General features: G+C 32.2%; 11 protein-coding genes across 15 annotated transcripts in view; 8 read left to right on the forward strand and 3 right to left on the reverse strand.

The window, feature by feature from the left end:
* The first annotated feature begins 4,736 nt into the window (after positions 1–4,736).
* LOC117923344 (exonuclease 1) lies at positions 4,737–18,925 on the forward strand. Of its 4 annotated transcripts, none has more exons than XM_034841599.1 (15): positions 4,737–5,039; positions 5,894–6,013; positions 11,432–11,555; positions 11,724–11,861; positions 11,992–12,201; positions 12,464–12,639; positions 12,743–12,815; positions 14,611–14,734; positions 15,612–15,766; positions 15,873–15,927; positions 16,040–16,392; positions 16,496–16,544; positions 17,973–18,192; positions 18,295–18,476; positions 18,574–18,925. In XM_034841599.1, the coding sequence occupies exons 1-14, from the start codon at positions 4,879–4,881 to the stop codon at positions 18,392–18,394; spliced, it is 2,058 nt and encodes a 685-aa protein (XP_034697490.1). In that variant the 5' UTR covers positions 4,737–4,878; the 3' UTR covers positions 18,395–18,476; positions 18,574–18,925. The 4 variants fall into 4 exon arrangements, with proteins under 4 accessions (XP_034697490.1, XP_034697491.1, XP_034697492.1 ...); XM_034841600.1 differs by having other exon boundaries at positions 18,581–18,925; XM_034841601.1 differs by having other exon boundaries at positions 16,049–16,392.
* Positions 18,926–24,768: 5,843 nt separating this feature from the next.
* Positions 24,769–25,445, reverse strand: LOC117923982. Its single transcript, XM_034842514.1, has one exon. It carries the CDS (start codon positions 25,301–25,303, stop codon positions 24,947–24,949), a length of 357 nt encoding a protein of 118 aa, XP_034698405.1. The 5' UTR covers positions 25,304–25,445; the 3' UTR covers positions 24,769–24,946.
* A 9,696-nt stretch (positions 25,446–35,141) lies between these two features.
* On the reverse strand, positions 35,142–40,202 carry LOC117923277 (subtilisin-like protease SBT5.6). The gene is made up of 9 exons (XM_034841502.1): positions 40,103–40,202; positions 39,814–40,006; positions 39,541–39,732; positions 39,258–39,369; positions 37,059–37,617; positions 36,865–36,965; positions 36,401–36,761; positions 36,086–36,299; positions 35,142–35,920 (listed from the first exon to the last, which is right to left on the reverse strand). The coding sequence occupies exons 1-9, from the start codon at positions 40,166–40,168 to the stop codon at positions 35,382–35,384; spliced, it is 2,337 nt and encodes a 778-aa protein (XP_034697393.1). The 5' UTR covers positions 40,169–40,202; the 3' UTR covers positions 35,142–35,381.
* Positions 40,203–43,208: 3,006 nt separating this feature from the next.
* On the reverse strand, positions 43,209–80,178 carry LOC117924059 (alpha,alpha-trehalose-phosphate synthase [UDP-forming] 1-like). Of its 2 annotated transcripts, none has more exons than XM_034842610.1 (18): positions 79,936–80,176; positions 78,453–78,855; positions 78,112–78,209; positions 77,559–77,947; positions 75,444–75,558; positions 75,166–75,267; positions 68,531–68,681; positions 66,491–66,579; positions 65,822–65,870; positions 61,452–61,552; positions 55,399–55,586; positions 54,370–54,487; positions 45,636–45,812; positions 45,428–45,550; positions 45,250–45,337; positions 45,024–45,154; positions 44,823–44,921; positions 43,209–43,877 (listed from the first exon to the last, which is right to left on the reverse strand). In XM_034842610.1, the coding sequence occupies exons 1-18, from the start codon at positions 79,981–79,983 to the stop codon at positions 43,485–43,487; spliced, it is 2,862 nt and encodes a 953-aa protein (XP_034698501.1). In that variant the 5' UTR covers positions 79,984–80,176; the 3' UTR covers positions 43,209–43,484. The 2 variants fall into 2 exon arrangements, with proteins under 2 accessions (XP_034698501.1, XP_034698502.1); XM_034842611.1 differs by having other exon boundaries at positions 43,710–43,846; positions 79,936–80,178.
* A 5,385-nt stretch (positions 80,179–85,563) lies between these two features.
* LOC117923359 lies at positions 85,564–86,615 on the forward strand. Its single transcript, XM_034841617.1, has 2 exons — positions 85,564–86,253; positions 86,338–86,615. Exons 1-2 carry the CDS (start codon positions 85,783–85,785, stop codon positions 86,515–86,517), a joined length of 651 nt encoding a protein of 216 aa, XP_034697508.1. The 5' UTR covers positions 85,564–85,782; the 3' UTR covers positions 86,518–86,615.
* A 3,536-nt stretch (positions 86,616–90,151) lies between these two features.
* LOC117923137 lies at positions 90,152–91,018 on the forward strand. The gene is made up of 2 exons (XM_034841378.1): positions 90,152–90,754; positions 90,839–91,018. Exons 1-2 carry the CDS (start codon positions 90,152–90,154, stop codon positions 91,016–91,018), a joined length of 783 nt encoding a protein of 260 aa, XP_034697269.1.
* Positions 91,019–101,856: 10,838 nt separating this feature from the next.
* On the forward strand, positions 101,857–104,221 carry LOC117924261 (GDSL esterase/lipase At5g45670-like). The gene is made up of 5 exons (XM_034842854.1): positions 101,857–102,218; positions 102,805–102,929; positions 103,101–103,346; positions 103,450–103,705; positions 103,801–104,221. The coding sequence occupies exons 1-5, from the start codon at positions 101,972–101,974 to the stop codon at positions 104,022–104,024; spliced, it is 1,098 nt and encodes a 365-aa protein (XP_034698745.1). The 5' UTR covers positions 101,857–101,971; the 3' UTR covers positions 104,025–104,221.
* An 8,914-nt stretch (positions 104,222–113,135) lies between these two features.
* LOC117924260 (GDSL esterase/lipase At1g29670-like) lies at positions 113,136–115,083 on the forward strand. The gene is made up of 5 exons (XM_034842853.1): positions 113,136–113,439; positions 113,675–113,799; positions 113,892–114,137; positions 114,243–114,492; positions 114,577–115,083. The coding sequence occupies exons 1-5, from the start codon at positions 113,193–113,195 to the stop codon at positions 114,807–114,809; spliced, it is 1,101 nt and encodes a 366-aa protein (XP_034698744.1). The 5' UTR covers positions 113,136–113,192; the 3' UTR covers positions 114,810–115,083.
* Positions 115,084–120,431: 5,348 nt separating this feature from the next.
* LOC117924207 (GDSL esterase/lipase At1g29670-like) lies at positions 120,432–122,627 on the forward strand. Its single transcript, XM_034842788.1, has 5 exons — positions 120,432–120,749; positions 120,870–120,994; positions 121,508–121,753; positions 121,858–122,110; positions 122,213–122,627. The coding sequence occupies exons 1-5, from the start codon at positions 120,464–120,466 to the stop codon at positions 122,422–122,424; spliced, it is 1,122 nt and encodes a 373-aa protein (XP_034698679.1). The 5' UTR covers positions 120,432–120,463; the 3' UTR covers positions 122,425–122,627.
* Positions 122,628–139,202: 16,575 nt separating this feature from the next.
* On the forward strand, positions 139,203–140,966 carry LOC117923138 (GDSL esterase/lipase At1g29670-like). Its single transcript, XM_034841379.1, has 5 exons — positions 139,203–139,452; positions 139,690–139,814; positions 139,916–140,161; positions 140,269–140,518; positions 140,649–140,966. Exons 1-5 carry the CDS (start codon positions 139,203–139,205, stop codon positions 140,855–140,857), a joined length of 1,080 nt encoding a protein of 359 aa, XP_034697270.1. The 3' UTR covers positions 140,858–140,966.
* A 2,016-nt stretch (positions 140,967–142,982) lies between these two features.
* The window catches only part of LOC117924224 (GDSL esterase/lipase At1g29670-like), a 1,879-nt gene continuing 682 nt past the window's right edge, over positions 142,983–144,179 (forward strand). The window contains exons 1-4 of the mRNA XM_034842811.1: positions 142,983–143,272; positions 143,402–143,526; positions 143,614–143,859; positions 143,948–144,179. The exon at positions 143,948–144,179 is cut by the window's right edge and continues 18 nt beyond it. Of these exons, the coding sequence (XP_034698702.1) occupies positions 143,023–143,272; positions 143,402–143,526; positions 143,614–143,859; positions 143,948–144,179 (853 nt within the window). The 5' untranslated portion in view covers positions 142,983–143,022. The remainder of the gene's footprint in view (positions 143,273–143,401; positions 143,527–143,613; positions 143,860–143,947) is intronic.

The raw sequence follows: 144,179 nt of genomic DNA on the forward strand, positions 1-144,179 counted from the left end.
TGTAAGGGGATACCAAGTGTGATGTATCACTTAGTGTTCACTAAGTGCAAGGTATCATTTGGGTACTCAAGAGTGAGATATCTCTTGAAGTATTTATAAATGTCAATTAAAACATGTCAATCCAATCATAAAATTTGAAAGCCTTAAATTGAAATTAGAGAATAATCGAGGTAGGGTGAGATTGGATTGAACTACTATAAATCTTGTGTTAGCTTTATTTTTTCCTAATCTTTTTAATTTATATGCAATTACTTTTTATTATATTTGTTGTATATTTACATATGATTATCTATTATATTTACATAATTTAAATTTATAAAATAAAACTATACCATATTCACCTCTCTTTAAAGTAATTACCTTAGGTTGAATTAACTAAAATCCTAACAATTGGTATTCCGAAAATTATTATTCTTATAGGATAAAAAAAACAGACTTGATTTTTAAAGTCTATAGATTTTGATTTGTGGGAAGTCATTTTCAATGGATATTACTTTCAAACTAAAATTGAAAATGAGACGTGAATTCAAAAACCCAAGTCGATGTCGTCTCTCTTCAGTGGGTATCAATAATGAATATTAACTCCAAAGCATAGCCCATCAAGTTGATGGCTACTTCTATTGTATGTGCACAACCCATTGTGAATTAGTAGAAAATGTCGTTATTCAAAATATATAAATGAGTATATACTAAAGATAGGATACTCACTACCGACCTTATGTATTCAATAATTTTCACGTCTCTTGAAAATTTGAAAAATGGTCACAAAAAAAAAAAAAAAACCTAATTAATATGGTATTGAATTCTAAAAGAATAGCTTTGAATCTTTTGCGAAATTTCCAAAAATCCACAGTTTTGTTTTCAATAAATTGTGCAGATTTCATAGAGTAATGTGAAAGATACGGGTTTGTTCGGGAATTGTTTTTAAAAATAGGCTTTTTTTTAGAACAAAAGACAAAAAAGTATATATATATATATATATATATATATATATATATTTCTATTTCAAATAAAGTATTTTTAGATATTTTATTTTAATTATTTTATATTATTTTTATTTGTTTTTTTGATATAACTATTTTAATAAATAATTATATAAATATATAAAATGATTAAAAATAAATATTATATATAAAAATTATTTTTAAAATATATTAAAAATATTTTAGATTTTCAAACGGAACTTTTTTATGCAAATTTCATAAAATAGTTTTTAAAAACTATTGTCAAAATCTATTTTTAATAATTGTTTTAGAAAATAGTTACCTAACCGGCCTATGATAATTATTTATATTAAAAAAATGAAAATAATTTATATAATTATTGTTTTTCCTCTTTGTTAGTCTAGTTAACAATCTGAAGTCACCTAAAAGGCTTGTTTTTTTATTTATTTAAATTGAGGTAGATAAATAAATATTAAGATTTTCTCTATTTTTAAAAATATGTTCTTTTTGTAATATTTATTATTTTTACATTCTTCATATTATTAAATTAACCTTTTTTTTCTTGATAGTTGATACTTTTCAATGTCTATTCGTAATCTTAATATCAGATAAAGAAATGAAATGTAAGAATATGTGAAAATAAAAAATTCAAATTTTGTAATTTAGTTTATCATAAATAATATAAAGGGGGTTTGAAATAGGAATATATTAGAAAGAAAAAAGAGAAAAATATAGGAAGGAGTCCGACTCTTTTATTTGGACTATGAAATATATCAATGATCCTAAAAGGAGGCGAATAGAGTGAATATTACTTTTTGTAAATTTAAATTTAGAAAACGTAGGTCAGCATTATATGCAATTATAAAACAAATATAATGGAAGAATAATTTACACATAAAATAAAAGGGTATCGAATAAATATTGTAAATATCGGTTTTTTATAGTGGTTCGGCATAATCAAACTTATATCCACTCTCTTCAAGCTTTTAATCAAGCGATGTTTCTATTAATAAAAACTTTAAACTTAAGTCTTCAAGCTTTACAATTTGGTTATAGTTTTAATCAACCTTATTGGACATAGGACTCAAAGAACTCTTTTGGATTGTGGTTCCAAAAAGATTTTTCAATATAAAGTTTTCAAAATTTTCCATTTCAATTATGGCTCTAAAGTGCCTTCATAACATGAAGAAAAAGATTTCTAATTTATAATATTTGCTCAAAGAGAATATAAATAAATTAGGGTTGAGTAGTATACTAATATAAAATGTAAGTTTGAAAAGTAAATACACTCTAAAAACGTTGTTTTAAGACTCAGAATAATATTTAAAAGTAATTTACAACTCTTTATAAAAAATATAACAAATTTTGAGCCTTTAAATAGGATTTGAAAACCCAAACTAGTCATTGAGGTTATTATTGCCCAATTAGTTCAATCGCCCTCGACTAGCTCAATTGGTTCTTAATTAGTTAAATATATGCTATTGGAAAAGAGATAATGTAAATAGACATCAATCGATCAAATTTAATTGACTCAACTTGTTATTTCGTGCATCAATTAGTTGCATATAAAAGACTTTGATAAGAGTTCTATAACCTCCAATAATTTATATTCAACTTTTTAAAATCCTTTAAAAACAAGTTTACGAAGGATTCGATTTAAGATTTTTAATTAAAACACAAAATCAACTAATTTTAAAATAAATAAAACCAATTTATGCTATTTAATGATTATAGGTGCTTTAATAAAAAAATAATACAATATAAACCTGATGAACCCACAACCTCACAAAAAGATTATAAAAAAATTAGCTTCAACTATCATCTCGGTTTCATTATTCTTCTTGATTTATTTTTGACTTGATATATATTTGATGGTTTTTTTAAATCCTTTTTGTCTAAATACATGTGAAATATAATCATTAATTTCAAATACTATTTTATTATAATTTAAATTGATATTAACCAAACCTTAGTTTCACATAAATATTTGTTAAATTAAATTACTAATGCTGGTAAAAGAAAAGTGGAAATCATAATCTACGTGTTAAAACACTATTTAGGAGAGTTTTTTTTGGGGTTAATAATAAAAAATTATAAGGAAGTATAACTATTTTTTTAGTACATCAACTAAATGCTAAGTATACTATCGATACATTTATTGTTAGGAAGTGTCCCAAATTCCTAATTAGTATAGATTTCTTTTTGTAAATAATATTATATAGAATATTTATAAGTTTATATATTATTGTAATATTAGACTTGAGGGGAAAAAGTCATGAGATGGAGATGGACCTGTAGAGACTATACGAGGTGGATAGAGATGTGAAGAAGAACGGGAGGTACCCGGTGGAGCGAGAGGGCTCGTATTAAGGTATGGATATAAGGAGTGGGGAAACATGGGACGTTTTGGGAACCTAATAGTTGTATCTGGTTTTGTCCTCTATAATATTTTTTATTATATAGTGGAATCATTATCTTTCATCCGTGGACGTAGACATGGTTGGCCGAACCACGTTAAAACCTTGTGTACCGTATGTGTGATTGTTTTATCTTTATGTTCTTGAACTAACATTGTTGACATCAAAGTTTTCGTTGGCACTACAATTGGTATCAGAGCTTGGGTTGAAGATTGATGGAAGAGTAAAAGATCACAAAACACACAAGATGAAAACAAAAGGAATTTTCACTGAAAGTGGAGTTGATTGCTCTTTCGTGGTGATATGATACAAAAAGGTTTGTGTCATGGAGGGATTGAAGATTAAATTCATGGAATTTGGTCAAAGGTGGAGATTGTTAGGAAGTGTCCCAAATTCCTAATTAGTATAGATTCATTTTTGTAAAGAATATTATATAGAATATTTATAGGTTGATATATTATTGTAATATTAGACTTGAGGGGAAAAAGTCATGAGATGGAGATGGACCTGTAGAGACTATACGAGGTGGATAGAGATGTGAGGAAGAACGGGAGGTACTTGGTGGAGCGAGAGGGCTCGTAGTAAGGTATGGATATAAAGAGTGGGGAAACATGAGATATTTCGGGAACCCAATAGTTGTATCTGGTTCTATCCTTTATAATATTTTTTATTGTATAGTGGAATCATTATCTCTCATTCGTGGACGTAGGCATGGTTAGCCAAACCACATTAAAACCTTGTGTACCGTATGTGTGATTGTTTTATCTTTGTGTTATTAAACTAACATTATTGACATCAAAGCTTTCGTTGGCACTACATTTATTGTTTTTTATTTTTAAAATTATAATAATTTTTATATAAGATATAATAAAATTTTAAGACTAATATTAAAAAAGTAAATTGGGATACAATTTATTTTTTTATTTTCTCAAATTTTAAAATTTTTAAAAATAAATTTTAGATATATAAAATAAATTTATATTTTCTGTGCAAAATATTATACTTTTAAATACATATTTTATTTTATTTTTTTAAATAAAAAATATGATATGTATTGAAAGTTGAAACCAACACTTAATTATTAAATGTATATGCAAAAATACCTCGTTTTTTTTTTTTTTTTTTTTTTTTTTTTTTTTTTTTTAACAATGCAAATTAAAGATTCTTATCGAATTTAACGTAGGAGAGAACGTCACGTTTTTTAAAGTAAAAAAAAATAAAAATTAGACATTTTTTTTTTTTCCAGAAAATTATTTTCAACTCAAATTTGTATTTTTAATGCCCATTCCCCCGCCCCCCCAAAAAAAAAACAGAAGAAAAAACTTAATTCCAAACACACCCTAAACTGCTACCTCTTTTCCTTTCTCATCCATTATTTCTCAAAACCTTCCCGCCATTTCACACATTTTCCCTCTCTACTCTGTCTCTCTAAAATGGGTGTTGCTGCCGCAATGCAGCATCAAGATTAGGGTTTTGATCAGCATTGGAGTTGCAGACGTCGATCAGAGCTAGCAGAGATGGGGATTCAAGGGCTTCTACCACTATTGAAATCGATCATGGTGCCCTTTCACATCAAGGACCTAAAGGGTTGCTCTGTGGCCGTAGACACCTATTCTTGGCTCCACAAAGGTGCTTTATCTTGCAGCAAACAGCTCTGCAAATCCATACCCACCTCCAGGTCAATGCCTGTCTCTCAATCCACACTTTGGAAATTCTCATTTTGGGTGTGAGGTCTTTGATCAGGCTTTTCTTTGGCAATGGCGGTGGGGGTTCTGGGCTTGGGGAAGACGGGTTCTCTTGTATTGATCATTTGTTAAATTTCAGTTAGTTTTATTGTCATTGTTACCTGTAGATATTAATGAATGCCAAAATTTCTATGATTTTGGAGAACAAAATGGTATCAATTAGAGGAAACCTCAAAGGATCGTTCTTTCTGCCTCATTAGCCATCTTTTTGGCTGCCTTGTAAATTGGGGATAATTATGCATTGTTTGGTGTTTAAAAAGAATGGGAGAAAAGAAAAATGATTTTTTTTTTTTTCAGGTTAAATTTATATTTTCCGTATTTTTTTCCCTGTTTCTCCAATTGTTTCCAAGAAACAAATGGAGTAAGAAAGAAATACATATTTGAGGTATTTTATTTTGTGTTGTTGTTGCTCAACAGAAGTGGAAAAAAAATCTACCCAACTAAGCCAAGTAGATATTGCAGGCTTAGAGCAGAGTTATTTGTGGGTTCTAAAAATTGAAAAAAAATATTATACTCTAAAATTCTGAGTTGTTTTCTTTTCCTAAAAAAATGAGGTTAAAGGATAGCAAAACGCTATATTAGTGTTAGTATAGCCACAGTATCTTTGACATTGCCTAGTGGAATGACAAAATTTTGAAGACATCATTCATGGTGTGATTGTGTTGCTAGGAAATAAATCCATACATGAAGAAACAGTATAAGATTGAAGGAAAATAGTTTTTTTCCTTTTGTTATTGCAGAGGAACATTGTATTTAACATATGTTTTTCTTGTGTCTGATTTTCTAGGCATATTGATTATTGCATGCATAGAGTGAACTTGCTCCGCCATTATGGTGTTGAACCTATTCTTGTTTTCGATGGAGGTCTCCTACCAATGAAGATTGAACAGGAGAACAAGCGTGCAAGGTATTGTAGACATCTCTCAAAACCTCAATTTCATGTGTGTTAGCTTGATTCACTTGAGTGTGTACTGTAAGAAATTTTCTTAACATTTTATTCAAGTATCTAGCAACTCTTTAAACACCTTGGTAGAGATAATTGTGGTTTTTAACCTAAACTTAATAAACAATACAATTTTTTTTTTTTTAAATATTTTTTCTTACTTTTTTGGGGGGTTCAATGGTGGCAATGGGTTAAACAGCCGGAGGCTTTGCAATCATCATGATTTCAGATATTTTTCTGCTCAGAACTGATCTGGTTTTAAGCCTGCCTAACTCTAGAATTGATTTTCAAATATTACCTGTAGAATTGTATAAATCATATCTCTTATTTAATTAGGCATATTGTATATAAATCAACATGAAAGATCCAGATGTGGTTTTAAACCCAGATATAGGTTGGACAAAAAATACCATGATTGGTCATTTAATTTCCTCATCCTTTGGGATATGGGGTTTAAACACTTTAATGCTACTCCAAATAGTAAATAGGTTTAGTTACGCTGAACTCCTCATCTTTCCCAAGTGGGGATAGAGTTACCTTGGTCTATTCTCTGATTGATGGTTGGAGCACACATAAGGGGGGGGGTTCAGGATTTCTTCTCTTCTACTCCTTCTTCTGGGTGTGATTGGGCTTTGGTGGTGAGGGGCCCTTCGGGATTGGATGAGATTGTTGAAGGTGTTGGGTTTCAATCCCCATTGTGTGCAGTGTTGAAGGATGGCAGCCCGTGGGTGATGGACTTGGTGGAGGAAAAGTCCAAGGGTAATATGTTGGATGCTGTTGAGGAGATGCAAGAAAGGGAGAATCCTGGGAATAAGTGGGATGAAAGTAGTTTGGTGAAATTCAGTCAGTCGTTGGGGTTCTCGACTAAAGGCGTTGAAGGGGAAATCCTAAAATTGCTGCTAAGATTGAAAACCAGAAGAGATCAAGGCAAGAAAAAGGGAACTCTAGGACTGACTAGGTTTGATCGGGAAGTAAAAATGTTAGAATGTTCTATTAATTACGATGGAGAGAGCAGAAAGAAATGGTCGGACAGAAGAGGAGGGGACAAAGCGTTATGTATTAAATGAAGATAAATTTGTTATCATGGAATGTTCGAGGGATGAATGACAGAAATAAGAGGAAACTAATTAAAGCCTTAATTAGATCCCAAAAAGTGGATTTAGTTTGCCTTCAGGAGACTAAAATGACTGAGATGTCTTTAGGGGTGGTGCGGAGCCTAGGGATGGGGAGATTTTTGGAGTGGGGAGCTTTGAATGCCAGGAGTGTATCTGGAGGGGTGGTAGTATTCTGGGATAATAGGGTGTTAGAGCTAATGGGAATGGAAGTGGGTCTTTTTTCCATTTCACGTCATTTTAAGAATGTTGAAGATGGATTCAGATGGATTTTTTCAGGAGTGTATGGTCCTACGTTGAAAAGATACAGAGAATTATTTTGGGAAGAATTAGGGGCCATCCGTGGGCGGTGGAATGATCCATGGTGTATTGGAGGAGATTTTAATATGATCAGGTTTCCGAATGAGTGCAGAAGAGGAGGCAGAGTGTCTTCTTCAATGAGAAGATTCTCGGAGGTGATTGATGATCTAGATTTGAGGGACTTCCCTCTTCAAGGGGGCCCGTTTACCTGGAGTGGAGGGTTGAACAGTCAAACCATGTCAAGACTTGATCCTTTTTTGGTGACGAAGGACTGGGAGGCCTATTTTAATGGGGTGGTGCAGAGTACTCTTCCTAGGCCAATGTCGGATCATTTTCCTATCCTATTGGATGGGGGAAGGGTGAGGAGGGGGCCTATCCCCTTTCGGTTTGAAAATATGTGGCTTAAGGAGGAGGGTTTTAAGGATTTGTTGAAGGGATGGTGGCAAGGTTTAAGATTTAGTGGTTCATTCAGTTTCATCCTTGCAAAGAAATTGAAGGCTTTGAAGGTCATCTTAAAATCTTGGAACAAGGATGTTTTTGGGAAGGTGGGAGTGAATAAGAGATTGGCCTTGGACAAAGTGGATTTCTGGGATAATCAGGAGAAGAGGCGTATTTTATCCGTGGAGGAGTTGGAAGCTAGAAAGGAAGCAAAAGGGGATTTTGAAAAATGGGTTCTCATGGAGGCAAAAATCAAGAGAAGTGTGGTGAAGGAGGGTGACAAAAATACTGGTTTCTTCCATAAGATGGCCAACTCCCACATAAGGAAAAATTGTTTGTCTAAGATAAAGGTTAATGGAACCTGGTTAACAGAGGAGCAGGAAATTAAGGGAGGGGGGGTGGTTGGAGCCTTTAAGAATCTTTTGACAGATCCTGGTGAATGGCACCCATCTATGGATGGGTTGGATTTTAATAGGATTGATGGTGAGGAGGCAACTAGGTTGGAGGAGGCTTTTACAGAGGAAGAGGTCTTCTCTACCCTCTCAGATCTGAATGGGAACAAGGCTCCTGGTCCAGACGGGTTCTCTCTCAGCTTTTGGCAGTTTAGTTGGGATTTTGTGAAAGAAGAGGTTATGGGCTTTTTGAAGGAATTCCATGAGCATGGTAGATTCGTAAAGAGTCTAAACTCAACTTTCCTGGTCCTTATCCCTAAAAAGGCGGGTGCGGAGGATCTTAGGGATTTTAGACCGATAAGTTTGGTAGGGGGGTTGTATAAACTGTTGGCAAAAGTGTTAGCTAATAGGCTTAAGAAGGTCATGGGAAAGGTGGTGTCTTTGGCTCAAAATGTTTTCGTTGAAGGAAGATAGATTCTTGATGCTGCCCTAATTGCCAATGAGGCAATAGACTCGATGCTGAAAAGAAATGAGAGCGGGGTGTTGTGCAAGCTGGATATAGAGAAGGCTTACGATCACCTAAACTGGAATTTCTTGTTGTTGGTATTGCAAAGAATAGGTTTCGGGGAGAAGTGGATTGGTTGGATATCTTGGTGCATTTCCACAGCAACATTTTCTGTTTTAATCAATGGTACTCCAGAGGGTTTCTTCAACAGTTCAAGGGGATTGCGTCAGGGGGATCCACTTTCTCCCTATCTTTTTGTGATTGGGATGGAGGCCTTTAGTAGGCTTATCCTTAGGGCTGTGAGATGGGGGTTTCTTTCAGGCTGCAGGATAAAAGGAAGAAGAGGAGACGGGGCTTTGGTATCTCATTTGCTGTTCGCCGACGATACTTTAGTCTTTTATGATACATCCCAAGACCAGATGGCTTATTTAAGCTGGTAGTTGATGTGGTTTGAAGCCATATCAGGTTTGAGAATCAATTTGGATAAGAGTGAAATCTTGCCAGTTGGGAGAGTAGAGAATCTAGAGGTGTTGGCTCTTGAGGTTGGTTGTAAAGTGGAAAGGTTGCCAACTTCTTACTTGGGGATCCCTTTGGGGGTCGAATCACAAGTTCGTGGCCATTTGGGATAGGGTGGAAGAGAGGTTCCGGAAAAGGCTTGCCATGTGGAAAAGACAATTTATCTCCAAAGGCGGGAGAATGACTCTAATTCGCGGCACCTTGTCAAGTATGCCCATATACTTGATGTCTTTACTAAGAATTCCTAGAGTGGTTAGTTTAAGACTGAAAAAAATTCAAAGGGATTTTTTGTGGGGAGGAGGAGCTTTGGAGAGGAAGCCTCATCTAGTGAAATGGGATACCGTGTGTTTGGATAAAAGGAAGGGTGGTTTGGGAGTTAGACGTTTGTCTACTCTCAATAGGGCCCTTTTATGTAAGTGGAACTGGTGCTTTGCGAATGAAAGGGATACTCTTTGGAGGTGCGTCATTAGTAGGAAGTTCGGGGAGAAAGAAGGGGGTTGGTATACTAAAGATGTCAGGGAGGGCTTTGGAGTAGGCTTTTGGAAGGACATAAGGAAGGAAGGCGCTCTTTTGCAAAACAAAGTGGGCTTTTCTATGGGGAATGGTAGAAGGGTGAAATTTTGGAAAGATAATTGGTGTAGGAATTTCACTCTCTATAATGCCTTTCCCTCTTTGTATGCCTTTGCAACATATAAAGAGGCTTGGTTAGAGGAGTTGTGGGATCATTCGGGAGGAGAAGGGGTTTGGAGTCCTAACTTCTCTAGGCCCTTTAATGATTGGGAGGTGGAGAGATTACTTTTGACAATCCGGGGTAGGAGGCTTAATCCTCTTATGGAAGATGGAATGCTGTGGAAAGAGACAAAGGATGGGATTTTCTCAGTTAAATCTCTTTATAGTATTTTAGTTTCAAGAAGAGTTGTTTAGTTCCCTATCAACATCATTTGGAATCCTTGTGTGCCTACTAAAGTGTGTTTCTTTGCTTGGGAAGCTTCTTAGGGTAAGGTGCTAACTTTGGATCAACTCAAAAAGAGGGGTCGGTGTTTAGCTAACAGATGCTTTCTTTGCTGTGAGGAAGAAGAGTCTATTGATCATATTCTTATTCAGTGCTCTAGGGCAAGAGTGTTATGGGAGTTATTGTTTGCTTTTTTTGGTGTTACTTGGGTCCTGCCTTATTCGGTTAGAGATACCCTTAGTGGTTGGTGTGGCTTTAACTTGGGCAAGAAGCGCAGAAAGGTGTGGAAGGCAGCCCCTTTGTGTATTTTTTGGACAGTTTGGAAGGAAAGAAATAGGATTGCTTTTGATAATGAGGAGCTTTCAATGCATAGGTTGAAAAATTCTTTTGTTTGTAATCTTTGGTTGTGAACTAAGTCGGTTGTAAATGATGGTCCTCTCTCTTTACTCAGTTTTTTTGATTGGCTAGGTGCTAGTTGAGGGTTGGTATTGTATTTCCGATTCTTTTTGTGCCCTTGGGCGCCTCTTGTGTACTCCCTATATGCTTTTGGGCCTGCCTCAAGGGGCCCTTTTCTAATATATGTTTTTTGTGTGTTTGCCAATCAAAAAAAAAATGAAGCAGCTTTTCATTTGTCATACTGGGACAGGGTTAACTATGAATTTGCTTGAGGATATTTTGTATATGGCATGTGGATGTTTTTGAGTATTCATGTGTAGAGCTAGCCATTGATCTAATGCTACCGTCATAGTCTTTTTTGGAGTTTGGGACAAGCTATGTAAAAGATATGCCACTAGACATAACACAGTGTTCATGTTGGATAACAAGCTATCGGAACATTGCTTGTTCAATTGATTTAAGTTGAATATATGTGCAACTACACAGATACTCACATAAACACACTCTAAGTTGTTTTTGCATTAGAAACAATAAACATAAGAAGCATTTAATTCTAAGAAATACATGCAACTTTGCTTATCTCCTCCTGAATGTAGGCATACTACTAAACCTTGTAATTTGTGTTTGAGATCCTCGTTTGATTCATTTGCTGCACTTATCATTAAATTCATGTAATTTGTGGTAGGAAAGGAATTAGTTCTGAGATTTGATAGCCACATTATGTGTCTAATGATAGATTTTGAACTAAAAAAAGTTTACACTACAAACTAGGGTGAGGAAGGAAAATCTTGCACGTGCTATTGAGCATGAGTCGAATGGAAATTCTGCTGCAGCTTATGAGTGCTATCAAAAGGCAGTTGACATCTCACCTTCAATTGCACGTGAACTAATTCAGGTAGGGAAATGTTTTTATAAGAAAATGTTCAACTAACTTTGCAGGCCCCGATACAAGTTTATTGGGATATAATCTAAAGAATTTGTGTTGCTTCAAATATATTCTTCTTTTTTTCTTAGTTCTAGATAATTTTATATCTTATTCCATTGATATGATTGCATGTGGAAGGTCTTAAAGCAGGAGAATGTATCCTATATTGTGGCTCCTTATGAGGCAGATGCCCAAATGACCTTCTTGGCAGTCAGCCAACAGGTTGATGCAATTATCACTGAGGACTCCGATATGATACCATTTGGTTGTCCAAGGGTGAGTTATCTCTCTGTTGATGATTTGAAACTTATTATCATTTCCTCTTTAAGACTGATCTGTCATGTTTCATTTTAGAGCTGATATCTGACTGGTCAACGGGGATGCTTTAATCCTTTCTGAAATCCAGATTATCTTTAAAATGGACAAGTTTGGGCAAGGTGTTGAGTTTAAGTATTCTATGATACAACAGAACAAGGAGCTGAGTTTTGGAGGATTTACTAAGCAAATGATTCTTGAAATGTGCATTTTGAGTGGTTGTGACTATTTGCAGTCTCTTCCAGGAATGGGCCTGAAAAAGGCACATGCACTTATTAAGAAGTTCAAAAGTTATGACAAGGTGAGTTTTAAATTTTAAACTGCTGATGCCTGATCTGTTTCATAATTGCATTTACTATATGGAGGGATAAAACCCAATTTTTTGCTAGTGCACCTGATATTGATAATTGCATATTTCCTGGAATTTCATTTTTGCCCTTATTTTTAACTTTTTTTTTTAATTTTTAATTTTTAATTTTTTTATTACAAATGTTTCCTTATACTTTTGTCTGATCAAGTTTTGAAAACATCTGATCTGGGTCATACACCAATATTATTTCCAGGTGATTAAGCACTTGAGGTATGCTACAGGTTCAGTTCCACCCCTCTATGAAGAATCTTTCAAGAAAGCAATGTTGACTTTTCAGCATCAACGAGTTTATGATCCCACAATTGAAGATATTGTACATTTGTCTGTCCTATCTGACAATGTTGGTGATGATTTGGACTTCTTAGGCCCATATCCTTGATGTAAATTTCATTGTACTAGTCTAATGCTCTGCCAATAATGAGTTGCACCACTTTATCATAAATCTTTCAGATCATATCTTAACCATTATTACATTGATATCACAAGATATAGCTAAAGGTATAGCAACAGGAGATCTTGATCCATTCACAAAAATGCCATTTCAGGTACTTTTATTATATTATTTTTAGACAACTAATTTAGTGAAGTTATGCTTCTAGTTGTATTTCTTTTTCTTAAATGCTGAGGTCTTTTTTTGTTGAAGTCTTTGTTAGAGCTTTAGTCAAAGTTAGCTTGATACATCTATGGCCCCCTACCTAACAATTTAAGCTTTTGGTTCAAATAGATTGCTTAACATGTCATCAGAATTTTGGTTTTAAGAAGGTAATTAGTTTGAATCATACCACTTGTTGATTTTCTTTATTTATGGAATCCTCATGCAAGTTCAACCCATGGGCAAACAAGGTTTAATCTTTTGGCTGTGTTGCATGGGTTTGGGTACTGGTGTTGAATACTTGTACGTGTCTAGGTGTTTGATATTTTACACCTACAAATTTTAGTGTATAAGGATTTGGCTAAAAAGGAATGAAGGATTTCAATAATGGGTATGGACACTTGGATATAACATAATAAAAGGAAAAAAAGAAAGAAACCAACTTTATATCAATAAAAAACAAAAATATCTTTGATAAAAACTCTTTTTTAATTTATTGCTATATGTTGAGAAGCTCACTCTAGCAAACTCTTCCTTTTTTTCAATGTAATTATTTGTTGAGGAAGTTGAAAATAGAAAAATAAATCAATCAGAGTCAAATAGCTAGTTCCAAAGTAAAGTAGGATCATCCGATAAGGATCCCATGCTCATGTCCATGCCCATATTGTATCATGTCGACATGGATGTGCTAGTAGCTTAATAGTTATTACTCGGCTCTAGTCATATGTGTGATACATGTATCATTGACCCTAAAAAGAATGAGATTGATCTTTGGAAGGATAAATAATTCTCAAAAAAACTACATAATTTAATTATTGTGAACTATATTTTTAAGGTGGTAATAGTGTTGGTGGACTAGAGAAAAGAAAACAGGGAAAGATTGGTCACTAAAAAGGGAAAATTCTGAAAGAATTATTCCATGAAGAAACAAAAAGTGACAAACATGCCCTTGTTGTCTTGGAACAAATAATCTGCCTGTTTGTTGTAAAAAATGGATGGTTGTACTCAATCTGATACATTTCCACACAATTCTATATTGTTTCAAAGATCTCAACTGTCTTGGCATCCCTAAATTATTTGAAGTTCTTTATGAGGATGACAATGGTGTTATACATTTAATTATTTTTCTTCCTAGAACATATTAGGGCCTGTTTGGCAATGCTTTCAAAAATAGTTCTCAAAAAATGACTTTTGAGAACAGTTCTCAATTACTTTTGAGAACAAATTCTGGTTTGGAACTCAAATATGAAAAACAGTTTTCTCGGCTTATTCCTCATAAAGGTATTATATACTTATGTAGAATGCAAAAGCTTATATGATCAAATTTTCAATTCTTGCTCAAAAAACAATTGAAAGCACCTCAGAATTGTTTAAAAAAAAAAAAATCCTGTTTCAGAGCAAATTCTGAAAAAACTGTTTTCTATCTAAAGTTTGTTAAAAGTGTTTTCTAAGTTAGAAAACGGTTATCAAACATACCCTTAGTTTTCTCTTTCTCTCTCAAAGTTAGAATCAATAAATCCTTAGTTAAATATGAAGCCCTTATTGGGGATGCATAGATTGAAAATGACATTGAAATGGCTAAGCAGAAGAATTACTCTTGTAACTTGATATGAACAACCCAATTCCAAACCCTTAACTGGGAATAGCGCTTATTGCTAAAGTTTATGAAATTGTCTTAATAAAAATGATTCCTTTTCCTTAATCATTAGGATTTGAGCTTGATGCATCTATCTTCTTTTGCCTAACAGGGGCAGAATGCCAGTGATGGGTTGCTGCTTGATGGAACGTATCAACTCGAGAGCTTTAAACCTGAAAGTGAAAGGAAAAAGATAGAATTACCTGCTCAGAAGAATCTTCTGACTAACTATTTCTGTATCCATCTAAGCCAATTTTTTCTTAACTTTAATTTTGTTAATCTTAGAAAACACTTTATATATTTTATTAACAGTTATTTCCTTCCTTTTGGTTAATGAACATCTTTTATGTTCATGCAGCAGTCATTTCAACCTAAGTAAAAGAAATGCTGTTGAGCATCCTATGCCATGCAAGAATACTTCCTTTAGGAGATCTGAAGTGTTTGTGTGTGTGTTTTCACTCTTTTTTTTTTCTTTTTTTTTTTTTCAGAAAATATACTAACTTCATAAAATATTTACTCTTGATATGCTGCTAAATTTTCCTGTTTATATGTCTGGGAAATATACCAATCATACTAATGTCCTAATGAAATTTACACTTTATATGCTGCTGAATTTTCCTGTTCATATGTCTGGGAAATATACCAATCATACTAATGTCCTAATGAAATTTACACTTTATGTGCTGCTGAATTTTCCTGTTTATATGTTTGGAAAGTATTTGTGCATGCCATTTTTCTTGGTTCTACATCATCCTTCAAGGGTTGTCAAATGTTGCATTGGGGGCAAATGGGTGACAGCATCAAGTTTCCAACTGAAGGTTAAGCAGGAAAGGACATGATATTGGGGGATAAAAACTTATAAATGAAAACACAAATGGGATGGAAGATCTAAATATTTGTTAGAGAAGTCAGATGGCAATGGCTTATGATAGGAGGATGTGCATCAGGCACGTGCATTTCAATTTATTTGGACATTTGATCCTGGGAGCAGTGGCTTTATTTATTTAAGTTTCTGTGACATGGTTGCTTAGTAGTTGCATTACATTCATATTTCTAATAGTTCTCATTGTTTGTGTGCATGTTTTTTGACATTGTTTTCAATTAACAATGAAGGCTTTACATCTCTTGAAGCAAAAGGAAAATTCAGGGCTCCTCGAATCACACCAAATGATTCTAATCCAGTTCATGGATTTCCTCCTACAACCTGCTTGTCAGCATCTGTACTCAAATCAGGAAATCTGGGCAATGCCACTCCTTCTAATGACTCTGTGAGTAATATCAATTAGAGCAATTGCATATTTTAGCTAAATACTGTTTGGTAGTTGGCACCATTCTTATGCATTTTTCTGCCATTGTTTATGGTCTTTTTGATAGGTGGAAGATGTTGGTGCTGCAAAAACTCCCGAGTTTATTGAATCTGCAAGTCATGGTAAGGATATGGTGTTTTCTAAACTAGGTTTACACATTTGAGTATTGAAACTTGAACTATAAGATTCAATTCATATGTCTGTGGACAAAAGAAGTACTAAATGGCATGAAAGACATGGCAGGTGACAGGAGAAGTCAAGAACATTCTTTGTTGCAACAGTACAGGCATTCTATACATAAACCTTGTCTAGCATTGCATAAGGAGCACGAATGTAAGTATGACTTAGATGCAGCTGAGGGCAAGATGCCAGTAGAGAATAGAAAAATCATTGTAAGGAGTCGTTACTTTCAGCACAAGTCAGTAAAAGAGAATGACAGGGACAATGAAAATGAAAAGCTCTTAGTTAACAATGGTGATGCCACTGATATATGCGAGAATAAAAGTCCTCAAAGTCCTTTTGAGAACAACTACTTGAAAAGTGCAATCACGAAAAGGAAGCCCACTTCTGTGGACAGCATTCAACCTGTAGGTGCTTTGTCTTTTATTGCCTTTCCTTCTTAAACATTTTTATTATTATTATTATTATTATTATTATTTTGTTTATATTCCATGCTTTATGTTTTCTCAGGATGTGAAAGCCAAGTACATGCGGACAAATGCATCTCTTGCCAATAGAAGTATGTATCATTCACATTTACAAGAGCTGTTAAGGCATTATATGTTTTATTTACTTATTTATTTTTAAATGGACATTTTTTTTTTCAATCAAATTGGCAGTCTGTCACTTCTTGGCTTATGAAACTTTGCTTGAGTGCCACCTTAAATCCTCACTTTCAAGAATTCCATGCTCATTGTGTTATACATAGACTTCTTTTTTGAAGTTAAAGGAATTTATTAGTACCTTTGAATTTATATATTTCTGAAGACACTAAAGAATTTTATCAATCAGTTGACAATAGGAAATTCTATAATGAACCTTTGGGAATTCTAACAAGATTTATTGTCATATTTGTATTATATGGTTATTCTTAAATCAAATTATTGATCTGTGTCTTTGTAACTTAAGAACATTAAAAATTATGATCTCCAAATACTTCATGTAGTCATAATAGTTTTTTTTTTTTTTGTGTTCTGTATGTTAATAGGTCGTATTTGTTTGATAGTTTGTAGTTTTGCCTCATAAACTTGCCTTTTGTCTTCTTGCACATGTTCTTTTTAATCACAAGTATACTTGTTTGTGTGTTAGTATTCATATTTGTTACACATTCTTCTTTTTTCTTTCTTTTTCTACATGTGTTTTTATGCTATTTTTGATTTTTCCCTTATTTTCCCCCATGTTCTAGAAATTGAATTGCTTCTTCTATTAAAATTTTCAGCAACATATCCAATTTTCGGCAGTTGTAACCTTGCACTGAATGTATGTCACATCTACATATTCTTCAAAATATATTAATCCTGCAAAAGTAAGATTATCCAGTAAGGTAAAAAAGCAAAACTGAGGGTATTAAATGTTCCAAGATTTATATGTCTCAAACTTCAGGCTGATGCAAGGTTAACTGGTTAACCAAAGTTTAGCATAGCATGATTAGTTCATTATTTATACTTTAGGTCAAGTCAAGGCCGGTGCAACCTAATTTGCCCCATTATTAGTGACTGCAATTGAGAAACCACCATGCTTTCCATCTCAGCTACCTTGTTCATAAAAAAAGAACTGTCCCCAATATGTGCATGGGTGTTGGTGGGTCTGTGTGTGTGCAGGGTAGGGGAATGGATGCATTTTTGTAAGGTCTAATAACATTTTAGTCAATTGTAAGAGTGTTAGTTCACTTCTGCCAGCCTAAACTATGCTAAATGTAGAATATCTAGGACAAGCTTGGGTCATGTTCAAGTTTTTGATTGAGATTGGGATCTGGCCTAGGAATTCCCAAGTATTACATCTTGGGAAGAGCTCAAATTGGCCTCAGAACCTTGCTTTGATTAAGGATGTTGTTTATTCATCTACCATATCTAGCCATACTCAAACTTAATTCATTTGTCTTTACTGTGAAGTTCCTAATGCTTCTTAGTTCCAATGAATTTGCATTGATATGGTTTTTTCATTTCAGGTAATTGTGATCCTGACATAGATGATACATTTATTGAGACAGAAGGAGAAGGAGGAAAATTTGGATCTAACATTTCGCATTTGGGTCATTATTCTGATATAGCAGAGAAATCAATGGAAAGATTTGTTTCAGTATTATCATCATTCAATTACTCGTCTGGTTCTCGTGCCAGTGGTCTCCGTGCTCCTCTGAGAGATCTGCAGAACATTCGTCCTACTAGGTAATAGTGGTATAATTTGACTCTGATTTCAAACGTTAGTATTGTACTAATCTTAGTACTAGCATCAATCATGATACTTGATTTGGTGTTTGTCCATTGAAGGTCAACTGTTGGCATTGATGTAAACAAATTTGCTTATGTACCAAATAAGATGAGGACTGCCTCGGCATCTCAAAAGAGGCTGAATATGAATAATATTTAAGCAGAAATCTACGTTGGCAGAGCATCCATTTAATCCATTTCAGTTGCAGCAAGTACTGAAAAGGCCCATTCTTTTGTTGACTGTAAGTGGGACTAATCACTTCCCTGCAAATTTTCCTTTTTATTTGTTGATGTATGTTTTACAGTTCGTTCTAATTGTTGCCAATTTCTTAAATTTAGGGTTCAGATTGAATGCATCTTGAATGGATTGAGGGCATTGGTTATGCTGCCACTTGTATGATTAATGTGCTTCATTTTGTATCCATTTTTAGATATGACCATTTTTTTCTTCTTGTATTTTTACTTATCCAAGCTTTTGGATTGTGGAAAATACCCATGAAGTTGGTATCTCTGTAAGTGTTATGATGGCTCAAAGATTTTCTGGTCTTTGGAGAATTTTTTTTCTTCTTCTTTTTGGGTCATCATTGAGATACATTGTATTTTCATATTTGTAAAAGTTTTGTATCTTGTTGAATACACAAAAACATTTCTCTATAAATGGAACTTTTTGTCTTGAACCAACATTGGACAACAAGATGTTTAATGCAATGTTGTTTTTTGTTGAAATACCATGGTATTGTACTGAATTGTAGGTCAAAAAACTCTCAGGGATAAAAGGATGTATTTCAATCTGAAAATTTTGTGGTATCCCCAGACATACTATCATACCTTCAAAATATTGACCATTGGATGCTTGAAAAACAATATCAACTATTGAAGTTCAATGATCAGAATTGATATTCAAACATCCTATGATCCAGAAAATGGAGCTATATTGCCTCTGTTGTATTGTAGAACACCATTTCAACCTGTTCAAAGTCTTCACTTATCATCATGGTAAGGTTAGTTCTAAGTAATTGTCCTCTCTAATAACCAAGTCCTTTTATGATAAAATATAAGATCTTCTCATAAAACCTAGTTGGAATGCAAACCCAACTTTTTTAAATTGACAGGTGAACTTAGGTTTGAGGATAAATGCCATAACCCCTATGCTTGAACCAACCCAGCCTATGATTCCTGGAAATTTTTATGTTTGACTGGACTTCATTGTTATAGTGGTTCATGGAGACCCAACATGCCTTTAGTGAGAACGTAAAACTCATCCCATTGGATGCCTTTATTCCTTTGCTAAGGACCTTGAAGTTTATTCTGAAAAAATTACTGCCTACATTTGTTTATTCTGGATAAGATTAGAAGTGAAAACTAACTATTTTGTGATGAAACTGCTTCCTTGTGTTATGAGTAGCAGGAAGTTAAAGCATCTTGTGAACATGCATGGGTGCAAGTGCTGTCTCTCCAACAACACCCTGCATATCTCACAGGAAAGTGAAGACTTAATATGAAAACCACATAATTTCTGCCAAATAAATATGCTCTGAGGGGATTGGTACATATAAGAACTGCAAGGTGAGCCACTCAGAATTACAAGGATGTGTCAATGTGTCATAGTCATCCCATTAACATTCACTAACTACACGTTATTTTCCATCAAGTTGCTTCCTAGACATTCCTATGCTTCATCTGCTGGCAAGAATTGTAAGTTATGGCTCTCTTGTCTGTTCAGATTACAGATTCCCCTTTATCTTCTCCTTAGGCTATATTTGGGATGTTAGAATAGAGAATAAAAAATCCATTGTTATGAAAACCAAATCCCATTCTCACAAGGATTTTGATTCCTTATTTTTATGAGTTCATAATTCACCCACATTCCCATCCCATTTTCATTTCTGTTCTCATATACCAAACGTACCCTTAGCATGAACAACTATTCCGAGCCTTAAATCTGTTTGATGGTAACCTAATCTGCTTGAATCTATTATCAACCCTTTTCAAGGAAAATGTTTGGTAGTCACAGAAAAGAAAGACTCAAAATCAGGGGGAAATGTATACATCTTCAAAAGTTCCCATATTTGAAGGAAAATTTGAAAGTAGGTTAGAAAAAGGTACTGGTTGACACTTGTACTTAATACAATTTTTTTCCCTATGCCAATGGAAGCTTAGTACAATTGCAAACAAGAAGAGCCATAATTTTTTCATTTCATACGTGGGGGTAAGATCCTAGTCACCCTGTCTCCGTAAACCTTGACTTTGAAGGATAAAGCATATTATTATATCATATTACAAGATCCAAGGATAAGGTTGATATTACTACCACTGGTCCCCCCTTCCAATATAACCATGTACTTCAATGCTGTAGAAGTAATGGGAGATGTGATAAATGTTCCAATGCCAGGCGGTAGCTCAAATTTGGGGGAATTCTTGCCTACACGTCTCTCTCTCTTTTTCTCTCTCGCTCTCTCTGTGTTGTATGTTGTATTTTTTGTGTTTGTTTTCTGTCCCTTTCTCTCAGCATTAAAATTGGTTGAACCATCATTAGAGATATGGTTCTCTTTGTCCTTTTATGTGATTGGAACCCTCTGGTTTGACCACACTATTACCAGAGATAAACTGATAAAGCAAAAGCCTGTTTGTTCTTTGTGTGTTTGTTGTGATTGGAAATCCACTAACACATCTATGCTAATGGTTTTTTAAAATAGTTTTTTTTTTCTTAATTTTTTTTTCTCCTTTCTAGAAAACAGAGAATCATTTGCCAAACATGACCTTATTCTTCAGAGCCACAACAAAATGAAAAGTGGAAGTGGAAACCATGAAAGCAATGCATTTGTCTTTTTCCCTTTAGATTTGGCTTTGCCTCCATCTCAAATTTTGATCCTTAAATTGAACAAGTCCTTCTCCATTGCTTTCACGCCTTTGCTCCTTTCTTCCTTTTTTTTTTTTAATACTACTATCTAACATGTTTCTTTCACTTTGCCCTTTTATTTAGATAAAGAACGAAAAGTAATTATATTTATTATGAAAAATTGGGTAAAATGTTTCATATTTGACATTTGAGAGTGCAAACAGGTGACCTAATTTAAATCATCTGAAAATCCATGCATGCAAAGCAATTGAATCACGCCCAGTCAAAAATATCAAGCTTCAAAAAAAAAAAAAAAAGTCCTCTTGTTAGTTTAGAATTGGGATTTCACAAGGCACTGCCAATTCTCACTTTGATTATTTCTCCACACACATTTAGTGATATTCATACATTCCGTTTGCGTGAGAAACAAGTGACATATTTCACTTGTGTTCAAGTTTGAATTTTTTTCATGTCATTTTTTTTTTCCAAAGTGTTTGGTCAACTTAAATTTGCAAGGATTTATATTTTTTCGGTCATATTTTTAATTTTGTTTTAATGTGTTGATTTCTGTTGAATTTAAATAGATAAAAAAATTTAGTTACCAAAGTAAATCCTATTCCGCCGTTATCATAAATGGGAGAATAATTTGTCTAATGAGAAAATAGGGGCATCGGCTCTGATCTTCGACCACCCTCCCTCCTTTTGTCGTAGCTTTCCTTTAATGGTTGGGGGAAGCATTCCCTTATGTAAACTTGTGGGACATTCTTTCCAAGTCTTATTCAAATAGGGGGTGAGTTTGATTTAAACATAGGCTTAAACATGATTTGAGGGTCCTACTTATGCCAATTTCGCACTTTTATAATTAAAAGTATACGATTTATGAGATAAAGATGTCAACAAGAGGATCAAGGTATAAAATGAGATTAAGACATAAACGAAGAAGATCAAAATATAATATAAAGTAATAAAATTAAATACATACTTGACCTAATTAGTCATATTTTTCTTTAAATAATATAATCATTAAAAATGTTAAACTCAATTTAAAGTATTTATCTAGAAATAATAATTCTATCAAAATGATTTCTTAACCAAACTCTAATAAAATTTAGAAGATATAAATAATTATATATCATGATTTTTTAATTATGCAATAAATTATTGGGAACTTGATAATATTTTTAATTGTTTGAAAAAAATTTCTTTACCTAATTGAGTTTGACAGTTTTGAGTAGGCATTACGTCTCTTCTTTGCATCCCAACAACCCCTCATTTACTTCAAACACTTTAAAAACTGCAAAATAAAAATAAATAAATAATAAAAAATAAAAAAATATTTCGCTGTGATTGGATTTAATTAAGTCACAAAAAATATTATAAAAATCAATTATTTTAGTAAACTGTTTATAATTTATTGTTTTTTTTCTTCGGTGTGAAAGCGCAAGACGACAACCAAAATAATAATAGTATACTGGTAGGCATATCTGTTAAAAATCGGAGAATCTGTGGGTGGGAGTTCCAAGGAATCTGTGGCTCTGATGTTGTACACGTCATCCAAGGATGAGCTGACAATGCCCGGTCTTTTTGGTGCAAAACGGAAATTATTGACCACGTGGCACTGCCGTGACTGATGAAAACTGACGTTGCTGTATCTTACACGTGGCCTCGTTGTCAATGGCTTGCATCTTTCTATTAGGACACAGACCATTCAATCATGACCGTTGCTGTATCTTGTACGTTTATTTCATATAATATTTGCTACTAGAGTCTACGATACTAATATAATATTTTAAAAAAAATATTAATTTGTCAGTATATTTTGATTTTTTGAACAATTTTTTAAAATCCATATTAATTAGAAAAATTTAACAACCCAAGTTTGAATGATCACTCCACCCATTCCAAATCCCCCCTTTCAAACTCATGTTACAACATTTAAAGATATTTTAATAATTGAAGATAAATAAAAACTCATATTAAATAAAATAAATAATAATATATAAATTTGAATTTCAACAAAGAGTATAACACGTGACAATTTTAATTTCTCAAATCATAAAATGTCCATAAGAAATTGGATTATTTGTTATCATTTCATGTTCTATATAATCGGCTAGATTATAATAATTTTACATGTGGGCCTCATGTCTTGGTTTTTTTTTTTTTTAATTGATGAATGATACTGCTATCTTCATATAGTATATATTATATGAAAATAATTACACTAAATTTCATGCGACATCGACCCTTTTCACATCAAATTCTTTAATAGGATTCAATCGACAAATCTAGATTGACGGAATATATTTGTTGAATTATTGGTAGAATATAATTGTTAAAAATTATACCTTCACTATGTGAACCTATCCTCGAACAAATAGACATGAATGTAAATATAAGACTATAAACTTATCAAAATTTGTTGATATAAATAATCATGGTCCTTAAACTATACTTTATGGACGATAGTGTCTTGATGTAACAATTGTAATAATGCATTCCAAAAAGAAGTTATGTTAGCTACTTTCAATGGCCTCGATGTATCAAAGCAAAGATTCATTTCATATGGCTATAATGTCCAATCAAATGGGCATAAAAAGGGAAATGAGCACGTGATTCATGAACTTGAGAATTGAAGAATGCATCCACACCCTTCGGTTGGTGGAGACCCCCATTGGATTCAATTGAACCAGAGGGCTGATCAGTCCCATAAAAGGGTAAAAGGCAGAGTCACATGGCTATGACTCGTAACAAGCCCACCTCAATTATGTAGGAGATTTTTGGGTTCATAGATTACCAAAAATCAATTACCATAACAGACAATTATTTCCAAAAATTGCAAAAAAACATGGGGGTTCCAAATACTGACCCCACTCCGCATTTCCCATTCCAAATGTATAGACGAAGCCTTCACGGTGTTACAATGCATATGTCCTTCAATTATTTGGATATCATTTAATTGAGCTTTTAAACTAATACATGCGTGCATGCACTTGATTTCAAAATCAATATTAATGATTTATTATATTTATTATTGCAATTTTTTAAGTGTATAAATATATTTGATTTTATAAAATATATATTTAAAAAAATTAAATTTTAATTATCAATAAAAAATGGGAAACAAGTTTTTTTTGTAAAGGGATGGAGAGGTAACTTAACATGTTGGAAACAAGGCATGAGGGGATTCCAATTTTTAATGTTACCTTAAAATTATTTGAAAACTAAGAAAAGAATTCCCCAATTTTCAGTGTCGCTAATAATTTGTTGACTTTGATTTAGGAGTTTCATGTTGTCTTTAATAAAAAAAAAAAAAAAATTTGGATTGCTTTTACATCACATCACCTTCATAAACATAAGATTGGGACAATTATTTAAAGAAATGGATTAACTTACTCGTTTGGATGCCTTCATTTCTAGTATATCATATTGAAACATTTTCAAGTCTGAAATGGATTCGTTGTTCAATTCATGAACCAACCAAACACTCCCTTTAATCCTTCTCTGTAAACCAGCTGTTCATGTTCGAGTCTGCCGAAGTTCAGACAAGAACCGGAACTGGTGTGGGGCTCAGTGCGCACCCTGTGCAGCATAACTGAACCCAGCCAATCTGTAAGCTACATGACATCATAAAAGAGGGAAACAAAATGATGATGACGAGGAAGAAGAAGAAGAAAAAGAAGAAGATACTGATATGGAAAAATATAATTAAATTATATTCCATTTTCTAATTAATTCACAAATTTTCATTCTTTCGCTTCAATGCATGAGAATTCAAATGGATTAACCCACACATACAGATCGACATTACAGCCATAACAATTTCCCTTCATTCTTTTTTCTTTTCTTTTCTAGCTAAAGAAGCAAGTTGTGTCATGTTTCTAAGAAACCAGTCATCCTCAGAATCGAATTCCGCACATGACTCAACTCCCTCCCCTTCAGCGTCCTCCCAGTGCCGGTCCTCACCGAAAACGCCATCTTCCCGGCTACTCTTCGGCTGGTGATAACATGCGGCGGGACCATCTCTTCATCTTCAAAATCAAATTCCTCCTGGGATTCATCCGAATCTCCACCAAGAGAAACACTGGTGGTGGGAATATTCATGGGAACCGAATTCTTCTTCTTTTTCTTCTTCCCGAACTTATGATTGTGACTTGCTTGAGATGATATTTCTCTGTAATCATGTTTATCAGCAAACATCACCTCGGATTCCTCGAACTCTTCTTCCATTTCAGAGACAATTAAAGGAAAAAATGAACAAAAGGCTGATAGAACAGTATGGTAGAAGAGGCAAATGGGTGATATTTATAGGAGTGTTTGATTGACGAGAAAAATTAGGGGAATCTAAATCGTAGTGAGCACACTAATGATTTTGTCGTCAGATGGCGTCACTATAAAGGCCTTGAGTGCGGTCCTCGCTTCACTCTTTCTTCCCTTCTCTCTCTAAGTTTTTTGTTTTTTTTGTTTGTTTCTCTCTCTAGAGTCCATCCACCGGCTCCTCACTCAAACAGCTCCTTCCTCTTCTTTCTTATGGCTCACGGCTCTTTATTTAGTGACTTGTTTGGGCTTTGTAAACTGTCTTTAACGCGTTGTTAATGCTGGAGTGGGCTTTCAAAATTTTTTTAAAAATTAATTAAAATTTGTATTCACATCTTTGGCCACACACTTCATTGTGCTCATGTTACATGACTTTTAGTTTTCCAGTTTCGGGTCTCATTCCCTTTGGGTTTTCAGGGGACCACCCCCTTTCGAGTGGTTTATTTTTCTGCCAAAGCTTTCGTCAGATTAGTTATTTTTCAAATCTAGAAAATGATATTAATTAATTACACACAATACATTTCATGTGATTTTGTTTTTTTATTTTTTTGTTTTTCGAAACTATTTTCCCAGTTGTGATGATAAAGTGTTGTCACAATGTCACCTCGTTGTTGAAATGGTCTAATGCAATGACCAAGAAAGTGGAATGGTGTCATTATGACTCATAAAAGCACATCCAAACTTTTGATTTGGAAAATTGCACTCCCAAGTCCCAACTCTCATCATCCATCTGGTCCGTCCTTGGACCGTGAGAAAATTAAATGATTATTGTCGGACTTTCTCAATTTAGGGGTGATAATATTAAGAGGACCCTGTGCCCAGTAATTAATTGGATCTAAATTTGATATATTCATCAATGGATTTAAATTGGATTAATGGTTGAATACAGCGTGTATCTTATTAATTTAATTTCTTGATCAACACGAAACCTTTAAGGAAACATTTATTTTTAATTTCCCAATTAATTTAACAAACCCATGCATTCCCCAAATGCCTACCCTTTAAGGCTTTAACAAGGAAAAAAAAAAAAAAAAAAATTAAAGTCGAGGGTAGCCGAGCCAGGAGAAAATGGCTGCAGTGGCTGAAGCCTGAAGCTGAAAGCTGTAATGTTTAGAGTGATGATTGGGGGGAGGCGTAGGTGTAAAGCTAGGGACGGGGGGAGCTCGGCGCATCCGTCGGCTCATGCTCCGGGTGAGCTGGGCTCTTTTGCCGAGGTCCACCTAATCAAATTCCACAACCTTGGCAGCAAGCAGCGTAATAATTCTAATAAAACAAACCACTAGTGACACGCCACGTGGGGAAGTGACGTCACAGGGAATCTCAATAATTCCTCTGCTCAGTGCCACGTTCCCGATCCCAGCCGTTGGTTTCGTACAAGTCCAAGCTTTACATTTTAGCTAAAGCCAAACGAAGTCTGCCTTTGGGATAAGAGAGACCCTGTCTGGAAATCAAACAAACAGGCCTCCAGAAAATAAATAATTTCCGGGAGAGAGGGGGTGTGGTCCAATGGGAAACTTACACGTGGGACTCCCATTTTTCTCCGTTCCTGGAAAATGACTCCTCCCTTTGAATTTTTGGCTACGTGACTTTTAGTTTTGGTCTTCATATTTGTTCACAAAATGTCGTATTGGAGGGATTCTTATCTTCAAGTTTTGCACTGTATGACTTTAATTTGCCGTTGAATTATAGCATATTTTTCCTGTACGGATATGCGCATTATATGCTTTTACGTTTATGGCTCTATCTTTTTTTTTTTTTTTTTTTTTAAATCAACAATAGAGTGTTGGGTTGAAATTAATGAATTATAGTTAAGTATTGAAGCAAGAAGTTTGGCTTTTTTCAGTTAAGCATTTTGGTTAGACACCGGAATTTGATGAATTTTGACCAAAGTTTTGGAGGATTCCCACTAAGTTTTTCAGTGATAATGACATCAATCTAAATGAAATTAATGGATTGGAAATTTGGAATAAAGGGTAATTATTCCGTCCAAATGAACTACGATAAGAATGGGAGTGATTTATGATATTACGTATAAAAAAGGGAATCGAAGTTTTATGGGAATTGAACTTGATTTGTATGATAATGAAATTATTTATTTTCATTTTTAATATATATAAAAATAATAGAAACATAAATAATTGAAAATGACATTAATTTCTCATCCTCCATTTTAGCCTTTTAGACATATCCTTTATATTATTATAAAATTTAAAAATTCTTTTAAATAAATAATTCTAAAAATAAGTTGGTTTTTCAGATATTAAAATTTTAAATAAGTTAAATGAGTCATATTATTTTAAACCGGTTCTATGAATAAATGAACGATCACTTCAATTTCTTTGTTAAATTGGTATTACTAGAGGCCTAACTCAACCTAATCTATCTTAATTATTGAAGGGGTTATACAAATCATGCCATATTATTTATATAATAAATACCATATATTCATAACAAATAAAATTCAATACAACCAAGTATATTTTATGATTTTTTACATCGACATGACACGAAGTCGAAACAATACAAACAATTGCCATTCCTAACATGAAATGGGGGGTCGTGTATATTTTAATTGTTGAAGCCAAGTTTTGATTGATTTTGGAGTTGTTATTGTAAGTGTGTTTGTTGTGTGAGTTTGATTACGTTCAGTTATGGGTTTTCTTGTGCATGCAAGTAGGTGGAGTCATATCATTGAAGTTTGGCATTATTTTGGTTGGATGTGTTGGAATCAAATTTGGGAGAAGGAAAATGATTAGAGTTTGGAGGGTCAGAATCTTTAATTTTAGAGTGATAATGACATCAATCTAATCTGCACATATTTTTAAGCAAAACTAAATGAAGTAATTGAAAGACCCGTTTTATATACTCAGTGTTTTATTGTTTTTGATTTTTTTTTAAAAATATTTAAAGTGTTTTGTGCTGTTTTCTATTTTGTTGTTAAAAATAAGAAATGAAAACATATTTGATGATTATATAACATCAAGTAGAATGGTTTTTTTTTTTTTTTTTTCTCTAAATGAGTTTGGATGGTATCTTAATGTTTATAGATGAGAAATTGATATTGTTGATTTGATAAAAAGAATACCATACAATGAATGTCTTGATGATCCACTTTAAATTTTGGAAGAAAAAACTTATTTAATATCTATAATTTTTAATCAAATTTTAAAAATAAAAAATGAAAACATGTTATCAAATGACACTTTCAAAACCATTTTCAAAATTTTAATAATAATAATAATAATAATAATCAATAAATAAATCAATCAAATATGAAACCTTGTGTACACCTACCTTTCCATTGACTGTGCCAAACTATCTATTTGGGTTCTTTGCAACATACATATATACACACACACATATATATATATATATATATATATAAGCGGCTACCCACTCTTATCTTCACTTGAAAAGTAGAAAGTGAGGTAAATGTCGTAATGTAAATTTGTTATAATGTATATATAAGTCAAGCAAGTTATGAAAGGAAAAAAAACCCTTTTTGGCTAATTCAAATTTTCTTATTTTACACTTTGGCCTTGTTTATATGAAAGAAAATCTCAAACCCCAAGCAATTAGGGAGATTAGAGAAGGAAGAGCAAGTTATTGACACAAACTTCTTCCACTAGCTACAAGAAAGCTTGGAATTATAGTGAACATAATTTGATCAACCAATGGGTACCTTATTGGCAAAGGATAATGAAAAGTTGAGAGCTAGGTTGAGATTAAGACCCTCTTTATCACCATTAACTGTTTCTATGGCCCTGACTATTGAAAGATCTTACTAAGCAAACTCACATTTTTTTCTTGAAGGCAGATAAGTCTATAAGGAATGAGATCACTTGGTCTTTTAAGGATAAGGGCCTTTTAGAAATACAGTTGGATGAACTAAAGACTCATGTTAACCCTATTAAAGGGAGAAATTAATGCCCATTAGCTTATAAGTATGGTAGTATACAAACTAACTAGTAGTTCATTTTCTTCACATGTCTTGAAAATAAAGGTGACATAGATTTATGTTTCCTAAAATTCTAGATTTATGATGGTACTAAGAATCCAATTGATTATTTAACTCTACCATAAGTTAATAATGTCTTTGGTGCACGTACAACAAAGGTGCATTACTGTTAAACTAAAGTTTAGTCGATTTCGGTTTTGATGATTATAAAATAAGGTTTGGAACTAACAATTATATTTTGAAGAGTGATTAGGGAAAAAGAATTTTCAAAGAGACAACTTCCAAGATATCAAGTCAAAATGTAAATAAAAAAATATGGAGAAGTCCTAAAAAAATGGTATTTCAATATAATTTTTTTAGGGTTTTGTTGTAAGTTTGTTGGTACACTAAGATCAAAATGTGTTTCAATTTTTATTTATGCACTTAACTATTTTAAGTTCATCCAAGTGCTAAATATGTTTTTAGTTCATTTATAAATTTAGTGAACAATTGATTTAAGGAAAAATCTACGTTTAAATTTGGTTAAAATCATTCTAAAAGGTTTTTTAATGATTAAGAAGTTAATAATTGAATTTTCCCAAAGGGTTTTGACCTTAAAATTACAAAATTCTCAAACTTGAGGAGAACCGATCAATCAATTGATAGGAGCAAAAATGACTTAAGTTGGTAGATTAGTACTTCAATTAGTTGAGAATCGGTTGAGAACATTGATGACTAGTTGAACTGGTTGGGCAATAGTTAGTCTAAAGGCTAGATTAGGTCTTCAACTCCTATTTAAAATCTCAAAACTTCTTGTATTATATGGAGAATAGTTTAAAATCATTATTAAATATTATTGAAGCCTTAAGAGAGTGTTTTTTAAGGCACCTTGCTTCAAAACTTGTATTTTATCTTAGTATACTGCAATCTTAGTTTCATCTTCTATCCATTTGAGCCTAAACTTATACTATGATCAATCTTCTTTCGATTATAACCTTGTGAGGTATTTCCAAGTGTGAGATCACTTTGGGAGGTCAAGTGTAGGATCTCTCTTGAGAGGCTTCATTGAAATTATAATCTAAAGGGAATAATTTAATTAAAGGTTTTTTAGCATTAAAAATTTTGTTGCACTGGACTCCTTAGAAATATATTCCAAGTGTAATGAGTTTGGAGACTTTAATGCTAAACACCTTTATTTAGTGGAAACCTCACACACTCAAAGTTTGAGGAGAGTAGATATAAATTGAGTTATACTGATCTAGTATAAAAACCTAGTATTTGCATATTCTCTTCTCTATTTACTTTCATATATAATTGATCTTGGGTGATTATTTTAGGTTTATTAGCACATAATCCTCATAATTGTAGAGCTTTTTTGAAAAGTTTGTACAATCCAATACTAGTATGGTTTCACAATCTACTCCGTGGGACCATAACTTCATTTGTCAATTTATACATGATGTTTGTCTCTTAGTATATATGCTCTCATTGGAGAAGAGATATGAATTCTTTAATTAACATTTGGATGGTTGAAGGAGAAGGGTTAAAGGAAGCTATGTTGATGGTTTAGTGTAGTAATAGTTCAAGTGAAGGCTTATGATGATTCCATTGCTTGGATTGTATTCAAGTAAGGGATTCCCATCCACTCTCATTTATACAAGTCCCTCCATAAGAAGAAACTTGACACAATGGAGGAATCCTTTACAAAACCCTACAAATATGCAAGTTTTGAGAAGGATATGGTTGTGATGACTTCTAAAATAGTGGCGACTAATAACTTGGAGAAAAAAAAATCACTTGATGGATAAAAAGCATATCAACACAGTAAACAAAATAAAACTAAAAGCCCAAGTGATAATAGGACATCTAGGGCCTTGAGCAAAGATGTTACATGTATTTTTTCTTAATGTAATGCCTTATACTCTCAAGTGTTTTGGGAACTTAGCTACATGACTTCATATGGTCCCTATAGCCTGAAAAAGACTTGTCCGAGAAGGATAGGAATAGTTATCATGCTTATCATCATGGTCATGGTCACATAACAAAAGAATTAAAAGTTTGAAGCATGTAGTTGAAATATATCTTCCCAAAGGACAACTGCAACTATTTATGCTTGTTGGCAATGACAAGGTTGAGGAGACAAAAAGTTGAGCAAAGTTTAAGTGATATAGTTGAAGGTTGCAGGCATGTGATTTCTGTTATTTATGGAAAAAGTTAGAATTGTTGGATGACTAACTTGGAGCATGCCAATCAAGTAGTAATAAAAGTTTGACCACTTGTAATTCAACAACCTAGACTAGGAGACATGGTATCTTACCCCCTTAAGGAAAGTGATATTTCACAACCCTTTAAAGATTCACTAGTTGTCACTTGCTAGTTGCTAATTGTAGAGTTTAATGGATCCCAATAGATTTTAATAGTTTAATCGATGTCTTATTTATGTCCATTTATTAACGAGTGTGCATTTCGATAGAGTTGTTGACTTCTAGAACTAGCACCTTAGGAGAATTTAATGAAGATTCAATAAATATTAAAAGGGAGTAACACTTTTAGTCAACTCCGAGTTGGTAACTCTCAAGATTAAATTTCTAGTCATTGATATGACTTCCCCATATAATATCATACTTGGAAAGACCTAGATTCATCATATGAAACCATAAAATGCTATTTCCAACAACTTATAGTGTCATGGAAATTGTTGGTGACTAGTTATTTATAAGAAAATGTTATTGCATAGATTGAGTTGAAAACTTCAAATTTGGTGGAAAATTCATTAACTAGAATATATCCATTGGCATCAACCTTCTACCAATTGAGAAACAACAAATTGTTGAGTTTTTGAAGGAGTATCAATTTGTTTTTACATGGGAAATTAAGGATATAGTGGGAATAAATCTATTTATGGTTATTCATGTGCTCAATATTGATCCCTAATTTGTTTTTGTTCAATTTGAAAATTTTGAAATTTGACACCAAAGAAAAGGAAGATCATAAATCAAGAGTTGCTAGGATGCTAGATATTGAATTCATAAAAAAAATTTTAGTACCCCACTTGGCTAACTAATATTATGGTGATTATAAAAAAGAACAAGAAGTGACACGTTTATCGGGATGATATAGACTTAGACGAGGCTTATGTTAAAGATTATTTCTCTCTACCAAGGATAGATTAATTGGTAAATGTAACAACCGGATATCAAAGACTATTTTTTATGGAAGTTTATTTTGGTTATAATAAGATAAAAACGAAGCCAAAAAATTGCCTTCATAATTGAGAAAAAACAATTTATGTTATTATTTGGTGATGCCTTTCAAATAGAAGAATGCTTTGGTTCATGGATGTTCTCAGACTTGTTAGGAAGGATAATGAGGCATATATTGATGATATGTTAATAAAGAGTAGATTGGGCTCTCATTGTATGGATCTTAAAGCATCTTTCAACATTATTATGAAATATGAAATGAAACTTAATCTAGCCTTAAATAATGCCTTCTACCTTCTCCCTTCGCTTAGATTGTGGAGTTGGACGATAAGTGGTTATATTGCATCAAGGAAAAGGTACATATAAATAGAGCAAGGTAAGAAAGCAAAAAGACTTTTCTTTGGCGTACTCAATTTGGGTGCTCTTAACATCAATTAAAATTTTCATAATAATATGTATTTTAGGTTGGTTTGCCCCCAGTTACAACAATGGTCGTTTATTTGTATGTTGACTGTTATAAAAAAACAGTTGTTCTATCTCAATTTTCCCTTCCTCGCCAATGGGCTTGAATTGACAAACACTCAGCCCAATTGGGCAATGGAGACTGTTGATGAGCCTCTTACATTAATGTTGGGCCGGTGTGTAGGCCCTTGAAGCTCGGTGGACTGACCATCGTCTCTGCTTCCTTTCTCATTACTGGTGAGTGGTGAGGACCCTAAGTTTGGGTTCCCTTTCTCCATTTCATGCTTCAAAAGAATCAAAACCCTAAACCCTAACCCTAATATAGCCGATTTTGTGTTTTTCCCGTGGGTTTTCTTTTTTCATTCAGCAACATTTATAGTTGGCGAAATTGTGAGGAAGTATTCATACAATTATTGAATTGTCTTGGGTATTTTTGAGAAGGAGCTGTAAAATGCATGGTTTTAAAATGCCGATCATGGTTTCGGTTCGGTACGATTAATTGAGTAGACGGATGGTTGAACCGGGATTGGATCGGATGAACTGGGACCGGCCAACCTCCGAACCCATCGGTTCCCTCCGAACCACATACACGGTTCAACCATTTTAATTTTTTTTTTTTACCCCATCAAAACGGGGTTCCCATCAAACAAATATAAACCATTTAAATTTATATATATATCCTTGTTTTAATTTTTTATCATATAAACTATTTAAACAAATATAAACATTTATATCTACATTTATTTTATAATAATTATTAATAATAAATATGAAATTAATATAATAATTTTAAAAAACAAAATATATAGATATGTAATTAAATTAAATATTATAATTTTCTTTTCACCTTTATATTTAAATATTATATGTTTAATAATATTTAGTATATTAATACATTTATATTATCTTTATCATTTAATTTGATATATCAAATATAAAAAAATGAAATATTATTAAAATTTTTAATTATATATATAAATTTCTTATAATAGTTTTTAATTATAATAAAATATAAAATATTTATTTATGACGTCATCAGTTCGATGGTAACTCGATCTGTCCGATTCTGAAAATATCGACAAAATGAGAATGACAGTGATAACATGATCTGTTTTAGCAGATACCCCTCGATTCAAATGATAGCCCAACACCCTTTCTCAAGTTTCAGCATTTCCCCCTTTCACAAGGCAAATGAACGTATATATTTGAATATGAATTTGGATTTGGCAGTAAGTTTCTTGTCTTACAAAAATTTCTTTTGTAATTTGTAGGTTACTAGCATGCATCATGTTAAGTGCTGCATGCCACAATCCGCCCAGTTATACTGCTGTTGAGAAGTAGGTCCAGAAGTACATAGGCCCAGTTATTATTTTGCTATGGTTCTTTGATGGATGGAGCTCAATATATTTTTTCACTAATTGAGGCCCCTAAAAGGATAACCCTTCAAGTTTAGCAGTTGTGGTTTAAATTTTCCTTTTTCTTTTTCCTCTCTTGGGAATTTAGAAGCTTAAACTCTTCAGCACTACTGATATGGTAATAAACTTTCCAGATTTGTTGAACTCTGATAGATTTTCTTAGCACGGAATGTAGGGAAATGAGCAAGAAAGTGGGAAAGGTAAAGCACCTACTAGCTATTGTTGAAGCCTTATCCTTGTTTGCTAACCTGGAGGTGGGTGGTTGTATGCCAATTGATTGTTCTAACATATTGTGTAGACATATTTCCATAAATATGTCATCATTTGTTGTAAATTGTAGTCACAAAGAACAGATAGTTTGGTAATTATAAAACATGAGGCACTGGTATCTTCAAATTTCATTTAGACTTTGTCTTGCAACATTGGATGAATGTGCTTTGGAAGTGAAATGGATTTACTGTAGTCTGAGGCCAGTTTGTTTCTTTGGTTGCATTAAGATTTCAGTATATAATAAAATTAGAGTGGGGGGGGAGCAATGGCAGTTATGTTGGTCACTGTGGTTCCAGTGATCTTTTGTAAATATTGGTTGGCCCCAATTTTGAATCAATTTGTACCATTACACTCTGGAAAGTTTTAGAAGGTTCATACTGCTTTTTGTCTGTTTAACTATAATACAAAATTGCACACACTTGAGATTCTAAACTTGCAGGCAAACCAGGTTTGAAGAAGAAGAATTGATGAGCAGAATTCTCATTCTATTTATGTTCAAAGACACATTGCTTTTGAGGTATCAAGGTTCAACTAGCAATATTATTTCAAATCTTAGAAAACCTGGAACAGGATTAACCAAAGATCCAGGAACAGTATCTTCTTTCCATGTTCCTGCCCTTGCAATCCCTTCAAATCTTCAATCATTCTGAGAAAACTCTAATCCCTTACATATATATACTCCAATTTGGAAGTGATAGACAAAACTAAGCCAAAGACACTGCCATAGGGCTTCTTACATTATGGATTCCATCATTCCATGTATACCAACCAAAAGCATACTCCTCTGCATCATTCTTTTTGCTTGCCTTTGGGTTTCTGGCTTCTACTGTTATGCAGAAGCTTTTCTTCTGCCCAACATGATTAAAGTACAGGATACTTGGCTCAACCCTAACTGAAAATCCCACTGGTGACTTAACGCTAGAGAAGTATATACTTCTAGCGCTGCCAACATTAGTGACGGTCCTTGTGATGGTCACTTTGCGTTTGAGTTTGGAGATCTGGAGGGATGGATAGTTGAGATTGTTGGATGAGGGTGACACTTTTGGACACTTGAATGAGGAGTCGGGACTTTTAACTCCAATATTGCAGAGGTAGAGAAGATAGTCAGTGTATGTAGTGTCGTATACTAGACCGGGATCTGCAGCCTTTGTTGGTCGGAAGTGGCCTGAACCGTATTGGAAAGGGTTTGCTGGATTGCCAGATGAATCAGTTATTGGCTTGCCAATGTTGTTTACAAGTCCGGCTGTAATGTGAGAAATGTATCGTATTAGAAAACAAACATACTCCATGGAAACCATAGGTCAGAATAGGGTAGGTAAAAAAATTATGGACACAGCCCAGACTAGACAAACTTAGAATAAAGGCCTTACTTTCAAACCCAACTACTATGAATGTTGTTTAACTATACCTGTGGTCATGAGAGCAGATCTTATAGCAGCACTGCTCCAATTAGGGTGAATGGCTTTGAGAAGAGCAACTGCAGCAGCCACATGAGGGCAAGACATAGATGTTCCAGAGAAAATATTATACTTCACCACTCGGGGATCCAATTCTGACCTTGTAGGGGATGATCCTTCGCTCCATGCTGCCAATATATTTAGTCCTGGACCTGTGATGTCGGGCTGTTGAGTATGCGGTATGCCAGAAGTTAGAAGTCTTAAAAGGTTTGACAGACAAGGACTGATTGCTCAAAAAGAGAAAAAAAAATGGTGACAGGAATTACCTTGAGAATATTAGGATCGATTGTATTCGGACCTCTACTGGTGAAAGAAGCCATGAATGGTGCTGGTTTAGCATGTAACACCGTCCGTCCTGGAATGATGGTTGCCATTGGTTTCTTTGTTGATTTAATATAGTTACGAATTTTAGTCACATCCTCGGAACTCACTGCAGTTGCAGGAAGAAGGTGAGGGTCTGCTGGGAGATCAAATCCATTTTCCGGCGTGTTTCCTAGAATAAAACCAACACCCCCGGCTCTTTTCACTTCAATGCCCTTTTCAATTCTCAATGCAATACCGCCCCTCAAGCACAAAACTAGCTTTCCTTTCACCTTCTTTGGATCAAGGGAACCAAAGTTGCAATTTCTGTAACATACAAAAATTGATAAACATTAAAAAAAAGAAAAAAAAACCCACTTAACTAATCATGATTTTAATAATTCTTATTTTAACTGGAAATAGAGATTACGCTGCAGTATTGTTCTTGGGCACTCCAGGGACGACGACATCTGCTGCGAATACCAGGGGGTACATCTTTTTCTTCAGCTTGTATGGGGTTACGGATTGTCCCTGAAAAGGGATCAGAGCAGAAAGTGCGCATAAAAACAAGAATTGTCAAAATATTGATAGAACATTCCCTTGGTTTCTCAAAGGTATAATTACCATGAGTTTCATGCCATTTCCAAGAACAAGAGGAGTGACAAATGCTCGGTCTACGCTACTAGCGCCAACTGTGATGATCCATGGTGCAGGGTTGGACAAAGTTGAGGGGCCAGGGCCTGAATTCCCAGCGCTACATGCCACTACAATGTTGTTCTTGGTGGCATGAAGTGCTCCAATTGCTATACCATCTTTGGCATAAGTGAAAGGTGTAGAAGTCCCGATAGAGATGCTGAGTACATGAACTCCATCAGCAATGGCATCATCTATGGCTGCTAACATGTCTTCTTCATAGCATGTGTTCCCTTTCACCTTTGTTTGGCCTGGGATCGGCCAGCAGACTTTGTAAATGGCGAGACGAGCCAGCGGGGCTCCTCCTGAGGCTGTGCCGGGGGCATACCCAAGTGCTGAAACATTGTGAACCCTTCGCCCTGCAACCGTAGATGCCGTGTGGGTTCCGTGGCCATCCTTGTCACGTGGTGATTTATAATCTGTTGTGGTGTTAAGAGGGCCATTGTCGGACTCATAACCCTTCAGATAGTATCGAGCTCCAATCAGCTTCCTGCAAAATTGCCAATACGTAGGACACGTCAAAGCTTAATTTTTAAAAGGATCATCTGCTCCATCCCCATATGACCTCAGTAGTAGAAAGGAGGGACACATCAAATTGTGGGTCACATGTGGGCCCTTGTCACGGACGAGCAAGGTGTGTGCACTGAAAACAAGCCCAGAGGACTATCTCATGTGCATTTCTTGGCATTGGATTTATAAAACTCACAAGATGGCAATGGAAGGAGCTAAAAAACAACGACCAACAGCTCAGACCGTTCACTTTTCGATCAAAATGGACAAAATGGACGGATTGGGATCACCAATTAAAACACACTCTTTACAGTAACACTAAAAAATCCAACATCAGAATCGGGAACAGTTTGTCTAAATAACATCCGACATCTGCAAAAGGACAGTGTGTACGTAGCACAGGGAAGGAGGCCCATTAGATGCTTTCGGTGAAAACACCTTGGTTGTCATGGTCTGGTTCAGTTCTAGAAGTGTGTAAAATCCAATTACAACCATGCCAGCTTGTTTTTATTCCTAAACCATCGGACTTTTTATACTAGGCATAATGAATCTGAAGTTTGCTTTAACTTTTCTGCTACTTGTTAAGCTACATAAGCCCCTCTTGGTATCAGTTTTGAAACCATTTTCAGCTCTCTCCATAGGAAAAAAATACAAATACCACCGAACTAAAAGAATGCTAGCCTTTTCCAGGGCAACTGTTCTAATCAACTTCTCTTTGTTTAACTGAAAAAGACTAGAAACTGCAAATCAAAATCCTTTTCAAAAGTATGCTACGGATCCCTTCTTGCAAACTAATTTCTTGTCAAACTTTTGTTAATTGTAAAGTGTGAACGTTTGACCGTTTAAAATCACATGACAGTCACCAGATGCAACACTCGATCATGGTTTAGACTAGACAAGTATAGTAGAAATCTGAAACACCTTTATTTTTTAAAGCTACTGAGGGGTCCCCATAACAGTATACCCAGAATAAGCAGACTGGGATCAAGTGATGATGTAGGATACAGTTGAAAATAAAGAAGAATGATCCATCTCTGATACATGTTCCATGAATGCGAAGCACACAGATTCCACTCTATGCCTTCTTGGAGAGGCAGCTAGTGGTTTCTCGGTGGGTTGCAGCATCAGGGCTTGTGGTCCAAACCTCGAATGGGGCCACTCTCATCCTCTTCCTGGAAAGGAGACTGAACTGTGTCACCGTGCCTGTCCTAACACTATCTTCAGTTTCTAACGGGCAAGATTCCTATTGGTTCTGAGATTTCTCGACCAATCATGAGGCCTAAGAACATCCCATTTTGCAAAGAGAGAATCATTCCAATGCTATGTAGGAATAGTGTTGTGGCTAAGATTTGGAGGAAAATAAGAATCTATGTGGCCTACCAGAGATCAATTAGGTTTATGGTTGAAAAAAAGGGTGATGTATACATTGATCAAAAGACCCAAAAGGCCTATAATTCCTAGCACCCGTAGCTGTTAAACATGAGTGGACCATATGGAGAAGAAACAATATCACGGGTATTGCTTAAAATTAATTCTTCCTGACGAAGACTAGGAAACAGCCATGGAATAATGGTAAAAAGGATTAATGCCATAAAAGCAGGAGAGGGATTGAACGCTCACCTGTTACAATGGGAGGAGTTGAAAGCAACTCCAGTTTGGCAGATTCCCTTCCATGATTTTGGGATAGGTCCCATTCCTTCATCACTAAAGCTCTTTGACTCCGGCCATACACCTAATCAACACCGCACTCATCACATGCAATCAGTATACACTGCCTTCAACTAATCAATCATTACAGGTTGCAGCCTTATGATAGAGGCAAAAGCACATGAGTTTTCCATAAAATAGGAAAGAAAATAAGAGGGGAATCACACGAAAATTAAATCGTTCGTATTGGAATTACCATTATCCACCATCCCAACTATGATTTGATCGCCATATCTGGCTTTTTCCAATAAATTTCTCGTCTTCTTTTGCTTCTTCAACTGTTCTCTTCCCAGTCCCCTCTCCAAGCCTACAAATTCCCATGACCTTGTAGTGTGGAGGGTGTGCTTTTTCCGCTGGCTGGGGAATACTGATACCACTTCATCCATCTCTGTTGGAAAAGAAAAACTATTAGACTTGTTTGCCATGAGAGAAAATATAAATGCTGACCCATTTGAACGCTTTGTTTTACCCGAAAGCTTTGTGGCTTCATGGGGGCTGAGAACTGCTGCAAAGCCATTGATGCTGTGCTTGTAACTGTAGAGGAGAGAATCTCTAGCTTCTTCCTCGGATGCTTTCACAGAGAGAAGATACGAGTGGTGATAATCCTCTATCTCATGAACTGCTTTCTGTCCACTGTGTTCTCCAAAATATACTATATAGACCTGTGTTGTCACAGCACTTGTGAGATGAGCAATGAAAATATTTCACAGAACAACCCAAAAAATAACGTGGTTTCATCAGAGGAAAATCAAGAAAACCTTTCTTTCTGCACATGAGGCCAGGAGAGGAAGCAGGAAAAGCAGAAAGAAAACACAAAACCTCATTGTTGATGCTGCACAATCTTGATGGGTTGATATTGGCTATTTATAGGTTCACTGGGCATTGGTTTAAAACAGTTATCCTATGATGTTATTTTTGAGGGGTTCAAAAAGGTTCGGTTCTTTCTTGAGGAAAAAAAACAAAACAAAACAAAACAAACATGATTGGTTTTTGCTTAATTAAATAAATCGAACTAAACCAAACTTATCGAGGATGGATTGATCTAATTAGATGATAAGTTGGATATAAATTAAGTTTCATGTCCAAGAGATTTTTTCTTTTGAAAAAAAAAAACCATTATCCCAAATTGATTGGAATTGATTGATTTTTCAATTTTCATTCACACAATTAATATTCAATTACACCCCCAAATGGGACCAATCCCAATATGCTGTTCTCATTGTGCTTTGCGGCTTGAGAGTTGAAGTTGGGTAATGGAAGAATTACAATGGGCAGATGATAATAGAGAATTACTCCTTAATGGAAACCAGCATCCAGATCCCTCAGAAGAGGAATTTTCGACTGCCTCTCTATATTTGTCACCTTTGATATTCCTAGCGATTTGTCGGTTGATTGGTACATTCCTTATATTTTATTAATATTAAAATTTAAAATAATATATTTAATAAATTATAAAAATAATAATAATGATGCGGATTCCATCATTACAATAATGATTGAGCCATATTTCATGTCAAATAAAAAGACAAAATAAGAAATGAAAAATATAATTGGAAATGAAAATATAAAGTAAAAAAAATTCATTTTCAAGAAAAATAGGGTCAATATTAAACGGCCACAGTGACGTGGCACTCTGTGGTTGGTGATATAATAGATGCCAACACTGGAATATATCTTTCTCACTTTTAGTTTCTAAAGCCAGCACGAAAACGAAAAAAGGCTTGGCTTTTCTATAACGGTTCTTTTATTCGAAACAGATTTTTTATTTTATATATATACACACACACACGTACCAAACGCGCTTTTACTTCATTTTTATTTTTATTGTTAAATTTTTTTTTGAATAAGAGTGCTTAGAAATAATTATAAAAAAAATTTCTAATATTTCTAATATTTGAATGATGAAAAATTTTAAGTATTAAAAATATTAAAAATATTTTTTAGAATTATTATTAAACAGATTCTAAAAATGCTACAAAATTTTAAAGCATTATATTTATATTTTTATTATTTTATAAATATATATATATATATATAAAATTGTATTATATTTTCAATTTTAAAGATGTTTAATGTACAAAAATATGTTGCATAGTGGAAGAATTTTTTTTGCAATAATTTTTTTTCTCATTTTTATTTTAAAAATAAACTACTTTTTCAATTCCTTAAAATGTTCTTAATTCAAATGTTTCTATTGAATGGTTTTAAATAATATAATTAAGCAATAATATAATTGTTGATTCTTGTTAATTTATATAAACAATTGAACAATTAGTGTGCCAAAAGAAAAGTATACTTGAATTAATTATGACTTAAATTTTTAGGACAAAATTTTAAGTAAGAATTAATTATATCATTTGACAACGTATAAATGACATTTTAAAAAATATCAACATTAATAGTTGTGTTTTTTTTGTTAGAAATTTAGACTATTTTTATTGAAGGGTGTACATGTTACACAAGAAAAGTAGTGGATCCCCAACTTTTAAAAAGGAGATTTGTATAAAATCATGAAGTAAAAATAATAAAGAGCTTGAAAGGACCACCGATTGGAAGGTGGGAATGAATGAAGGGAAGATTCATTGAGGAATTTGTGGTCTAAAGGGAAAAACTACTAAAACCTTATTTGTCATAACCTCCTTTTTCTTTTCCTACTATCCATTCCTCTCCCTTTTGTTTTATGAAGTACTTTAATTTTTTTTTCCTAACAAATATCGTTTTTTTTCAACCATATCATGTCATGTCATGATATGGGTACAATGGTTTTTTAAATTTTTTTTCTCTTTTTGAAGTGTTGGACAAAAAAAATGATGAAAATCCTTCGCTATTTAGACCTTAATTGGGACACATTTATGTATAAAAAACCATCTCGGTATAAAAATTGAGTTTTTATAAGAATCAACATTTTTTTTTTACTTTCATTTTAAACGTTTTTCTTAATCATAAGCTCTTTAAATAAAATTATCCAGTTAGATTTAGAAACTATTAGTGAGTTTCCACTTCTCAAAAATGAATATGTTGGCTTCATTTTCAAATGCTGAAAAATCCCTAGACTGCTGGGAAAATGCATATAGAAGTGTCATATTCTTCTTTATTTAGTGCGGTGGAGAGTGGTCCGAGAGAATGGCCATCCATCCCATCCCAGCTTCAACTTCCTGCTCACTGGTTTACTTGTGTACCACTTGTTCGGTTTGGCATGCCTTCTTACTCAGATTTCAAACTCTGCAACTCACCTTTTCCAATATAGCTTTTGAGGCAGCTGACCTCTAACTCAGATTCATCTCTTTGTCTTACTCGGCAAAATCTTTTTAGATTGGGGAAAAGGAGAGAATGTCTTCATATGCATGAGAGTCATACACATCAACTTCAAAATCGTCAAGAGGCTTGGCTCCTCCACTAGGGCTTTGGGTTTAAAGCCCCCTTCCCTAGCTACCTTTTTATAGCCATACTCTACATCTGATCGATCTCAGAACCCAGATAAATATTCAACTCAAATCTGTCAAAGGTGGCATGGGATGGAAGGTGGGTGCCAGCCTATTTCACCTAGAAAGGGATAGAAATGAGAGTTGCCAAGGGACTTTCTTTAGAGGGCAGGGAAGGACACCAAATCCAATCAAAGTCAGTGAATTCTGCATGTAATTTTCCTTTTGTGCATAAAGTCACATCAGATGCGGATTTTATTGAAGAATGTTCATCCTGAGCTGTGTAACTGTGTTTGGAAATTATGACCATCACAGTTGAATGGCCAAAATTCTAAATGAAAAACACCCTTTTGTTTCGAAGTCATAATGATCATCATTCCTATGACTAACATAGTAAAGCAAAAGCCTGGGACAGGGAAATTTCAAAAATATACTGGTAAGATTAGAAAACTTTAGAAGCCCATCACTTTATTTCTACTCAATTGTTTGACAAAAAACACCATCTGTAATTTATATGATCAGGAAATATGTTCTTGCTACAACTGATACCCTTTCATACGGTAGCTCAATTTCTATAGACTGGTAAACCATCTAGCTTGGAGAAATAGGTATCATATTATAAGGGAAGGATGCCAAATGGCTGGAAAAATGAGACTGGTAACAGAGAATTCAAGATGTGCAAGGCTTCTACCTTCAGACAGAAAGCAACAAGATAAGCTCAACATGGTCTTGAAAATTCTGCCAAATCCTTTATTAACGTAACAACATCATCTAATGAGCCAAGGAGATATCTGGCTTTTGATCGCTTCCGTCCAACAGCACAGGAGAAGTAATTGTCACCCTTGAGATCAAGAACTGATGAACCCTCATGCAGTGACGTTTTTTGACGCATTGTAGGCCGCCAACCACTCCCGCTTCCACTCCCATAATTGCATGTTTTCTCTAAGCTTGATGAGGCCTGTTGTTTCTTACAGCGAGATGGCTTGGACCCACTTTTACTGGTTGAAACCTTAGTTGCAGATGTTTTGACAGGTTCAACTACCTTGGTTCTTGCTGCAGCTGCCGGTTCAGAAGGAAGTTCTGGCTCAAAAAATGTATAGATGTCTTCATCCTGAAGCAATAAATCCAAATGCATTTTTTTCCATTGTGTACAAATCAAGCAATAAAATAAGCAAAAGTTTCCAAATTCTATATGTTCTTAATCTAGTAATAAACATGCCCATTTGCAATGCACATTAAAGAGTGGTCTGAAGAGAGGATACAGAGTGAATTTAATACACAATGGATCAATCACAATTTGGGATTTGTCATGCAGTGCCAGAAACTAGAAAATTAGCTAACAACAGATCTCTAACAGAAAGTAAAGGCATGAGTTATAAAAAGAAAATCAAGAATGTCAAGTGGGGAAAAGTGTGACATCACGAAAAGAAACATGTGCAACTATTTTTGAAAATGCAAGATCGCAATGCACAGTCATAATATATCACTAAGTATGAAATCAATAGCTACTACTACAATTGGAAATCTTTTATATCACTCCATTCTGCAAAGAACTTTCAACCAACACCTAGAACTCTAGGATGCATGTATAACATATTCTGCTTCTATTTAGTGTAATAGATAAATGTGGGCATGACTTAATGCAAAAGAAACAAGTGGAATTTATATTTTTTTGGCTGTATTTCATCTTCGGCTAGGTAGCCACGGGAATGAATTACTAGACTTTGGGAGGAACTGCAAGAACTACTGTAAACTTAAACTTCTCTCTAACATCAAGAAAGACCAAGGTTTGGCACAAGTTACAAGACAAACTTCTCATGTGTTCTTGAAATTGGCAAAGATGTAATCTCCATGGATTATCAAAACTGTTCTGGGTGAGAGTCAAACCAATACTAAGTAAAGTGAATCTCAAACAGTAATGATGTATCAGCATGGATTATGCATGTTGGACGAATGTACAATTATAGAATCTATTAATCAAAGTTCACACATTTAAGAATATTTCTCATGGAAGAAAACCTGCTTAAAATGTTGTATCAAGTGAAGGAAAAATCACCTTCCCCAAAAAGTGCCCAATGCACAGGACATAATCAATAGGTGCCTTCATGCCCCTGTTATGAACTATTTCTCCTAAAATACGATCAATAGCTGCACCCTGTTTGAACATGGAGGCGTTAAAATAAGAAAGATAAACAGAGCTTCAGATACATCACACAATAGGTAAATAATGCTAGCAGAATAACCAAAATGCATGCACCTTTGTAACACCCACTGCTCGGACTTCAACAGATCGGCCACCTTGCACAACATCAACAGACGCATTAGAGATTGGGCCTGTCCACAGATGCTGCAACATATCTCTTGCTTGAAGCCTCCCAAATTCAATGTCTACAATATAACCACATGAAACCATTACAACACAAAATGGATGAAATAAACACAAACAATTATAATCTCATATATGTTTGAAAATATATAATTACCTGCATACTTGTAATTCCACACAAGTGAAGTCTCACGAAGCTCAAAATGAGATCGAGGTGTTCTTTCAGTAAAATACTCAAAAACATGCTGAAATTATGAACAGGCATTCGAAGTTAAGAGCATGGATAACTACATCTGGAAGTTGCTAATGTTTGCTTCAGTGAGTAATATATGCACCTTTACACTGTCAACCCAATCCATATTCAGATTATCTGGCATTGTCGTCATCCATTCTCCTGTGGTAAGACGTAAAAACATCCCATTTTCAGCTGCCAACCACATGTTGTATTCACTGAAATTCTGTAAAAGGCAGTTAGTAGTCTAAAAGTGTAATATTCCCAGGAGAGGAAAAAATGGAGGTTAGGAGAAGTTAGAAGTTATATACATCGTCCAGGACCCCCCTGTCGCTTCCACTGAGAATAATAACTGTTGTCTTCGGATCATCACAAAGCTTCTTCAAGGGTTCTTTCAAATCTGGGTGCAATTTAAGCTCCATTTCTTTAATTTGCCCACCTCTTCTACCTGGGATGTCTACTGGTTCGGTTAATGTAGAATTGAAGCCCTGGAATTCAGAAGCATACTGATTTTCAGATGATAAATAAAGAAGGAATCTAAAATTTATGTAATTAAAGATAAAACTGTTGCTTAAACTCTTCCACCCTATCATTTCAAACAGACTTCTCCAGAATTTATATAAATGAAAATGAATAGGCATTGAGCAGAGAAAAACAGTATATGAAAACAAGAAAGCCACTGACCATGTAACTGAAACCAGGTAACACGGATTAATTTAAAAATTGTGAACGACAGCTTTTTACAATGAAGATTAAAAAGCATCATTTGGTGAAATTTTAACAGGACACCACAAACACTTCTCCTGAACTGACAAGAGTATGTAAAATGGAGATGAACAGACATTGAGCGGTGATTAAGTACATTCCAACAAGAAAATTACTGAGCATGCAAAGTAGAGAGGTTAGAAAGGGGAAGAGAATGATTTCCTCTTCAAAGTTTGACAGGGAGCTCAAAAGGTTGGAGAGTTCTATAAACTGCGGTGGAGGAGCCTTGAGGAGGGGAGGTAGAGACAAGGCTGGGTGGGAGATCATTCCGGTTGGACAATGATACTAAAAATTCTGTCTTGGAATGTTAAGAGGGGTTAATGATACAGATAAAAGAAAAATAATCAAGTCAGTGATAAGGATGTAGCAAGGGGGTGTGGTTGTCTTCAAGAAACCAAAATTCAGTCGATGATGATGGAGATTGTCAGGAGTTTAGGTGTGAGCAGGTTCCTAGAGTGGGGTTACGTGAATGCTTTGGGTACAGCTTGAGGGGTTTTGGTGTTCTGGGACAATAGAGTGGTAGAGTTCTTAGAGCTAGAGTTGGGTGGTTTCTCAGTTTCATGCAAGTTTTTTTTTTGATAGGCAAACACAATTCATTAAAGAGGCAAAAAACCTCAACGTATACAGGACGTATACCAAGTAGCACCAGCCAAAACAGGCAAAAAGACCAAAAAACAAACCATCCCTCATCTGGAGGCAAACCACTCCAGGAAATCTAAAAGGGAATGCGGCTCCTCTTCCATGTACAATTTAGCCCAACCCCAAATATTACAAACAAAAGAAAATTTGAACCTCTGAATGACTAAGACCCCCCCCTAAAGGCTAATCTATTCCTTTACTTCCAAACCATCCAAAATATGAATAATGGAATGGAATTCCAGAATTTTTTCTTTTTTTTCCCCACAAAAGAACCCCCCCAACTATATAGAACCTCCTTTACAGTATAAGGGAACACCCACTTGACCCCAACTAAGCCCAACACCAAGTCCCACAAAACTCTAGCCACTGTACAATGAATAAGTAAATGGTCCACACTTTCCTCTTCACAAGCACACAAAAAACACCTATTCGGGAGCTGCCACCCTCTTCTTTGGATCCTATCAAGAGTCAAGATCTTTCCCCAAGTAGCTTCCCACGCAAAAAACATGATTTTAGTTGGAACTCTTCCCACCCAAATCTTATTCTTCGGAAAATTGACAGCCCTAGCCCTATCCAACCAGCTGTATGCATCCTTCACTCTGAACTGCCCGCTTCCCCCTCCCTTCCAAACAACTGAGTCCTCCTTCCGAGTAATCCTAACATCTTTCAATGTTTGAAGCAACTCACCTATCAACACCCCCTCCCTTCTCAGTTTCATGCAAGTTTAAAAACCAAGAAGATGATTTTGTTTGGGTTTTCACAGGGGTTTATGATCCTTCTTAGGGTAATGATATGGAGGGCCATCGGGAAGATTTGGAGGCCAATAAAGGGTTGTGGAAGGAGCCGTGGTGCGTAGGAGGAGATTTCAATGTTGTTAGGTTCGTTGCAGGGCATAGTAGGGGCTCCAGAATGACTGCACCAATGAGGAGATTCTTTGGAATCATTAATGAGTTAGAACTGAGGGATCTTCCTATGGTAGGGGGGCCTTTTACATGCAGTGGTGGGTAGAACAACCTATCCTCCTCCAGATTAGATTGTTTCCTAGTGTCGGAGGGATGGGAAAGTCACTTTAGAGGGGTGGTGAAATCTATTTTACCTCATCCTATATCTGATCGCTCGTCAATTCTACTGGAAGTGGGTGGATGGTAGTATGGAATAAGAAGAGGGCCCACTTCTTTTAGATTTGAAAATACGTGGCTGAGGGAGGAAAGGTTTTCTAACCTGTTAAAGGGTTGGTGGATGAGTCCAATTTTTACTGGTTCTACCAATTTTGTCTTGGCTTCTTTGAAAGGTAGAATAAAAAGGTGTTTGGAAATGTTTTCTTAAGAGAAGGCTTTCAAGTAGTTGGGTTTTTTGGGATACCAAGGAGAGGGAAGGCCCTCTGTTTCTTGCTGAGGAAGAGGCTAAGAAGACTGCCAGAGAAGTTTTTCATAAATGGGCCTTGATGGAAGAAGACTCTTGGAGGCAAAAATCAAGGGAATTATGGCTGAAGGAGGGGGATAAAAATACCATGTTTTTTCATAAGATGGCCAATGCTCACAGGAGAAGAAATCATCTAGCTAAGATCAAGGAAGATTTGGTGTGGCTTACAGAAGAGAGAGAGATAAAAGAGGGGGTGACACATGCTTTTAAGACTCCTTTTGAAGAAGGGGATCGGAGGCTTGGGATTGATGCTATGTCTTTTGAGGTGTTGCATGATCATGAGGCTAGAAAGTTGGAGGAGCCTTTTTTGGAGGAAGAGGTGTTTAGTGCATTGTTGGAGTTAAACGGCAACAAAGCTCCTAGTCCAGATAGCTTTCCTATGGCCTTTTGGTAGTTTAGTTGGGGTTTTGTGAAATCAAATGTGTTATGCTTCTTTAGTGAGTTTCATGAGCATGGTAGGTTCATGAAAAGTTTCTATACTTCTTTTCTAGTGCTCATTCCTAAGAAAAAAAGGGCAAAAGATCTTAAGGATTTTAGATCTATTAATTTGGTTGGTGGCTTGTATAAGCTATTAGCAAAAGTGTTGGCTATTAGGCTTAAGAAAGTGGTGGGAAAAGTAGTCTCTAAGTATCAAAATGCATTTGTGGAAGGGAAGACAAATTCTTTATGCGGTGCTCATAGCAAATGAGGCAGTTGATTCTATGTTGAAAGACAAGGATTGCGGTTTGTTATGTAAACTTCATATTAAAAAGGCTTATGACCATGTCAATTGGGATTTCTTGTTACCGGTTATAGGTAAAATGGATTTTAGGTAGAAATGGCTAGAGTGGACTAAGTGGTGTATTTCTACGGCAAGCTTTTCTGTTTTGGTAAAGGGTACTCCCATAGATTTTTTCCGAAGCTCAAGCGGGTTGTGATTGCAATGGAGGCTTTTAATAACATGTTGGTGAGAGCTCAGGAAGGAAGTTTCTTGTTGGGTTTTAAGGTGGGGGGAAGAGGGGCTGAAAGGAGGAAATATTTCATATGCTCTTTGTTGATGACACTATTGTGTTTTATGGGGCGTCTCTAGATCAAGTCAACAATTTATGTTGGCTTCTCATATGGTTTGAAGCTATTTCGAGGTTAAAGATAAATTTGGAGAAGAGTGAAATGATTCCAATAAGTTTAGTGGATAATCTAATGAGGTTGGCCTCGGAGATCGGTTGCAAGGTTGGGAAACTACCGTTATCTTACCTAGGTCTTCCTTTAAGGGCCTCTTACAAGTTAAAAGCGGTTTGGGACGACATTGAAAAGCAGTTACACAAAAAGCTCCCTTTGTAGAATAAACAATACATTTCTAAAAAGGGGTGGGTTACCCTAATTCATAGTACTTTTTCTAGCTTACCAATTTATTTCATGTCATGGTTCACTATCCCAAGACTAGTGAGACTGAGACAAGAGAAAATTTAAAGGGACTTTCTTTGGGGAGGAGGAGCTTTAGAGAACAAACCCCACTTAGTGAAGTGGTTGTCCATTTATAGGGCAAATAAGAAAGATGGATTAGGTGTTTGTTATCACTTTTTGATGAATAAAGCTTTTCTTTGCAAATGGCGTTGGCGTTATTTAAGTGAAAGAGAAGCACTTAGGAAGAAGGTCATTAAGGGGAAATATAGGGTAGAAGAAGGGGGATGAAGCTCTTGTGAGGTGACAGACCCTTATAGGGTCGGCTTATGGAAAGCTATGAGCAAGGAATGGGATTTCTTCAACTCAAGAGTTTGCTATGCTATTGGGGATAAGAAGAGAGTGAAGGTTTGAAAAGATAGTTAGTGTAATAAGGATCCTTTAAATGAGATGTTCCCTAATTTGTTTGCCTTATCTAAGGCTAAACAGACATGGGTAGTAGATTTATGGGAGGAAATGGAGGGAGAAGGGGGTTTGGAACTTCTATTTTGTTAGGAATCTAAATCATTGGAAGTTGGATACTGTGGAGAGGTTCATACTTCAATTGCAAGGTTAATCGATGTAAAAGGTGCAGAAGTATAGAGTGGTTTGGAAAGGCAATAGCAAAAGAAGGTTTTTTGTCAGAGCCCTTTACTCGTTGAAAGCAAATGGTGTCACCTATTTTCATTTAAGGATTATTTAGAACTCTTGGGTTCCCCCTAAAGTGAGTTTTTTTTGCTTAGGAAGCTTGTTAGGCGAAGGTGTTGACTTTGGACTAGCTGCAAAGAAGAGGTTGATTGTTAGTAAATAGGTGCACTCTATGCAAAGAGGAGGCGTGTGATACCTAGTAGTAATTTAATTACAATAATAATAAAAACCTTAATTATCTTAGTGTTTAACCTTAAACATGTTTAGTTAGAGACTAAAACTAGTTTAATGCTAATCATGTTTAATTATAAATTAAACTTTGATCAAGGTTAATTATGATCAATTAATGTCTTAAGCATGTGTATTAGCTTCATGGGGATTAATTTTAATCAAGAAGACTTGAGGGACTGATTGGTAGGTGTAAAAACATAAAACATCACAAGTAAGAGGACTAAAGTACAATTTGGAGAATGTTGGTTAATGGTGGCCTTAGAGCTTGCCACCTCATGCTTGCTTTAAGAGTCTATATAAGGGCTATTAACTTTCATTTTCAACTTATTCTCTGCAGAAATTTGGTAGGTATAGAGAGAGAAGTTAGAAGGAGAAAGTGAAAAAATCAAGGTGAGGAAGAAGACAAGGTTAGTGATTTTGGTAGATTTGGATTCCAAATAATCTTTTGAAGCAAATTAATGGTGAAGTTTGTTTAAAAACTAAGCTTAATTAGTTATAATCATGTCTTAATTATAAATTAAAGTTAATTAGTTTAAAGGAAGAATCAACATGCTTATTTATTTAGTTTGCTTTAATTGAAAAATAGATTGATGAATCATGTGATTAGTTAGGCTTATCTATACACTTAGAGCATGCTAATGGATTGAGTTCAAGAGAAATAAGAATAATTAGAGCAATTGGGGAATATAAGCATGCATAAGAAAGATTGTTTATTCACCTTAAATTTGACTTAAAAATTTGTAGGCATGTAGATTAGAGAATGTGGAAATTAAAGTTATCAACATTAAATTACTAAAATTAGAAAAAAGGGAAAAATGTCATAAACCTTAACTGTGTAATTTTTATGTTTAGGAAACCTAAATTATATTGTTTTATTTTAGTAAGAGTCCTCTACATAGAAGAATTGCAAATGAAAAGTCAGTGTCAGGTAGAGAATTTTATATTATTCTATTGTGTATCTTTGTTTTCTTTTCCTGAAGCGTTTATTAAAAATCCTTATTTTTAATATAATTTTATGAAGTGTTTTAATATGTCAGGGTGTTCATAGTGTATTTGCATTATTGTTTTAAAATGTTGTCATGATGTTTGGATATGCATTGGAAATGAGGAATCACGACTTCAGTATTGTGGATATGGTTCATGGTATGGTTACATTACAAGAATGGTATGGAATAATGGCAGATAACATCCAAAGGACAGATTGACAACGAAAAGTATCTATGAGAAATTGCAATATTATATTCAAATATATTGTGTATATAGGACCATGGGTCCTTAGGTGAAAATCCCTAAAGCCCTTGAGGAAAACAATCCAATGTGGGTGTATGGGGTTGGTCTTGTCCCTAGGTTTTAGTCCTTAAAAACAAGGGGTTGGGGTTGTATTCCCAAAAGACATGAGATTGGTCCTACCCTTGGGTATGAGTCTCAAAAGACACGGGATATGACTTGTCCTTAAGTATTCCTAAAATAGGCTTTATTTATGGTCGAGCATTTTTTGGAGCACTGATTGTACATTGATGGGAATTAGCAACTTATCATATATAAGAGAATGGATGAGGCAAAGTAGAGATGAAACCATCAACAACAGGCATGCATACTTGACACTATTACATATTTGTTAATGATTATAAAATGTTTATCATGCATGTTATATGTTTAATTCGAGGATTTTTTTAAGGTTATATATAGGATGATCATAAACTTTCCTACTGAGCTGTAAACTCACCCTATCCCTTCCACTTTTAGATGCAGGTTGGAAGACACTCATTGGGGTTAATGCTTGAGTTTTGCATGTGTTGTTGAGTGGATGTGGTCTTGCTCATGTTGAGAGTCTTTTGAGGCTTTTGCCTTTATATCATAAGAAGATTAAATCATTTTGAAGAAATGATGTAACTTATGTTTTTTTTTTTGTACACTTGTAGTATGGGCTACCCATAAGTGAACTATGGGGTTTTTGTATGTGCAAAGTAATATTGTACAAGTTTTCTTTACATGAAACAAATTATATTTTGTTAATTAAAGGTTTCTAAAGTTTATCACAAGGTATATACTCTTTATATAACAGGTTTCCACATCCTCATTTTACACAAAAATACACCTAAAATTCAGCATTTATTCTTGTCTCCCAAGTTTTGGGAGCACTAATTTTATATTTTGAGTATTACGACTATATTCTTCTTCATTGTGCTAAGGCAAGGATCTTATGGTTGTTGGTGTTCTCTTTATTTGGCATCCCTTGGGTTACTTTTGCCACTCCCTTTCAGGGTGGCAAAAGTCCTTTGTGGGAAAAAAAAAAGTGTAGGAAGGGTTGGAGAGCAGTCCCTCTATGTATTTTTTGGACTATATGGAAGGAAAGAAATCGACAAGTGTTTAAAGATGAGGAGATGCCAAACCAAAGTCTTAAAAGTTCTTTCCTTAAAAATCTTGCTAATATGGATTTGGGTGTACATTAATGGGAGATCTTTGTCCTTAATTGATTGTGAAGATTGGATGAGCTCTTGTTGAGGTAGGGAATAGTTTTTTGTTTTGCTTTTCTTGCTCATTGTATACACCCAGTGTACTTTTGTGCGCTTTTTTGCATTTTTAATACATTCTCGTATAAAAATAAAATAAAATTATAGAGCATGCAAGTCAAATTAGACAACATGGACTCATTATTGTGTGATTGGCATCCGTTTAGAATGAAGACTAAAAATCTTCATTTTTAAAGGGACTCCATAAAATGAAAAAAGAAAAAAAAAAGAAAAAAGAAAGAATCTAACAGTAATATTAAGAAACCCTACATGTCAATCATGTAGACTCTCCAACATATAACACTATAACATGCTAAAATATGGAATCAATGGGCATCAGTATTGACAAATTCCCGTTATGCATTAAGCAATAATCTTGGCATATATCAAACTGATAATGGTAATATCACACGATGGGAAATCAATTTGGAACTGTCATCTGGTCACTGAATGAAGATTTTTCAGAGAAAGGACATGAGAGTTAAAATCTTAATGTCCGAATCAAATTTAATATAGATTCATCCATGCTTCAACATTTTTCTTTCCTTGCCTCCCACAAACTACGTGCAAGATTTTTTTTAGGACCATCATACTCGCCAACTATCAACAAGCTAATGGTTGTGGACAGTTAACTCACAAGAGATATTATTCTTGAACTGCATTTTCTTCATGTAGTCACAATTACATTCTATTATTGACTTCAAATTGACAAGCCATTATATTTTGAGGGATTTTTCCCTACCTCGTGATTCAGTTTGGTAATGGAGAGATTAATAGGTTAAGTAGTTCTAGAGAACTCATACTGACCTTGTTTTTCTGCTAACCACCATAATTTTAACGGATTACCTATCACCAAGAGAGGGTTCAAATACCTTTACTAAAAGCAAAGAATCTCCTTAAAAGGACTGAAAAATATGATGTGTTCATGCAGCAGCAAGGTCACTTGCGTCTGTCTTTTTACAGCCTGCAAACAAGCTTCAAGTGTCCATCTGTACACGAACCATCTTTCAATTTAAGCTTTGGAGAAAAGGAAAAAAAAAATCCCTGCGCATTTTGTTCAGTTAGATGGTTTTAACTGTTGGCACTTCTCCCTAAAACAATGTCAATTATAAGATAGAGAAGAAAAAAAAAAAAAGTTGTGACTTGAACCATCAACTTGGCATAATTGGATTAACACTAGCAAGCATCAAAAGAACACAAGCTTGTTGAAAAATAAATTATATGTTCAATGTAGATTTGTGGACACATCTTTCATGTACTTCAAAAATTGAAAAATAAAGTTATTCTTCAATGATCAAGAGAGAATTATGAAGTAAGAGTATGGACTAGAAAACTTATGCCATGAAATATTTTGTGAATAACAGCAAGAGCTGAATTTTTTAGTTTTAATAATAAAAAAGAAGCATACCAGTATAAGCAATCGATTATTGGATTGCAGATATCGTTCAATTGCATCTTTTGTTGGAAGTAAAGGTGGAACTTGTCTTGTCCTCAGCTGAGCTTCAAAAATGGTATCATTGAGTTCACTGAAAGGAAGAACACTACAGACTTAGAATGTAGATATGAAAAAACGGTTTTAAAAAGTGTCCAAATTCTAATTGACAAGAATTGGAACACATGGAGAAATTTACTCTATGAAGTAAGACAGTAAACTGAGGCCTGCTCAGACATGTGAATCACATTTTCATGTCTACTGTTTGAAACCTATTCCTGACATGGTTCGTAAAGTGATATTACATCAATGAAATCATTTAGGTATCCATATATCCAACTAATTGAATTGTTCAGCCCTAGCGATAGACAATTGAACCATTTCCCAGGTGAATAAATCCTAGGGGCCAATTGCAAACAAAAAAATAATGCTTAAATAATTTTCCTTGTTAAGAAATTTTTTCCCAACCATTCCACCTGTGAGATGAGTCAACTTTCACTAATTCTTTTCTAGCGTAAGGTTACTATCACCAGTTGATCTTTATTTTGTCTCCCACTAAAATAATGTGAGAAAATAAGGGGGATCATTTCTGTCATTATGTATCCCTGTCTAAGAAACCAACCATAGGGAACCAAAAATTTGTTAATGACAACACCCAAATAAACTTTTTTTTTTTTTTCTTTTATCAAGCAGAAGATAGCTAAACATATAATTTTAGGCTACAGAAATCTGTTGTAGCCATAAAATAGATATATAGTTTTAATTTACAAGGCCATTTCACCATATCTTCAGTGATAGTTTGAAGGAGGTGAATACTGGGTGCCATGTCATTATCAAATAAACAATGTATTGGGAAAATAAATGAAAAAGAACATATGGAGTAATTTCCACCAATATGAACTTGCACAAGAAAATACATGAACTTGGCTCAGAATTCATAATTGTGATGAGGTGAATAGTTTTATATAACAAAAACATGTTACAACACCATAATATGAACCGCACCTTACAAAGGTCAATGCCCATTCTTGAGATGTGTGAGTAGTCACATGCATGAAATTATGCCAGTGTCTTTTTTCTCTTTCGTCAGCCGGCATATTCAAGGCATAACCAATTGAAGCAGCAACTTCTGTGATATTCCATGGGTTTACCAAGATAGCACCAGCACCAAGAGACTGTGCAGCACCTGCAAACTGAAAAGAAAATTGAAATTTTAAACATAACACTACAACATAATAATGATTACTGTTAAGCATAAATTGCAGACTGCTATCTGACCAGATATTTAAAATCTGTCTCCAAATAATTTTTCTTCTCTTTTAGTGCTAGAAATAACACCTGCATCTAACATAAATTCATGGGACAATGTAATGATCAATACTAGAATCTAAACCAGCAAAGTTGCAAGATCCATCTCTTACAGTGGATAACAAATTATTTTCAACTACATTTTCTATATCAAGGGACGCTATAAAAATGTTCCTAAATTTTTTTTCTAGATTAAATCCTGAAGATAATTGGCTGATATAAAAGAGAGTGCATATATTTATTGCAAAGAAATGTCTGTCAATACCTAAGTAGTAATAAGAAAAGCCCAAAATCACGTACAACTGTATCAGGCAAATAATGCAAATCAAAGAGCCAATTGGCGATCAAATGATCAAATGTGCAGTTCCATTGTAGACAAAAGGCAACCATGAAATTATAAAACCATGGAAACATTGATAAGCAAAGATACATGAAAGAGTAATCAACCTCAAAGAAAGGAAGATATAGGAGAGAGCTTCTCCCTTGAAGATAGAAAGATTGGAGAAAAATGGCGAAAAAAATGGAGTATTCTAAGTTATTGTATCATGAGCTCCTGTTTTGGACACAACCTGTTTTGGGTGGTGTTTGGCTTCTATATTTAGCAGTAAAAGCAAAAGTAGTTAATGCTATTGTGTGATTAATTTTTATGTTTGGGAACGATTTTATAAAATGCTTTTACCAAAGATAAGAATTTGACATTTTCAAAATTCTTAATCGAGTAAAAATCTGCTTCCTGAATTGTGTTTGAGGAAAAGCATACATCTCCTTGCCTCTCCAAAATATGGATAAATCACGTTAGGAATGTAGGAACCATGTTTGAGAGTTCTACCCAATGTTACTTAAAACCATTTTTTTATAGATAAATAAAAATAGTATTGAAAAGCACCAAAAAGAGGCACACCAAAATACATACAATGTATACAACGACCATAAAAAGGCGTTAAAAAAGGAAAGGGAAAACAAAAAACTACTCCCTCCCACAAACAAAACTCAACCAATCAATGAAATCAAATAAGGACATCGAACATTCTCCTATAAACATTTGTCTAGGAAAACAAGTTACACAGAAACAAGATTTTCAGTCTTTAATCAGAAAGCTCATCATTTTAAAACAATCTTTTGTTTCTCTCCTTCCATATTGTCCAAAAAATAGGTATAAATGAGCTGCTCCCTTCACTTTTTTCTGCTTCTTTCTGACAAAAGAGTCATGCCAACCTAATAGAGTTTTATCAACCTAATAGAGTCTCTCTGAATGAGGAGGGAACCACTAAAGAAACACTGAAAAGAGAGAACAAAAACTATCATAACACCCTCACCTTGCTACAATGCAATAGGATGTGATCAATTGACTCCTCATGAGTGTAACACAAAAAACATTTGAGGCTAACAACCAACCCCTCCATTGTAGCTGATCAAGAACCAGTGTTTTTCCCTAAGTTGCTTCCCAAGAAAAAACACTCACCTTAGGTGGAACCCATGCATTCCACACAATACCTACCGGGAACAACACCGATCTCCCCACCTTAAGGCTAGACTAAAGGGATGTAACAGAAAAAGTTCCACTCTTTGTCTCCAACCAACACACCTGATCTTTTCCTCCATCAACTACCACCTTATCTTGTAGCCTTCTCAAAAAGCACTCCACAATCTCAATCTCTCAATCATTTAGAAGCCTAAAGACGCTAAGAGTCCAAACACCTATTTCATTAGAATGAGACCATAAATCCACCACCCAAACCTCCTTTGAACTAGGTTAGGCAAATAAGGATGGAAAAAAAAAACATTTAAAGGCTCATCATCACATCACATATCCTTTCAAAACTTTACCATTCTCCCATTGTCCACAGAAGGATATCTACAATTAACTACCTCCCACAATTTTCTTATGACCTTTCACAACACAACACCATACCCATCACTTGCTTCCTTAGAATACCACTTCCCTTCAACTTCCCATATTTATCACTAATAATTTGCCTCCAGAAAACCTCCTTATCCATTGAAAAACACCAGTTCCACTTGCATAGGAGGCCTTATTGAGTGAAGAAAGGCGCTTAACTCCTATGCCTCCTTTCCTCTTATTTAAACAAACAATAGTTCACTTCACTAAGGTCCTATCTCCCTAAAAAAAATCCCTTTAAATTTGTTCTAACATTAAACTCACTATCCTCAGCATCTAGAACAAAGACATAAAGTAGTTTGGCAAGCAAGATAGCATACTTTTGATCAATGTTAGTTTCCCCCCTTTGGAAATATAATGTCTTTTCCACATTGCCAATCTTTTATGGAACCTTTCTTCCACCCCATCCCAAGCTACCAAAGAATTATGAGGGACACGTAAAGGAAGCCCCAGATAAGTGATTGGGAGCATGCCTAATTTGTAGCCTAACTTAAAGGCCAACTCCTCCAAGTTCTCCACCCTTCCAACTTAAATAAGCTCACTTTTGATTAGGTTAATTTTCAAATCGGAAATGGCCACAAACCACATAAGTAGCCAACTTAAGTAGGTCATTTAGGCAAAAGAGGCCTCACAAAACATCAAAGTATCATCGAAAAATAACATATGAGAAACATCCTTACCCTCTCTAGTTTTACCATTCACCTTGAAACCAAACAAAAAACCACCCTCCCTAGCCTTCCTAAGAAGGCAACCGAGGGCCTTCATGGCTAGCACAAACAAGTACAGTGAAAGTGGGTCCCCCTACCTTAAACCCCTAGAGCTCTGAAAAAACCCAAAAAGGGTGCTATTCACAACAACTGAGAATTTTGGTGAAGAAATACACCAACTAATCCAACTTATCCACCTTTGCCCAAATCCCATTTTGTTTAAGACTGCAAGCAAAAGGTCCCAATTAACATGGGCATGCACCTTCTCAATAGCAAGCTTACATAGCACCCTGGAATTATTACTTTTCAACATCAAGTCAATTGCTTCATTATCTATAAACACAACATCAAGAATTTACTTATCCTCCACAAAGGCATTTTAAAGTTTGAAGACCACTTTGCTCACCACCTTTTAAAGCCTCTTAGCCAACACCTTGGCTAACAACTTATGAAGGCTACCCACTAAACTTAGAAGCCTAAAATCTTTAAGGTCTTCAAGCCTCCTTTTGTTGGCACCAAAACCAAAAACATTGCATTGAGGCTTTTTACGAATTTGCCCTATTTGTGAAAATCCCTAAAGAAACCCATTTATTCCCATTTAGCTCAAAAGCCACTGAGAAACCATCCGACCTCGGAGCTTTGTCCCCATTTAGATCTAACAAGGTGTTGAACACCTCTTCCTCTAAAAAAGGATCATCCAACTTTATTGTGTCTTAACTACTTAAAGTGTTGAAACTCATATCCTTGATATTAGGATGTCATTCCCCTGGTTTCAACAAAAGAATCTAGATAGCTTAGACAATCCTCACCTTCATCTCAACCTCCTCTGTTAAATAAACTCTATTCATTTTGATCTTAGCCAATGTATTCCACCTTTTGTATGCATTCATCAACTTAAACGTTGCTTTTAACATTAAAGCAGCTCTCAAAATAGGGCTTTAAATCCATTGTTTTTATAGTTCTTACATCACCATAGATTCTTATATGTAGAAACAAGGAGGTCATCTTGATTAGTCCAAAAGGCTTGTTTGGGGCTTTTGATGCTTACTTGCCACTAAAATCATTCCTAGGAGTATTACTACTTATCATCTTACGATGACAAGTAAGAAGGTTGAAACTAGGGATCAATTGATTTGTTTATTTTTTCCATATTTTTGTTATCCAAGTGGATTCTTGTTAGAAAGAAAAGACAATTTGGGTACAATTCTATCGTGTTGCAGGAGACATCCAAGAAATGTCTTGATAAGATAAGTTTCATAAAAGAAAGAAAAAAGAATGCTCAACATTTCAAAGAGTAAAAGCCTTAGACAATTGTTTGTTATAGGCCAGCTAAATGGATGCTACATTTGAGAAAATGGGAGGGTGTCCCAGCTGATGGAGCACCATATAATGGGTCTTCTCTTCCTTAGCTAAAGTCTACCAGTGTTCTATCTAAACCAATCTTAATCAAGTCTATTGAGTTCCTGTGTAATGTAACCTCTTTTGAGGAGCATTTTAATGGCAAGGCTAGAACAACCAAGGATTGATTTTCCAAGTTAGACAACTGCTCAACCTTTTGAATGAACTAATCATCATGTATTGGAGTATTGACATGATAAGCTCGTTCACCCTACATAGACCTCATTTAGAATAGTTTCCTATTTTTTACTTCAGTTGGATGCTAAAGTTGAAGCCAAAGTCATTGTTTCTAAAGGGTGATATTGATTTATAAAAGTTTTAGTGAAGATGAAAACCTTTTTGCTTAGACTAAAATAGAGCTTCTACAAGAAGCAACATTTTTTGTTAGGTTCCATATTTAGCTCTTTTAAAATTCATATACTCTTTCAACAACATTTGCCAAACAAACATAAAAGCTTTTTTTGAGTTTAAAAAAGAGCTTTTCGCTTCTTAGAAATCGATCCAAACATGACCTTAGTCTTATCTAGGTAAAGAATACACTCTCTTGCTGGTGGGTAAGGTATTGGAAATCAAAGCTTCCAAAACTCAGCCCTGCCATTTTTTCACCTTTTGTTTGCTTTTGACAGCATGTTCTTTTTTAAGGCATCCTTCCCAGCTGTCCGGAAAATGTAAAAACCTTTTAGTTCTTTCAATGTTTGGGAAGGAATGTAATTTTTGTCTCATTTTAGTATTGTTATCAGAAGATTCACGTTCATTCTTTTATTGTCATCAGAAGAATCAAAAGAATCAGAACCACTTGGGAATCTTCAGCAACTCCACTCTCAACATACAAACTTCCCACCATCCTTTCTTTTTTTATAACCTGTTGCATTGATACTACACCAACTTTCTTTTGGGGTATGTAATTCCATATTCCTTGTTTAATGTCTAAACCTAGTAGAGGTAGAGTTGATGGAATAAGACCTTAACACTCTTCCTCAAGTGTAACAAAGGATGAGAAGGGAATCACCAAATTCAACTACCCGTCTAAGAGAAAATAGATAAAATGTTGTCAAAGTTTGAATGCATAAAACAGTCTAAAGAAGCTATTAGTATTGCTCTTAGAAAGAGCATTTCTCATGATTTATGAGATCAAGCAGTGAGGAAAACTCAGCCATCATGAGTTCAAGAATTCAGTTTTATTGTAGAGAACTCAAACTCAAATCCTTCTTAAATCAGTATTTGCTTGACAGTTAAAATACATGTATACTTAATGGCTTGCTTAATACTTCCTTTTGGTTTATTCAAATATGCACAGAGAACCTGGGCATAGGTGTATCTGGGTAAACCAATATTTTTCTTGAACTCTAAACCTATAAGCATCGTCTTGATGAAGAAATTTCCCTGCTTTCTATATTAAGATGATGGGTTATCTCATCTTGCTAAATATGCCAAATATCTTTGCACAAAGACACCTGAGAATTGTAGCAACAGAAGGAAAATGGGCGTGCTTCATGAACCCTGTACAGGATGAAGTACACAACTTGAGAACCAGCCCGTTATCCTTTGAGCATTCATGGGCTATTGTGAAGTTATTTTTCTTCACCCCAATGATAGTCTAGCCAAAATATTTCTCCTATGCTTCAGTTGGTGGTCAAAACATCTTTGGTTAAAGTATTTGCATTTCAACAATAATTAGAGTTTGCATCATCTAACAAAAAAATAAATCAATTATATACTCAAGCGAAATGGTAAGCTTCAATTACCTCACTTAGAATGAGAACCCCTTTCTTTGAAGCTTGGCAGGCCACAAACTCATAGCTAACAAGATTCATTCCATCCCTTAAAGATGTAACAAGTGCTACATCTAGACAAGAAAAGTAGAAAAAATAATTCACATGAACAAAAGATAGAAAAGAATTGTGATCATGAGAATAGACATCCTAAAACAAACAACCTCTCATACAAGAATCATGTAAATACGACAGGAAATCTTCCTATATATATATAATTTAATAGGCACATGAAAAATAATTTTATAAATAAGAGGAGTAAAGACATGAAGGATGAAGCTAAGGCACACTTAAGTACATAAGGAGTATGCAAAAATGCCAAGAAAAAAAAAAAAGAAGAGACAAAAGAAGTGTAGAACACCTTCCCCCATCTAATTGTCACCTAAAAAAATCAATGAAATTCACTATAGAAATGGAAGACCCATCTAATTGCCAATAGAGAACAAAATTTCCCTTTAAGTCACCTCGACTGATCAACCATTTTTTTCTCAAGTTTTAACTCAAAACAAGGAGATACTCCAGTTGTATAAACTCCTTAACATTTTGAAAAACCTTTATGAAAATATTCTTGACTAATTCAAGCTTAGGTTTTTCCTCAAATTGATTTTCATCGAATTCTAAAAATATAAAGCCAATAAAGTAACTTAAGGATGAAATAAGGTGCTTTCAAAAAAGATGCAATGCAATAAGAGCCTAGTACACCAACAACTTTACAAAGAGATTCCAGAAAATAAGATCTTTATGAACCTTCTCTTTGGATTCTTCTCCTTCTTCTTGATTTCCTTTTGGTTTGATATATTTTTGTGATTAACACCTAGGAATTCTTCTTACCTAATCCCACTTGAAATAAAACCATTAGGTTTAAATCTTATTTTATAATCATAAAAACCCAGATTAACTAGACCTTGATCTAACATAAAGCCTTCCAAGAAATTACCATAAAAGAAGATTTAAGCAGTTGTTCTCAAATTTCCATGTTATCAAAAGCCCTTTTGTTTCTCTCTTGCCAAATGGTCAAAAAAGGAATAAAAAGGCAGCCAACCAAGCTTTCTTTTGCCTCTTTCTTACATAAGACTCATTCCAACTTAGTAATATCAGTTTGATTGAGGAGTGCACTACCTATTTCAATCCAAACAATAAGAAAACCAACAGCCATAGGAATCTTGTTGTAGCGTAATGGAGAAACATGCGATTGATGGGTTCTTCTTTCCCTTTACATATATAGCATCTATTCATTTGACACGTCCTATTCTTTTCAACTAATCCAAAGTCAATATCTTTTCCCATGTTGCTCCCCATGTAAAAAAGCTCACTCTTGCCAGATCCAAGAGTTCTAAACAATTTCAATGAGGAAAACCTCTAAACCACTAGGCGCTAACAGAGAATAGTAATCTTTAACTTAGAATTTTCCACTCCTTGACTTTGACTAAACCATTCTATCCTCTAGTCCTACCTTACTGCTTGCTTTTGAAGATTTCCCAAGAAAGCCTCCACCACTTCTAACTCCCAATCATGGAACTATCTAAAGAAAGAAAGAGGGACTCCCATGACCACCCACCCAATCTTGCTCCCATATATTAGATACCCATGACTCCTTTGATCTGGCTATGAAAAATAAAGCAGGAAAAGAATCTTTCAATCATACTTCACCACACCACTTATCTAACCAAAATTTAACTCTCCTCCCATTCTCAACAATGAAGCACACTTTGCTTTTAAAAACCTCCCATTGTCTCCTAATAGCCTTCCAAAAACAGATCTCATGCCCCTTTCTTAGCATCCTAGTACACCAACCTCCCATTTCCTCCCCAAACTTCTCAACAATCACCCGCTTCCATATAGACTCACTTTTCAAGGAAAATCTCTAGCTCCACTTGCTCAACGAAGGATCATTGAGACCATTAGCTTCTTGATGCCAAGCCCTCCTCTTTTCTCAACCATGCATACAATAGACCAGTTGACCAGATGAGGTTTTCGCTCTAAAGCTCTACCACCCTATAGGAAATCCCTTTGAATCCTCACATCTTAAGCTCACCCTTCTATGCATCACAAGTAATGACATGCAATAAACTGACAGGCTAGACAACATACTTCTAATAAGAATACACAACAGCATGCATATCAAGATGCATTAAATAATCACACAAGTTAAATGGCATGCATATCAATATGCATTAAATAATCACACAAGTTTAGGCCATTGAACCAATTTTTTTTGTGGGCAAAATAAATTTATAGAAAGCATCAAAGAAACAAGACACCAAAGTATATAAGATGTACAATGGACACCAAAAGGCTTTGCCAAAAAAGAGAAAACACAAAAAACAACTTTGTACTTGATAAAATCGTAACCAATTTACAAAAGCAATTAAGGCATTGAGCCTTCTTCTATAAACAACCTAACCCACAAGAAAAGGTTACTTAGAAACGTGCCTTTCAACATCTGATTAGATTGCTCCTCATTTTCAAACGATTTTCAATTCCTTTCCTTCCTCATTATCCAAAAAAATGCACAAAAAAAGCGACTCTCCATATATTTGTTACCTTTTCTTTTCACAAAAGAACCATTGTCAACTTAAAAGAACATCTTTGACCATGGAAAGTAGCACCTAAGGTACACTAAACAAAGAGAAGAGCAATTGTCAAAAAACCTTTGTTTTGGCATAATGAAGGAGAATGTGATCAATAGATTCATCTTCATCTTTATAGAAGGAAGCATCCATTCACCAATGACCACTCTCTATTCGAAGATTGATCTATAGTTAATATCTTTCCCCAACTAACTTCCAAAGAAAAAAAAAATCTGGCTATGGACAAAAGCCATGAATTTCAAATTATGGCAATTGGAAAAGGAATTGAACTACTTGGCTCTATGACATAATAGAAAGAACTGATAGAAAAAACTTCATTCCTCGTATCTATCCAAGCCACCCTATCCCCCTCTTCTCTATTCATTGACTTTTCTTGTTATCTTACAAAAAAAAAAAAATACACCAAGGATTCCAATGACACCTCACATCAGTCTTGCCTCATAAATGTGACACCCAAGTCCCTTTTAATGAGGTTAAGGCATACAATGAGGAGAAGAACACACACAAAGAATTCCCTACTTTTGAAAAGGTCTCATCCCTTCCCGATAGCTTTCCATAACCCAACCCCTATCCATCTCTCACTTCACAAGAATACCAACCCCTTCTTCATCCCTAACCTTCTTATCTAGAACCTGTATCCAAAGTGGTTCTCCTTCAGATGCATATCTCCTTCAGAGAGCTTAACAGGTGATCCTATTTAAGCAAAAAAGGCACTAATGCCTGGGCCTCCCTAACTCTTATAAATGCAAGCAATCGACCATTTCACTAAACTTCACTTTTTCTCCAAAGCTTTGCCTCCCTAGAGTAAGTCATGTTGAATCTTCTTAAGTCTCAATCTGATCTTCCTAAGAACACTAAACAAGGAAATAAAATAGATGAGCAAGCTGGATGAGGTGCCTCAATTGAGCCACTATTTTCTTCCCAAATGTGTAGAACTAACTGTGTGCAGTGCATTTCTTTTAAGAGGCCTGTGATAAACTTACCTTCACCAGTTTTTGATAATTATATTGAATTGATGATTAAGAATTAGTATCTATTGGGGCTTTTTCTACACAAGAGCACAATATTCATTTCTTAACAACCAAATGATGTAAAAGTTGATTTACTATCAGCAAAGACGTCTTTTCAATTAAAATATAATAAAAAAACTTAGTTATGATGGATACAAAAAATATATAAAAATCCAAGTGATTTCAGCACAAAACCTTGTTTTATGGTTTGTATAACATGGTTTTGCCTCTTTCTGCACTAACCCCTACTCAATGCATATCGCATCTATTGAGTAGAAAGGAGTTCAAAATCCCATATTATCAATCCCACTGATTCAAGAAAGACAAGACCATATTATCCCTACAACTACAGATAGGCTTTCTACAAGATGTTATCTCTGCCAGGAAAAAAAATCTTGGTGGGTGCATTTAAGGTTACACAGAGCAGGACACAAATTGACAGCATTTCGGATATGGATTCCCATCACCCCTTTCTTGAGTTAATTCCCTAAAAAAAAAATCAATAGAAACAAACTATTGGATCCAATACTGCAGATACTTCTACCAGTGCCAAAATAAAAATGATTTTATAATTGGTTAAAATTTTATTTGTTTCTTTAACTACTCCAATATATCTTACATCTTATTTTTGGGGGACAAGACCTCTACTACCTTTTTTCTATAAATCAGTACTATCCAGACAATTATAGGGAAACAAGACAGTAATATTAATCATTTGAGAGTAACAGGCAAAAAGAAGTACCAGTGACAGCATAAAGTGCACATAATGCATGGAAGTCAAGAGATCGATCCTGTAAATAGATAAGAAAATGCTTTAGAAATCAACATGATTAGTCAACAAAAACAGTTGTAAAAAAATAATCATGTTAACAACAACAACTATAATAATAATAACAAAAAATCATGAGTTGGAGACTGATTATCTATATGCACAAAAGACAAAATAAAGCACACATTACCATCACCTTGGTGCAGTTTCTATAAGTTTTAGCTTCTAAATTCTTGTACAAAAACCAAAGGTTATCAAGCCATTCATTCTTTCATTTGCTTCCAGAGCTTCTTAGCATACATGTTGGATTTAACTTCACAAAGATAAAAAATCATTAGGGGACCTCAATTATGATTTGAAGGGTTCACTTCTCACAAACTCCAAATGGACTGAAGTGTATATCTTAAACCATCAAAAATACAAATCTTTGAGGTCCACTTTCCAACCACCCATTAAATATATTTTCTATCACAGACATTGGACCCATGAATTAAGGGAATTTTAGAGAAAAAGAAAAGGACAAATGCAGAATGTTTAAGTTGTACTCTAATAACTCATGTTTCATCAAGAATAGCAATTCAACTCCATTATCATTGAGTAATTGAATTGGTAGAAATTCAAGTTGTTAAGCTAAAGACCAACCAAATGATGTATTGGAACGGTAGTGAGAGTTCCAAATCGCCCATTGATACGACCAACAATTTCATGAACCTGGCTTGTGAGCTTTTGGTCTGCCAAAGCAAAGAAAAAATTAAATCAATGGAGTCTACAAAATGATAATCTATATATATATATTGATAACCAAGGAACCTTCCATGATCGAGACCTTTAGACTCTCCATTGGGACCTAAACCTTGGGGTGCTGATTGCAGCTGCCACAACCAGCACCAAACAATATTTTTAGAAATAAATAAATGAATCTTAACATCCTGGTCAATAGAGCAAGGACTTCTTAAATAATAGTTTGCTTTCAAAGCAAAGAACTTTGTAATCACCATCATATGAACTAACTTATGTTATGGATTTGCAACATATTTCATAACATAAGGAAAGAAAAGAAAAAATTAGATAAATTCATATGCAAATAGAATTCCATCAGATATATTCATATGACTCCAATTTATAGTTGGAAAGATCTGCCTTTGAGCAACTCGTCCATCAAGTCAAGAAGTTTTGACTTTTGCTAAGTTATAAGGGTTAGCACTTCGATATAGTTGGCAAGTTATAAGGGTAAGTAGATAGCAGCACTTTGATATGGTTGGCAGAAGGTAACAAGTTCACTGTGTAGACAGTTAGCTAAGTATTCAAAGCAAAAAATTTATTATGGTGTGTTAGACACCTATGTTACATGGGTTCAAGTAGGGTGTGAGGTGTGGATACATGTCTAGGTGTCAGATCCTTTGCATCCCAAAATCTTAGAATACCAGGATTCAACTGAAAAGGATCTCAACTATAGGTGTGGGTACTTGGTTACGACATTTATGAAAAACAAACTAATACAAAACATAAACTCAATAAGATAAGTATATATTATCTATGATACTACATGGTTAATTATAGTTAGAAAAATATCTCTTATATCTTTTCTATTTTAATAAGATGCTAATTATTATTTTACTATGATGCTACTACTAATCTTATATATGAAAAACTTATTTATTATAGGTCTTTTATCTTATAGGATGTTGAGAAAAAATTTTAAGAGAATATTATACCACATTATTAGTAAACTTTGACTAGTTTAAGATTTTAAAAATTTATATTGATTTTACAATAAAAATCTTCTAATAAGCTATATGTTGACAAAATGCAATTCATATTTAATTGTGAAAATTTTACTTTTTTGTGTTAATTATTATAATTTACCTCTAGATTTTTTATGCTATTAATTATTATATTTATCTTCAAATTTTATATGATATTATTTATTATATTTATCTTTAAATTTTATCCATTATAATTTTTAAAGATTAAGAAAGAGATAAACACTTCTTCAAGTGTAAATGTTAGAAATTAATTCAAAATTCTTTATTTTTTATCACAATTTATTTTACATTATTATCTGTTACAATTTTAAAAAAATTAAGAAAAAGATGAATAATGAAAACGGTATCTAATATAATATATGCATAATTAACAAACAATCAAAGAAAGGAATAAAGCAATCATGAGCTAGCCATATCCAATGCAAGGTAAACATATCCGACATGGATCTCACCCATGCACCTATGTCATATTGTGTCGACACATGTGTTTTGATTGAATTGAAGTGTCCATGTATCACAAGCTAGACACATCTTAGACCAATATGATGCATTCTAGGTTGTAATCTTAACATCTTAGACCTTAAAAATGGATGTTATGCATCTAAATCTTAAATATTACCATGCCTAGAAAAATAAATTGCAATAGCAAGCATGTCCAATGTGCCACTCAATAGTGGAACTGGAAAGGGCGACTTAATTGCTATTCTTTAAGACAAGGTTGTTCCTCTGAATTCACAGAAACAGCCTCCACTTCCTTTTCATAAGTTTATGATTAACAAAAATGGAAAATATCAAGCCATGAACCATAGGAACTGCACATCTAATTCTAGTTGCTGGTCATTTCGATACTCAAGATCACTATAATAACCAATAATGCTGCATATAAAGAAAGAAATGTATTTACTGGGAAACATACACTCAGGAACATCTGTCCTTGTTGGTACAGCAATTTGTAGCAGAACTACTTTGTCCCGCCAATTGGGATTTTCTTCAAGAAACTTTTCAAATGCCAATATCTTTTGGGGAATCCCCTTAATCATATCAAGACGATCAACACCTAACATTACCTGCAGATAACCAAACATTTAGGCCAAGTATTTAAAGTTAAACAAAATTATAGCAGTATACATATCAAGTTTGACTATAGACTTAACATGGGGGAGATTAGCTTAAATTTAAGAGAAAACAAAATCATTTTTCATGCATGGAATGACCAACATCTAAAATCCCTGACACAAGTTCTGCTTGTGTGAGTGTGTCCAAATTTTAGTGTTGAATCTCAGAATTTAATACAAAATTTATAGCAGTCACAAACAATCATCACTATTCAAGGCACCGTGTGCGAGAATGCGGGCTTGCAAATTTTTGTTGAATCTTAGAATTCAATACCAAATTTATAATAATAACAAACATGTGTCATTCTTCAAGGCTCAATCCTTCTGGAAATAGTTGGAAGATGATGTTATTGACTGAGCATGTCCTCTAAGCCCCCCTTCCTCACCACTTTCAAGATAACAAAAGATGACAAGAAATAATCAATTTAAAAAACAGCTATCAATTTGAATTTCATTTATGATTCTAGTTGGGAATTCATTGAAATGACACCTAGATGATAGAGTCAAATTTTTTTATTTTAATGCTCCTAAGAAAATTTGTGCTCCAATTATTGGATTAGCCAAAAAATAAGCATTCTTTAAGTAGTTAATGAGCACTATATATATATAAGAAGCACATAACAGAATCATTCAATACCACCTCCCCCCAATTATTTCTGTCCTACAACACTACTTAAGCCAGTCAAAATGCATCTTCAATAAAAGCTTAAGATAATAAATTTTATTTAATTAATTCCATTTGTACCTTTTTTTTTAACATCTTCTCCTCTATGAAATCCAAATCTTCTTAATACTAAAGCCATTGGTTTTCTAATAGAAATGACCAAAATCCATACCAAAAGTGCACCCTGATTATACCACCAGTTGAGGCTACATTTTCCCCAACTTAAATCATTTTCATCATGTCTTTCCTGCAATTTCCAACCATTCATCTTAACATCCTTAGTTACCAACATATTGAACATTTCACACCTTGAGCATAAAGCACAGTTGATTTCATAGTTGTCTTATAGATAGTTACTTTAATTTGTTTATATTAGATTAGTTGCTGATTAGTTTTATGTTTTATTTTTTTTCTCCTTTTGTCGCTTTCTTCTCTTCTTTTTTTTGTTGAGCCGGAAGTTTGTTGCAAATTTGATACAATAATTCTTTGTCTCCAGCCCCTTTTATATACTCTCTTGGACATTTTGACGTTTTGAATGAGCATTTCTTTACCCAATAAACCTTTTCACTGAATTGGTATCAAAGCAAGCTTTATTGCCCTCTATTCCTCTTCTTTTTGTTCTTTATTGCCCTCTCTTCCTCTTCTTTTTCTCTGATGGAATTGCACGAGGTTCTACCAACAATCATCAAATTGTTGGTGCTTTCAGAACATCACCAACCAACCAACGATCTCCTTTCAGCTATTTGGGCTCGCTGCAACAGTACAGTTACTTCGTGGATTCTTAACTCAGTAAGTTGAGACATCGCCAACAGCTTGCTCTACATTGACAATGCAATGGAGATTTGGGGAGATCTTAGTGACCGATTTCACCAAAACAATGGGCCATGAGTTTTTCAAATCAAGAAGCACCTGATTGCTTTGAATCAAGGTTCTCTCGATGTCAACTCTTATTACACAAGGATTTTCAACCCTTTCCAATCTGTTGGTGTGGAGCTATGAAGACCTGGATGGATTCTCGACAGCAATATGTTATGCTTCCACATTACTCTCTCGTCGCACAAAATTTTCACCACGTGCTACACAAGCTGTTTTTCTTGGCTGTCCAGCAGGTTATAAAGCATGTAAAGTTCTTGATTTGTCCACCAATACAGTTTTTATTTCTCAGGATGTTGTCTTCCATGAAACGATATTTCCTTTTAAATCTGGCTCATAACCAACACAATCTTCATCAGATTTTTTTTTTTTTTTTATAAAGTTCTCCCTTTTCCCATATCCAATAAAGCTTTACTACTTGATTCCACTCCTTCATTTACACCTAACATAGCCCCTTCTCTTCCCATTGCTACTTGTTCTTCCCATATATCAAGGCCACCATCTTACCTCCATGACTACCATTGTTCCTTAATTTCTAGTATATGTCCTTCCACTTCTCACCCTTTGTCTCAAGTTCTTGGTTATGAAAAACTCTCTTCCAATCACAAAGGTTTTGATCATGCCTTGTCCTCCAACTTTGAACTCGGTTCCTACTCAGAGGCTGTTGTTATTCAGAAGTGGAAAGAAGCCATGGATGCGGAGTTAAGAGCTCTTAAAAGCAATGGAACCTGGTCTTTGACCACTTTACCACTGGGCAAGCATACTATGGGTTGTAAATGGATCTATAAGATCAAATATCAAGCTGATGGCACATTAGAGCAATATAAAGCTTGGTTAGTGACTAAGGGATACACTCAACAAGAAGGGATTGACAATCTCAACACTTTTTCCCCTAGTCCTAAACCCATTAAAATTGAAGTCTTGCTTGCTCTTGTAGCCATTTATGGGTGGAGCCTTACTCAATTGGATGTCAACAACACTTTTTTGCATGATAATCTTGTTGAAGAAGTCTACATGACCTTGCCTCCTGGTTTGCATCATGAGGGGGAGTCCTTTTCCCCTAATACTGTTTGCAAATTGCATAAGTCCCTATATGGGCTTAAACAAGCTTCTCAGTAATGTTCTCTAAATTTTCCAGCATTCTTGTTAACAGAGGCTTTACTCCCTCAAATGCAGACAATTCCTTATTTGTCAAATCTTCTGGTAACTCCTTTATTGCCCTCTTGGTCTGTGTTGATGACATTGTTAGAGCTAGTAATGATCAAAGGCTTGTGGATGATTTAAAAGGGTTCCTTGATAGTTGTTTCAAACTTAAGGACTTGGAGAGATTGAAATACTTTTTGGGACTTGAGGTTGCTAGATCTTCTAGAATTTATCTTAGATACAGGTTATCTTGTCCACAAAACCAAGAAAACTCCCATGGATCCCAACCTTAAACTCTCACAGGAGGAAGGTGATTTGCTTGAGGACCATTTCATGTACAGATGGCTCATTGGAAAACCGCTATACCTTACTATAACTAGGCCGGACTTGTCATTCTCAATGAACCGACTAAGTCAGTTTCCTGCTAAACCAAGAGTTCCCCAACTTCAAGCTGCCCATCATATTCTTCAATACATTAAATCCATAGTTGGTCAAGGGATTTATTTCTCCTCTTCATCTTCCGTTGAGCTAAAGGGTTTTGCTAATTCGAATTGGGCTACTTGCCCGGACACAAGAAAATCCATCAAGGCTTTTGTATCTCCATTGGAGATTTCCTTGTTTCATGGAAATCAAAGAAGCAACATACTGTTTCTAGATCTTCTACTAAAGCTAAATATTGATCCATGGCTAATGCTACTTGTGAAATGATGTGGCTTCTTTCTCTTTCCAAAGACTTGCACATTGAGCATCCACAACCTGCTCTATTATTCTATGACTGTGATGTCCCACATCGGATAGGGGAGAATATTCCTAGCGCTATATATGTAGAGGCTCCTCTTAATCAAGTAGACGCGTTTTAAAGCCATGAGGGCCCCCTTAGGCTCAAAGCGGACAATATCTACATGATTGGGTGCGGGTCGTAACAATGACAATCAAGTCGCATTCCACATTGCAGTCAATCCTATCTTCCATAAACAAACTAAGCACATAGAGATCAACTGCCATTTGGTTAGAGAGAAAATCCAAATGGGCACTTGAAGACTCTTCATGTACAATCTCAACATCAACTGGCAGATCTAATGTCCAAACCTCTGTTTCCAACTCGGTTTAATTACTTACTCAGCAAGATGGGAGTTCACAATATTCACTCTCCATCTTGAGGGGGAGTATTAGATTAGTTGTTGATTAGTTTTATGTTTATTTTTTTCTCCTTTTGTCGTTTTCTTCTTTTTGTTGGTGAGCTGGAAGTTTGCTGCAAATTTGTTACACAATCCTTTGTCTTCAGCCCCTTCTTTTATATACTACCTCTTGCACATTTCAAGCTTTTGAATGAAAGCATTTCTTTACCTTGTAAACCTTTTCTCTGAAAGTTTATAATGCAAAGCCAAAATAAAACCCCCAGAAACATCTCTATACTTAAACCAGCCAACCACTATTTTATTTATAAAACATAGAAACAAAATTCTCAATATAACTTTATCTTCATGGGTTTTCAATGCTTCAAGTTGTGCTAATTTTCTGGTTTCTGGCAATTTGCAAGGTCTTGCACAGTTGCATTTGCAGAGCCTAGAAAATTGTTTGTCTACCAATAGATAACTTGCTAGCACTAAAAGGCATATCCAAAATGGTTCAATACAACATTTTAAAAAAGGAAAAGAGCATGAATGAGCATAAAATTACTACATAGGAACATGAATTTACCTTATGCATATATTAGTAAGGCTATGTTTGGTTCCTGGAAAGTATGAGAGAAAGAAAATAGAGAGGAAAAGTATAAGGAAAGAAAAAGGTAAGGAAAATTTATTAAAATTTTCACTTGTTTGGTTGTCCTTGAAATATTTGAGGGAAAGAAAATTAAATTGTTGAAGAATGCACTTTCCTAAAACACTCCTCACGTTTATATAAAGAAAATGGGGAGGAAAAATCTTTTAGCATTTTCCCTGCTCTTTTCCTTAGTATTTTGTTCCTTGCCCATTGTTTTTTTGATAAGTAAGCACAGAATTCAATAAAAAGAGGCAAAATAGCCACAAAGTATATAGGGGGTATACAAGGCTACTAAGGCCTCACAAGTAAAAAACCAAAAAAAACCCACCACCCCTTATCTGGAAGCTAACCACTCCAGAAAGCCTATGAAGGAAGGCGTCTCCTCTCCAATATACAATTTAGCCCAACCACATATATTACAAACAAAAGAATATTTAAGTTTCTGAATTGCTAACCCCCCCCCCCCCCCCCCCCCCCTCCCCCTTAAGAGCTAGTCTATTCTTTTCCTTCCAAACCGTCCAAAAAATAAACAACGGAATGGAATTCCAAAGTTTTTCCCTTTTTTCCCTACAAAGGATCCCCTCCAACTAAATAAAACCTCCTTTACAGTTTCTGGAAACACCCACTAAACCCCAAACAATCCCAAAATTAAATCCCACAGCACTCTGGCCACTGTACAATGTAGAATATGATTTACATTTTCCTCTTCACAATCACACAAAAAACAACGATTGGGAAGCTATCACCCTCTCTTCTGGAGTCTATCAAGAGTCATAATCTTTCCCCAAGCGGCTTCCCACGCGAAGAACACAATTTTAGTTGGAACTCTCTCCACCCATATGTTATTTTTTGGAAAAAACGGCCGTCAAGGGGCTTTCCAACAGGTTGTATGCTTTCTTTACTCTAAATTGCCCGTTTCTTCCTTCCTTCCAAAAAACCGAATCTTCCTCCAAAGTTATCCTGTGACCCCTCAAAACATGAAGCAAGTTGTTTACCATATCCAATTCCCAATCATTAAAATCCCTAATAAACCTCAAATTTCATCCTCCTTCGCCAAAATTCTGGTCCCACATTTCTTCTATTGTCGCATTCCTATGAGCAGCCAAAGTGAAGAGATGCAGGAATCTTTGGGACAGCACTGTACCCCCACACCAAAGATCAGTCAAGAACTTGATTTTAATGCCTTTTCCCACTTTAAAAGCCAATTTTTCCCAACACCATCCGGTTTCCTTCAAAATCTCCTTCCAAATCCCCACTCCAAACGCACCAAAAGCCTTTTTTGTCCTCCAACCGAAATCCTCTTGCCCATACTTTGCCATGAGCACTTGTTTCCAAAGATCCTCCTTAGCACAAGCAAATCTCCAAATCCATTTGCCAAGCAAGGCTTTGTTCAAGAGGGTTAGCTTCCTTATGCCAAGCCCCCCTTTCTCCTTATCCACACAAACCGTCTCCCAATTGACAAGGTGAGCTTTCCTTTCCAGATTTCCCCCTCTCCACAAAAAATCTCTTTGCAGTTTTTCTAACCTCCTTGCAGATTTTCCCCCTTCCTCGCCCATTTTTTTATGACATCTAAATGTAAGAAGATCATTTTCCTTAGCATTATTTTTTCCTTTTCTCGGTACTTTCCAAGAACCAAATATAGCCTCTAAGGGAGTCACAAAATATAGGAGGCCTATCTAATATCAAAATATGACTTTCCCAAGCAAAACAACAAAAGATAACATTTGAATTTTTAAGAGAAGATGAACAGGAACAAGCTGCAACAGAGTTTCTAATCATGTGTAACCATCAGGGTATTAAGAAGCATGCACAAGAAGAAGAGAATATGGCCTAAAAAATTTAACTGTTATTAAGGTACAGAAACACTAAGGTTTTTCCTTTCTTCTAAAAGAAACTTAACAAAAAAATAATCTATACCTTCACAGTTTTGGAAGCAATTTAGTCAAGATAATGGGATTTACTAAATAAAGTGCTTTCATACAAAGCATCTACCTTTCTGCCAGCAAATCTCTCTTTCAACTCTTTTATGTGATTCTGGACTTGAGGAAGTTCAAGAGCTCGAATGAACCGATCAGAATCTATCCCAATAGGAAACTGTAGTTTGAAGCCCACAAAGTAAAATTTCACATCATGCATGAGAATTCATAGGGTCCATATTGAAAAATACTTAATTATGGAGAACCCATGCAAGAGAAAAAAAAATGGAATGCTGATTTTTCAAGTGTGTGGACAGCAAAGAAAGAATGACAAAATGATCTGCGAATATATACCGCAGCCACACGAGTCAGCTTTCCTTGATCCTCTACTCCTTCAGGTGTACCCTCAAGCCCAAGAATACGAGTGCAAGCACTAACAAAATGCCTTGCATAATCATATGTGTGAAAACTGGAAGGTAAAGAAACCAACAATTAAAACCCTAGTGGCCTTGGGTACTTAATATGAAATGATTCTGGTAGGAAAAAAAAAATGATGGGATAACTCAATCCACTAAAACTGGCTAAATCATATTACTATAGCACATAAGGAGTCATAATCATCCATCTTGCTCACTGTTCACAATTAAGGGCTAATATTTATTTATGGACCCAAGCAGGAGGAAACAAGATGGTAGAAAATAATTAATTATTTCAAACAGAGATCAAATCAAAATATGCTGCAAAGTCCTCCATATGAATTTTCAGGCTTTAAGAGCACATGGATTATGCTCATATGCATGTATATGTATACACAAACCATAAGCCTCATTTCCCATGCATCTGAATGATGACATAACTAATTGGCTGCCAAATGTTAACATATATACCCAGGTCTAAGGTCTGATTATTTCAAATCTAAAGGTTACAGTAAGGAAGGCTAAGACAAAATGTATGGAATGCAGGTAAAGGTATGAGAGAACATGGGGCCACTGACAACCAAGAGATATCTAAAGTAATGATTCCTGATATCTTAAATGGAGCATCCATAAGGACAGACTAAGGAGGATGGCATGGAGACTACAGAACTGTGGCAGGACGGATGAACTGCGGAGGTGTCTTATGAATGTTTGTGCAATTAAAGAACACCTATTAAGGAGAAGGAAATTTTTTATAAGTGGTGAACCTGACTATTTTTTTGTGGTACATAATGTTGGGCAGTTCCAAAAATTATGTCCAGAAAATGGTTATCTTAGAATAGGCCCACTTATTTTGGCACCTTTAGTGGATTGCTTTTGCTTACAAAAAAAGGGAAAAAAAAAAAAAAAAAGATATAGTCAGATGAAGATACTAAGATGGACAAGTGGCAATATATGAAAAAGTAAAGAAAGTAACTTGATTGGAGATGAAGACAATAGAAGGACAACATGTTCTTGTCATTTCTCAAAGAAACATGGTTCTTCTAGATGCCCTAGCAAGCATGTTTTTGTCTCAATATCGTTTTGTCTATTTTCTAAAACAAAAAACAATTTTTAGTTCTGTTCCCAAACAGGATACGTAAATTTCAAAATTTTCTTTAACCGACAAATTAATTATTTCCTATTCCATCTAGGACCACTTCTCTACCACAGGTGACTCTTTAAAGGCAGAACAGTTCTCAAAAGGAATCCAGTTTGGATGGTTCAACCATCTACTTTGGAAGACTCCCATCAAGTAGACCAGTTTTTATCTGAAATTGTTAGGATTTGCAAGGAAGGGGTCAGGATAATGACCTGAAGCCATCTGGTTCTGTCCAAGTTCAAAATGCTATTTTCAAGATCAAGCTGATAAAGAACAATCTCCAAATTCATGGACAAAGAGAAGATGGATAACACATGAAAACATCTTTGCATATTTTCTTTACGCTCTTCCTAAAAGGAGCAAATAGGGTATGGCAGGAGCCTGTACACATCAGCTATAATCCATGTCCTGGACAACAAAATCCAAAAAATAGCAATATTATTTTTGGATGATATTATTTTTTTTTTAATGTAAATTAAATAAGTGAATGTGAATGCATGTCAGATTTATTCTTCAGCAACTTAAATGAAAGTGTTAAGGTTGCCAAAATCACTCAAAATATGAACTACATAATACCAATATATTTGTAATTTTTTATATTAAACTAGGGATTTTCATTTTACCCAGTGTCTGATTATACTTGCAGAATCACTAAGAATTTTCATTAGTCGGTATCATCCAACACATCTTGGCATCAAGTAAATGTATTGGTACCATGAACTGAAAATGCTAGATCCATTACCAAGACCTCAACCTTGTTGTGCAGCACACGAGTTGTGCCTGTCTAATGTCCACCATTCCCCTAGCACAGCTAAACCTAATAAAATTCCTAGGCATGCAAACTACAAGGTTCATGCAATAAAGGCGGTGGCATGGAATTTGAAATGCAACAGTCGGAAATTAGTGACTCACCCAACCAAATCTGCAGCAAGAACAGATCTCAACAGCTCTGATCGAGATGGCAGGGTCCTATGTATTTCTGATGAAGGGAAAGGTGTGTGAAGAAACCAACCAACTTTCATTTCAATGTTATATTCTTTCAAACATTTGGGAAGAAACATCAGGTGGTAATCATGGCACCAAACGACATCACCATTTTGATAATGCTCATTCACAACATCAGCAAACATTTGGTTTGCTTTCTTGTATGCATCAAATTGAGACTGAAAACTGCGGGTAGTCGCAAGGCGGTCCTCTTGTGGAAGCCCAAGATAATGGAAAAGAGGCCACAGCATGTTGTTACAGTACCCATTATAGTATTGATGAACTATTTCTTCATCAAGAAAAACGGGGATGCACCTCTGCAGTCAAAGAAGAGAACTTAGTGATAGAGAAAATTATGACCACTTACAAATTGCTGTAATGTGAGAGCTCAGCTGCAATACTATAACCAGAGATTACAGGTGACATGTTTCTTATGTTCAAGAGCAACAAGAACTACAGGAGGGAACAAAGATTTTCAAACCTTTTCTGCTAGAGCTTTAGCCAGTGATTTCTGTCCGATTTCATCAGGTACGTTTACCCCTGCCCAACCAATCCATCTGGCCTCAAATTCTTTCACGCCTTCAAGAAAATGGCCCATAATCAATTAACCCTCCCTTTCAGACACAAATAATGATATATTGTATGGAACCAACCCATACTAAAAGAGTAATAAACAAAGTTATCATGATTGCAACCTCAATGACATAGATAAACAAGCAACAAAGACATGAAAAATAACAACACACAGTACATAAAAAGGCAATGCCTTAATTCAACAGGAATTCAAGCAATCATATGAAAGAAGGTTTAATTAGAGCTTACCCAACAATGCACTGACAAGGCCCCCTACACTAATCTCTAGTTGCCATGAATCCTCACCCTTCCTAACTGCAGACACCGGCAGTCTGTTGGCCACTACCAACAAACGTTGTTTTGAAGGCCGTGCATCCTGCCTTTCAAATGCATCACCAACTGTTCTTCCTGCCGTAAACCCTTCTAGGAACTCTTCCTCATTGGGAACCCCTCCATTGTCACCTTCATTTGCTGAGTCATTCCCAAAAGGGTCACCTTCCCTGTTCCCATCTTTGACCTCGTTGGTAAGATTGAAAGATTGATTGAATTTTCTAAGCTCTCTTTCCCTCAAAAGTCTTTCCAATCTTGTTCTTGGGGTGGAAGAATTAAAACTGTATCTGTTCCCAGGCATATATTTTGTCTGCAACTGAGCCTGCATTTCAGTAAAAGATATGGATTATAACAATTCAGTACAGTAACTTATTCAAAAGTAAATTGTGCATTTGATACCACAAGATCCTTCAAACAAATCATTTATCAAATTTAGATAAACAACACATCCACTGCTCATAAATTTATTATATTGTGGTAAAAAATCAGTGTAAATTTATCGCTACCCATTATATCCATCCTGTATACCATGGCGTATAGCTTCTTTATTGATAAATATAAAATTGGTGTAAATTAAGATTGAATAAGTGAAACAAAGAGAAAGATAACAGCAAGGAAATACATGCTTTCATACCACAACTTACTGTTTTTAAAAAAATTAACTAATAAGTAATTATCATTTAAATGAGAAATCAAAAGAGCTTATAAGAAATTTACAATATAGTGAAGCATTAGCATTCTTAGAAAATTCTGCTCATTTGGCTGCAGATAAAGTTGAGGAAAATAAAAATAACCAAGATTCGAATTTTATGTTGGGTGTTGTGATGTTACAATCAATTGAAAAACTCGTCTCCATCAAGAAAAAATATTTTTATTAAGTAAAAACAGATGGACTGAACAGGGTTTTTTTGTTTCTCAGGTCCCAAATAATGAAAATCCAATACTCAAATTTTGAGTTTCTTCTATTCTCACACCTTTTTCTTCCCAATCAAATGGACCATTTCTGAACACAGGTACAATGGGAAGCAAATCTTTAGAAAAACATAGAATATAGACCAGAATCCAAAAAAACGGTTCAGGAAGGGGAATTCCGTCCCAAGGATGAGTTTTTTGTCTGCATAAAACATCGATCAGAGGAAGAACAAAATACAATAAAAGAACACTATATAAACAAAAACCCATCCATCTATCAAATATTTCAGGAAAAAAAATCAGCATTTGCTATCATCTCTAAAAACCTAAACCAACAACAGAAGGAAGGAAGAAAAAGGGAAAAAAACGAAAAGAAAAGGAAAAAAAAAAATCAAAAAACAAGCAGAGCATCAAAACCCATTTAGCCACAAAGCAGAAAATGAGTTTGCCAATTAAAAGACGACAAAAAATGGCTGAAATGGGGTCTGACCAGGTGGTTTTGAGAAATGCAGATCTCTTCAGATGATTTCAGCTTCATCAACAATTCTGACACAAAATCCTGCTTGGATGTAAGCCTTTAGAAACAAAAAATAGTGTCTATATATGAAGAAGAGATGAAGAAAAAGAGAGAGCAAGTTGGCATAACGATATTTTGGGGGCCTGTGGTCAGGGATGGGTAGAGAAAAATCTGAACACCCATGTTAAGATTATCCTTATATAGCCCTCAGAGAGAGATAGACAAGAGGTTTGCGAGAAGCTTCAGTCTATAAAGGACACAGCCCTTTCCATGCAAGTGTTGGGTGACACCAAAGATGCCTTCAAAATATAACATTATTCAAACCATTGAGCCTTCCTACAACTATAAGCATTAGCAAGACTCCATAAATATATTCTTCGATCAATTAATGTGGTCTTAACTTTTTAAGCTTGAGTCCGCTATGATACGGAATTGATACCTTTTGAATGGCAAGACGAATCAAAATATATCTCGTATATTTTATATCTAATTTATATTTTATTATTTTGTATCTTAATCTTATTTATTTGTATATAATTCCATCTTCTTGTACTTCAATAATTCCATGTTAAGATAATCCTTATCTATCATGTTATAAGAGAAGGATTTTGAGAGAAAGCGAAAGTTTAGCAACGACAAAATGTACTTCCTTGGGGCATTTGTCTCCCTATTATATAATATGAGAAACAATTTATTTTAAATATATTCTTTATCATCTTATTTCTTTGCACTCTATTTAGCTCTCTTTCATAAATGCTTTATAGTTTTTGAGTAATACTTCTCTCTTTCTTATCTTTCCATAGGTTTGAATAGTACTTCGTTATTCCTTATCTTTCTTGATTTGTAAGGCTAGTATGATTCCACTTTTGTGAAGCTATTGTATGATTATAAATAATAGATTTTGTATAGAATATACTTTCAAGCATATTCATATTCCGATACATGCTATTGAAGACATTCATATTCTGATTTGTACTATTGATAGCATTTATATTTTGATGTTGTGAGATATTTCAGATATTCATATCCATCGATTCTTTCAAATAATGCATATATTTTTCATTTATTTATTTATTTATTTTTATTAATTTATATAGATACATTTCTTGTTTCCTACTTTTGTTGGATATGATTATAAATCTAATGCATTCTTTTTTTGTCTTAAAGCATGATGTTAATTGAATTTCCCAAACAATTAAGCTTTGGAAAGAGTACAAGTTTCATAGTAGGAATTTTTGGCCTTACTTTAAATATCTCATTTCAATGTTCACACTCGATTGGATTGTGACATGTTATAATCAAGAGTATACGTTCGAGGAGTGCAATAAATGTGAATTCATGAAATAAACTATTTTTGTTGTAAAATGTTTAGTTCAATTTCACATTTAAATTTTAAGTCACATCAATCCGCTTTTTACTTATGCAAAAATCAATAGGCAAGGTTTGTTTGTTTTTAAAAATTACTTTTAGAAAACAGATTTGAGAACAATTTTTAAAAATAGTTTTAAGAAACAAAATAGTTTAAGAATTTAATTAGGATTATAGTTTTCTCAAATTATTCTTCATATTTTTTATTGTTTCAAAATATTCTTCATATTTTAATTGTTTTAAAATATTCTTTACATTTTTAGTTATATGGCATAATATTATAGTATTATTTTTGGAAACATTATATGAAAAATACCTGAAAATGTTTTTTTTTTTTAACAAATTATTTAAAAATTGTTTTAAGAATAATTTTCAAATATATCTTAATGATACAAGACTATTATAGGTTTTATCTTTAACTAATTAGTGTATAAAATTTAAATTATTTTTTAAAAGTTTTTATTTTATAATTATTTTTATATGAGAGTGTGAAAATACACATTTTTTTTTTATAAAAAAAGGAATAAAAAATAGAAATAAACATACTTCAATTAGTTACATAACTAATGTTAAACTAAAATCAATTAAAATTAAGTCAGCAATAAGAATGTTGATATGATTATATTAAAAAAAAGTTGAAGAATTTTATTTGAAAATATAAGTTTGATTTTATTATAATTAAGATGACATAATATTCATTTAGATTCCATAAGCACATGCAATGCACATGATTTTTTATTTTTTATTTTTTTTATCTAATTTAAACTTTCCTTTTTCATTTTCTTGCACAACACTCTAACTTACAATGTTGTTTTTTTTGGCACTTTGTTTTAAAGGTAAATAAATAAAAAAATTATCAACCACTACAAAAAGTATTGTAGATAACAATGATCCATGAAATAAACATATTTTTATTATTTTCATAACAATTATTGATAATTTATTAATCTTCATAGAATTGATGAATTTAGCTAAATACTAAAAATGAATTTAAATAACTAACAATTAGAATAATAGAATAATTAAAAATTTTAACTAAAATTTAAGTAATTTTGAGACTTCAACAAAATAAAATACATCAGTGTTTCTCATATGTAAATAAAATAAAATTCCAATACATGTCATTGAGTTTTTTAAGAATCTATTACTAGATAACACTATGTCCACTTTTCACTTTTTATTATCGATATAATAATAAAATATTTATTTAAGTTCACTAAGCACGTGCAACGCACATATGATTTAAATTTATTTCATTTCATTTTTTTTGTAAATCATGGTATAGTTGAAAAGTTGAAATCAAAGTTAACTAATAAAAGATGAGTAATACTGAATAATTTTTTATGATAGACACTCTAACAAAACACAATGTATGAATATCCTTAATTTTATAATAAAAAATAATACCATTGTTTATTGAATATTATTTATTAAAAGTACAATGTTAAAAATAATTTATATATATAGTTTTGTTATGTACTAGAATATAGTTTGAAATATTTAATTAGAAGTTAATTAAAAAAGAATAGCGATAATGACTATTCATAAAAATATTATGATAAAATAATATAAATGATTTTTTTTTTATTTTGTAAAAATCATGACATTTCATTTTATTTGCTAAAAATTTCAAATAAATAATTGTTATTATAAATTTTTTTATGAGAATAATAGTGAAATGATCTTCAGATTTTTAAATCCAAACATTAAACATAATAATTAATATAATAAAAACATAACTAATATTAATAAACGATTTTTTAAATTTATAATACTCTCCACTAAAGTATAAAATATAATATTTATAATAAAAAAATTAAAATAGATTTATAAAAACAATTAGTTAAAATAGCGACATTTTCTTTTCTTTTTTTCATGTGCAAGTGTGAATTGCAGATAATTTTTAAATTTAAATAATTTTCTTTGTAAATACTATGATTAGAAAACTTAAAATAGAAGTTAATTATTAAATTAAAAAACAAGTGAAGCTTAAAATAGAAATTAATTATTATTAAAAAGGAGTGATGTAGAATGATTTGTCATCATATATGTTTTAACAAACCCAATAAATAAATTACCTTAGTTATATAAAAAAAAATCATTTAATGTATCATTTTATCAAATAATACGACATAAAATGAATTAATACCCTAATTTAATTTTTTTTTCTTTAGAATTAATAGATTAAAAGGATGAAATAATTTTCATATTTTTTATAGTTTTTCTTAAAGAGTATTTTATTTTTTATATTATTTTAAGTATTTATATATAGATTTTCATAGGAAAAGAATAAAGAAAATTTCGAAATTGAATTTTCAACGGTCATAATTTGGGTAGGAGGAGAACAGATCCGGTTTGATTGGCCGGCTACCTTCACAGCTAAGAGTCACGAACATCAACCACCCTAGAAGGGAAAAAAAAAAAAAAAAAAAAAAAAAAGAAAAACATTGTAGGTGACCCACATTCACGCGGCTTGAGGCATTATGAGTTGCACGTGGGAAAATGAAAGATACCAATATCCTGCGTCATTGTCACTCACTTTTCCATTTTAGAAACCATCGCAGCCGTACGTGTGTACCCCACTCATAGGGAAAAAAAAAAAAAAAGATCTTCTTTCTTATAAACAAAAAATAATCAAAACTTTTTGGATTTAAGTGGGGGTTGGGAAAATAGAGACCTTAATTCAAGGCACAGCATTTATTGGAAATCTTAACTACCAAATCAATCATTCTCAACCAGATAGGATTATTATAATATACCACATAAATAAATAAATACCACATTTGGCTATTAAATAATGGCCGCAACTTTGGCTTTCAGCAACGTTTGGGAAGACCTCCAACCCCACTGTGGGCCCCTTGGGGCCGTCTGCCCACGAGGCTGATTTTAGCTTCTATGGCTTTTATGACCGATGATTCGATCAAATAAATGTTTTTTTTTTTTAAAAAAAACAAAATTAGTTACGGTCCAAATTTTTTTTTATTTTTTTATTTTTTTAAATGTCTACCAAATGTTAGGGATGATTTAAGAGTGATTTTGATTGAAGCGAATTTAGTTTATAGCAAATTTATGTAATATTTTTATTGTCTATGTTTTTAAAATTATTTATACTTTATTTTATTATAAATTTGCATATAAATAAGTGAAATAAGTTCGAAGTTAATTTAAATATATATTTTTTTTCTTATACTTTTGCTCTCTATTTTTATTTTTTTTTAACATTTTCCCTTAAACTTTTTAAAAACTAAATATAATCTTAATGTTTGTTTTCTACTATTAAAATGAGTAAATATCAGTAATTTGTATATAAAATATAAAAAATTTTAAAGACTTGTTTTGAAAAATGTAATAATATTAAAATTATTTGAAATTTTGAGGTATTATAAATTTATTTAAAATATATATATATATAATAAATCTATACTTTTTATAGAAGATTTTAAAGAGAAGTTTTTATTTGTTATTTTTAAAAATATAAAATGTATCCAAATATATATTTTGCATTTGAATATAATTTTGAAAAATTGTCTACCTAGTGATTGGCTAGGAATTAAATAGGATGATTAGCTAGATTTCTAAAACATTGGCTAACATCTAATTTTTACGGGGAAAGTATTAAGGAAAGGGAAAAAAAATATAAAAGAAAATAATTTTTTCATGTTTGATTTCATTGTAAAAAATATATATATAAAAATAAAATATAATTAAAATTAGTTAGAAATTTATATATTTTAAAATCATTTAATTTATATATAATGGAGGAAAGTAAGTTTAATGAATTTAAAAAAATATATAAAAATAATTTATTGACTTTGAATCTGTTTTCACTTTTTCAAAAATCATTCTCAAACCAAGTTTAAAAATTATTTCAATTTAATGCTTAAAATTTATCAAACTTCTAATTTTGTAAAGAAATTGCTCCTAAAGTATTATAAAAACATCTCTAATTCTCTAGGAGTCATTGATGAAGATACATAAAAGAAAAATGTTGGAATTGTGGGACACCCATGCTAAAAATAAGGCAAAGTTGATGAGAGGAGGAATGGCCCATATATGGATATATATATGGATATGAGGAAAAGGGCGGGCATGACTCCCCATAAGGTTGGAGGAATGGCCCTTGGAAAAGATAAGGTTGCAATAAACACCATTTGTTTTGAGTCATAGGAAACAACACAATGCCAAGTGGAAATGGGGTCGTGGAATGATTGTGGCCATTGCCCGCTGCTTCCATCTCAGGATTATGAATATGTATTGCACGTGACCCAATTGCTATGGCCTTTTCATTAAGTTTTGGTTTGGTTTGGCTTGGGTCAGGGACGATCCAAGTGTTTCAATGGGCCCAGATTCAACCACTAGCCCGTTTACTTTTCAACCCAAACCAACAAGTTGTTGCCTCTGGCCCTCTTGGCGAATTCTGCATTTCCAACGGTCCGATCAAAACCCTAATCAATGGCCGGGAATGCATCGTCTTCTCTCACCCTTGTCTTCCTCATCATCCTGATCGCCGCTCCGACACCCTCCGGCTCGTTCTTTCCGTCGCAGTACCGAACCCTAGTGTCACTGGGCCACTCGCTCATGACGCGCGTGGCCAACCTTCGGGCCTCCAGGGGCGACCATTCCGGCGCCGCGCTAGCCAGGGCGGTGGCGGCGAGGCTGGAGCGGGGGCTAGGGTTAGGGTTGTGGGGGATGATGTGGTCTACGGGGTGGGACTACTTCAGAAACTACGCTTGGGGGGAGATGAATTGGAGGGAGCTGAACGCTGCCGTTTCGGAAATGAAGGAGTTGCTGAGGTGGGTGACAGAGTTGACTCGGATGAATTCGGATGCGGAGAGAGCGGCGTGGGTGGGGCGAAATTACCAGAGCGTCCTGAGAGTATCCAATTCGATGCTGGGGAAGCTCCTCCAGGTGTTTCGTCAATCGGTAAGATTTACAGGGCAATATTAATGAAAAATTGAAAATTTTTCGTTTATTTTGAGAAGCGATGTAGTATAATTTATTGGGCAGGGGGCGTTGAGGGAAGTGGTGGAGACGGTGAAGAAAGAGGTGGTGGAGGGCGGATTACTGAGAGACTGTCTTGAATTGGGAAGCAATGACTTGAAAGGCTTGATGCAAGTGCTTAACGATCTCCTTTCACAATTATCTTCTGCTTCTGCTTCAGCTTCCGGCCACACCGCCGATCTTTGAACTTCAAATTGTTGAAATTGTTTACATGAAGTTGGAGTGGTTCCAAGTCGCTCAGACAAACATGAATTCCAATTCACATAGTTTTGTTGACTTCTCTATTTTCTTCCTTTCTTTCTGGGCCAAGCCTTCTGATTTTGATTCTATGATCATGATTTGCTCTATGATAGGGTTGCAAATATGGTCCGGCCGGGTCCGATGACCACGAACTCAACCTGAATTTAGTAACTATCAATCCGAGTCAACCCAATCCATCCTTAAGCTAAATTCAATCTAATCATCTTTCTCTAAATTCAGCTTGATTTCAAATGGAAAATCTATTCATAGTATTTAAAAAAAAAACGTTTTATTTATTTATTTATACTAAAATTTAAATAGTAATATCATAATTTCAAGATAATTATAAAAATAAAAATAATTTTATATATTTTTATAGAAAAATAAAAAAAAATTATATAATTATAATTTGATATTTTTTTTAAAAGTGAGAATACATAGAATGTATATTATTATATATGATAATATAAATTATAAATATATTAAATTAGATTTGGATTGGGTTACCTAAATCTTGATCCGAATCAAACTTGAATTACCTAAATCTTGATTTGAGTCAAACCTAAATTAACTTCAAATTGAAAAAACTTAATCCAAATACAATTTGAGTATTAAAAATGACCATTCAAGAAGGCCCAAAAGTTGGGTTAAGTTTGAATAGGACCCAATTGCACCTCTACTTTATAGTAAGTTAGGAATAGTACGAATAAATTTACCTTGAAATTGTCCAATTTTTTATTATGTTACGAGAAAATTATGGTTTTAAAAATCGGACCTAACTGGCTAGTCGAACCGTCGACCGATCGGTGAACTTTCTGATTCGATCCACTCAATAACCCGTTTTGTGATCAAACCGGTATTGAACCATTCAAACCAACGGTTGAACTGTCGAACCGGACGAACTGTTTGATTTTTTGCAAACCGGCCACACCTTTATCTTACAAATATTTGTTTACCATTTAAGAGACTTACTATCCACCAGTTTCATTCCACGCTCAATGCTCGATCCACTCAATAACCCATTTTGTGATCAAACCGGCATTGAACCGTTGACCGTTCAAACCAACGGTTGAACCAAACCAGACAAACCGTCTGATTTAACCGTTTGATTTTTTGCAAACCGGCTACACCTTTATCTTACAAATATTTGTTTACCATTTAAGAGGGCCTATTATCCACCAGGTCCATTCCACACCCAATGTTTTCAAAACTAAAACTAATTATAAGCTCATGTTTGGTCCAAGCCACTAGGGCCAGTCCAGTGACAAAAAAAGCTTATAACACTTTCATTTGGGCTATGCCTCCAAGCCCCATTTGCTGGCATGTTTGGCTTTACATATAACACTTATTTGGGCCATGCTTTCAGGCCCAATTTTCTGGCTTGTTTGGGTTAAAGGCAATGTTGAAAGGTATAGAGCACATGGAGCACATAAAATTCATGTGCCTCCGATGTGGGATTGGGAATGAGACTGATTAGAGGAAAACATTGCCTCTTCAGGGTTGGACGCACAGAACTTTGAAGTTTGAACCATAAGAATCTAATATTAATGTTTTTGTTTCAAATTTTTATCATATAAAATCTTTTAAAAAATGTAAATATTTAAATTCTTGTTTATTTTTATAATAATAATTAAAAAATAATAAAAATTAATGAATAGAATAATTTTAAAACAATAAAATACAAAGACAAAAAGATAAAATTAAATATTATAAATTTTTTCATCTTAAATATTATATATTTCTATTTAATAAAATTTAAAATATTAAACTTTATCATTTAATTTAATATACCAAATATAAAAATTAAACATTATTAAAATTTGTAATTTTATATATTTTAAATTTTTATAATTATTTTAAATTTTATATAATATATAAATTATATATTTAATTATTTATTACATCACCGGTTCAACCGCAGTTCGACCGTCGGTCTGACCAGTGAATCGTGAATTGATAATTTTTTCGGTTCAATGATCGGTACGATTCTGAAAACATTACGAGTGATTATAGCTTTTGTTGAATAGAATTCATCACATGGTTGGGCTGGGGAGCCCAAATTAAACCAACATAATTGCTGGGTGCTCTACAACTGGGTCACCATTCTAAGCCCCCAATTCTATGTTGGTTTAAATGGGCTCCCAATTTTGTTACTCAGGTCCAGCTTCTCATCTCCAACCGGCCAATAACTTAAATTCTATTTTTTGGAAATAAAAATAAAATTTTAAAACAATAAAATGGGAATAAAAATAACTAGTAATTAATTAAAACTAATCACAAAGCTATTTATTTCCTTTGGTAAGGAGGTAGAATAGGATTTAAAATTTTGATTTTTACATTGTATTTTTAATCTTATATAAATGAGATTTTGGAATATGCATATTCATATACTAGGATAAATTATTTTAATTACATTAAAATAAATATATTTTATAAATAATTAAAATATTTAATTTATTTTATTGAATAATATTTATTATTATTATTATTATTATTATTATTATTATTATTATTATTATTATATATTAAAAATAGGAAAATAAAAATTAAATTAAATTCAATTTTAAATTTAATTTTATATATAATTGAGGCGGGGTGGGGTAGGACAAACCAGTACCCAAACCTGTCTCGGGTTTTAAAAAAAATCCCAAATTTGCCTCTAACCTGATTATTTAAATTTCAAACCTATCTCATTAGGGACGGGACGAAGTTAGTACCTAAAAAAACTTGTCCCATTATCATCCCTATTACCAATGCGTTTAAAATCACTTAGTATCCATATTTCCATTTTTAAAATGAGAAGATGTATAAAATATGGAAGTTTCTAAAACTTGTAATGAAAAAAGTAATAATTTTAAAAATAGTTTAAAATTTGAGTTATAAATTTTTTTTCCTATTCCAAATTTAATTTAATTTTTTAAAGATATAAGGTAAATTTATGCTTTTTATATAAGGTATTGTTCTTTTATATAGAACTTTTTATTTTTTTTTTAAAGTAGAAAAAAAATACCTCCAAACATATGTTTAGTGTTTGAATATAAATTATAAAAGTGTTTAGTGTTTTTACTAATATATTATACAACAAATTTTTTTTCTGTTTTGAAAAATTGTCTACCACATGATTGGCCAAGAATTAGATAAAATGATTAGCTAGATTTCTAAAATTTTTTGAAACATCTAATTTCTATAAGAAAGTAGTTTGAAATATTAAAAAGTGTTCCTAACGCTTTTCAAAATCATTCTCAAACTGGTTTTTCATTTAACAATTATTTTAATTAATACTTAAAATTTTTAAAAATTTATCAAACTTCTAATTTTGTAAAGAAATTGCTTCTAAAGTACTATAAAAAACACCCCTAATTCTCTAGGGGTCATTGATAAATTCCCAGAGGTTTCAGTTAAATAACTTAAATATATTTAGTTCTCATAAATTTGAAATTTTATCAAATATCTTTTTTATTTTTCTTATTTCTTATTTTCATCTACCTTCCATTTCATTTAAAATAAAAGAGGTACATGAAATTTCAAACTTATCAGATGTATTTAGCCAAAAGCACAAGGTGGAAATGGGCCAATTGCAATGACCTTTTCATCTGGTTTTGGTTTGGGTTGGGTCAGGGACGACCCAAGTGTTTCATTGGGCCAGATTCAACCACTGGCCCGTTTACTTTTCAACCCAAACCAACAAGTTCTTGCCTCTGTAAATTCTGCATTTCCGACTGTCCGACCAAAATCAATGGCCGGAAATGCATCGTCTTCTCTCACCCTTGTCTTCCTCATCATCCTGATCGCCGCTCCGACAGCCTCCGGCTTGTTCTTTCCAACGCCTTTCCTAGTGTCCCTGGGCCACTCACTCATGACTCGCGTGGCCAACCTTCGGGCCTCCAGAGGGGACCATTCCGGCGCCGAGCGAGCCAGGGCAGTGGCGGCGACGCTGGAGCAATTAGAGTTAGCGTTGCGGGGGATGAAGTGGTCTACGGGGTGGGACTACTTCAGAAACTACCCTTGGGGGGAGATGAAGGGCGCCGTTCCGGAAATGAAGGAGTTGCTGAGGTGGATGACAGAGTTGAGTCGGATGGAGTCGGGTGCGGAGAGGGCGGCGTGGGTGGTGCGAAATTACCAGAGCGTCCTGACGGTATCCAATTCGATGCTAGGGAAGCTCCTCCAGGAGTTTCGTCAATCGGTAAGCTTTAAGGGCCATATTAATGAAAAGTTGAAACTATTTCGTTTATTTTGAGAAGCGATGTAGTATAATATTTTTGGGCAGGGGGCGTTGAGGGAAGTGGTGGAGACGTTGAAAAAAGAGGTGGCGGATGGCAAATTGCTGAGAGATTGTCTTGAATTGGTAAGCAATGACTGGAAAGGCTTGATCCAAGTGCTTAACGATCTCCTTTCACAGTCATCTTCTGATTCTACTTCAGCTTCCGACCACACCGCCGAACTTTAAACTTGAAATTGTTGAAATTTGCATAAATGGACAGGTTTATATGAAGTTGGAGGGTTCTAAGTCCCTCAAAGTAATATACATATACATATTTTTTTTGGGATAGGAAGTCGCTCAATGTAATATGAATTCCAACTTCTCAAAATTTTTTTTTTCTTTTTTCTTTTTGGGCCAAGCCTTCTGGCTTTGATTTGCTCAAATATGGTCCGGCTGGGTCTGATCTGATCAACACAAACTCAACCTGAATTTAATAACCATCAATCCCCCCTTGTGAAATACAATCCGAACTATAACTATAAATTTTAAGCACTTCCGTTGCATCCAAGAGGTGAAATAAAGATGCTCCTCTTCTTTTGATAGCAATCTTATAGTGAAAGAGTCTAATATCGGAATATAAAAATATTATCAATAAAGAGTCACATACATGTAGCATAGAAGTCTTCCCCATGGTTACCAGATTTACAAATTCTCCTCAAGGATAATTATTATTTCCACACAAGAAAAGGTTGTGAAAATTTCCTTTCTTGTATGGGGGGCTAGATATCTCGTCCATTTTATCCTTTACTTTATATTCTATGCTTATTCTATTTATCTTTTGCTCTGCATCCTGTGCTTGCTTATATCAATATGCAGTCGAATTGGATTCCATTATTCAAATAACACCATTAATGCATTTTATGATATTGACATTTAAATATGATAATAGTGACACCGTCACATTGCTTCGGTTTAACTTGATATTATCTCTCCAAGATTAGAACTTCTTGTTTTTGAGGATGAATTTATGAAACTTGGTCAACCATTAATAGCTAGTACTAATGTCCATGAATTTAGTATGAGTCGTACTTCAAAATTTGATTATCTCATAATTCTAATTGTGTCATTTGTTTGTCTTTTTATCTTATTACTAATTAAATTTTAACTTTACATTTTTAAAATCAATTTTTTTAGTTTTTTTTTGCTTTATTTTCTACAATTATTATTATTAAATATTAATACCCTTATTAATATTATTGTTTATGTTATTAACATTATGTTAATCATATTCTTATTATAATTAGTATTTATATTGTACTTATTATTGTGAACATTATTGATATTATTAATATTATATTAATACCGTTGCTTATATTTTTATTATAATATGTCATCTACTACAAATCAATCCTAAAAAATGTATTTTTGTTGTTAATTCATAATGTTAGTATGTTTCAGATAGTAATTCATCAAGTATGTAATGCCAATGCCCTATAGAAGTCAAAATGTAAGTATGGCATAAAAAAAAAAAAAGATTTTACGACATTATGATAAACTATAATTTTATTTTTTTTAGAATTTTTTTTGCACAAATAAACACTTGTCAATAGTTGTTGTATACTTCTTGATATTCCATTTACTACCAACCAACTCTCCAAGATATATATATATATATATATATATATATATATTGGTAATAAAAATGCACTTGACATTTGATGTTACTTTATCGATATGGTGTATTAATATAGAAATCAATATGTTAGAATAAGACACCTTTACAACTATTAGGTTCGTTGCAACATGCTGGTATAACATATATGTATTGAATTTATAATACAATTACATTAAAAGTAAGGTGTATTAAGGTATGAATCAATTTTGCTTTTTATTAATTATATATTGGTAGATCTCAAAATTTGTCCAAAACTTTTTTTATATTAATTTTTTTGCCCCACTCATACACTTTAAATTTATTTTTATTTTATTTGTTTTATTTTACTTATATTTTTATTTTTATTTTTATTTTTTTTATTCGTTTCCCATTTCCTCTACTTTCCACTCTACCCACTCCTTTATTTCTCTCTCTTTTTTCTCTCCACACCCGAACGACCATATTCCAACCTTTCTTTTTCTTTCCTTTCCTTTCCTTTCCTTTCCTTTTCTCTTTACCTTTTTATTTCTTTTTTTCTTTCATTTTCTTTCTCCACCCACTTTGTTATTCTTCTCTCTTTTCTTTTTTCATGCTTGCAAACTTTATGACCAAATTCCCCCCTCCCCTTTTCTTTTTCTTTTTCTTTTTTTTTTTTTTTCTTTCTCTTTTTCTTTTATATTTATTTCCTTTTCTTTCTTCTTATTTTTTTTCTCCACCCACTCTCTTATTCTTCTCTCCTTTCTCTCTCCATACTCACAAACCCCATGACTAGATCTTTCTTTTCCCCATTTTTTTCTTTTTTCCTTTCCTTTTTCTTTCTTTTTCTCATTTTTTTTTCTTTTTATTTCTCTTTTCCTTTCTACCTCATTCTTCTTTTCTTTACACCCATTGGTACAAACCTCAATTGACACGCTTTGAGACCCAACAAACAGTATTGGAATAGTTGCCCAAGAAAGGTAAAATACAGATTTTTGATAGAACCCTGACCCAACGTTTATAAGTGAAATGCGAACCAAAAGTATAAGTAACAGACCTTGACCCAATGATTACAATGGAATCACGAACCGAAGGTATAAAGTTTGAACGTCACAAGGAAGAATCCCTGATCAGTTCACAGTTCTTGAAGAACCAAAAGAAGAGTAAAGCCTCACATTTTCTGATTTTTTATTCAATCAAATTATCCCCTATTACAATGAGTGCGTGCTATTTATATGTCATGAAAAAAACTTACTAAATATTAAAACCCTAAACTAAAAAAGGTATTAAATATTAAAATCCTAAATAAAGGTTGATTTGGTCTGAAATTAGCAGATCCAAAATAGGAAAATAGCTAAAAAACGTTCTAAATAATAAAAGCCTAAAATTAAGGTAGATTTGGCCTAAATTTAGAAGCTCTAGAATAGGAAATAACTGATATGAAGCTGAAAAGTCAATCAATCATTAATCCATACCATAAATCATGCCCAATCAAGCCAGATTAGCCCTCAATAGTTTGGATTAAATTTATTACACCTTTATCTTCCTTTGAACCTAACTTGGAATGTCCTGCGTTAGAATCAGCCCAAATATCTTGAATTAGCCCATTAAGTGCTTCTTTGATCTTCTTAGATCTTGCTTTAGTAATAGGCCCAACTGGAACATGCAATGGATCCTTGAATGGTTGTTAATTCTTATTACCCATCCATTCTTATCATACTACTATTGAGATTGAACACCTAAAAGCAAGACATGATGTAACAAAGTTAAACTTAATTGCCTTTTTGCTATCCTTTTGATGTATTGACATTGATTTGAAGATTCAACCCATATTTCTTATATCGTACATGACTTATGTGTATTAGGAGTTGTATAAAAGATACAAGTGATGAGTTTCTTGTAAGTAGATAAGTTGTCCGCAATTGATTAATGGATTTAGACAATCCAATAGAGACTATAGGGCACCACCTCTTAATTGGAGGGATGACTTATCTTACCCATCGGGATAGGTTTTCTATGGTAAGTGTACTAATGTATGTAATGAACATCGAATAAGACCTATGGTGAATCATGATGCAAGACTATCAATTGTAATGATTCACCAAATTACTGTACTGCATGAACCATTAACCTTTGAGAGGATATTGAGGTTGTATCAAAATCAACAGGAGACTTTGACCTATGAGTGAGACTTTAAAGTGATTATATATCCCTATGGATTAAGTCATTGTTGATGGAGGCTGATGACAACCGGTATTCTCAATAGAGACACCATGATATCTAAAGGGATTGAGACAATGTGTTATCTTGGGTGATTCAAATGATATGTGATCATGAAATCTATGACCAAAATAATTTTTTTTAGTGGAATTTGACATATGTTTATAGGAATTAGAGTATGTTAGTTGATCACACAATAAGTGAGATTTGAGAGTTAATCTTGATAGGTGATAGTACTCCTTTGTTAAATTACGAACAATAGTTCATAAAGAGTCTGTATGTAGTAGATAGTAGGTCACGGACCCAAGTTTCATCTCATTGTTATTTACATAATGTATTGGAGTGCAATTGATTATTTTTAGTGGAATGTTGAATAAATTTCAGAATTGGATGATTACGGAGCCAATACTCATATGAGTCCCAGTGGTCCATGTTTTGAACTCATATACCATAATAACACGATTTTATGAGGATTGGATTGACTCCAAGTTCAGTATTGTGCATAAGACTATTTTGGTAATTACATAAGATTGCATAGGAGATAATGAATAAGGTTTCTAGATTGAGCTAAATGATTAATCAAATAACGCTATGTGGTAATAAATTAATTAGGATTTGTTTTGAGTTAGATTAAGTGATCCAAGCCTTGATGGACTCAAGTTACTTAAGCCTAATGGGCAACCTTATAAATATCCCCTTAAAGGGTTAGAGTTTCCTAATGACTTTAGTTAGTTGTCTTCTACCTCCAAAGAAAGAGAGAGATAACTAAGGTTTCCACTCTTCCAAAGCCTACACTTTGGAGTTCCAAGATTATGGTTCAAGTCATCGAGTGGAATATCTTAGGTGTATGAGACCTTTAAACTATTGAAACATGTTCTTCATCGCAAGGAATTGATCGATCTAGGAACATCTAAATCTTGGTATGAGGTTCATATCTTTAGATCTATAGTTAATAATGATTTTTATTGCCATTTTATTTTGATGTAATAAATTTAGAGATGCCTAGGGATAGATGCTTGCACCTTATGATATCCAGGGTATGAGAATGGAGTAATCTAGGGTTCCCAACAACTACCATCTTCAGCTCTAACCAGTCACTACCTTTCACCAGTCACCATTGACAAGGTCCTCTGGCTGGCGACACTACCTCTTTCATTTTATCCTACTCCTTCTCACACACTCTTTCTCTCTTTTTCCTTTTCTCACTCCATTTCTTCTCGATCCCATTTTCTTCCCTTCACCTCCACTATCACACCAAGCACAACACACTATCACTTCTTTGCAGCGTTTCCTTAATGGGTTCTTCAAATTTGTGAAAGGTGTTTTATTTTTTTTATTATTTTAATTTCTAAAATAATTTGTTCTTGACTATTGAACTTGTTTGTTTGGACTAATTTTTATTATTTTTGGGTTTTTATTTACTTGATTTGGATATTATTTGTAAACTTTGGGTTGAGTTTAGGTGATTTGGGTATCATTTTGGACTTTGTTTATTGATTCATATTCATGATTTGAATTTTATGTTAGGTTGAGTTTTATTTGGATTTATTGATTATTAGATTTTGGACTTTTATTTTGATATGAGATATTAAATTTAGGCCTAATTGATTTTATTTTAATTTATTACATTTGGGCTTGGTTTAGTGGGCTTGCATATTGGTTATTAAGTTGGGATTGTGGACTTAACATACTACATGTTGGATATTTCCATTAGGTTTCATTTATTAATTTGAACTCATTTTTGTTGGTGGGTTTGGTATTGGGATAATTGTGTTTTGGACCTAATTAGACTCAAAAATTAAGTTTTGATCCATATAAGTTCACGATTTAAGCTCAAGACCTAGAGGAAGTGTGAAAATTGAGAAGAAGAATATGAATTTTTTATCTTTCAAAAAATGACCTTTATTGACTATGAAAAAAAGAGTAGAAAAACATTAATTTAAATTTTATTTATTTTGCAAACCTCAATAAAATTTAATATAATTTAGTGATTTGGAAAAAAATACACCCTTTTTCAAAAAAATAAAATAAATTATTATTATTTAAAAATCAAACATCTTGAAATATATATATATATATATATATATATATATATATATATATATATATATATATATATATATATATATATATATAAAATTGTGTATATAAAAAAAACTGAAAATATGTCAAATTTATTTTTTTTAAATGATATATTTTTATCATATATTTTTTTTAAAAATATTAAAATTTTAAAGTAATTATTTAAAAAAAATTTTAAGATCAAAAAGTTGCTCAAACATTATGGTAGAAAATAGTTTTGAAGAGTATATTGATTTCCTCATATTTTATATCCCCCATCAATTATACAACTTTTATGGGTCAAATTTTAATTTTTGGGTCCATAATTTAAAAGACAATTGTCCCTTTATTATTATTATTTTGGGTTTTGCATATTTTTTAAAATTTATATTGGGTTCAGTTCATATTTTCTATTGGTATCGGACTCGCTTATTTATTTGGGCTTTATTTTCTATTCATGGGTCCATTTTTGGACACTTGTGCTTGGAACCTGGATGCTGAGCACATGGAGGGCCATAGGAAAAATGTTGCTTGGGAGGCTCATAAAAAGGGCACAAGACCCTAGGGTTCAACAGAGGTGGTTGATCTGTATTTTTATTTGGAGCTGTCCATTAAAGGTCTAAGGATATTCATGGATGATTTGCTGTAGGATCGCATTTATGTACATTTCCTCCTATTTGTCTATTTATTTTCTTTGATTTCATTTTTTGGTTCTGTAAATATTCTCTTCTTTTATACATGTTTGTTTGTTGTTTACTGGTTATAAATTTAGGTTGGAAGTTTTGTCCATGTTTTCTTGTTATTTTTTCATTTTCTGTATGTTGCTTCATCCCATGTCACTTTTCAGTTTTCAAAGTTGTAAATCTAAAGCCCTTTTATTTATTTATTTTCTTTTTAAAAAAATAAAAATAAAAACTATAAGATCTTTTTATTTTTATTTTTTAATTAAGTTGCAAAACCATTTTTCAATAGAAAATGTGAAATCAATTTTCAAATAACAGTTTAAATTGTGAAATATTTTTAGATAAAATGCTAGAAACCTTTTTTGAAAATAAAATTGAGAAGTCCTTTTTTTTTTTAAATAATAAAATTGAAAAAAATCTTTCTAACAAAATGATTAAATTTAAATAAAAATTAATTAAACAAAATTAATTTAAGAATTAAGTCAATTACTATCTATTCACCTCCTCTACGTAGTTTCATTATATCAATACTAAAAATTAAATTTCTTCCTAGTGGTATCATACAATCAGTAAAAATTATTTTCAATTTTTTTTCCATTCTGGCATTTTTCTTCAAAACGTGGAGTTCGAAGAAAGAAGAAAAGAAAGTTAGTTTTTATTCTACTTTTAAGAAAATTTAAATTTGTAAAATAGTAATAGCAATAATAATAAAAAAATGAAAAAAGAAAATAAAATAGAAACATAATATTTGACATAATAGTTAAAAGTACTAGGCATGCTCTTTTTTTTTTATTTTTATTTTTATTTTTTTTTATTAACACCTTTTACATCTTTTGAGGACTTACAATAAAGGCATTTAAAAGTACATATCACCCCTGGGATAATTTTTCCAACCAAATATGTTTTGTAATCCCATTTTATTTCAATAAAGAATCCAACATTAACAACAAAGATAATACTTTTGAAAAATGGTATTCTATCCTATTCAACATAAAGTCCATCTCATCTCAACATGCCAAACACAGCCTAAATACATATATGTTTACATTGGTAATGGATAAACCTGGATTTTGACAAGGTAAAAAAAGTGGCCTTGATGGGTTAGGGTTACATTTTTTTATTTATTTTTCAACACAAAAAATAATAATTAGAAAGGGCAATTCAACTTCTTTAGTGCCTCTAAACTCTGCCTTTGAAAACATGACTGGGGGGCCATACAATAGAAACAAGAATGGTCCACCTCTACAAATGTGTACATTGAAGGAAAGACCTTAAGAGACGGAGTGAAAGAGACTTGGCATTGAAGACAGACCATAGTCTTAAATGGGTCATGTGGTGGGTGTTGATAGAAATGTGGATAAATAAATACATATGTGTGTGTATAACCCAAAAGGCAATGATGAAGTGTGTTGATCGAGTGCTCCGTCAACTACCCTTCTTTAATTTCAATCACTCACTAATGTAAAATATCACATGGTTAGTAAATGTTGCTCTTTCAAATCTTATCCTTCTTCTTGGATCTTCTTCATATCTCCACACCCTTCCATTCATTGGCTTGTGATCAGTTTCCCTAATAAAATATTTTATCCTATCAATTAATATGACCCTCCACCTATGATGTATTTAATTTGTCTGCAATGTACATCCATAAATATGTAAGGTTCTTCATGAAGTTGAAGTACTCCATGGTTTTTCTACTCTTATTTTTCAATTTTTTGCTATTTCTATTGTTAATTGGATAACAAATAAGGTTGGCTCTTCATGGACTTGAAGTTAATGACTTTTGTACATTGTTTATATTTTTCATATTTTTGCTATTTCTATTGTTAATTGCATAACAAATATAGTTGGAACTTTATGAAATTCAAGTTAATTAATGACTTTTCTACTTTTATTTTTTCAAGTTTTTACTACTTTCCACAAATATAGTTGGATTGTTAATTACATAACAAATATAGTGGGTCTGGTTTGTATAATATTTTCATAAAATAGATTTAAAATAACATTAAGAATCTATTTGGTAAGCGTGAAGGCTGTTATTGTTCCCTATAATAAAAAAATAAGAAAATAAAAATAAGTTTGATAATTAGAAAACAAAAAATAAGGTTTTATTTGATAATGATTTTCGAGAATAAATTTCTATTTTTTAGAACAAAAATATATATAAATACATTTGACAATAAAAAATTATTTTTAAAGGGATTTTTTAATTGTTTTAAAAAATAATTTTGCAAACATGAATAATAATTAAAATAAAACATTATATATAAAAATTACTTTTAAAACATATTTAAAAAAATATTAAAATTATGCTAAAAATATTTCAGGTTCCCAAAGAGACCTTTGTCCTACATAATATTAAACAACAATTTTCAAAAGTGGTTCTAAAAAACTATTTGGAAGGCGGTTATCATGTAAGACCTAAATATCATCCACTTTGTTATAATTTAAGGAAAATATGTATTTTGTATAAGGTCAACTCACAACCTTGTCATCTTAAATGTATTTTCTAAGTCAACTAGTTGACACAAAATATGGTCAAATTGAAAAGGTCCTTCCTTTAATTTAGTTTCCATACTTCATTTTTATTTTTTATTTTTTATTTTTTTGAAGATGTATACATGTAGAAATGACTATCATCCTTTCTTCTTCTAATTTGAATGTGGCTATTTTAGAATGTCCGAAAATAATTATTATTTTTCATATAGTATTTTAATGAAAGTTCAATAAATTGAAGTTGTTGCCACGAAACAAAGCATGCATGTCCATAAATATTTCGCTCTAAGCACCGACATGTAAGTCAATAGGAACATCAAGGTCTACAATATTTTTCTTTTCCATTATTTGGAAACATGGTGGAATCCATCAAGGTCGACCGTTGCAATATTACAGGGTATGACCATAAATTTAGCTACCAACTTTCATTAATTGTTGGGTGGGTACAGTTCATAATATACATCCGAAGACTCAATCAACTCAAGTTCGAAGGCCCTCAGCCGTTGGATGGGCCACCGTCTTGAATCTCAACCATTAATGATGATACATACAGCAAGCAATATGCCTGTCTAGGATCCACTACCACTTTGTGATTGACCATCTTTCCCTTTCGGAAAGGCCCCTTTTTTCTCCAATGCAGTCTAACGCGAAAAGGCCAAAGATAAAGACGGATATAATTGGGAAAAGGCATAGGACCACTCACTTGATGTGTCGAGATTTTGGGGTCAAATTTTGTGATTTGGAAATCAAACTCTATGCCTGAAAAGGGTTAGACTCCATTAATGTTGAAGGTTTGAAAAGACTATGGATAATTTATTTGCCAAGTGAGGAGATTAGGAGGCTTAGGTTAGGTTTTGGGAAAAAGGAGAAACAAACAAGTGGTTCAAGTGGTACTGTTGACCTCCATATCAAAGAGGGTTTCTCAAGGAGGAGAGGGGTAGAGCAAACCAATAATTTAGGTTCTAGGTAGCTGGTTTTGTTGACTATTTTGTAGCGTAATTACGCATGATGGTCAGGCTTCAAGTAGCATCCAGCTAAACCAACATGGAGCTTGCCAGCTAATATTAGAAGCAATTCATACCATGCATTAAAACACATCGATTATGATTCCAAAGGCTTCAAATGCTAATGTAGCTTTTTTTATGGACTCATTTTTTTTTTTAATACTCTTGAACTCATTGACCTTTTCAATTGATATAGTACTCCAATAAATAGATTTGAAAATACATGTCCTTTCAGTTTTTGTTTTTATTTTTTTTTATTTTTTTAAAATTTATAAAAAAATTGAAAAAAATTAAAAAATATATTTTCTTGTTTAACATGGGTATGCCATGCCTTAATACTCATTTTAAGGGTGTGGGGATCATTTTAGTCAAAAAAACAACTTTAAACTTAACAATTTCAATAGTCATTAAAATTTAACTTTTTCAGACTTGAAGTGCAGTAAGATTGTCATGTTCTTGGATGAGTCTTGGGGCGTGATACGTGATAGGTAAAAACTCCAAATTAAGTTCATTAAGATGTAAGACGTAAACTATCTAGTTATTAGTTTGAGGCTGCATGCATGCACCGTTTCAAGCAATAATTAATCCAAAATTGAACCAGAAATATCTAGTTATTAGAGCGTGTTAAGATCATTTAATGACCATTAATTTAGTGCTTATTTTTCACAGCTCAATGATAAGATAGATATCCATCAATATCGAGTCTTTGTTATTTAGTCCACAGTGGAGATAGAACAAAAATTTAAGGCTGCAGCCGACTAGACTGGGGCACATGAGTCCTTTTGAGATGGATGATCAAATTCAGAGCAGGACGACGAGCTCTCTCACATTAAGTCCGCGTGAAATAAATGCTTCTGACCAACTCCCTCAACTGTAAAAGCTAAACAAATAGTCTCACATCTCTATCTTATACTGTATACCTCTTTTTTTCTCTTTGTCACCACCTCTATATATACTCGTATCCAAGCCTTTAATTTACTCACACACCACCATTCCTCCTCCCGGACTCACCTCATCCCAATACATCTTTCCTTCTTTATCTCTTTGCCCTTTTTTCCCTTTTCAAAGCCGATCTTCTCAACTTTTTAGGGTTTTGTTTCTTAAAATGGCAAGTGAGCTTAAGCAGTGGTGCATGGTGTGTGCTGTGGTGGTGGTTTTGAGTTGGGGTTGGTGGGTTGAGGCTGACCCCCAAGTTCCTTGTTACTTCATTTTTGGAGACTCGTTGGTGGACAATGGGAATAACAACGGGATCGCATCGTTGGCTAGGGCTAATTACCTGCCTTATGGGATTGATTTTCCCCAAGGACCCACCGGAAGGTTTTCCAATGGTAAAACTACAGTTGATGTCATAGGTGAGCTCTCCATCTCTATCTTCCTGACCTCCTCCTTTTGCATGCAGCTTGTCCATACGTGTGTGTGTGTTCTTCTCATATTTTTTCAGTCTCACCACTGGCTTGTGAACACACTGTTTCCATGGTTATGAATACTTTATTCTCGCCTGGGGAGTTAAGCTCCCTTGAGGGGTGTGCCATGCTTTTAATTTTATAGATAAATGTAGCCTAATTCGAATCCAACCCATTAAAGGTTAATTGCCTGTAATCTATATAAGAAATTAATTAATATATAGCTATTTCAAATATGAAAATTTTTAGAAAAAAAATTTTCCACACTAATGGGCCCAGGAGCATTGATCACGGGATCACGTGTCATGGCAGCTGCTGCTTCGAACGCATGTCGAATTTAATGGACACGAAATTCATATTTCTAAGCTTTAAATCTGAAAATGTTCTTGTATATATCCCCACAGGGATGTAAAGAAAAAGTCATCGATGGACAGTAGGTCCATCCACACCTACTCTAACACATGGGTCATGCTATAATTTATTTTTCTTTTATTTTGTTGATAATTACTAATTCAAAATATTTGTGTATTAACAGCTGAGCTATTGGGCTTTGATAATTACATTCCACCCTACTCAAGTGCAAGAGGCGAAGACATACTCAAGGGAGTGAACTATGCCTCCGCTGCTGCTGGAATTAGAGATGAAACTGGGCAGCAACTGGTACTTCCAAATTTAATTTCTATGCCCATTAATTAGCTGCCACCATTTCAAGTTCAGTCTATTCTAGAAAACATTAAAAAACTGTTTTCGAAAACTGCTTTCAAAAATCATTTTAGGAATAGTTTTCCAACTCTAATTATTTATTCTACTTTCCATTTAATTTGATGGTAGGGAGGTCGGATTAGCATGAATGGACAACTAAGAAATTACCAAACCACGGTTTCGCAAGTGGTAAGCATACTAGGGGATGAGGACACGGCTGCTAATTACCTGAGCAAGTGCATTTACTCACTTGGATTAGGAAGCAACGATTACCTTAACAACTACTTTATGCCTCAATATTACTCCACTAGTCGACAGTATACCCCGGAGCAATATGCAGATGTTCTTATTCAGCAATATGCTCAACAAATAAGGGTTAGTTCTTAATACTCTTCTTGGTTACATGTTCTTTAATTTACTCCTTAAACCCTCTTTAAACCTCTGACCTTTTTCATGTGGTTTGTGGTACTGGAACTAGACTTTGTACAACTATGGAGCAAGGAAGGTGGTTCTGATCGGAGTGGGTCAAATCGGGTGCAGCCCCAATGAACTTGCCCAAAACAGCCCAGACGGGACCACATGTATAGAAAGGATCAATTCCGCCAACCGACTGTTCAACGACAGGCTCAAATCTTTGGTGGGTGAATTGAACAACAACTTTCCTGATGGACGATTCATCTACATCAATGCCTACGGGATTTTCCAGGACTTGATAAGCAGCCCTTCTTCTTATGGTACATATTTTCAATACTTAGTGTGAAATAACATGAGGTGAGATTAGATTGCTAATAAATTGATAATTAATATTTTCTTGTGAATTTTACTTCAGGTTTCAGGGTTACAAATGCTGGGTGCTGCGGTGTAGGGAGGAATAATGGCCAAATAACATGTCTTCCTTTCCAGACTCCATGCCAGAACAGGAACGAGTACTTGTTTTGGGATGCTTTCCACCCGGGTGAAGCTGCAAATGTGGTTATTGGAAGGAGATCCTACAGTGCTCAGTCTTCATCCGATGCTTACCCCATTGATATTCGCAGCCTAGCTCAGCTCTGAAGATGGAGATATGCATGGCTGTGTGGTGGCAGGAGAAGATGAAGCTTCTCAGTCCTATTTTGCAACTGTATTCCTATATTGTTATAACTTATAATCATTATATGATCGTTGTTATCATTGCTCCCTTGTAAGAGTGTAGTATTATTTTGTTAATGAGTTGATGATTAATAATAATTATTAGTTACATTTGCTCATAATCATACACCCTATCTTTTCCAGCAGTTTGTGAACCCAAAAACATAGTTTTTGTTAGAATTGGCAGGGCGATCGGATTGCCGTCAATGAATAGCTACAAAATTATCAGATTTCTGTCTTTCAGATCGCCAACATTCGAAATGAGACAGCTGCTATGAATTTCCTGAGAAAGTGCCTGTTTACAGTAGGATTAGGCATACATCTCACAGACTCCTTCTGACACCCACCCCATTGATGTGCACAACATAGCTCAGGTCTAATGAAGGAGATGACATCCCCATGGCATATTGGAAGTTAGCTGCATGGCATACTGATTGATTAAAATTATATAACAACTATGCCTCTTTGCTAGTATATATATGAACTTTAATTATTGTAATAAAACTTCACCAGTAAAGGTTTATGAAGAAATAAATCCTTTCCGTTAAACCATTGATGTGACGACCAAAAAGAATAGTAAAAGAAAACAAGAAGGAAAATGGTTGGGGGTTTGAATGGAGGGGTTGGTTTAATTGGTTTTGTTGCACAGGGCGGATTGGGTTGCTCTGTTTTCAAGCTCAAGTCTGGGTTTGGTGTAATGGTTTTTATGCCTATGACCCGGATATTTTCTCCCTTATGCAGGGAAAAAGAGATGGAAATTAAGGCCGAGGTCTTGAAAGTAGGTACATGAACATGCTGTTATGAATGAAATACAAGAACCAATGCCCTGATGACAGAATTGGTTTTTTATGCCAGGTAAATAGAATTTGGCATGATTTGAAGCTCATGAAACTATTAAGCGACCCTTGCCCATCTAAGTCATCAACAGAAGTAATATGATCTTTGATCATCATATAGAAAACAGATGATTGATATTCTTATATTTGTTGTACACGAGATCCAGGGAACTCTACCTGTAATATCTTGCTCTATTGTGTTGTTAATTGCCTGTCTGCTTCCCTGAGCAAATCCAAAAAGAGAAGATAAATATAGGGATCGAGAGAACATCTCTTTGGGCGAATGGTAGGAATGGTAGCATGGCCTGTACTCTTCTGGTTTTGCCATGTTTCCTGTGTCCAAATATTTCTAATTTGTTCTCTTCCTAGATTAGTATATGCTACGGTCCAAGATGGCAGAAAAATGATTTGTAAGTCACCATAAGAAGGCACAAATAGTTTTGGAATTTCTTTTTCTCACTAACTGAGCAACAGACTAAATTTATCTTGTTTTTGCCCTCCTCAAGGCAAATGTTCATGGAGTTATGTTTGGTCAGAACAGAGAAATTTAAGGAGAAAATGGCTGAGTGATCATCTATCATTTAGAGAAACAGAAACAATTTACAAATTCACACTAGTCTACTTTATCTCTTTCGATCGATCTTTTTATCAAACCCCTCTCTATAACAATCCACAGAAGCAATTAGGAGTCGTCATTCGTCAATCGTCATCGTAATTCTCAGCTCCCTCTTCAGTGATGGTCTCCAGTCCAGGAGAATGAGAAGTCTTACGTGGGCAAATGATGGGGGCGGGAGCAACTTCAATCCATGAATCCAAATTTCTACCCTCCTTGGCCATTGTAGATATTGGTCTGAATTATGAATGAAGTGAAGTTGGGAGTCGGGACGAGCAAGCTGATGGGCTGCAGGCCTCAAACCTCAAGGATGGTGATGGCTCTCTGTCTTGAGTCTTAACCTTACGGTTCAACGAATGAAAAGAGGGGTGGTGGACAGAGGGATTGGTCTCGTGCTGTTTCTCAAAGGGCTTGTGAGAATGAGAGATGGGTTAACAGAGATGAACACGGAGGAGTACTTATATAGGAGACTGGAGATGAAGCAAGCATGCCAGAAATATGAAAGAAGAAACAGACTGGTTATGAATCAGTGCAAATTAATGGTATCGAGCAAGTCCACGTTGTCAATTCCAAACCAATCCAACTGAATTCCTTCAAAATACCAGCTTTCCACCCTGGAATTACGCGTTTTTTTTCTTCTTTTTTAAGCCAAAACATACTTGTAGACTTGTAGTTGCAATAGTAGCGTTATTTCTTAATATTGCTGCAGTGCAATCCTCGGTCGTCGGGAAGTATTAAAAGAAGAGATTCTTTTGTTTTATCTTATGTAGAAAATTTTGAGGGAAAAAAAAAAAACCCAAAGTGTTATTTAAATACTTTTTTGTTTTCTTTTTTTAAAATAAAAAATAATAATAACCTCCAACATAAAATATAAAAACTCACCCCCAAAACTTATAAAATAAAATAATTATTTTTAATATTATAATGTACTATTTAAAATAATTGAAGTATCAATTTTTTTTTTCACTTCAAATTATAAAATTTTTGAAAGTGATTTTTAAGAATATAATTGTTCTTTTATTTTTTTTAGACTTTTTATGTATGCGAATTACTATTATTTTTTATTTTAAAAATAAAAAATTGGGAGCATATTCAAATCAACTCTAAGGGGTTCATTTTCCTTTGTTTATTTTTTATGTGATTAGAGTTAGAACTCACGTTAAATTTTTCACAAATTTTTTGAGCTACTATTACATTGGTCGTCTTTGTAAAAATTCCTCCTATCTTTTGCCATTTATCATTGATTTCATCAACCAATCATCCAAAAAGAAATCAATTTCATCTATTCAAGTTATTTTTTTTTTTTTGGGACAATTGTGTTTTCAAGCCATAGGGTTCATAATTAAGATAATGTCCTCCAATCACCTATAATTGATGATAAGGATATGAGATAGTAATTGACAAAAATACCCACTTAACTCATTTTTATCTTTATTTTACTACTTGCCACTATTCTTTCTTATTTAACAATTTTTTGATTTTTCATTATTTTTTTAAACTATTTTATAAATAATTGAAAAATTAACATTATTTTTTATTTTTAAATTATAGATAAATAAAAATTATATTAATGATTCAAATACTATTTTGGAAAATACTTTCTAAAATAATATTAATTTAAATAAATAAAAATTATCTTTTACATTTTAGAAGTAAATAATTTAATAATTAAAATACCATTTAAAATAAACATATTCACTATTTTAATTTTTTTTTTATACTAAAAAGTATTTAATTTTTTTTTTAATCTTCTCCCTTCCTTATTTTAATAACTTTTTGAACATGACTTTTAATAATAAGTTATATGAAATGTTACAAATTTGTTTATTAAGGATTTTTTTTAATGATTTGAATTAATTGAAAATTTATTAAAATAAGAAAAAGAAAAATAAATAAAGAGGATGGATGAAGAATTTTTATTTTAAGTACTCAATTAAAATGTTTTCATATGACCTAATTTTAGAAATGGATTATATCAATACATAGTAGAGATTGAATTTTTCTTATATAAAAGGATTGAAAGGAATATTTACTTATTTTAGATGAAAACAAGTAACTAAAAATTATATAGATTATATTTGAGTTTGGTTTTAAAATATTTTCTAGTTTTTATTTTTTATTTCTTTTATTTTTAAAAATAATTTTTATTTTCTATATTGTCTCTTTTTTGAAAATACGTTTAATTAAAAAATGAAAACTATTTTTAAAAATGAAAATTGAAAACCTTGTTTTATTACCTTTCAAGTAAATTCCAAACTAGTTTTTGTTTGTAAACATGTTCTATTACCTTTTAAGTAAAAAATTAGATAAGTTTGAAAGTCAATAAAAAAAATTAAATACCACTTTCAATAATTTTTAGATAAAATTTTATATAATATATTTTATTTAAATTTAATTTCTAAAGTTTAACTAAAAAATTGTATTGGTAATTTTCTTGTTATGAGTCAAAATACTATGCATTAGTCTATCTAGATAAGAAAAAAATATTAATATAATATTAGAACTTCATATCCTAGTTATTTTTTTTCAATAAATTTATCTTTTTAAAAATTTTAAAATAAAAACATTAAAAATTAAAAAGCTAAAAGGATATATATATAAAATAAAGTGAAGTGATAGTCAATTTTAAAATTTTTTAAAATATGGTTAATGTAGAAAATATAAAAAATAATTAAAAATAAAAGAAAAATATAAATGAAAGGGTAATGTAAATTTAAAATAAAAAATGAAAATTAAACGAAAAGATAAATACAAAAAGATAAAAAATATCTGGATGAAAAATCTCAAATTTTTTATCATTGCTTATAATAAGCGCAAAAAAATTCAATATCTTTAAAAATGAAAAACAAAAAAAACATTATTGCTTTTTATTTGACATAAAATAGAAATATAGATCAGAAGAAAAAGAAAAAAAAAGTTAGAAATAAGTAATACTTAATAGGGAATAGAAAAGGAAAAAAAACAAAAAAAAAATTGAAATTTACACTCACTTGTGCCTATGTAAGGGTTAAAGGTATTTTAAGGATTAATGAAAGACAATATTTTTCGTATTAATTTTCATACTTTGTTTGGGTCTTGAGCTTAAATATACATGATATATGAACCAAATGTTAAATTTTCGGCCCAATTGGGCCCAAAACACAATTCTCCTTTTTTTTTTTTTTCCATTTACAATTTAGTGTAATTCAAAGCATTCATTATATCTCATCTCAAAATAATAAACAAAAATAAAAAATCTGAAAATAATAAACAAAAATAAAATGTGTTTAAAGTGCAATGTCAAAACAGGAGCATTAACAAGTTTAATTAGGCAAACTAAACCACTAGATAATGTTGGTATTGTCCAATCAAGCATTCAGTTTATTTTCATATGGTACGTAAGCTTTATGCGGTAATTATACAATTAGAAAACAATCTTCTTCTTTGAGTAGCGCATGATTCCAATGGGTTTAAGCAGTGGGATATCTAACAGTATGAAATGAAGTCCTTTTCAGAACTTGTATCTGCCATTAAATCTACCAACTAGATTGAGACTATGGAAAACCAAGCATAATTATATATCATGCTGAATGGAATACTTATTCGCTCAGGTTGCAGCTGAGCTTCTCACCTTACATGCCCATCGCAGGTTTCATTTTTAGCTGTCATTTTTAGAGACGGAGCAACATTGTTGCATATCTAACAATTCTGCTGTTATGTAATTTATCACGTCCAGGATTTTCAGTTTTAATTTTCTAGCGGTTCAGGCAGTGGTAAATCGGCCTCTACCAGCGGTTTTTAGATTAACTCAAAAACATAAAAGGAATTCGTTGCTACAATCCGAAGGTATGTAAAAACAGTTTTTGATCGGTTTTCCATGAATCAACAGTATCAAAATTACCAGATCACAGTGTTGCAGATCACCGACATTCTGCGGAATGCGACAGCCGCCATGAATTTCCTAAGCAAGTGCCTATTTATTGTTTAAGTAACTTTTGTTTCATTTAAAGCCAAAATGATTCAAACCAGTATATATTATTTTAGACCTTGATTAATTAATTAGAGGGTACATGAAGTCAAACAAATTAAAAGAACAAAAATAAGCTGAATATCCACTTAATTGAATAATAGAAAAGGACACAATTAGTGCATTAAAATTGATTGAAAAAATAAGATATTACAATCTAGAACAAAATATCCCGATGAGAAAGACTATGAGACTAATACAACCAAAACTGATTGAGGAGTAAGACATCTTAATCCCAATTTTTTTTTTTTAATGAATGCTGAAGAGTACACCTTTTATCTCAATCTCACCTGATAAAAAATTTGGAAGGTGTTAAGATAAACAATCTTATTATATATTTTTGCTTAACTTGAAGACAACTACAATCTAAGAATCAAGAGAAAGTATGAATTCAAAGCTGCACCAACTCAAAAAAATCCTAAATAAATAGGAGGAACACATACGAATGATTAAAATAAAATTAAAAATCATAAAATTAAGCTTAATTCACCGATCTAATTTCTAACCCGCTTTTACCATTTTATTTTTCAAAATAAGATATTTTTTTTTAATATTAACATTCTTTTTAATCCAAACCCAACATCATTCCAAATATATCCATTTCGCAAACCAAATCCGAGTTTGCTTCCAACCAAAATCCGTTTGGTTTTGGACTACAAAATCAGTCTAGAAGAATTTCAGATCTAAATTTCAATGAATTAATCTCTAAAAATATTGAATCTAGGGTTCATAGCTAAATTAAAGAATAAAAAATTTAACTCATAATGCATTACACGTAATTAAACATAAATAAATGAATAAAAAACATCAAGTTGAACATATTAAACCAAATTATAAGGCTAAAGTTTAAGTCTTCAAGCCATTAAAATCGCAGAAACGAAATCAAGGGTTTCAATGGCAAGTATTTCCAAGAAATCTGTCCGTAAGAAATTTCCATTTAAAAAAACTTAAAAACAATTGATCTAAATTTAAGAAATTGATCTCACCAACACCAACCCAAGATATTACTCAATTCTCATTATTCTAATTAAGGAACTGAATTATAAAGAGAGAGTTTTCTTACCTCCAAAGCTGGACTTTCAGTACTCTTTTTGCCCAATCTTTTGCATTTTCTCGCATGTCAAACACTTTTCTTCTCTTGCCTCACAATCTCTCTCATAAAAGAGCAAAAATGAGATTAACTTAAGCAATACATTTTCTTATGAAAAATCTAACTTAGTTAATTTTACCCAATAATCCCTCTAAATTTTCTAGAAAGTCCCTCATATTATTAGTTAAAGTAATTATACCATTTAATTTTACTTATCCTCTCAGTTGAAATTAAAATATACTATTTTTAGACCTTTAATTTCAATAATTACAATCATAGTTAGTAAAAAAAAATAATTTTTCTTATTGAGGATACATGCATGCATAAGTTACTTCGAAGCAATTCTAGTTGTAAACTTGAAATTAATTGATATTATTTTATTTTAAAGCATTAAGTATTTCAAAAAATTAAAACCATAATAGTTTAAAATAATACATGAAAGAATTATTGTGAACAATAGTCTTTATAGTTGAAAACAAGAAAAATAAATTATTTTGAATAATTAGGTAAGACTTTATTCCAATTAATGTTAAATGCATCCAAAAATTAGTTAGAACAATTATGAGTATATTTGAAATTTAACTACAATCATAATTGTTAAAAATAATTTATTTTGCATATCAATAATACAAGAATGAATTATTTTGGATAGATCCCTTATGCATTAATGGGATTTTGATACAGTTGAAAAAAAAAAAATACAAGAATGAATTATTTTGGATAGATCCCCTATGCATTAATGAGATTTTGATAATTTTTTTATTTTTATTTCTTAATGAAATGAAATTATGAAACAAACTACTTACAGATTGGATTGAAGGATAAACTACAATAATTTTCAAAACCTAACTTTGTAACATTATTAGGAAAATTTGACTTCTAAATGATTGATTCTATTTTAATTTAGATAAAGTTGAAAAAAAAAAAAATACAAGAATGAATTATTTTGGATAGATCCTTCATAGATTAATGAGATTTTGATAAAGTTGAAAATGTAGGCCTTGGATTGGACTTTAATCATTTTATTTGAAAACCAATTCATATCTAGTGAAAGTTTTATACTTGGGTTTAAAAATCATATATTGCATTTCAACAATCCCTCCTTCAACATAACACTTTGTGGTTGCAATCCATAATCTTGGTTCTAATATTAGTTGTTGTATCGGGTTTTGACCATCTTATCTGAAAATAAATTGGGGATTGTAAAGATAGACTAAACCTTTTTATAACATTTAACCACCATAATTTGAATAACCCATTACCAAGCTTAAAAGTGGTATTATTAGACCCTCATAGTAGGTTTAATTCTTTATATTAAGATACATATTAGTATTAATAATTATTTGTGTTATAAATAATATTTCTCTATTTTTAGTTATTTTCCATAATAATTCTTAGTCAATTAAACTAAGTACTAAAAAAAAGTCTTCACTTAGATTAATCTATCTCACTTAATGAGCTTTTATTTATTTAATCATAAAAACTAAAGTAAAAGGTATGCCTTTAAATTCAATTCTCTAGACTAGAATAAAACTTTTCATGCTACATGAAATCCTATATTTTAAGAAAAGAAAAACATTGGAAAGAAGAAAAATAAATAAATAACAAAAGGTAACACAACTCATGAGCTATTTATTATTATTGTTTTTTAAAATAAAAATAATTTTATTATTTGACCATGGGTGTTTTTTCTCTTTTAAATAAAAAATTATGATTTTTTAAAATTATTTATATATATTTTTCTCTCTTTTAGCACCCCAAATGGAGCAAATTGCTACCTCGTCCGGACAATTATTGATGTAGATGAAATCATACAAATCATTTCAAAAAATTATTACTGCGAATATAATTTAACAATAGTTATAACTTATAATTACTCAAAATAATTCATTTTGTATATACAAAATGAATGGTTTTGAACAATTATTGCTATAGTTAAAAATTAACTACAGTATTGCTCAAAATAATTCATTTTCGGATCTTATTATGCACATCAATAATACATGCATGAATTATTTTATACAATTATAGTTCTAGTTGTAATTATTATATACTGCATAGACCTAATTTACTTTCAAGTACCTTCATAAATATTCTCTAAAATAATTTATTTTAACAATATATGCATGAATTATTTTGAATAATAATGATCCTAGCTAAAATTAGTATATTATTGTCTTGGATGTTTTGTTCCATGTGCAGCTATGATTGTCCAAAAATAACTAATTTTGTAACTATATACGCATAAATTATTCAAACTAGTTGTACAATTTCAATTATTGAAAGAAAGATTTACAATTCCAACCCTCCATTAATTTTATAGAAAATCTTTTGCATGATGCCATAATTTCTGTGGATATTTACAAAGAACTAACCACAAATCTAATTACGTGTTTAAGGGTGTGGATTCTGTGGAATCATTTTTCTTTTGTCCGCAATTAAGGTGCTATATCAAATTATCAAATGGTAGGTCTAAATAGTGTCTAATCCTCTCAGCCTCACCTTTATTTTTCCTTCTTCTGATCTTCTTTCTGATCTTTCTTCTTTAATGGATTGTATGGGTAAGATGTGGAGGGTGGTGCCTGTTCTACTGCTGGTTTTCTACTTACAACATTGCGCCCATGGGGAACCAGAGGTCCCGTGTTACTTCATATTTGGTGATTCATTGTCTGATAGTGGCAATAATAATAAGCTTGTCACACTGGGAAGAGCCAATTTCCCACCAAATGGAATAGACTTTCCTAATGGTCCGACTGGAAGGTTTTGCAATGGCCGAACTATTGTCGATGTTCTTGGTCTCTCTTCTCCCCCTTCTATATCCAAGTTTGTAAACACCCTGATTGTTGGCTGATATTTAAGCTTTTCAAAAGCTTGTTTTCCCTTGTAAAAAGTCATCTTAAAATAGTATGATCCATGCATTTATTAAGTTTTTTTCTTTACATTTATCATCGCCCAGTATGATATGATTTGTTTGCAATAGATCCTCCATAGTTATCATGCTAATGGAATGTTTTATTTCCCATGTTGCAGCTGAGCTTCTCAAATTGGAAGATTACATCCCACCATATGCAACTGTAAGTGATTATCGAATACTCCAAGGCGCTAACTTTGCATCTGGTTCATCAGGGATTCGAGATGAAACTGGAAGACACTATGTACGTTATACTTTATCTACCCTCAGAAACACAATCCAAGTTGCTAGTGTTAGAAATAGATGAGAGTACTTAGTTTTTTCTTGCATGGGCAGGGTGATCTGATTACCATGAAAGAACAGTTGAAAAATTACCAGATTGCAGTCTCGAGGATAACCAACATTCTAGGAAATGACACAGCTGCTATGGATCATCTCAGCAAATGCCTATTTACAGTTGGGATCGGCAGCCACGACTACATCAACAACTACTACCTACCACAGTTGTACCCAACAAACAGTGAATATACTCCTGTTCAGTATGCCTCAGTACTTATTAATCAGTATTTTCAGCAATTGAAGGTTTCTTCTCCAATCCCCTCTCTCTTCCACTTTCTCATTTTTCATATGCTATAACCATTTATCCAGAAAAACTTAGGGTTCTCTCCTTTGGCTTCTTGATGCTAGACTTTGTACAAGCATGGAGCGAGAAAGGTAGCCATCTTCGGCCTCGGTCGACTAGGTTGCATGCCACTTGAAGTGGGTTTGTATGGTGAAGTTTCTGATACTGAATGTGTCGAATTCATAAATGATGCAGTCCAAGTTTTTAACGATAGGCTTGTAAGGCTGGTGGATGGCCTCAATGCCAATCTCACGGATGCGCACTTTACGTATATAAACATGAGTGGAATTCAATCGTTTGACGCTGCGGCTTTTGGTATATAACGTCAACCTTTTGTTCATCATATTGTATTCCAGGAACAGTTGAATTAATACTGAACATCTGGGCCATGAATTGCAGGATTCAGAGTTAGAAACAATGGGTGCTGTGGGGGGCAGCTTCCTTGCCTTCCTTTTGCAGGTCCATGCAGCAATAGGACGGAGCACATCTATTGGGATTTCATCAACCCAACGGAAGCTGCGAATATGATCTATGCTGAAAGAGCATACATCTCACAGACTCCCTCTGATGCCCACCCGATGGATATACACACCCTAGCCCAGCTCGCCTCTGGGGAAGAAGATGACAGCTAATGCTAGCTGCGCATTGTAAGTTAATGCGCACAATAGTTGTTATACTGTAATTGTACGCCTGTTAATATGCTTTAATTTTTGTAATAAAACTTCAGCAGCTGAGGACGATGGTCCGTGTTGTGGGGCTTCACTATCATGAACGTATGGTTCTTCTTCCTGTCAATGTATTAATCCTGTGAGTTCTGTTCTACAACATATGGTATGTCCCAAGCTCAAATAGTTTCCCTGTAGCCAGCTGGTAGCCACAAAAAGGAAAAGGGGAAAGTTTTGTTTTGTTTTGAGGTTTGTAGTTGGTTCTGTGATCAATCTTGTCTACCCAGAAAGGCAGAAACAGGACATTTAGACAAGGTCTGAAAGTATTCAGAAATGAATATTTTTATGGGAAGTAGTACTTATGTCTACATTGGGACCCAACCAGTTGGACCACAGACTAACCCGTGGCCCAAAACCCCATATTCGTGTGTTGAGCCCATGGGATGCTTGGTGAGCCCATAGTTCTTGAAATTAAATTTTTGTTGTTTAAAATAGAAAATAGTTTTTAACTGAGAAAATATGTTTGGCGTGCTTTTGATAAAAAATAGTTTTTTAATTCGGATAATAGGTTTATTTTTGGAATAAATTTGAGATATTTTTGTACACACCAATTTTCCCAAGTAAGAAAATTTTGGACAAAGTTGTACTTTAATAATACATTTATAATTTGAGGGGACAATCTCTAATATGCCTTCTAATTATTCTTACAAAGGCAAACACGTTTTTTTAAAACAATTTGAATGTTTAATTTTGAATAAAAAGGGTTTCATAAATAAATCCTATAGTCATCCAACGAAAAAAAATCTTCAAGTCCTCAAAATTTCTTCGAAAAATCGTCAATCGACTTCAATTTTTCAAAAAATCTTGAATTTTAATGGGATTTTTTTAGGGGCTTTAAAAAATTTCCTCGGCCTTCAAAGTGTGCTTTGAGACGAGAGAAACCTTTATTTTGATATTATTTCTTGATTTTCTAGAGATAGTAATTTCATTTATGAGGATAATTATTATTTATTTAAATTATCATAATTATGATATTTATTTGTATTGTTACAATTAAATTTTACTTTAATGTTATCGATTAATTTTCTAAAGATAATTATTTTATTTATTATGATAATATTTATTTTAATTATTATAATTAATTAATTATAACAATTATAATATTTATTTGTATTCTTTTAAATTTAGAGTTTTTTTTTTGTTGAAACTAAGTGTTTGCATATTATTAGACCATTATTGATATGTGACAATTAATGAGTCCATAAAACTTGTACCTCTGCCATTTTCATTTGTTTTTTATCGAGTGTTTTGAATAACAATTGACAAGATGAAAAATATTACCGAAACGGGTTCATTATACATAGTAATTTTATGAATAAGTTGAGAAAACTATTCTTTATATTTGAGTTTGTAAATAAAATTTTGTTCCACAAAGCTAATAAATTTGAGAATTGTTTTTGAAAATGTTCCACTCTATATTTGTGACATTTTATCACTATTCTTTCTACCTCTTTTGTGATACTATTTTTTTTACCTCTTATTCAACACCCTCCATGTCTAGCTCATAAGTGTTAGAAGCTCATGTTTGTAAATGTAAACTAAAAGCATCATACTCTATGAAGATGGTAGTAGTGATATGAAGAATGGGATATTTTTATTATTAGTCTAATTAAGAAATTGGATATCATCTAAGAAGCTATTGCGTAAATAAATATATAAATAAAATGGGTCCAAGCAAGACCACTCAATAGAATATAGAATATGTGTCATGCTCTATCTAGAATATTTGTAAGTCCATATAACCCAAATTGATGTAACAAAGGGCCCATTTTGTGGTGTTTTTAAAATGAAGAACAATTTTTTTTTAAATTTTTTTTTTTTTAAAATAAGAGTGTTTGACAAGATGTTTTAAAAAATAGTTTTTAAAAACAAAAACCAAAAAACTTGTTTGGATGAAAGAATTTGTATTGTTTTTAAAAATAATGTCTTATTTTTATTTTATAATTTTTTAAAGTTAATTAATAATAATATGAAATCAAATTCAAGTTAAATCTTATTAAAACATAAAAATTAGATCTACAATCATGTATGAGTTAAAGACAAATATATATATATATATAATTTAAAACAATTTTTTTATTTATTTTAGTGAAACAAAAATTACTATAAGATAGAAATAATTTTCATTTTCATTTTTAATATAAGTCAAATAGGTACTTTCATTATTATTATTATTTTAATTTCTTGTTTGACCATGATTTCTTATACTTGTTTTTAAGTTAAAGAACCAAAAAGAGTTTTTTAATATTTGATAAAAATAAATGTATTTGGCAAGCTATTTTTATAAGAGGATTTTAAAAATAAAGAACAAAAAGACTTGTTTGGATAATTTTTTTTTTTTAAATTTGTTTTGATTTTGTAAAAACATTTAAAATTCAATTTATATAATATTAATTAATTAAATTTCATTGAAGTCTTATTGAAAATGAAAATAATTTTTTAATTACGAATAAATTAAAAAATAAATAGTTTTTAGTAAAACTTAATAGTAATATTATAATAAAATTATAAATTATATTTTTAGTAGAAAATATACTATTTTATTATATGTTAGAAATATATGGATATTGACATTTTTTCATTTTATTTTATTATATTTGTTAAAAATGAATAATACTATTTGTCAATAGTATTTGATTTAAAATGAATAATAAATACAGTTTTTATTTTTTAACATATAAATGAGCATAGTTTTTTTATTACATATGCACACATTTAGCACTCAATTTTGAACATAATATTCTGAAACGTTTTGATTTAATGTACAACTAGTTGGATGAGTTCTTTTATTGTAAATTATGCTTAAAAATTAAAGGATTTATTACAAAATTTAAATTATTAATTATTTTACTTAATTTATAATTTATTTAGTTAGTGAGGAAAAAAAAAATAGTTGTGTGTATAGGATAAATGATAAAGTCATGACTCATGTTATATCGACTTTCATCTCTTATTTTTTTTTTTAATGATTATATTTATTTTTGAGTTCCAAATTATTTTTAAAAATTGTTAAACTCATTAATAAATTTAATAAAAAGTGTCACTTGATTTGAAGTTCATTTTTATGGTGGAAAAAAATTATAAAAGTATAATTATGTGTAGAAAAGAAATAAATAGAGTCATTATAAACCAATTTTTATCCATAAATTTATGGTATTAATAAGTTTATTATTTGAATTTTAAATTATTTTTAGAAATTATTAGACTTGTTAATGAACTCAACATATTAAGTCTTATTTAATTTGGAGGTCATTTGCCTAGTGAATTTTTTTTGAAAAATAATAATTTTATGTAGAAAAGAAACAATATAGTTGTTTAAAACCAATTTTTGTTCATAAATTTATGATTTAATGAGTTTATTATTTAAGTTTAAAATTATTTTTAAAAATTAATAAACATATTAATAAATTCAACGCAGTAAGTTTTATTTTATTTGAAGTTACTAATAAAGTAGGTGTGTTTTTCTATTATTTTTAAAAACCTATAAAAACAACTTTTACTTGTTTCATAAAGTTGTTTTCTATTTCATTCTATTTTTAAAAATTGAAAATAAAGAACAATAATCAGTGCTATTAAAAACTATTTTATGTTTTAAAAAACAAAAGATGAGTTTTAATTTTCATCAAAATTTATTGATGTATAAAGGTCTCTGATCATCTTCTATGTCAATCACGCTCTTGGAAAAAGTTAAATAAATCATAGACTATACCTTTGTAATGAAAACTAACATCAATGGAGATAAATAAAAAATATTTTACACCTCTTTTAGATGGAGATCATCCTTGAAGTTGAAAAAGCTAATTTAAAATCTTTGTTGACTGAAGAGTCAAGAAGGAAAGGAATGAAGCCAAGGGAAAGATTGGACTTTTGTATGCATCGGTGCATTTGAATAAAAATGGGACAAAAAAGGTTTGGTAAATATGCATATAATATATGAATGAAGATGACCATAGCTGTTGAGGCTTCGTATTCCCGATGATCCACGTAGTTTCCAAATGGATGGACGTACAATCTCAACTGATATAGATTCCTGATTCAGCTGTTCCTGCAAAAGGCGTCCGGATAGGGTGTCCGGACACACCCTCCGATGGTTTTGTCAGCCATGGAAAGAGAGATAAAATCAGTTGACACAGTTGGCCTTTTACTAGGTGTTAAAAAACTTACCTTCCTCCTTGCGCGAAGGTTTATATATATAGCATCAGAAGTTCTCTCTCTTCCATAAATGATGGAAGACTTTTTGGTTTACCATGATGCCACTAGGTGGTGGCAGGGACATCCTCACCCTATGGGCGGCTGTCAGAGATCGTGGGAGATGCCGTGACTGTTAGAGATCGTGGGAAGTGACTTGCCGTCACTTCTGTCTTTTCACTCTGCAGGCGTCGAGATGTGAATTGTGATAGGATGTCAGAATGACGTAGTAAGGTATGCTTACTTTGGCCGATGATTCGGATCAAATATATCCTGATAGAATACGAAAGGTCGCCGGATGAGTTAAAACATATCTGGATAGAATATGAAAGGTCGCCGAATGAGAATTGGCGGCGGTTCGGATGTGATGCTTTGCCCGTGTTGTGTGCTTCTATTTCAGGGAGTCCGGATAGGAGAAGCGCGCCACGTGTCTTCCTGAGGGATCCGAATGGAACTGATCCGGATAGAACTGTGTGCCACGTGTCGCCAGGTGTAGGGGTCCCTACAATAGCCATGTGCACAATGTCTTTGACAAATGAAACTACCTAAAACAGAATAGTCTTCCAAAAGTGATGGGACGATGACCAATTAAAATACTCTTCATGCTAGCTAGCTCCTTCCTTTTAGGTCTCCCAACTCCACTTCTCTCTCTCTCTATATTTTCTTTTTTGGTGTTCATTCCCTCACACCATCGTCTTGAATTTAGACTCACCTTAATTATTGTTGATATTTTTATAAGGATGGTTAGTGAATAAATTATAAAAAAACAAAAGAAAACACATATATTTAATGTGGTTTGATAGATTACCTACGTCCATAAAAATAGAAAGAAAAACTTTCACTATATCAAAATTAGGGTTATATGGTTTAAAAATATAATTAGATTAATAATGAGATTCTTAAATGGACCAATTCCAATTAAATTCATGTTATTTAGATTGACCTAGAAATTATCTATTTATTAAATAAGTTATATAGGTTGACATGAACCCAATTAAATTATATATTATTATTACTATTATTTTATATTTATAAATTTTTTAAAATTAACATATAATATGTTATTTAATATTGCAAAAAATTAAAAATAAACATTCCTAGTAAATATATAAAATTGTAAAATTAAAACAATAAGGATTCCCTATTAGCGATAGGGAATTTATTCCCCCAATGGGATTCTCCGTCCAGTCCAGTCTAAGACGGAGAATGGGGCAGGGATGAGGAATAATTTTGAAAAATGGGACAGGGACAAGAGAGACTTCCTCGACCCAGCCCCTCCTCGCTTAATTTATATCTCTATTGGCTTCCATTTCCTCGCACCATATCTGTAAGCCTCGCCTTACCTGTCTTACCTGCCTTTCCCTTTCTTTCCTATGGTCTTCCTCTCTCTAATCTTCGTTTCTTCTTCAATGCCTTCTGAGCTTAAGAAATGTTGGGCATTATTTGTTCAAATATTGCTGCTTTCTAACCTACAACTCTGCGCTCATGGAGAACCAGAAGTCCCCTGTTACTTCATTTTTGGTGACTCATTGTCTGATGGTGGCAATAACAACGGCCTTGTGTCTTTGGCAAAAGCCAATTACCCACCAAATGGAATAGACTTTCCCAGTGGCCCTACTGGAAGGTTTTGCAACGGACGAACCATTGTGGATGTTACTGGTCTTCACCCTCTCCTTTAACAAAATTCATTTTTGAGCTTTTAATTTGCTTCAAAAGTACTTCCAATAACCATAATTATGTTGTATGCTCACTGAAACAATTCACACTTCCTTGTTACAGCTGATCTTCTTCAGTTGGAGAATTACATCCCACCATTTGCAACTGCTAGTGATCAACAAATACTGCAAGGCGTGAATTATGCGTCGGGTTCCGCTGGGATTCGTGATGAAACTGCAGTTTTCCTTGTAATATACTCGATTCAAACTCATCCCCCAGATCTATAGCCTGTTGAAAACTTTATAAAGTTACTTTTGATGGTGGCTTATAACCAGTCCTTCACTATATGTAGTTTATATATATAGATAGATGGTCCTAGGAGAAACATTTTTATCAAACTTTAATAAATATGATATAGACTTATGTCTAGATAAAACTATATTTGGAAGCGACTAAAGCAGTCAAAGAAAACTTCATGAAGTTTTTCATGGACGCCAGTGACAATGATTTATTGTTGACATGTGAAAGTCTTAAGTCTAGCTAATATCTTCTAATAGTGGCCAAGTTTTTTATTTTGCTCGAGTTTTCCAGAATGAAAACATATATATAATTAAGCGCTTTTATGTAAAGTTGATTTAGATCATGCATGTTAGAGAAGGTTGTAAACATTAAATTCTATTTGGCCATTGAAAAAAACTTGTAATTGATCACCAATACTTTTATGTGAAAGGAAGAACATTGTTTTTTTGTTATATTGGCAGGGTGAACGGATCGTTATGAATCAGCAGCTGCAAAATTTCCAAACTACGCTCTCGCAAATCACTGGCATGCAAGGAAATAATGAGACAGCTGCTATGAATTTCCTAAGCAAGTGCCTATTCACAATTGGAATCGGCAGCAACGATATTGGAGTCAACTACTATGGGCCATTGCCTTTATCAAGTATCGAATATACTCCTGATCAATTTACTGCATTACTAATTGATCAATATTCTCAGCAACTGAGAGTTAGTACTACAATTCTCACTATCTTTCTCATTATTTTCTGCATAAGGAATAATTCTCTAGAAAAACTAAGTTAGCTTTTTTTCCCTTGCCTTCTTGATGCTAGATATTGTACCAAAATGGAGCGCGAAAGCTAGCCCTCTTTGGAGTGTCACAAATAGGTTGCACCCCGGCTTTAGTGGCATGGTACGGTGCAAGTCCTGGCTCTACATGTGTGGATTACATAAATGATATGGCCCAACTCTTCAATAACAGGCTTATGTTACTGGTGGATAACCTCAATAACGATCTCACCGACGCGAAATTTACCTATATAAACATTTTTGAAATTCAATCATCATTGGATCTTGCAGCCCTTGGTACATGGCATCAACTTTCTTTTTTTTTTTTTTGAAGTTAAACATCTTCCTATTAGATGGAACATTGGACTAGTAAACCATTTGGCTTATTACTATTTACAGGTTTTAGGGTTACAGACGATGTGTGTTGTGGTACGAGTCTTACAGGTTGCATTCCTTTCACAACTCCATGCGAGAACAGAAGCGAGTATGTGTACTGGGATTTCGCCCACCCAAGTGAGGCTACCAATGTGATCTTTGCTGGAAGAGCATACAGCGCACAGACCCCTTCCGATGCTCACCCCATTGATATCCACACCCTAGCCCAGCTCTGATGATGGAGATGAAAGCTATGGAGGCACATGGGAAGTGAAGGCATATATACAATAATGGTTGCGGATAGTACCATCCATCGATCTGTAGTTTTCTTTGTGGCTGCAATACTAGATATACTATGAACATGTAACCCTCCTAAATAAATAAGGCATCTTGTATCCCATTTAATCCATTTAATAATTATGTCATATTTAATAGTCAAGTTTGTATATATGTCTTTATGCTTCAATTACACATGTTTATGACTAAATCGATCTATTTATTTAAAGAAAAATTTAAAATGAAGTTAAATGGCTTAAAAATACAATTAGATTAATAACTATATTATTAGATGGACCAATTTCAATTAAATTTATGTTATTCAGGTTGACCTATAAGTTATATATTTATTAAATAGGTTATATAGATTGATGTGAATCCATTTATACTCAATTCAAATTTGTAAAAAACAAACATATTAGACTTGTGTTAGGTTAACGGATTATATTAAACTTTGTTACTCTTATTCTCAATGAGGCTCTATATCTAAGATTTTGAAAATATTTTTCAAAATTAATATAAAAATTTTAAAAATATTTTAAAACTTATGGTACTTTGATGAAATCTAATTAAAAATTATCATTTGAAAAATAAGCTTTCACATTTAAGTTGAATTTGTCTAAACAAGTTTTCATTGATGTCATAAAAAAAATCTTAAATTTAAAATAATTTTAAAATTGTGATATTTTTATAGATATTTTCTTGAAAAAAAAATTGGTATTTTCATCACAATTCCCTCTATACCTTGGCCGTTGCCTTATCCATGCACCTAATGTGGGGGAAATGTCATTGGTTCCACATATGTTGCATATCTAAACATAATCCTCTCGTTCATTTGGTGAAGGACAAATTTTTGAAAATGTAAAATATTATCCTAAAATGTTTTTGTGCTCTCACATGGTGAGCCATGGACGGTATAGGTGTGCATTTGTTGGAAAGTTCCTACGCAAATATTGTTTGTATCCGGATCATGACATGCATTTGTTGGATGGTTACAAGCATGACTTACGTAAATATCAAAAATATTATCCAACCACTATTTTTAGTTCATATCCAAACACTAAGGTTGTATTTGATTTAAAAATTATTGTTTTATAATTTTCATTTTCTATTTCTTTTTTTTAAATACTTTTTATTTTCTATTTTTTGCTCCTTGAAAATGCTTTGATTTAAAAAAAGTGAAAATTGTTTTTAGAAATAAAAATTTTAAAATGTTGTTTGGGTTTTAGTTTTCGTGATCTATAAAATGGTGAAAAAAATAAATAAAATTTTACACGAGACACAAATTATGGTATAATAAATATTATTATAAAGAATAATATTACTCACTTTATATATATATATATATATACTTATATACTTATAACATTCACAATCTAATAAAAAAAAATAAAATATTATTTCTTATTTTAAGGATGATATTTGATCTAAATGTATGTGAGAAAATGTTTATTTATATTAATATATCTTTCATATTTATAATATTGATATTCTTTTTATATAATGGGCTCTATATAAGAACTTTTATGTGATTTTAGTTCCTTTTTCTTTTTCATTTCTTTTAGAAAATATTTTTCACTTATTTTTTTTTTTAAATTGAAAACATTATTTTCATTTTTTTTTTATCTCAATTTTCTAGAAAATGAAAATGAAAAAAAAAATCATCTTCAATTTTGATTTTAGCTTTCTTTGAAAATGAAAACCGAAAATGATCTAAATAAATATAGGGTTTGAGTGATTCTCTCTAAAAATGTTTCTAACGAAACCATTAGTAATAAAACGATTATATATAAATATGCTATATATAAAAACGTTTTAATCATAATCACTCTAAAAAAAACCTCTACAATTTAAGCAATAGGAATTGATATGTACATATTTAGGGGCTTTTCACACCAATAAGTTCATTTTCCCCAAATTAATTTCTCTTATTCATGTCCCTTAAATTTTTAGATTGTAAGCAAACACAACTCTTAACTTGATTTTTACTAAAACTGTTAAAGAATTAAATTAATTATTAACTGAGTAATTGTCATACCGACTTTAACTGATTAGTAGAAATCTAATTTTAGGGTTTAAATGGGTGTTATAACTAATTATCATACATTCTAATAGATAATCTAACTCATGAACCTAGACTCGATTTTCCACAAACCGCCTTTTCCTCTTAGGAATTATATATATTTAGGGTTTTTTTTTCCTTTTAAAAATAAACAAAGATAAGTGATGACTTCAAACAAATTTTCAAAAATTAGTTTTTTATAATAAAAAGTGCAAGTCGCCATAGAGTGGACTGCATGTGAAAAATTCTAGTCAATTACATTTCACATGATATATTTATGTTCTTCTAAATGTATAATCTGTTTGTTCCTGGATACTGGTAATGGATCCAATCAATGGAGGATGTTTAACTTCTTAAGTTGCAAATATGACTCTTATATAAGTAATTATTTATAAGCTTCAAACAAAATTAGTTAAAAAAAAAAAAATCTTATTAAACTTTCAGAAAGTAAACTTGTGACTTCCAAAATCCATCGAAACAACCTTAATACATAGCCTCCGCCTGACCTAATGTCATAATTGGTCCAACCCATCAATTCGTTGGTCCCAACAAAGGTTCCTATCTTGCAAATCATGTGGATCACTTCTAAATTCTACGTACTTCCATTTATAAAAATTGATCAATATTTTCTCAAAGACTTTCCCTGCTACACAGGTAATTTAAAGTGGTCCATCGTGATATATATGCAAAAAAACAACAGATGTTCCAAGTATCAGGCCCATTGTACGTATGATATTATTCCTTCTACTAAAATCCATAGTTTTTGGAATCTAAGAGCCAAATAAAAACAGAAATCAAGGAAATAAAATAAACATGTCTTTGTTAGTTGATTCATAACAAATGAGAGAAAAAGTTAAAATATTTGATTTTTTAAAAAGAAAGTAAATAATTTATGGTGTTTATTTTTTTGCTAAATAAAAAAAGTTAAAATATTTAATTTTTTATATTAAATTAAATGTAATATGTTGATATCAACCAATATAATTAAAATGAATTTGTTATCAATAAATTCAGTTTAATTATATTGATTAATATCAACTGAATAGAAAAAACCAAATATTTTAATTTATTCTACTATTTAGCCAAAAAAACAAACATCATGTCACTCATCCAACAAATTAAAACATAATAAAATGAAAATAATGGTGGTATCTAAAACACCATTTACTAATATGGTAGGAAGGAAAACGAGAGAATTCTTATTTATATCTAGAGATTTCTAGATCTTGGATTATTCTCTTTGTGGGTGGCTTCTGTTGTCCTAAAAATTGCTTAGTCCTAACCACTCAAAAGATTGGTCCAATCTAGATGGATGATATCTCTATCCTATTTCCTAAGTAACTAGGGTTCCTATTTGCAAATTTGTTCATCACAAGCTCTATTAGGGCTCCAGTTGACCAAAGGCAGCTCCTTCAATGGCATTACTGAGTCAGCTATAGAGTTATTATGTATTATAGCATGTTTGCAACGATTCAAATGAAGAAAGGAAAATAAAAGTTTATACAATTTCTTAATCACCACGTTTAGATCAATTATAAGAATGAAACTACGAATAATAAAATTATTTTAATAAAAATCAAATCTTACTTTTGGTAGCTTTTTGATTCCACTATAATCAATCTTTATTTTCATTTCTATCATCCCTTTGGTCCCATATATCAAATACACCTTTAATGTAAATCCCACAATATTCTCTTCTATTGTATAAACTTTGAGTTTAGAGTAAATTTGAGTAGGACTAGAAGGAGTATAGCATGATACTTCGAAATACCTTCTTCTAAAAAATCAGATATTTAACTGATTTTTAAATATTAGATACTCATTTTGAGAGATAAATTTTTCAAAAATCAATTTCCCGTTAAGACACATTGCTAAAATTACTATTAAAAGATTTTTTTTTTCTATCCAAAGGGAGCGGCGTGAGATGCCAATTTAAAAAGAAAAAAAAAACGAACTAAGGACCTTTTTGGTAACTGTTTCCAAAATTTTTTTTGAAAAATAGTTTTTGGAAATTGTTATATAATATTTTGTAAAACAAAAGTCTGTTTGAAAACTTAAAATATTTTAAATATTTTTAAAATAAATTTATGTATAGTATTTCATTTTTAATCATTCCATATGTTTGTATAACTATTTTTTAAAACAATTCTTAGAAAAAAAAGTGAAAATAATGGAAAACAACTAAAAGATATTATTTAAAAACACTTTTATATATATATATATATATATATATAATTTTTAGTTGTCAAACATATTTTTTAATTTTTTGTTTTGGAGAATAGAAAATTGTTATTGAAAACAGTTGTTCAATATACCCTAACCTTTTTGAAAAATGAAAAAAAAAGGATGAATCTCATTTTTTAAAATGAGCTTCATAACATAAATTTTAAACCACTTAAAATTAAAAATAACTGGAAAACAATTTATTTTATTTGATGATAGATACCTAATTAATCACTTGTAACAAAATATGATCAATAATGATTAATTTTATCACTTTTTTATTTATTTAAAATTTTGTTTATATCTTTTTTTTTTTTAAAAAAATATTAATATTTATTGCTCAATACATTTTATTATGGAACTTCACTTTTTTAAAATTAAAAAATATTTTTTTTGAAAAAAAAAAAAAGAAATTAAAACTTCAAATAAAAATATTTTATTAAAATTTTTTAACATTGAAATTATAAAATTTTGGGCAAGGAAATCTCTTTCTTTGAAGTTGCATAAAATTTACGTGGCTCGTATGCTTGACCCAACAACAAAAGTTCCCACACAAACAAGTAACAAACTCCAGACTAATGAATTGACTAATTTTTAGGTAGTGGAAAAGGAAGTTCGTTTCTCACTAACTAACCATATTAATTATTTCTGTTAGGATGCGCAAGATCCAATAAGACCCAACGTATTTCACTTGCTTAGGTATCTCTATTCTTTGGTGTTTCTTTTTATGTTTTATTTTTATTTTTATTTGTTTTGTTAGGTTTAAGTTAAATATAAATTCTATCATTAGTTTGAAACTTTATCAAGTATCTTTTTTTATCATTTTTATTTATTATTTTCATTCATCTTCTATTTCATTTAAAATGAAGTGTGTGAGAAGAAATCCCAAAATAGGTTTGATTTTTCTAATAATTATATTCATATTTCTAATAAGTAATTAATGAGTAATGAATTGTGAAATGGATGATTTTTCGGTACTCTTTTTCTATTCTTATATTCGAACTATATCTTAAAAAAAAAAAAGCAACAAAAAATTGATTGAGAAGGCAAACAAAAGAACTATTGGGTTGTGCTTGCATTGTTGTTGCCTGAATCTTTTGTGAAGTTGCTTCGAAGATTAGAACAATTTTTATTTGCTAGCAAAATTAAAGATGTAGACTTCTTTTAATTGATACATATTAAATAAAAAATCTTAAGAGCCAAAACTTATGTAATGGAATTGTAATATACCATCATAATATCTATAAGCCTAAGTTTGAATATCGTAATAGTTTCATTGTTATGCATAAAATCTAGTTAAGAGTCCTTATCATCTTGGATATGAGTGACAAAATTTGATATGACAACCCAATATATTTTTCAAGGATTTGGATAGAATATAATAGTATTTATTGAATCATATAATCTTCAAATATATTATACTATGCATTATCTATTTAATAATTATGATGTGTGTGATTTTATGTTCTTTCACCCTATTATTATTCATATCGCGTTTGGTTGACCTATTTAATAAAATGTTCAATCCTTGGCAGATATGAAGATGCCCTGCAAGCATGAAATTCTATCCTAATCTTTGACTTCAAAGTGATGAGAGAACCCTTATCATTGAGGAGTTTAAAGTCATGAAATGATTAGTTTAGGAGCAGGAAGTGGGGTAATAATTTTTTGCATGTGCTCATATATTAAAAGAAAAGAGAAACTGTTAGAATTAGGTCACGAGAAGGAAGAAGTAATTTCATAAACACAATTAAAAATATTAGAAAAAGGTCTTTCACTTATGGTGGGAGTTTTTATCTAGTAGACATTCAAATATTCATAATCCTACTTTCTTTTAGGCTTCCCTAACTTCATATCTCTTCTATATCTATATTACATATAAAAATAGGAAGTGTCTAAACACTTTTTTTCTCCTAAAATAGCCTTATGATTTTTATTATATACACTTATATCTTATCATTATTATATGTAATTAATTAAAATAATGTTTATTTTTATTCTTAATTTATTGAATAAAAAAAAATTAGATAAAATTCAGATATATACAAAAAAAAAATTCTTTAGAATCCAAATTACATCTTTTTAAAATCTGAATTATATATATATATATTTATACATGCTTATATCTTATTGTTATATTATTATATGTAATTAGATTATTAATTTTTTAAAAATTCAAACATATAAAACAAAAATAAAAATAATACTTCTCTTTTAAAAATTATTATAATTTCATTTAAAAAATAATATTTCATGATGATATTGCTTTTCTTCTCTAAAAAAGTGATAATAATTTTTGTTTCATTTTAAACATGATTTTTTTTTACTTCTTAAAAATAAAAAAATACAAATATTTATTGTTGTCAATTATTTTTTTTAACCCAAATTTAAAGCATAATTTATTTTTGAAATCCAAATTAAAAAAAAAGAAACTTTTATTCAATTCTATAATATTATTCAATAAAAAATTAGTTTAGATAATATTTCTCCTTTTATTAGAAAAATGTCTTTCATTTTAGACATTATTTTCTTTGACTTCTTAAGAATAAAAAAAAATATACAAATATTTATTGTTGTAAATTATTTTTTTAACCCAAATTTAAAGCTTAATTTTTTTTAATCCAATACTCATTATCATTGTTCAATTATGAAATAGGTTGTTAATCTAAATTGTTATGTTGTTACTTATTTCATTTCGATAAGAGGACACATTTTATGATATTTGGAAAAGGTAGACAACAACTCTCTTTCACTCTCTTATTTTCTTCCAACTTTTTTTTTTGTTGGTTGTTTATCACTGTAAAATGTATATAGATTTATAGATTCATTTTTATGATATTTGGAAAATGGAGGATATGTGATTAAAGAAAAATGATGAAGAATCGAAGGAGTTGTTGCATAGATATTTTATGCGTGGAGAGGTGTGCAGATTTTCTTATTATCATTGTTCAATTATGAAATAGGTTGTTAATCTAAATTGTTATATTGTTACTTATTTCATTTCAATAAGAGGACACACTCTTATTTTTAATGATTTGTTATTTTTTTTAAATTTAATTTATTCTCACCACATAATTGACTTTATTTTAGGGAATCGGTTTTTTATATTGATTCTTCATGATTATTGTTTTGAGATCAATTTTTGATATTGATTCTTCTTGATTATTATAAATATGAGATTTTTTGGGGTTCATTTATTTGATTTATACTTTAATTGATTATGGGGAAATTGTAATAGAAAAAAAATGAAAATTTTCTAATTTTCGTTGATTCAATTAAACCCAACCTATTATAAGATTAAAAAATTTCCTTCTCTCTAAGAAGAATCAAAGGTGACATTGGGTAGCATTGGATCTAAATATATTAGTTTTCTTATTAATTATTATTATTATTATTATTATTATTGCAAGAATATATACTTTTCTTGTATTTATTTATTTATTGTGATTTATTATCATTATATGTCATAGCAAGCAAGGAGGCTAATACACTTTTCTTTGAGAAAACGAGGGAAAATTAATGTAGGTACACAATAGTCATTATATTTATTAATCTAATAATTTAAAATTATTTAGAACTTTGATTTATATAGACTTTGTAGAAAAAAGATGGGATGTTTGTAAGATATAATTGAATTTTTATTTAGCTTTTTTCTTTCTATTTTGTTTGAAGTTTTAGATGGATGAATTGATAGGTTGTATTTTATTTGGATACTTGTGGATACCTATAGGCACTAGATAATCATTTTTAAAATTAATTTATTTTTACTATCTTTGGATGATTATAGAACACACAATTTTCTTTTCTTTTCTTTTCTTTTCTTTTTTTTTTTTTTTGGAAATTGGAAAAAAATTTAAATCTTTTTGGAGGGTGAGATTGAAAAACCAAAGAAATATAGAGTATAAGATAATTACATTTATTTGGACAAAAATAATATATTTGTGTAAAATAATTATATCCATGTATAATTAAAAAATTAGATTAATATTGAAATTTAACTTCACTTAAATTTAAAATTAATATTTATCAAATTCAAAATACTAATAATTGTAAAATTAATATTTAGAAAATATATAAAATTGAGATATAAACTTTTTTCTAATCTAAACTACAATTTCCATTTTTTTTAAATGTAAATGTAACACAGCTATGAAAGATTTTACAAATTAATAAAATTTGTGTACACAAATTATTTGAAAATTATATATTTAAAGAAAACGTGGGTACTTTCTTCTACGATATCTTTTATATTATATTGTTTAAAATATAAAATATATAATGTTCTCATTCTATAAGGTAAAAGATGTTGCTTGACTTCATCAATGATTGATTGAGTGTTTGAGGACAACAAAAATTCTATACAACTCTTTTCTCATTTTCTTTTTTCCTAGAATATTTTTTCTATTTATATTTATAAATAGAATTATAAGTAATTATTAATTTTAAATTAAAATCTCTATAAATAGAATTATGGATAAGGATAAATTGATTTTAAATTCAAATAATTATTGAAGATGTTACTCACATGCTTTTGATTAACTTTTGAAATTCTATATAAGAAAAGTGAAGATCAGGATTAAATTTTGAAATTTTATATAAGAAAATCAATTATTTTTTTCTTCTTTCTCAAATGATTTCTTTTTTTTCTTTTCTTCTTTAATCATTTCTCTATTTATAGAGAAAGGTAGATTGACTTCAAAGTTCAGATAATTATTGGAATTTAAAATTTAATTTTTTTATTTACGATTTAGTTATTTTCTAATTGTGATATTACACAATATTTTTGTATTTACCATTCCACTTCCATACATAACTTTCATGTATGCACGTTGGGATTGAAGTATATATTTTTTTGTTTTAATTTGACAACAAAAATTCCATTTAAATAAGATTGTCATTTTAGTTTTAAAAAATATTAAAAAATATTGTGCCAAAGAAATCCTATTTAAACATGGGCTTATATGATAGTTTATTAAATAATAAATAAATAATTATTTTTATTTGATTCTAGAGTTTTTTATTATCAAATATTAACAATTATGAATTTATTATTTATTTATTAATACAAGAGTTGCTTATTTCTTTTACTTACAATTTTTCAAAAATGTTTCAAAAATTATATTTTATAACTGTGCAACATATGATGATATGAACATAATCTCAAAATGACTACCCTAAGGAATCCTTGGAACTTTTAATCTAAATAGGGAGGTGTGGGGTTAGAGTTGATTTGGTTAGTGTAATTCCAACTATTTCTTCCATTATAAAATTGAATGAGAAAAATAAATGCATGCTCATGCATAAGGAATGTTGGAAATAGTAATTTTTTAATTGTAGTCAAAATCACTAAACTATTTTATTTTCAATTTTACATTTTATAATAATTGATATATATTCTTTGATTAGCATTATAAAGAGTAAATTTTTAGGTGTGATTTAATAATTTTAACTCTGCCACATCCAATTATAAGTTAGTCACTTTGATATTCATTAATTATAAAATTAATGAATTAATTTTAGATGCTTATTCAAACTTATTTTACTTATTTTTTTTTTTACAAAAATAATATAATTTACAAATAAATTTATAAAATATTTGTTGGTCTTTATTTTTAATTTTATTTAAACTTTGTAAAATTAAAATTCTTTAAATCCTAATATATAAAAAATAAATTGTAACAAAATTATATATATATATATATATATATATATATATATATATATATATTTATAGCAATGGGTTATCTTCAATTTTATTTTGAATTTTTTTTAAACATTTGGATTTGGATTTTTATGTTTAATCACATAGTTAGTTATTTACGAATAACTACAAATAATTGTTGATACAACTAAAATTTATTTAAATATTTAATATTTTTTAGTGTTGGGTTATTTTTTATTTGATTTTGAAAATTTTTAAATGTGACTAAGGAATGAAAGGATACGATACAACTCATTAATAATTATTAAAAATTAAAATTAATTTTTAATATTCTATATGAGTTACCATAATAAATTTCAATTTTAAAAAATGTAATTGAAACAAATAGAAAACTAAAAGTCTAGAGGATTAAAATCAATTTAAATGATATAATTCAATATTTATAAAGAAAAAAAGAGTAAATTATACAAAATTTAAAATAATTTACTTAAGGAAACTAAAGGACACTCTTACACCATTATAATACACTACACCATATTATATATTAATATAATTAATTATTATAGAATAATATATTTGATACATCGATTTATAAATATTATTCATTGATGAATATCATATTTTTAATAATTTAATATATTAATATATTTTTCCATTTTATATATTATTTTAATTAATTTAAAATTATTTAAAGTAAATAATTTATTATTAAATCATTTTTTAATAATGAATATATATCAAAATCAAATTTATGGTAAACAAATAATTCATAATAGTTTTCATTATTTAAAATAATATAATAAAATTGTCATAATCACTAATTACCTTTTGAAACATTATCTTGAATACCATCTACCAAAGTGTTACTTTTAAAGTTGATATTTAAAGATGTTAGAATTTTGTTCTAACAAGAATTTGGTAATTGATAATTTTCAGTTACAAAATGAATGTTTGTATTGTTTATAGAATTTGAAAGAATTAGAAAGTCTATTGTAATATCAATAATATTCATTTCAAGAAGTTATAATGAAAATTAAATTTTAACCCTATTTGTTTTCATTCTTTTTTTTTTTTTTTTTCTAAATAAGAATATTTTCTATTCACATTTGTATTTTCAATTGATAGTTTATCTAAATTATTTTAGTTCATATATCTAAATAAGAATCTTATCTTTTATCCACTTATATATAGACAATATATTGTGGATAAACAAATACTTAAAGAGTTAAAAATCCATATGTTTGTTTTCTCTTTCTCATTATATCTCATTATGAGATTTTATATTTAGTTTTATGGAGTTCATAACACATGTTAGCATTGTGAATGAATTGGTGATCATCATTGGTGCATTGGTGCTCGTCTTCATAGTGAATGGACTATGGATTAATTTAATGTTTAAAAAATAATTTAATAACTTCTAATAATTTGTATTATATATCTTCTATTTGATTGAAAGAAATAAGGTTTCAAAAAGTAATTAATGATTATAACAAAATTGAATTTATTATTTTAAATGGAGAAAAGTCTTAACACCTTCTAAAGATTAACAGGAAGTTAAAGGAAAAAATAGATTATGGTGAAACTTTAATACCACCCAATATGATATAGATTTTTATTTTACTAATACATATAGTGATAATTTAGAATAATTTAATGACAAGTTATAAATAAAAGTATGAAAATCAAATAGTTTTATGGTATTGAATAAATGAGTGAGGAGTATCTTGGGAAGAAAAAGAAGTGCAAAATACTTTTACTTTTATAGACAAAGTCAATACAATTAACTATCGCGGTGGTGGTAGAGAGAAAAAATATTTTTCATACTCAATGAATTTTTTTTAATATAAATGAGAATTATTTTTTAAAAAAAAAGACTTTTTAAGTAAAAAAATGTTTTAGAATTTATTCATACTTTTACTTTTAATATAGTATATATTTTAAAATTAATTAAAATAATATATAAATATATAAAATGACATAAATAACTTTCTATCTAATTATCTTCCCAACTTCTTATCTTTATCTTTCTATCCTATCTCTTTATCATTTATAGAGGTGTATATCATAAATCATAAAAAAATTCTAAAGATATTTAAAAAAAAAAATTGATGGAGTAAAACTTAGAATTAAATGAAAGGAAAATAATATTAACATTAAAGAAAAAGTAGCAAAAAAGAAAATATGTCTATCTTTATCATAGAATTTTCACTAAGGAAACTAGAAAAGAAAAAGTTAGAATCTTATTCTACAATTTATATTTATCATAAAATTATCTCCAAGGAAACCAAAAAGAAAAAGTTGGAATCTTTTTCTATAATTTAACATACTATTACCTTATAAAATTTGAGTGAAAAGAATTTATTTGAAATAATGATAGGTAGAAAATTTTGGATGACTATAAGTAAATTTTGAGTGAAAAGAATTTATTTGAAATAATGATGGGTAAAAAATATAGAATGAACATAAATAAATTTTGGGGTAAAAGAATTTATTTGAAGTAATGATAGATAGAAAATTCTGGATCATTATACATAAATTTTGAGTTAAAAAAATTTATTTAAAGTGATAATAGGTAGAAAATTTTAGATGACAATAAATAAATTTTAACTTAAAAGAATTTATTTTTAAGTAATGATGGGTACAAAATACTAAAAGACTAAATAAATTTTGAGTTAAAAGAATTTATTTTCAATAATGATAGGTAGAAATTTCTGAATGACTTTAAAAATAAATTTATACGTAAGTTTCAACTTTTATCTAATATAATAAATTCAAAAGGAAAAAAAAACTTTTACAAATATTAAATTAATAATATTTTATGAATTTGATTAAAAAAATAAAAAAATTTATATAACTATAAAAAATAAATAAATGCAAGTAGCATGTTAATAAGAGATTAATGCTCTCATCGTGTCATCTATGTTCAACATAATAAATTACAATCATCTTTATATTTATCCATAGTTTTAAAAGGCTTAAGGCGTACCAAGGCGCAAAGTAGTCCTAAAACCTGAGGCGCAAGACGCACCTAAGGCGCAGACGTGTCTCAGGCTCGGGCTTTAGTGAAGTGAGGCGCACCCTAATTTACATATATATTTTTATATAATATAATCAAATTTAATAATAATTTATTTGTCATAAACACATAAATCATCAAATATCATCCAAAACTTTAATTTAATCAACATGATGAGGTCCCGGAAGGCACGTGACTATTTTTCCTCTATTTTTTATCATCTTCTTCTTCTTCTTCACTTCTCCATTGCACAGTTGAGGTTAGGGCATGATTGGGAGTGGTGTCGGGTTCAAAAATACCATAAAAAGGGGGCTGGAAAGGAAAACAAGGCCAAAATGATGTCATTTTAGCCTTTTTTTTTTTTTAAAAAAAGGAACAAGTTCCAAAATGACGTCGTTTTGACTTGTTCCTTTTAAAATAAAAAGGGCTAAAACAATGTCGTTTTGGACCTAAAAATAAAATAAAATTAGGGCTTCTCAACCCCAGTCCTCTGCAACCCGACGACGATTGAAGAAGAGAAGGAGAAGAAGAAGAAGAAGAAGGAGAAGGAGAAGGAGAAGGAGAAGGAGAAGAATGAAGGCGTACCCGATTGGAGGCGAGTTAGGCGACCGCGTTGCGCCTTGCTGGATGCAAGCACCTTGCGCGCCTACGCGGTGCCTTCTTGAAGGGGTGTCACCTGTCTTCAGGCGAGGTGCCAGAGGGTGGCGTCGCGCCACCCTGAGCCTAGGCGTGCCTTTCACAACTATGTATTTGTAACGACCCGCACCCAACCATGTAAATATTGTCCGCTTTGGGCCCAAGAGGGCCCTCACGGCTCTACTTGATTAAGAAGAGTCTCCACATATATAGCGCCAGGAACTTGCTCCCCTATCCGATGTGGGACATCACAAACACCCCCCCATGCAGACACAACGTCCTCGTTGTGTCCCATGAGATTACAGGGCCAAACAGACAAACATCCCTTACGAGGCCAAACAAACCCCCACACCAGGGTCGGGGATCGGCTCTGATACCATTTGTAACGACCCGCACCCAACCATGTAGATATTGTCTGCTTTGGACCCAAGGGGGCTCTCACTGCTTTAAAACGCGTCTACAGGGTTAAGAGGAGTCTCTACATATATAGCGCTAGGAACTTGCTCCCCTATCCGATGTGGGACATCACAGTATTTATCTATACTTCATTTCAACATTTTAAATTTTCAGATTGGTTTTCAAGCAATCAAAGGACATTTATCCTCGATGACTACTAATAAGGTATTACATCTTAAACATAATATTCAAAATATTAAGTTTTAAATTTATACTACAATTATTAACCAAATCAAACTAATCTTAGTTGAAGTTACAACTCTATAGTCTAGAATAGGGTGCTGTAGTCAAAGTTGATTCACTAACTCTATGGATAATAGTCAAAAACATTTTGACAAAACAAAAAGAACAATAGTTTATAAATCAACTTATAAAAATTAATTAATATTTATCATTATGCCATTTATGATAACTTTAATTTCATATTTTTACATTAATAAAAAAATACAATTGCTACATCTTTTGAGTTTGATTTGATTATGTTACATATCTCTTTATCAATAATATAATAATATTAATAAAATTACACATAAATTATTTTTAATACTATTCTCAATAAGGTAAAACTTATTGAACAAAAAAATCATGGGATGTTGACTTTCTTAATAGGTATGTCCTATATATTATATAATTTATTTCTAAATAATTAAATTGAAATTTTATAAACAAAATTTATCTTATCACCAATTCATTTTAGGGAAAAGAAACATGAAAGAGAAGAATTTTATATTAATGAGGCAAGTATAAGTTGGTATCATTATAAATGAATGTAACTTTCATAATATTACCATTTTCTAAATTAAATTTTAAAATAATAAAAGTTATTTCTTCAATGCAAATTATGAAGTTTTTTAAACAACAAGAGAAAAATGAAAAAAAAAATCAAAAATCAATATAATGTAATGTACCATTAGCTTATATAAAAATATTTTGCTCATATATTTTTTAAAACATCATTTTTCTATTTCAGCTAATATCTTTTCAAATATGTGTAACTTTTCTACAAGAGAAAAAAAGAAAGAAATATAACTCAAAGTACTACAAAGACGAGCAAGTAGTTAATGATCATTATAGTGATAGTTCCTCCAAACTTTTGCATGAGGGCAACCAAGTTAATTATTTCAAAGAATACATCACAATAATGGTGGATTACAAAACATATAGATTATAATATAAATATGTTTGTTGTATAATTTTATCTTTTATCTATTTTTCTACAAGTACAACATCTTAGAGTTACAATAATAAATATCAATTTAAATAATGTATTTCAAATAATGATGAATAACAAATTCAAATTTTAAAAACAATTATATGACCCTTAAGATGAGTTTCATATCTAACTTAATTACTAAATTATAAAAAATATAAAGAATTTAAAGCAACCTAAAACATCATCTTATATTAAAATAATATATTACCATATGTTATCTATTACTATAATCATATACAATAATATATTTCATTTATAGATTAATTTAATTATATGTATGTTACATCATTTTATATATTATTTTAATCAATATAAAATCATTTATAAATAATTTAAATCAAACAAATTTAAATTCACTCACTAATACCTTTCCAAACGTTATCTCTATTATTTCATAAATTCCATATATTGATAATCACCTATCTACATATACATTCACGCGCATCAAACGTGCTTTATACTAATATACTTGTTAACTTGCCATTCATTTCTTTTCTTCATCATTTTTCATTTTATAGTCTTTCTTGTTAATGACATCTACTCATCATAAGATATGGTGGTTGAATTTGCTCCTTTTCCTACTCTCAAACTTACAACTTGACACTCTTTGGGGATCCACAAGTACCTTGTTAGTTCATATTAGGCTATTCATTGTTGGATAGTGGCAACAATAATGCCCTTTCTACACTTGCAAGAGTCAATTACTTGCCATACAGAATTGACAACAATAATCCGTATAACATGAATTTAATTTGAATTGATCAATTTAATGATTATGTTGAGTTACCTAATAGCAAATTTAAATTATTTAATTCATATTTGATTTATTTTAAATTTATGCTTGAATAAATAGATTAATTAAGTCATAAACATATTTAGTTAAGACATTAATCATATAGATTTGATTATTTAATGGATTAAATAGTTTTATTAGGTATTAGTTCTTTAATAATTATGTTATATTTAAGTTTATATTTTTAATCTAATTATTATTCATGCAGTGTTTGGGTTGACCTAACTAATAGAATGCCTAAACTTCGGTACAATATGGGCCGCATGACCTGTGGTGTTTGGGTTGATCTAGTTAATAAAATGTTTAAACTCTGACACAATATGAGCATGACCCATCGACACAAATTCTCATCCTAATCTTGGACTTCAAAACGATGACATAAGTATCCTTATCGTAATGAAAGGAGCAGTAATTTTCTGTGCTCATATATTGAAAGAGAAACAGTTAGAAGGCCATGAGACGGAAGAAGCGTGCCGATGCACAATTTCATAAATACAATTAAAAATCTTGGAAAAGGGTCTTTCACTTTATCTATTAGACATTAAAAGATTCGTAATTCTACTTTCTTTTAGGCTTCCCGAACTCCATCTCTCCCTATATATACTTGTAAATTTGTCATTCATTTCCTCAAATCATTCATTTCCCTTCTTCGTCCTGTCGTTTTTTGTCTTGTTATAATGGCATCTACTCATCAGAAGATATGGTGGTCGACAGTGCTCCTTTTCGGGCTTTCAAACTTACAACATGGCACTCTTGGGGATCCACAAGTACCGTGTTACTTCATATTAGGCGATTCATTGTCGGACAGTGGCAACAACAATGCCCTTTCTACACTTGCAAAAGTCAATTACCTGCCATATGGAATTGACTTCCCTCAAGGTCCTACTGGAAGATTCTGCAATGGTCGAACAGTTGTCGATGTTATAGGTCCATCTTCTCACCTCACTGCCTGATTTTATGATCAACACTATGATAAATAACTCACATAATATGTGGGCTTTGCTTTGAAAATCACCATATACATATATCTGCATACATTATTCATTGGGTACATGCAGTTCGATTTAACAAGTGAGCAATGGTGGGGTTGCATGAGTTGTAGGTAGCTTTTGATTGTTGGTGTTGGTAACCCTGACTCATGCTCTGAACACTTCTTTATTACAGCTGAACTCCTGGGTTTCAACAGTTTCGTCCCACCCTTTGCAACAGCAGAAGGTGAGGTCATACTCAAAGGTGTGAACTATGCATCTGGTGGATCAGGCATCCGCGACGAAAGTGGTCAAAACCTGGTATATTTGAGAACATATATACAAACTGCAAGATTCCAATTTTGAAAAATAGAATTATGAAATTGTTTTTGGATAAGAATGAATTTTCCTTTTGCTGGCAGGGTGACAGGATTTCCATGAATGAACAGCTGGAAAATTACCAAACGACAGTCTCTCAAATCAACGACATACTAGGAAGTGACACTGCTGCTGCAACGCACCTAAATAAGTGCCTATTTACAGTTGGAATTGGCAGCAACGATTATATTAATAACTACTTAATGCCAGATTTGTACCCAACAAGTCGCCTGTATACCCCAGATCAATATGCTGAAGCATTGATCGAACAATATTCTCAGCAGTTGAAGGTCAGTACTACCATTTTAACTGATTGTTTCTCCATTTCTTTTTCTTGACTCCAACATCTTACTGATCAGAAATGCTCTGTCTGTTGCATTTTCTTCTTAATCCACAGACATTATACGGGTATGGAGCCAGGAAGTTGGCACTTTTTGGACTAGGTCTAATAGGTTGCGCTCCTGCTGAATTGGCTTCTTTTGGGCCAAGTCCTGGCTCGAATTGTGTTGATGCGATCAATGATGCAGTCAGACTTTTTAACACCGGACTTGTATCGCTGATAGATGATCTCAATAAAAATTTTACCGACGCAAAGTTTACCTATATAAATTTCTATGAAATTGGATCGACCAATCTGACAGCTTTTGGTATGCATACAGCCTCAACTTTTCCTTCTTCTTTCATTGTATCGATTCTATAATTTTTATCAATAATAACGTTGTTGATGAACATGTTTGGAAAATCAATAGTGGAATACTAAGCCAATTGTATAAACAGGTTTCAAAGTTACAAACATGGGGTGTTGCGGTGGGCAGAATGCATGTCTTCGTTCATCAACTCCATGCCAGAATAGGTCGGAGTACGCCTTCTGGGACCAGTTCCACTCAACTGAAGCTGTAAATCTCATCTTTGGTCAAAGAGCATACAAGTCGCAGACTCCATCTGATGCGTACCCAATTGATATCAGCACCCTAGCTCAGCTCTAATGAGGGAGAAAATGCCTATTACATTAGAATTATCACTATGGCATACTTTAATTCTAATAAACTTCACCTGTGAAAGTCTATGGCCTGTGTTGTGGCTTCATTTCTTAGACACATACTTCATGTCAATGGATATTATCAATCCCCTCTATTCTACATTATCTACAATAAATGTTATGGGCAATGCGTTAAGACTCGGCATAAGCTAAAAGAAACTATAACCATGAGGTTTTTATTTTACATGCATTTTATTTCTTTACAAGAAATCATCAAATTAAATTTTATAATATATATATATATATATATATATATATATATATATATATATATATATATATATATATATATATATATATATATATATATATGTATGTATGTATGTATTTTGGCATTGTTTGTTTTACTAGATGTCACAAAATCGGTCTAGATCAACATTACTTGGTACTAAATTTCTAGCATTCCCAAATATCAAACTAGCATATTGAACTCACAGCAATGCCACTCATTTTCAAGAAGTGAAAGAATTTTCCATGATATGAATAGAACGCAAATCTTATTCTAGTTACATTCCGAAGACCATTGTACATAACATATTTAAATCTCTATGTATAACAAGTTTTTTTTAAAAAAAAAAAAAAATTGTTTAATTTTGTCACCCCAAATTCTTGAACGTTTTCCATTGAAGGTAAGAAGTGATTCTAGGTAGATCACTTTCATATGAGAAGGAAATGAATGTGATTTTGATTTAAAGATATAGTGGGACAGAGAGTTTTGGTTCATAGAAAGAGAAAGGGTGGTAAGGAGTTGGGCAAGAGTTGGGCAGAGGAACGAGGAGGCTTCAAAGATGAGAGAAAGAGGGAGAGAGATGGAAGGAGTTTCTGTAGAAGAATGGTTGAAGACAAGTGAAAGCAAATTTCTTATTTGGATTTGGAGGGTTTTGGGATTTTTTTTTTTTTTTGGCTCCATGGTAATTTGATTCAGAGAAAGATATCCGTTCTATAAAAAATCACTGACAATTACCCTTTTATTTCGTTTTAAATTGTTATCAAACACTTTATTTTTAAATTTTAATCATATATATCACTTTATTTTCCTATAATATAAAAAGAATTAAAAATATTTTATAAAATATAAATTTTAAAAAATGAATTGATGTGGTGGTTTATAAATAAAATTTTAATAATTTAAACACAAAAAACCTATCAAACATTTGTTTTTTGAAAAGGCTTTTAAACTTATTTAAAAAATTTAAATGCTTAAATTTTTATCGAAAATATAATAGATATGTTACAATAATTTTAATAATTTAATTGGCAAGTTTTTATTATTTTTCAAAAGAAAAGAAATATAAATGGATTAAGGCAATTTTAGTCAAAATTTAGGTAAATATAGATGAATTAATACGATCATAATTAAAGCCTCGGTGTTAAAGAGACCATAAGTATTTGTAAAGAAAACAAATTATCCAATTACTTAGGCTATGTTTGGTTCCCAGAAAATAATAAGGAAAGAAAAAAAAATGTAAAAAAAAATTATTTTTAGAATTGTCCTATGAAAAATATAAAAGAAAATCAAATATAATTAAAACTAATTAAAAACTTATATATTTTTAAATTATTTAATCTTCGTATTGATGAGTTAAAATAAATAAAATGAGTTTGAAGTAACAAAAATAATAATTTATCAATTTTTAATTTTTTTTTTCACTTTTTCTTTCCTTATATTTTTCCTTTATATTTTCTTTCCCTTGTATTTTCCTTTAAATTTTATGAGAACCAAAAATAAAATCTAAAATCCATCTCAATACTCCCATGCTATGATATTAGAGAGAGAACAATAATTTAGCAGACGAAATTCAGGTGAAATCTTCCAAAATAAAAAAAAAAAACAAAATAATTTGTGGATTTTCTGTGGGCCAATCAAAATCCGAGATTGATGGGGAAGATGCTGCTGTGGCTGGTTAGGAGCAAAGAATGGAAATCCGTAAAATGTTGGTTAAATTAACTGACGAGGGAAAAGAGAGGCATGCATATTATAGAAAAGAAAAATCTTTGATTGTGAAAGAATATGATATAAATAGGTAGCTGATTGGCTATATTTATAAGCTTTACTTTGTGCCTTTCACTCTCCATTTTTCCATTCTTCCATCATACTGTCTTTCTTCTTTAATGGCTTGCAACCAGCATAAGGTATGGAGGGTGGCGTTTCTTCTCTCGCTGCTCTCCATTTTACAAATTTGCGCTCGTGGGGACCCTCAAGTGCCTTGCTACTTCATTTTAGGGGACTCACTGTCTGACAACGGGAATAATAATGGCCTTTCGACTAAGGCCAAAGCCAATTTCAAGCCATACGGAATCGACTTTCCGGTGGGCCCTACCGGAAGGTTTAGCAACGGACGGACCATTGTCGATGTTACTGGTTAATCTTCTCAACTAAATGAATGTTCATATATATAGTCTCTCTCCCTCAAACTCTCCACATTTTTTCCCTGACTTTTTTAATGGAAAGAATGAAAGATCATGCTAATTGAAGACTTCCTCATTGCAGCTGAACTTCTGGGTTTTGGCGAGTACATCCCGTCCTTTACATCAGCAAGAGGTCGGGACGTACTCAAAGGCGTGAATTATGCTTCGGCGTCGGCAGGAATCCTTGACGAAAGTGGAAAGCAACTGGTACATTTGAAGATGAATTGCAAGCTTTTAGCTAGCAATATACAAAACTGCAATTTAGATGACAATATACTTCTCTTGTATTGGCAGGGTCAAGCAATTCCATTGGGTGGACAGTTGAAAAATTACCTTAAAACATTCTCTCAAATCTCCAAAATACTAGGAGGTGGCACAGCTGCTCACAAGTACCTAAATAAGTGCATGTTTACAGTTGGAATTGGTAGTAATGATTTCATTAACAACTACTTCATGCCAGACGAGTTCCGAACGAGTGAATTATATACCCTAGATCGATTTGTGGCAACACTAATTGATCAATATTCTCAGAATTTGAAGGTTAGTGATATATATATATATATATATATTCCTTTTCCTCGATTAACAGTAGCATTAATTTATTGGTTTCTTGTTAATGCATGCACAGACCCTGTACAAGTGTGGAGCAAGGAAGGTAGCCCTTTTTGGATTGGGAGCAATAGGTTGCGCTCCTGCTGAATTGGCTCGGTATGGGGCAACACCCGGATCAATCTGCGTGGACAAAATCAATGATGCAGTTGTACGTTTTAACAAAAGGCTTATATCACTCGTTGATGATCTCAATGACAATTACAAAGATGCAAAGTTTACCTACATTAACATACTCGAAATTGGAACTG

The sequence above is a fragment of the Vitis riparia genome, chromosome 10 (assembly GCF_004353265.1).
Source record: "Vitis riparia cultivar Riparia Gloire de Montpellier isolate 1030 chromosome 10, EGFV_Vit.rip_1.0, whole genome shotgun sequence".
In the NCBI taxonomy this organism is placed as follows: domain Eukaryota; kingdom Viridiplantae; phylum Streptophyta; class Magnoliopsida; order Vitales; family Vitaceae; genus Vitis; species Vitis riparia.

Bases quoted from the DNA above. Each gene is read 5' to 3' on its own strand.
- LOC117923344 (XM_034841599.1), top strand. From the start codon at position 4,879: ATGGGGATTCAAGGGCTTCTACCACTATTGAAATCGATCATGGTGCCC. The intron at 5,040-5,893 runs GTCAATGCCTGT...CTGATTTTCTAG, and splicing joins AAATCCATACCCACCTCCAG to GCATATTGATTATTGCATGC. The intron at 15,767-15,872 runs GTGAGTAATATC...TCTTTTTGATAG, and splicing joins CCACTCCTTCTAATGACTCT to GTGGAAGATGTTGGTGCTGC.
- LOC117923982 (XM_034842514.1), bottom strand. From the start codon at position 25,303: ATGGAAGAAGAGTTCGAGGAATCCGAGGTGATGTTTGCTGATAAACAT.
- LOC117923277 (XM_034841502.1), bottom strand. From the start codon at position 40,168: ATGAGGTTTTGTGTTTTCTTTCTGCTTTTCCTGCTTCCTCTCCTGGCC. The intron at 39,370-39,540 runs GTAATTCCAATA...GGTGTTGATTAG, and splicing joins AGTTGGGATGGTGGATAATG to GTGTATGGCCGGAGTCAAAG. The intron at 36,300-36,400 runs GTAATTCCTGTC...CATACTCAACAG, and splicing joins TCGATCCTAATATTCTCAAG to CCCGACATCACAGGTCCAGG.
- LOC117924059 (XM_034842610.1), bottom strand. From the start codon at position 79,983: ATGAAGCTGAAATCATCTGAAGAGATCTGCATTTCTCAAAACCACCTG. The intron at 68,682-75,165 runs GTAGATGCTTTG...GGTTATCTGCAG, and splicing joins AGAGATTTGCTGGCAGAAAG to GTAATGTTAGGTGTTGATCG. The intron at 45,155-45,249 runs GTAATTATATAT...GTTATATTGTAG, and splicing joins GTGGAATTACAAGTATGCAG to ACATTGAATTTGGGAGGCTT.
- LOC117923359 (XM_034841617.1), top strand. From the start codon at position 85,783: ATGGCCGGGAATGCATCGTCTTCTCTCACCCTTGTCTTCCTCATCATC. The intron at 86,254-86,337 runs GTAAGATTTACA...TTTATTGGGCAG, and splicing joins TCCAGGTGTTTCGTCAATCG to GGGGCGTTGAGGGAAGTGGT.
- LOC117923137 (XM_034841378.1), top strand. From the start codon at position 90,152: ATGACCTTTTCATCTGGTTTTGGTTTGGGTTGGGTCAGGGACGACCCA. The intron at 90,755-90,838 runs GTAAGCTTTAAG...ATTTTTGGGCAG, and splicing joins TCCAGGAGTTTCGTCAATCG to GGGGCGTTGAGGGAAGTGGT.
- LOC117924261 (XM_034842854.1), top strand. From the start codon at position 101,972: ATGGCAAGTGAGCTTAAGCAGTGGTGCATGGTGTGTGCTGTGGTGGTG. The intron at 103,347-103,449 runs GTTAGTTCTTAA...TACTGGAACTAG, and splicing joins AATATGCTCAACAAATAAGG to ACTTTGTACAACTATGGAGC. The intron at 103,706-103,800 runs GTACATATTTTC...ATTTTACTTCAG, and splicing joins AAGCAGCCCTTCTTCTTATG to GTTTCAGGGTTACAAATGCT.
- LOC117924260 (XM_034842853.1), top strand. From the start codon at position 113,193: ATGGATTGTATGGGTAAGATGTGGAGGGTGGTGCCTGTTCTACTGCTG. The intron at 113,800-113,891 runs GTACGTTATACT...TTGCATGGGCAG, and splicing joins ATGAAACTGGAAGACACTAT to GGTGATCTGATTACCATGAA. The intron at 114,493-114,576 runs GTATATAACGTC...CATGAATTGCAG, and splicing joins GTTTGACGCTGCGGCTTTTG to GATTCAGAGTTAGAAACAAT.
- LOC117924207 (XM_034842788.1), top strand. From the start codon at position 120,464: ATGGTCTTCCTCTCTCTAATCTTCGTTTCTTCTTCAATGCCTTCTGAG. The intron at 120,750-120,869 runs GTCTTCACCCTC...TCCTTGTTACAG, and splicing joins AACCATTGTGGATGTTACTG to CTGATCTTCTTCAGTTGGAG. The intron at 122,111-122,212 runs GTACATGGCATC...TACTATTTACAG, and splicing joins ATTGGATCTTGCAGCCCTTG to GTTTTAGGGTTACAGACGAT.
- LOC117923138 (XM_034841379.1), top strand. From the start codon at position 139,203: ATGGCATCTACTCATCAGAAGATATGGTGGTCGACAGTGCTCCTTTTC. The intron at 139,815-139,915 runs GTATATTTGAGA...TTTTGCTGGCAG, and splicing joins ACGAAAGTGGTCAAAACCTG to GGTGACAGGATTTCCATGAA. The intron at 140,162-140,268 runs GTCAGTACTACC...CTTAATCCACAG, and splicing joins AATATTCTCAGCAGTTGAAG to ACATTATACGGGTATGGAGC.